The sequence below is a fragment of the Nycticebus coucang genome, chromosome 10 (genome assembly GCF_027406575.1).
Source record: "Nycticebus coucang isolate mNycCou1 chromosome 10, mNycCou1.pri, whole genome shotgun sequence".
Lineage (NCBI taxonomy): Eukaryota > Metazoa > Chordata > Mammalia > Primates > Lorisidae > Nycticebus > Nycticebus coucang.
The window spans coordinates 69,528,087-69,672,265 of NC_069789.1; the positions used below are offsets into that span (position 1 = coordinate 69,528,087).

The following is a 144,179-nucleotide window of genomic DNA, read 5'->3' on the forward strand; positions in this document are numbered from 1 at the left end:
GAGACCTTCTAAAAACTGGACCTACCTCCCCTACTGGGGTGCCGTGGCGTTCTCCTGCCGGACATAGGGCTGAATAAAACTTTGGGAATCCTTTGCCGGCAACCCTGAATCCCCGGCGCTCCCCTCTCGCCCACTGAGGTCTGGAGGCCTGTCCCCCAGGACTTCGGATCCTTGGGTGATTTCTCAAGGGGAGTGGACAGTCCCCGAGTTGCGACTGGTCAGCATTGACTCTGAGGCACGCGAGTGAGGAGAGGGCACCGGGCTGAGGGGGAGTCACGCCTTGCGGCACTTCCCTGCGGTGCAGTGCACCAACCCTCCCCGGGCATACGGGGCCCAAGACTGAATAAGACTCTGGCTTCCCCGCTGAGAGCTGAGAACCCCTACTCTCACTCGGGGTCTGAGGGCCTATCCCCCAGGAGTTCGGCTCCTTGGGTGATTTCTCGAGGGGAGTGCACAGTGCCTGAGCTGCGTCAGGTCAGCGCTGACTCCGGGACACATGAGCAAGGAGAGGGCACTCTGCTGAGGGGAAATCAAGCCTTGGCGGCACTTCCCTGCGGTGCAGTGCAGGAGCCCTCCCCAGACAGTAGTATTGCGTAAAACTGAAAGAAACTCTAGCTTCCCCCCCACTCCCAATCCGGGTCTGGGGGCCCATCCCCCAAGAGTTCTGATTCTTGGGGGATCTCTTAAGGGGTGTGGACCCAGCACAAACTGCGGCCGCTCAGTGCTGACTCTGGGGCGCCCACACCAGAGCAGCAGTTCCCTGGAGGTAGATCAACAGCCGTTTTTTCTTTAACGGCAGAACGCTCACTTCTGGATATTCTGAGGCCACACCCCCTGTCTCCCTGGGCAACCAGAGGAGGCCACCGGCGACACGGCTCACAAACCCGGGAAGCTTCCAGGGCGGGGCTGACCCAGAGAGGTGTTCAGACGCAATTCTCCAACAGCAAAGACGTTTGAACTCAAAACAGCCCGTCTTCTGTAGGCGACGACAGGAACAGAGACAGAACCTCACAAAGTTGTCTGTTCTGTTCTGTTCTGTTAGCAGCATCCATCAGGGACGGGGCTAAGCCTGAGTGAACACCTCCTTCCCATCACCTGCATCAAACACTCAAAGATGTCAGGCCCCATCTCCTCCTGCTAGATAGCGGCAGTCTGCGGGGGCCTGGCAGACTTCCTTGCGATTCAGGCAGGTGCAAACATCTGGAGTGTCTGTTCACTGCAGGCAACTGGGTTAGCCATCTGCAGAGATACCAGTGACTGGGTCCGACGGAGGGGCAAAGTGGGGAAGGAGACGTCAACCTTCCCAGACTGCTCTGTTTGCTGGGTGGCTCCTCCTGACTCCACGCTGCACTGGGGTGAGCTGTGTCAGAGGAGTCACCAGGCCCCTGTGATCCAGTTCCCAGAGACCTCTTGAACTCTTCCACCCGAGACAAGAGCCGATTGAGACAGTTGATTCGGACCTTTTGAACTGGGCTAATAGACTGAGGACTTTTCAGGCGGTGCCCTGGGTGTGCGATTGTAGGAAGGTTTGATTCTCCTTTTCCAACTGGGGCCAGAGGTGGGCAGGCGGGGTGACTTAATTGCTGATTTTTCCACACAGCTGAGACTTCAAGCCAGAGTAGAAGTTGCAATAGGATCAAACAGAAACCAGCTGAAAACAAGACAGAACCACTTTGCTCCACCACACCAGACAGGGCCCCAGTTTCTCAGGCCACAACACTGTACAGGCCCTCGATAAAACCCCAGGGGAAAAACCAAAGGGAGTAAACCATGGGGCGGAATCAGCGGAAAAACTCTGGTAACATGAATAACCAGAATAGATCAACCCCCCCAAGAAAAGATACGGCAGATGTGATTGAAGATCCCATTCATAAACAACTGGCTGAGATGTCAGAAGTCGAATTCAGAATTTGGTTTGCAGACAAGATTAATAAAATGGAATTAGGAATTCGAGGAGAAATTCAAAAACTGTCTCAAGAATTTAACGAATTTAAAGACAAAACCACCAAAGACTTAGACACACTGAAACAAGAACTTACAGCCCTCAAAGATATGAAAAATACAGTAGAATCCCTCAGTAACAGAATGGAGCAAGCAGAAGAAAGGATTTCTGACATTGAAGATAAAGTCTTCGAACGCTCCCAATCTCTCAAAGAGGAAGAGAAATGGAGAGCAAAAACGGATCACTCACTCAGAGAACTCTCAGATAATTCGAAAAAACACAACATAAGGGTTATAGGAATTTTGGAGAACGATGAAGTGGCTGCCAAGGGCAAAGAGGCCCTTCTACATGAAATTATGAAAGAAAATTTTCCAGACATGCCTAGAGAATCTGAAATTCAGATAGCAGACAGCTTCAGAACCCCAGCACGATTCAACCCCAATAAGCCATCTCCCAGACATATCATAATTAGCTTCACTAAAGTTAACATGAAAGAGAAGATTCTCAAAGCAGCCCGGCGAAAGAAAACTATAACGTACAAAGGTAAGAATATTAGAATAACTGCAGATCTCTCTGTTGAAACTTTTCAAGCAAGAAGAGGCTGGTCATCAACTTTTAATCTCCTAAAGCAAAAAAACTTTCAACCCAGGATCTTGTATCCAGCTAAACTGAGTTTCATCTATGATGGAGAAATTAAATACTTCAATGACATTCATATGTTGAAAAAATTTGCCATAAGTAAACCAGCTCTTCAGGATGTTCTCAGACCTATCTTCCACAATGACCAACCCAATCCTATACCACAAAAGTAAACTCACTCAGAAACTTCGGATCAAACTCCAACTTCCACACTGGCGAAAGGATTAAAAATGTCCACTGGACCTTTGAAAAACTCGATACCCAAAATTCCACCAGACTTATCAATACTCTCCATCAATGTGAATGGCTTAAACTGTCCTCTAAAGAGGCATAGGTTAGCTGACTGGATACAAAAACTCAAGCCAGATATTTGTTGCATACAAGAGTCACATCTCAACTTAAAAGACAAATACAGACTCAGGGTGAAAGGATGGTCATCCATATTTCAGGCAAATGGTAATCAGAAAAAAGCAGGTGTTGCAATTTTATTTGCAGATACAGTAGGCTTTAAACCATCAAAAGTAAGGAAGGACAAGAATGGTCACTTCATATTTGTTAAGGGTAATACTCAATATGACGAGATCTCAATTATTAATATCTATGCACCCAACCAGAATGCACCTCAATTTATAAGAGAAACTCTAACAGACATGAGTAACTTGATTTCCTCCAGCTCCATAATCGTTGGAGATTTCAACACTCCCTTGGCAGTGTTGGATCAATCCTCCAGAAAGAAGCTGAGCAAAGAAACCTTAGATTTAAACCTAACCATCCAATATTTAGATTTAGCAGACATCTACAGAACATTTCATCCCAACAAAACTGAATACACATACTTCTCATCAGCCCACGGAACTTACTCCAAAATTGATCACATTTTAGGTCACAAGTCTAACCTCAGTAAATTTAAAGGAATAGAAATTATTCCATGCATTTTCTCGGACCATCATGGAATAAAACTTGAATTGAGTAACAACAGGAATCTGCATACCCATACAAAAACATGGAAGTTAAATAACCTTATGCTGAATGATAGCTGGGTCAGAGATGAGATTAAGAAAGAAATCACCAATTTTTTGGAACAAAATGACAATGAAGACACAAGCTATCAGAACCTCTGGGACACTGCAAAGGCAGTTCTAAGAGGGAAATTTATAGCACTGCAAGCCTTCCTCAAGAGAACGGAAAGAGAGGAAGTTAACAACTTAATGGGACATCTCACGCAACTGGAAAAGGAAGAACATTCCAACCCCAAACCCAGTAGAAGAAAAGAAATAACCAAAATTAGAGCAGAATTAAATGAAATTGAAAACAAAAGAATAATACAACAGATCAATAAATCAAAAAGCTGGTTTTTTGAAAAGGTCAATAAAATAGATAAACCTCTGGCCAACCTAATCAGGAAAAAAAGAGTAAAATCTCTAATATCATCAATCAGAAACAACAAAGACGAAATAACCACAGACTCATCAGAAATCCAAAAAATCCTTAATGAATATTACAAGAAACTTTATTCTCAGAAATATGAAAATCTGAAGGAAATAGACCGATACTTGGAAGCACGCCACCTTCCAAGACTTAACCAGAACCAAGTGGAAATGTTGAACAGACCCATATCAAGTTCAGAAATAGCATCAACTATACAAAACCTCCCTAAAAAGAAAAGCCCGGGACCAGATGGTTTCACGTCAGAATTCTACCAAACATTTAAAGAGGAATTAGTACCTATATTACTCAACCTGTTCCAAAATGTAGAAAAAGAAGGAAGACTACCCAACACGTTCTATGAAGCAAACATCACCCTGATCCCCAAACCAGGAAAAGACTCAACAAGAAAAGAAAATTATAGACAAATATCACTAATGAATATAGATGCAAAAATATTCAACAAGATCCTAACAAACAGAATCCAGCAACACATCAAACAAATTATACATCATGACCAAGTTGGTTTTATCCCAGGGTCTCAAGGCTGGTTCAATATACGTAAATCTATAAATGTAATTCAGCACATAAACAAATTAAAAAACAAAGACCATATGATTCTCTCAATTGATGCAGAAAAAGCTTTTGATAATATCCAGCATCCCTTCCTGATCAGAACACTCAAGAAAATTGGTCTAGAAGGGACTTTTCTTAAACTGATAGAGGCTATCTACAGCAAACCCACAGCCAATATCATATTGAATGGAGTTAAATTGGAATCATTTCCACTCAGATCAGGAACCAGACAAGGCTGCCCATTGTCTCCATTGCTTTTCAACATTGTAATGGAAGTTTTAGCCACCGCAATTAGGGAAGAAAAGGCGATCAAGGGTATCCGTATAGGGTCAGAAGAGATCAAACTCTCGCTCTTCGCAGATGATATGATTGTGTATCTGGAAAACACTAGGGACTCTACTACAAAACTCCTAGAAGTGATCAAGGAATACAGCAGCGTCTCAGGTTACAAAATCAACATTCATAAATCGGTAGCCTTTATATACACCAACAACAGTCAAATTGAAAAAGCAGTTAAGGACTCTATCCCATTCACAGTAGTGCCAAAGAAGATGAAATATTTGGGAATTTACCTAACAAAAGACGTGAAAGATCTCTATAAAGAGAACTATGAAACTCTAAGAAAAGAAATAGCTGAAAATGTTAACAAATGGAAAAACATACCATGCTCATGGCTAGGAAGAATCAACATTATCAAAATGTCCATACTACCCAAAGCAATATATAATTTCAACGCACTCCCTATTAAAGCTCCACTGTCATATTTTAAAGATCTTGAAAAAACATTACTTCGTTTTATATGGAATCAGAAAAAACCTCGAATAGCCAAGACATTACTCAGAAATAAAAACAAAACAGGAGGAATCACACTACCAGACCTCAGACTTTACTACAAATCGATAGTGATCAAAACAGCATGGTATTGGCACAAAAACAGAGAAGTAGATATCCGGAACAGAATAGAGAACCAAGAGATGAATCCAGCTACTTACCGCTATTTGATTTTTGACAAGCCAATTAAAAACATTCAGTGGGGAAAAGATTCCCTATTTAACAAATGGTGCTGGGTGAACTGGCTGGCAACCTGCAGAAGACTGAAATTGGATCCACACCTTTCACCATTAACTAAGATAGACTCTCATTGGATTAAAGATTTAAACTTAAGACATGAAACTATAAAAATACTAGAGGAGAATGCAGGGAAAACCCTTGAAGAAATTGGTCTGGGTGAGTATTTCATGAGGAGAACCCCCCGGGCAATTGAAGCAGCTTCAAAAATACATTACTGGGACTTGATCAAACTAAAAAGCTTCTGCACAGCTAAGAACACAGTAAGCAGAGCAAGCAGACAGCCCTCAGAATGGGAGAAGATATTTGCAGGGTATATCTCTGACAAAGGTTTAATAACCAGAATCCACAGAGAACTCAAACGCATCAGCAAGAAAAAAACAAGGGATCCCATCGCAGGCTGGGCAAGGGATTTGAAGAGAAACTTCTCTGAAGAAGACAGGCGCACGGCCTTCAGACATATGAAAAAATGCTCATCATCTTTAATCATCAGAGAAATGCAAATCAAAACTACTTTGAGATATCATCTAACTCCAATGAGACTAGCCTATATCACAAAATCTCAAGACCAGAGATGTTGGCGTGGATGCGGAGAAAAGGGAACACTTCTGCACTGCTGGTGGGAATGCAAATTAATACATTCCTTTTGGAAAGATATATGGAGAACACTCAGAGATCTAAAAATAGATCTGCCATTCAATCCTGTAATCCCTCTGCTGGGCATATACCCAGAAGACCAAAAATCACAACATAACAAAGATATTTGTACCAGAATGTTTATTGCAGCCCAATTCATAATAGCTAAGTCATGGAAAAAGCCCAAGTGCCCATCGATCCACGAATGGATTAATAAATTGTGGTATATGTATACCATGGAATACTATGCAGCCTTAAAGAAAGATGGAGACTTTACCTCTTTCATGTTTACATGGATGGAGCTGGAACATATTCTTCTTAGTAAAGTATCCCAAGAATGGAAGAAAAAATACCCAATGTACACAGCCCTACTATGAAACTAATTTGGGACTCTCACATGAAAACTATAACCCAGCTACAACTTAACAATAGGGGGAAGTGGGAAAGGTGGGGGGTGGGTAGAGGGAGGGGAATCGGAGGGATCACACCTGTGGTGCATATTACAGGGGTATTTGCGAAACTTGGTAAATGTAGAATGTAAATGTTTTGGCACAGTAACTGAGATAACGCCGGAAAGGCTATGTTAACCACTGTGATAAAAATGTGTCAAATGGCTTATGAAGTGAGTGTATGATGCCCCATGATCATATCATTGTATACAGTTATGATTTAATAAAAAAAAAAGAATTTAAATATTTAAAATGTGCAATTAATTGGAATACAGACAAATGAAATGCATGTATAGTTGATGTAAGCATTCCAAACTGTATATAAAATCAGCACATTGTACCCCATAAATACATTAATGTATATAGATACTATTTAATAAAACAAACAAAAATAAAAAGAATGATTAATTTGCAAAAAAAAAAAAAAAAAAAAGAATATTAGGAACCACACCTCCTAAGCATGAAACAAAAAAGCTAATGTATAATACAAAAACCATGGAAACCAGATCTGTTTTATCTAGTAGCTTTTGCCTTGTTAGTTCTTTTGTTTTTCTGTTTACTGATGATAGTTGCAACTGTATGACACACACTAGGGCAAGTTCAGGGCCAAAGACCCACCGTGATCATTTGAATGAAAAGATAAATGAAGAATTATTTGGGTTTATTTTTTCAGCATCTAGTGCACAATTTATTTAAAAAAACACAGAGTTATTTTTTTTGCAACCAATTAATGAAATTTTTAGAGGAATCTCTGCTCAGGCTTGGAAGTTCTTTAGCTCACTGGATTAGAATCATCTGGAGGAAACTGATAAAAACAGGATTCCTGAGCTCCGTCCTAGGGATTCTGATTCAGTAGGTTTGGCATAGGGCCCAGGAATCTGTCTTTTTATTGAGTTTCTCAAATAATTCTTAAGCAGGTGGTCCTCAAGCCACACATTGAGAAACACTGCACCAGCCTTTTCCCCATTAAAAAGAAAAAATATTTTTTATCCAATTAAAAAATGAATATTATATGTGATCAGAACATACTGTAGTGTGCTGCAGACTTGCCATACCAGAGTTAATAAGATTTTATCTGAACCCATCTCCCCTTACCAGAGCAAAGAAACTAACAGGAGGTGTGCTGTACACCCCCATGAAAGAAATATCTGAATGCATTGCTCACAGATAATCTGGTTTCTTACAGTCCTGATGAAATAATGTGAAAAGTCTTTGTTGTCTTGTCTTAGAAGTCCAACGTTGAATGTTAACTGTGTGTCTTGGAGACTAATGGTGCTATTCTTATTCCACAGAAGTGTTCCATGCTATTGTGGGTGGAAAATCATAGCCAAAAAATGGGAGTGGGTTTAAAGAAAAAAATGGATGATGATAACCTAGATGGATGCCAGCTATTCCTCTGGTGTAAGAGGACTCTGCACCCAAGCCCGAATACGTTTGGCTTTGTTGAAATTTTCTTTTGGTCCTAAAAGTAACATTGCTTTAACTCAATCACCCCTCTCTCTATCCACACAGTATTATTACATGAGTTTTTTATGCAATTATGAATATTTTACACCTATTTGTAGATATGTCAACATTTACTTATCTAAAAATAGAGAAAGCTACTTTGCTGGGTCAACTCCAAAATGTTAACAGGTATTATTAGCTTACAGAATTAATAAAATCATGAAGGTAAATTTGCAAATTGCTTTTCTAAATGGACTAATTCCCAAAACCCTACTTAAAAAAAAAAAGCATTTAAAAAAATATACTAAAAACAAGTGTCTATCCTCATAAAATTGTGGTAAATCCATTTACTATGGGAACATGTTACAAACAAACCCTAAAGCCATAGACTTTTAAAGCTAAACTCAATTATAATAATCTTTTAATTCAACCTTATTTTACTCAGTCCTTCTTACTGTACTAAGGCTACATTAAAGGACTTGCTCAAGTTCACGAGGCTCACACAGCTAATCATTCTTTCATTCTAAAAAAGAAAAACAAAATTAAAAGAGGAAAAAAGACTTTTTTAAAAGAAATTATTTACTCTTGTGGCTACATTAATCATCTTCTCAGCATTAGTAAGCGATCACTGTCTTAGCCAATGCTTATAATTTGATGTCATAATTTCAGTATGTCCAATTAAACAAAATATTTGTGTTCTATGTTTCTATGATTAGATATGATAGGTATTTCTCGGCACTGTGGCTCAGCCTAGCACTTTGGGAAGCTGACGTGAGAGGGGCACTTGAGGCCAAGAGTTCAAAACCAGCCCGGACAACATGGTGCAACCCCTTCTCTACAAAAACAAACCAACAAACAAAGGAACAAGACTGTAAAGATCTGGGAGGAAAAAAGAACCTTGAATTGGAGGAAAAAAAAGGAAAGCCTACAATCTGTGTTTTAATAGCTTGCTTCATTCATTCATGCATCATCCATTCACTCATTCACTCATGAAACCTGCCAGGAGTACAAAGATGATGATGACTGGCTGCCTTGTAATAGAGCTCACTATTTAGCCAGAGTAAGAAGGTGACAAATAGTTACAAAAACGACAGGTGCCATGATGAGATATGATAAAAGAGCATCTTTGGTACCACGTAAACTGAAGTTCTTTAGAATGAGAAGAGCAGAGGGTTTGATCTATTTTGAGGGATGTGGTTTATGAAAAAGCCTGTGGGTGTGAATAAGTTGAGCATGTAAAGAACGGCTGAGGCACAGGATATACAGCGGGAAATGGGGATGGAAACACAGCCTGAGAATCTGAGGTCACGTTAAGAATAGTCTTTTGTCCTTGTTAGTATAGTGGTAAAAAGGAAGAAAGAAAAAAGACCATCCCTTCACGCCATTTGAGGAGAATTTGAATTTTACCTTATACAGTTCTGTACAGAACAATACTGAAGACATGACCAACACGTGACTTATTGGGCACTCGAAATGTGGCTACTCTAAATGGAGACGTGTCATATGTATAAAATACACATTGGACTTGGAAGATTTAGTATGATGAAAAGAATGTTTACCATCACATTAATAATTTTTTATATTTATTATATGCTCAAATGATCATGTTTTTTGCTGTATTAAGTAAAATATATTAATACATTGGTTATAGTTTTTATTTTTTAAAAATATGACTGTTGGAAAATTTTAAATTACACATAGGACTCACATTATATTTCTATATTAGTAGCCACTATTTTAATAGATAACAATAAAGTACTCAAGATTGTGGGCTTTTAAGATTACCTCTACTATTTTTAAATCTGAAGTGCTTTAAATTCCCAAAATCATGATTCCACCCCTAAATGATTCAGAGATCTGCATCTCTAAAAAAATAAAGTTTTCCTGTGTAAGCAAATAATACCATCAAATTAAAAATAATTCAGTCTAGATGAAAAGTTTGTCAATTGTTCCCAAAATGTATAGCCGTTTGTCAAAATCAAGATCCAATCTAGGATCATCATTATGTCTGTTGTTATTGTCCTTGAATGAATTTAAAATAGTTCCTTCCTTTTCCCTTATGTTTTTATTCCTTTCCCTTATGTATTTTTATTTTTTGTGTTACCAACTCATAAATGGTCTACCTTCAGAATTTCTCTGATTTGTTGGTCTTGTTTGGTTTGTTATTTTTTTTTTGAACAAGGCAAATGATTTATTCAAAACATCCATTTTCTTACTAAAGTGGTCAAAATATGAAAGGCAGCAATTTGCTTTTGTCTTGTTTAAAATAGATGTGATCTTCTACCCATAAGCTCCATTACAGCAAGAGAACAAAGTAGGCTTACCATCTTGCTTAACCCAATTCAGTATTAATCAGTTTTTAAAGAAACACAAATACCTTAGAAACAAATCAGTCTGCTTTAGCACATTGTATTCATGCTAATAAGATTTTAATCTCCTTTTTGATGGCCAAAATCCAAATTGCAGGACAATCTTCAGAAAGGCTGGAATGTACAATGTCCAGGTTTTTTAGATATCATCGATGTCTTCATCATCATCTCCAATGTCATCAAAATGAATTTCATCATCATCTCCAGGACCAAATGTATCAGTTTCCTTGATTTTAGTGTGTTCTGGAAGCTCCCATATGCCTTCAGACTTCTGGCTTCAACTGCATTGTATTTTAAAGTCACATCACCTTTGTTATCTTGGTAGTCTCTGAGACCAACCAATATGATGTCTGAAGTATTTATCCAAACCTTTTTCCTCAGTTTCCCTCTGATGTGACATAACCTCTTCACTCCATCAAAACACATTGCTTCTAATCTTCCATTTCCTAACATTTTGATTACTTGGGCATACTCTTGTCCATCTTCTTTGAACACCAGCTCTCTTTTCTCAGATTCATTCTCATTCTTACCTCTGCGTCTGTTTTTACCTCCCTTACTCTCTCCTGGGGCAGTCTCCCATTGCTCTGTGCTACTGTTATAAGTGGGTCTCTATAATTTCCTGACCCACCCAGAGTTGAGTTTAGTATTTGAGGCCTTCTTAGGGCACACTGAAATTAATTTCCTTTATTTTTGGGCATGGCGGAGAAGGTGGCCTTGCGGTGTCTGTGACTTTTTTCTGGGGGGAGGCAGTGGTGGCGGTGACTGCTCTGAGGACCGCGCTGGACGAAGCCGAAGCTGGAGGTCGGGTAGCGCCTTGGTTTGTTATTTTATTCTCAATATTTGCTAGAAAGTATAAACTAGACCAATAAACTTGAGTAGATTTCAGTGAAACATTTTTTCCTTTAACATAATACAGATCATGTTGGGTACTTCCTATTTTATCAGAGGGAGAGAGAGAATACGTGTCAGTTTCACCACAGCCATTGATGTGAAGGTTGACCACAGGGCTGCAGTGAAGGCAGCTTTATTCCTCCAGAGTTATGATTTTCTCTTGCCAGCCAGAAATCTTGTAATTAAGCGAGGACTGTGATTAGATCTCCACTGTGGAATAGTGTAGATCGTAGGAGGAACTAAAAGAAGAGAAAGCAGAGAGATTACTAAGGAATCTATTATCATCTAGAAAAGAGAGAGATGATGGTGATCTTGTTCTGGTGATGGTGAGCTAGGTACTGTGCTAAGTCCTCAACATGTGTCACCTTTTTAAATCCTCACACAGCCCCCTATAGGATAGGTTTTCATATCCCCATTGTCTGTTGAAAATTGAGATTTAGAGAGACTAGTGCAGTGTCACACCTTCAAGTGGCAGAGTGGTGATTAAAACCCAGCCCTGTCAACATCAAAATACACGTATGGAACTAGTCTCCTATGGTGGCCGCAATAACGATTTGGTTTGAGGGGCTGTGAAGACCTTTGAATGTTCTTTTTCACTTAATTGCCAATGGACCACTTGGAGTATAGACGAGAATAACTCTGAAGCATCCATCTTGGATGGTGCGAGGAGGACAGTACGATTTTGTTGAATTTAAAGTGTCGGTTGGATAAATCAACTGAAAATACAGCTCTGGAGTTAGATAATAGGAAATATAGATCTGGAGTTCAGAAGATAGGTCAAAGAAAAAGCGTAGACTGCTGAAGTATAGATTCAAGTGTCATCTGCATAAAGATGTAGCTTAGACTAAAGGAGCACATAAAGTTACCCAGTGTAGCATAAAGATACCTTCACTTGATATTCATAAGCTATTTGAGACTAGCAAACCAACATCAAAAAGGAGAAAACTCCTGAATTAAAAATACCATTTGTGGCCAGGTGCAGTGGCTCACACCTGTAAGCCCAGTACTTTGGGAGGATAAGGAGGGAGGATTGTTTGAGGCCAGGAGCTAGAGACCAGCCTGGCGAATATACCAAGATTCTGGTTCTACAAAACATAAAATATTTATATATATGCATGTGGTCCCAGCTACTTGGGAGGCTGAGGCAGGAGGATTGTTTGAGCCCAGGAGTTAAAGGTTGCAGTGAGCTATGCCTGCACCAAAGCATCCAGCCTGGGTGCCAAAGGGAGACCCTATCTATTAAGAGGAAAAAAGTAAATCTTGAGGCTGTATGTGGAAAGTGAAGAGAAATAGTCCCTCCTCTATCTTAGCAATGCTCTTCTAGAAGTGCTGGTCAGATGGGCTGGCTACTCCTGTATCTGTTCCAGGGATGGGGTAATCTTGACTTGGCTGCTGCTTTTTGGGACTCACAGGATGAACTAGCACAAAAAGGAAAATCTTTTTTAATTCTTAAAATGAAAAAATTGCATTGACAAGGACATTTTGGTTAGCCCTATTAGAGATGTCTTTACTTCTGCCTTTGAACTTAGTACAATCATATATAGTAGAACCTCTGTACAAACCCAAGGGATTGTAACAAAGTGGTCGACATATGAAGGTGGTCAACATAAAGAAGTAGGCTTACTTTACTGATAGGTACATGTCTGATCTATGAAAATTAAGCCAACTTAAGGAGGTGGTCAATGCAGGGAGTTTCTATTGCATTTTATTGCAGCTTACTCACAAGAAGAGTTTACCTATTTTATTGTATAGAGATTAGTTTTAGCTCTCTAATATTTATGCTTATCAGTGTTTATGTTAGTTGATAGTTACTAAAGAAGTGAATATTTCCATGGATTCAACTACTGGTTTTAGATTTGATAACTTCAACATTCTGCCAGCGACATTTAGTAAAACTCCCTTATTTCATAGATACTGAAAATGGAATAGTACAGAGATAGGGAATTTATCCAAAGTTACACACAATTAGAATCAGACTTCTGAACTGAAGTTCTCCCTGCCTCCCTCACATGTAGATAGGGTCAGTTTCCTGACAGATTTGTTCCTATCTTTAGTAATTATGAAAGTTTCTCTTCTCAGATGTCAAGTTGATTTCATCTTATATATGTTGTTAATAGAAAGATTTGATCAACTCCCTAGAATCATTGGTATTATATCTGTCTGTATGCATTATTTATGGTCATTTTTGAAAAATGGTGAATTGTTTAGGTGCATCTGAGTTTCGTGGAACATTGGAGATAACTGAAAAACAGCAAAACACAGTAGAAGGAAGCTAGACTCAGAAATTAGGATTATAGTTCTGTCTTAATCACCGACTCTGCAGCAGTTACTCAGTCTCGTAGCATCTCAGTTTTTCATTCTGTAAAACAGAGATCACAACACCAGTGGGAAGATCAAATAAGCTAATCATAATGAAAAAACACTTTAGGCAAGGCTAATAACAATTTTTATACACATATATGTATATCTATGTATATATATATATATATATATTGAAACTAGAAAACTTTGAAAAAAGATCATTTAAACTTGTAGCTACATGTTTAGAATGGCCAAATGATAAACCTGCAAAAAGATACCTTTATTATTTGCTTTGGGAGTTTCTTAGTGGTAGACTAACTTCTATCCCATTGATGACTCTAAAGGTGCGGTGATAAAAATAAGCATCCTATTTATTTTGCCGTGCAGTTCTTATGAAATACATTGTGTGAGTCCCCAAAGAGGACTATGACTACTGCTAATTAAGATTATGCCAAATCTTAGAACAAGGTTGCACAGAACTGACTCATTCCCACTGCACACGGTGTTCTCACTTAGCAAACAAGAACACGGTGGACTCCTGAAGCTTGAGACACGGATGTTTTTTCTTTCTTTCAAAGAACTTGTCCAGTATTTGCACAGCTGTTCTGTCATACCCCTTTTACAGGAGGCAGAAATGTAAAGTCCTTCAGTAAGAAGAATGATAATATTAATAGCTATAGTTTGTCAGTCACTGTGCAATGGTGTTACATACATTATTTCTAATTCTCGGAGCATCTCTATGAAAGACAGGTATTATCATACCGATTTTACTTCATAACATACTTATGAAAATAAAGCAAAATGCTACCATTGGAATGTCAATTTCCATTTGTAGGATGGCAGGGACATTTGCGTTTTGTTTTGTCTCATCACTGTTCTCTTAGGTGGGCACAGGCAAACGTTATTAATTCCAAAGAGCACATAAACTCAGACAAAAGGGTGTTAAATAACTTGCTTAAATATCACAGTCCAATTTATGACTGAGGACTTCTTTCCACAGTTTTCTCTTTGGATATTTTTTCATTTGACCGTTGGTTGTCAAATTAATGAATTCAAAAATAGTATGCCAGACATATGCTGGGTGGCAGGGAGAAAACAGAAAAAGCCCTGCATAAATTGAGTGGTGATCAAGCTGAATTAGAACTCCTCTAGGAGGCCTGTCTTTGGGGTTTTGGATGGTTTCATCTTCCCCTTTCCTTTCTCCCACAATATGTTCACACCAAGTATCAGAGGTTTCAATTGTTAAAATAACTCATCATCACTGCCACTTACTGAGCACTTGTTTAAAGTGCTCTGCCTATATCGTCTTATTTAATCCCTGTGGCATCCTAGGATACAATATAAAATATAGGACAAAAATAAATTTTTTTGTTTTGGTTTTTTGGCTTGGGAGGAAGAGCAACAAGCAGACATTGTGCTACAAGCTACCAAGAGGTCGAGGTCTGCATCAAAGGCTGGTCTACGTGTTCCAAAGCCAGCCGTTCTCTCTCTTACCCCACGTGGCCTCTTGGTTAATGGGTGTGGGTGTTTAAATGAGCAACTGGTGAATCTGCCTTCTCTTTTGCCCCATACTCCATATCTGCAGGGTGCAAGGAGAAGTGACGGGTACAGGGAGTTTACAGTAAAGGAAAAACCCACATTTTTACCTACTTAAGGATTATTACAAGAAGGTTATAAAAAAAAAAACTTGATAGTAGCAGGTTGGCATTGTGGGCTCTTTAAAGGGGGAGACTTGACTCTTGACTTTTTTTTTTAGGAGATGGAGTCCTGTTCTGTTGCCCAGGTGAGAGTCAGTGCTGCGTCCCACCATGCTCAGTTTATTTTTCTTCTGTAGGGAGGAGATTTCACTATGTTACCCAGCCTAGTTTTGAACTGCTGGGCTCAAACAATTCCATCATCTCAGCCTCCCAGAGTGCTGGAATTACAGGCATGAGCCATGATGCCCAGCAGAGCTTGACTTTTGATGTCTCTCCATGAAGCAGCTTTGTTGTGCCACTGACAATTCAAATACCAAACTTAAAAACTAGGTGGCAAATTGGGAAATGGGATATTAAGGGAAATCTTGGAGGAATTATTAGATAAAAAGTTTCAAAGCCCTTACCTAAGATCATTAGTAATTTTCCAATATCTTTTAAAAAAATAATAGGTACATAATAGTTGTATCTTTAAAAGGTACGTGTGATGTTTTGTATAGGCATACAATGTGAATTTTTATAATGAACTACGTTCTGTACTTGAAAGATTTTAGCTAGTCTATATGGTATGATTTCTTTCACATAACCTGCCTCTGAGTTCTCATATTTAATCTTACATGGCTTGCCCTACTCGTAACACTAAGCTCTGTGAGTGAATCTTGATTCTGCTTGCTAAGGTACAGCTCCTTTTAGGGTATAGCTCCTTATGTGTAGAACTTCAAAAACATGTGATTAATAACTAAAAGTAAAGATAAAGAATTCCAGTTAGTATATTGTTGGCATAATTATTACTTTGGGTAGGTATTAATGAATCATTTTGCTTTGCTAATTGTAGAACTCAAGTTCTAAAGAAGAAAAATCACATTCTATCTCAGGAACAATTCTACTTCTTTGTTTTACTTCCCTTAAAAGGGAATCACCCACTAAACAGTTTTTGATTCCTGTTTCCCCACCTGAGTAATAACTCAATGGATAGTCTTTGTTTTAAAGTTTGTTTGAAGGTTTTCACAGTCCCAACCAGTGCTGCGGGATCTTCACGTACAGTGGTGGGTTGGTTGCCAAGCTGCTGTCGTAAACTTGGCCAGGGGGTAGATGAGTCCCTCTCCGTGGAGGTGGGTGTCACAGGAGATTGCTCTGCCCAAGGCTCCCTGCAACAGTGGTAGTAGTTGTTGGGCAAAGCTATCTAGGTAGTGGCCACAGGTGTCAGAGCTATGGGCCTGGTGTAATGGCAGCAACAGCTACAAAGAAAATAAAATACTTAGGAATATACTTAACCAAGAAGGTGAAAGATCTCTATGAGGAGACCTACAAAACACTGAAAGGAATTGTAGATGATATAAACAATTGGAAGAATAGTAGAATCAATATTGTTAATCGTTTATACTACCCAAAGTGATTTACAGATTCAGTGCAATACCCATGAAAATGTCAACATCTTATTTTACAGATCTAGAAAAAGCAGTCTTAAGCTTCATTTGGAATCAAAGAAGGGTCCACATAGCCAAAGCAATCGTAAGTGAAAAGAGCAAATATAGAAGCATCACATTATCTGAAATTATTTCAAATTGTACCACAAGGCTATTGTAATCAGAACAGCATGGTATTGGTACAAAAGCAGAGACATAGACCAATGGATCAGAATAGGAGAACCATGAAATAAAACCATATTGCTATGAGTAACTGATCTACAAAGCAGACAAAAACATGTGCTGGGGAAAGGATGCTCTATCTAATAAACGGTGCTGGGAAAACTGGATAGCCACATGCAGAAGAATGAAACAGAACCCCTATCTCTCACCATATCAAAAAATCAATTCAAGATGGATTAAAGACTTAACATTAAAGACATAAAATTTCCAGAAGAAAATGTAGGAAAAACTCTTCTAGACACAGGCTTGGGCAAGGGATTCATTACTAAGACTCAAATACAGAAAAACCAAAAATAAAATAAAAGGACTTATTTAAACTAAGAAGCTCTGCACAGCAAAGGAAATAATCAATTTGCCTATCAAAGTAAATAGGCAACTTACAGAATGAGAGAAAATACTTATGAACTATACTTCCAAATCTGCAAAGAACTCAAACAAATCAGCAAGATCAAAACAAACAATCAAAAAGTAGGCAAAAGACATGAACAGAATTTTTCTCAATCCTGTAATCCAAGGGCTTTGGGAAGCTGAGGCTGGAGGGTCACTTGAGGCCAGGATTTTGAGATCAGCCTAACCATGAGAGGGACATCTGTCTTTATAAAAAAAAATAATAAGAAGAAGAAGAAAAAAAGAAAAGAAAAAGAAAAATTACTACAGGCATGCACTTGTAGTCCCAGCTTCTCAGCAAGAGTATTGCTGGAGCCCAAAAGTTTGAGGTTGCAGTAAACTAGTAGCTCAGGTGATAGAATGACACCCTGTCTCAAAAATAGACAAATGGCCAAGAAACATGTGAACCATTGCTCACCATAATTAATTATAAAGGAAATGCAAATGAAAACCACAATGAGATACACCTTACCCCTGTCAGAATTGCCATTATTAAAAAGTCAAAAAATAATAGATGTTGGTGCAGATGCATTGAAAAAGGAACAGTTATACACTGTTGGTGAGAATGTAAATTAGTATAACCCTTTTGGAAAATAGTATGGAGATTCCTCAAAGAAATAAATTTAGCACACCGGCACATGAATGTTTGTCACAGCACAATTTATAATCGCAAAGATATGGAATCAACCTAAGTGTTCATCAATTCATGAGTGGTTAAAGAAAATATGGTGTGTGTATATATATATTATATACTCACATGTATACACACACACACACAGAGTCATGGAGTACTACTCAGTCATGAAAAGGAATGAAATAATGTCATTTCAGTTAACTGGATGAAACTGGATACCATTATCCTAAATGAAATATGTCAGGTTTGGAAAAACAAACACCACACGCTCAGACTAGTAAATTGGAGCTTTATACACATGGGTACAAGGAGATGTAAGAATATTGGAAACTAAGAAGAGGGAAAGGTGGGAGGGGGGTGAGGAATAAAAACTTACCTATCGGGTATAATGAACACTGTTTTGGTGATGGACACACTGAAAGCCCTGAGTTTAGCATTATTCAGTGTTACTGTACTATACTACTATTAAATTATATAATTAACCAGTGATAAAAATCAGGAAAAGGAATAATCTTACTCTAAGCATGTTTCTATTCTATGTATTTTAAATAGGTAAACTATATATATATCATTTTCAGGATAATTTATTATATTATATTAGTCACTTGCAACTTTTATTTTCCATTGTGTCAAGACATTTATATTCTACACTTAATAAATTTCACATGTACCCTTGTAAGATTCACCATAGGTGTGGTCCCACTGATTACCCTCCCTCCATCCATCCTCTACCCTCCCCTCCTTCCCTTTCCCCTTCTTCTTGGGCTATAATTGGGTTATAGCTTTCATATGAAAGCTATAAATTGGTTTCATAGTAGGGCTGAGTACATTGGATACTTTTTATTCCATTCTTGAGATACTTTCCTAAGAAGAATATGTTCCAGCTCCATCCATGTAAATATGAAAGAGGTCAAGTCTCCATCTTTCTTTAAGGCTGCATAATATTCCATGGCGTACATATACCACAATTTATTAATCCATTCATGGGTCAATGACTTGCAACATTTTTTAATGTACTACTCTTAATTTTATCCTAAATTTTATTAAAAATTTGAATTTTATTTATTAAAAATGTATTAAGCATATACCATTTGTCAATCTTTGGTTCCATTGCTTAAAGTATTAAAATGTATTTAGTTTCAGGCTCTAGAGCGTTATGATATAAAATGACACAGTTCAATGTTTACAGATACATTAGTTATTTTATTATTTAATATACAAGGCAATATTGAATATGTTTGAATGACTTACAAACGTTTAAAGGTCACTTGGACTGTTGATAAATGATTGCATTCTGGTTTACTCTCTTTATTGACAAGATATTTAGAAAATGAATTACCATGTCAAGAAATAATAACTAATGGTACATTTTTCTGAGCCCTAGTGTAGGAAAATAAAAAATAGTTAAGGAGAAGCCACAAGTTAAAACCAGAAAATTCTCAGTGACTAAATTTTTGTCTTTGAGTTTCTTTGATAATCTTATCCAGCAACTTTATTTTATAAACAAACCGAAGTTAATAAGCAGCTGTTTAACTTGAAATTATCTCACATCCTTAGCGAAAGCTCCTGAACATCTGGTTCAGTGGGGTTAATCCATGGCCTCCCCGCCACTCTTTTGGAGTGAGACTGTTAAACTTTTTTTTTTTTTTAGAGAAAGTCTCACTCTGTTGCACAGGCTGGAGTGCGGTGCAGTGATTGAACACAGCTCACTGAAGCTTAAAAAGCCTGAGACTCAACCACATGCCATATTGAATCAGATGCCCTAGCAGGGGTCCTCAAACTGAGGCCCACGGGCCACATGAGGCGGTGTGCTTTTATTTGTTCCCGTTTTGTTTTTTTACTTCAAAATAAGATATGTGCAGTGTGCATAGGAATTTGTTCATAGTTTTTTTTTTTTTTTGTGGTTTTTGGCCGGGGCTGGGTTTGAACCCACCACCTCTGGCATATGGGACCGGTGCCCTACTCCTTGAGCCACAGGCGCCGCCCCGATAGTTTTTTTTTTTTTAAACTGTAGTCTGGCCCTCCAACAATCTGAGGGACAGTGAACTGGCCCCCTGTTTAAAAAGTTTGAGGATATAGGTTCAGGCCATGGAATGTTTTTGTGCCTTCAGGTGATTCCAATATGCAGACAAGTGTGAGAACTGGTGATAGTAAGACGCTAATCTCCCAATTCATGTAGCAGTGAGTTGTCACAGCATCCTGGGTACTTCTCATTCACATTTCATCTTGCACAACTGATTCCCTTGAAGAATTGTTATTGTTTCTGTCCGAAGTCAATTTAGTCTACCCCCTTTAGGATATTAATACATGTGTTTGTCATTTCTTAAAAAAAAAATCTTCCCAGCCTGAGCAGGAGTGAGGCTCCATCTCTACTAAAAATAGAAAAATTAGCTGTCTGTAATCCCAGCTGCTTAGGAGGCTGAGGCAGGAGGATTGCTTGAGCCAGGAGTTTGAGGTTGCTGTGAGCTATGATGACACCACTGCACTCCAGCCCAGGGGACAGAGGAGACCTTGTCTCAGGGGAAAAAAAAAAAATCAAAAAACCCAAAACTTGTTCTAGTGTAACTTCAACTTGGGTTTTCTGTCCCCCCCCCCACCTCTTTTGATGTCTCTACAGCATAAACAACAACTTCAACTTCTTAGAATAACCATAGTTCTAACATGTGTACAAAAACGTGTGAGTTTTTTTTTTTTCCAGCAAGATCAAAACAAACAATCAAAAAGTAGGCAAAAGACATGAACAGAATTTTTCTCAAAAGGTATGCCAGGCATGGTGGCTCAATCCTGTAATCCTAGGGCTTTAGGAAGCTGAGGCTGGAGGATCACTTGAGGCCAGGATTTTGAGACCAGCCTAAACATGAGCAAGACCCCTATCTTTATAAAAAAAGAAAGAAAAAAAAAAAAGAAAAGAAAAAGAAAATTTACTGAAGGCATACACCTGTAGTCCCAGCTACTCAGCAGTATTGCTGTACCCCGAAAGTTTGAGGTTGCAGTAAACTAGTAGCTCAGGTGATAGAATGACACCTTGTCTCAAAATAGACAAATGGCCAAAAAACATGTGAACCAATGCTCACCATAATTAATTATAAAGGAAATGCAAATGATAACCACAATGAGATACCACCTTATCCCTGTCAGAATTGCCATTATTAAAAAGTCAAAAAACAATAGATGGTGGTGCAAAAACAAACAAATAAACAAACAAAAAACCCCCTATGCATCAGCAATATTTCATGCAAGCCATCTTGTACAAAAAGTCAAAAAACAATACATGTTGGTGCAAAAAAAAACCCCCAAAACCCTATGCATTAGCAATATTGCATATAAGCCATACATTCCACATTAACAATATTATCTTAGGGTTAAGATAAAAAGGAGTCAATTTTATCTCCTGGTTAATAGCTTTATAAATTAATAATCTCTCTTCAGTGTCTTTAATAATAAAAGACGAATTATAAAGTTCAAAACTCTTCAACATTTTCCATGATTTTGAAAAACATCATTTGATTTAGTTGTAATTGTATTCACTTACACTTCCAAAAACACAGAGTGGTGTCTGTAGCTCAGTGGGTAGGGCGCCGGCCACATATACTGAGTCTGGTGGGTTTGAACCTAGCCCAGGCCAGCTAAACAAGAATGACAACTGCAACAACAACAACAACAACAACAACAACAACAAAAAAATAGCCGGGCATTATGGCAGGCGCCTGTGGTCCCGGCTACTTGGGAGGCTGAGGCAAGAGAATGGCTTAAGCCCAAGAGTTTGAGCTTGGAGGATCACTTGAGGCCAGGATTTTGAGACCAGCCTAAACATGAGCAAGACCCCTGTGAGCTGTGACTCCATAGCACTCTACCCAGGGTGACATAATGGGACTCTGTCTTAAAAAATAAAGACAATTTGGTTTACTAGTCAGTACTACTAAATGACACCAGGCGTGTAAAAACTTTTGTATTATGATACTTCCAAATGGAGATGCCCTCTAGGCTCTAGTTCAGTGCTCTTTAGCTGAATGTGGACTTCAAAAAGAAAAAGACAACATTGAACCATAAGTCATTTAGATACAACATATATCACCAGGAGAAACCTGGGTAGTTGGACTTGTTTGGCATTTGTCTTCACCTCTCTGAAAGTAGTTTTTTATTCTTTTCATTTTTTGAATCAGTTTTCTGATTATTTCACTGCTTTTAGTCTATTTTCCATAATTCACTTTCCTAATAATCTTTTTTCCCTTCTGACTCTTTCTTTTTTTTTTTTTTTCGTAGAGACAGAGTCTCACTTTATGGTCCTTGGTAGAGTGCCGTGGTGTCACACAGCTCACAGCAACCTCCAACTCCTGGGCTTAAGCGATTCTCTTGCCTCAGCCTCCCAAGTAGCTGGGACTATAGGCACCCACCACAACGCCCGGCTATTTTTTGGTTGCAGTTTGGCCGGGCCGGGTTTGAACCCACCACCCTCAGTATATGGGGCTGGCGCCCTACCGACTGAACCATAGGCGCTGCCCTTCTGACTCTTTCTTAGTGGCTTACTTAGGTAACAAGTCACCAGCTTTCATTTTTGTTGTCATCTCAACCTGTGTTCAGTCACATAAACATCTCCCCTTGGAACAACTACCTTTGCTTTGCGTTTGCTTTTCAGTCTCTGTAAATATCGGGGTACACAAGTGGCGTCAGTGTGGTCTTCTCAAAGTCTGGTTGCCGTAGAAAAGACCAGGTGGTACCCTGATTAGTTGCTTTGGAACTTATTCTCTACGTTGAAGGCCAAAGACACCCTCTGGCTGGTAACAAGGTCTTGAGAGACTGAGTAGCAATAGCTAAAATCCAAACAAAACTTAAGCAGACAGCATATTGTAATTGTTATTACAATAATAATTGTGTTGTAAGAAAGAACTGTTAGGAGAATGGAGAAGCTAAAAACCTGTGTAGTCATCTCATTCTCCTCCTGCGACTGGCTCTATGAACAAATTTCAATGACCCCTATGTGTTTTTTATAATCATCTCCTTTAACTAATTTCTTGGCCTTCTGAGTTGTTTCCCAGAAATGGTGAATTTTCTGCAGGACAAATGAGTTGAGATTCTGAAGTCCCCAGAGCAGATTTCCTTATGCCGAGACTCATTATTCTTCTCCACCTGCCCCAAGGAACATGATAGATTCAAGGCAGCTTCTCCTGCTCTCTCAGTAAAGCATCTTTCCTATTAAAAATTCCTTTCTTTAGGTTGGGCGCGGTGGCTCGTGCCTGGATTCCTAGACCTCTGGGAGGCTGAGGTAGATGGATTGATTGCTTGAGCTCAGGAGTTGGAGACCCGCCTGAGCAAGAGTGAGACCTCATTTCTACTAAAAATAGAAAAAAAAATCTAGCTAGGTGTTGTGGTGGGCTCCTATAGTCCCAGCTACTAGGGAAGCTGAAGCAATAGGATCACTTGAGCCCGAGAGTTTGAGGTTGCTGTGAGCTATGACATTAAAGCACTCTACCCAGGGTGACAGAGTGAGACTCTGTCTCAAAATAAAAAAAGAATTCCTTTCTTCCTTGGCAATCCTGCTTGTCTCAGTAATTGGATCTTTGTGCAATGAGTGACTGGATCTAGGTTGAACCCTTTTGTGCTTTTGATAACACTTCTGTAGTCAAATCTCATGGGAATGATAATCCTCAGAGCTCCTTTGGTAAGATTAAAGTCAAAATAAGAAGAACTTGCATCAGTTTGTGAAAGGACCCTTTGGGATAGAGTAAGTAATATACATTTGTAAAGTCAACCAGGAATTGGGTCTAGAAACCAGAGATGGTGTGTGTGTTAACAGTTCTCTTGGCTACTCAGATCCAGGAAATTATTGCCCCAGTTTTGCCAGAGAATTTTTTTCTCAATAAAAGCCAGAAATGCAAATTTCAAAAAAAAAAAATCAATTTGAGTATTAAAATAAAACATGATAGCAAAAATTATAATCCATTGCATATGCGTACATAAATATAATATGATCAATTGAATGAGTAGATACCGATATATAAATATAATCTCAGGGGAGGAGAGGAAGGTCTTCTTTATAAAGATCCAGCTAATAAATGACAAATGAATGATACCTTAATAGTGGAGATACCTGGCAGAAAATACCTTAACACAGTGATTAAAGTCAAAATCACCAATAATGGGGCAAATCAACATTAGTGCCTCCTGGAATGATGCATCAAGAGGATGAGATGGGAATTTAAGACTTATTAAAAAAGAAGAAGGTAAGAACATGACTTGGTGATATGTAGTATTCCTCAAAAAAAAGCATAAATGTAACCTAATCAAAAAGAAACAGCATGTGAAGCCAAATTGAGGGCCATCTATAACACAGTGATATGTATTATTCAAACGTCACTGTTATGAAAGACTAACAAACAGTTCTAACTAAAAGGGGGCTAAAGAGACATGAATGGAATCAATGTTTAATCTGGCATTTTTGTTATTGTTATAAAGGACATTATTGGAACATTGGTGAAATCTGAAAGTGATAATATTGAACCACTGTTAATTTTTTGATTTTGATAATTTGATAATTTTTAAATTTACTAATGGCTAGAGAAGAAATATGTGCTGAAGTATTTAGGGCTAAAGGGGCATTACATCTACAAGTTACAATCAAATAGTTAGAAAAATACACATATGCATATTTACTGTAGAAAAAGAATAAATCAAATATGAAATACAACATTCACACATGTGGGTGAAAAGTATACAGAATTTCTTTGTATTATTCTTGCAACTTTTCTGTCAGTATGACTTTACATCAAAATGTAAATTTGAAAATGATCACCAGTGTTATTTTCTTTTATTACTTATTATTTTTTTGAGACAGAGTCTCAAGCCATCCCCCTGGGTAGAGTGCTGTGACATCACAGCTCATAGCAACCTCCAACTCTTGGGCTTGAGACTCTTGCCTCAGACTTCCAAGGAGCTGGGACGACAGGCACTCACCACAATGCCCAGCTTTTTTCTGGTTGTAGTTGTCATTGTTGTTTGGCGGGTCCAGCTGGATTTGAACCTGCCAGCTCCGGTGTATGTGGCAGGTGCCCTAGCCGCTTGAGCTACAGGTGCTGAGCCATGATCACCACTTTTAATCAATGCTTTACACAGAAAGCTTCCAACCGAAAACAGAACTCCTGAAACCCCTTAGAGGGGTCTTTGGAGTCACAGTGCAGGGGTGCAGGAAGCACAAGGCTGCGTAGCTGTGTCTCCTCTTGTCTTCTTCTCTTAGACATCTAAGCACAGTTCAGTTTTAAATACTGAGAGATCCCAACTAGAACTATACCCTGTTCGGGAAAATCTCTGCTTCCCGTTTACAATTTTTTGTCTAGGCTATGCTTGCTACCTTTAGGAATAGCTTTCACCTCTCAGCATTAATGTCACAGTTTATATTTTCTCAGAGGGCAATCCTGAATTCCAAGTTTTAGGGTAAAACTTGCAAACACTGACAACATCTTTCCCCTTCCATCCCCTAGGTAGACTAAATACGTGGCAGCTCTAGCCCTAATTAAACTGCTTTGGTATCTAAAACCCTGAGTTCCCTGCATGTCTAAAAATCTTTCTTTCTTTCTGGGTTTCTTTGTCTCTGGTGTAATCCTGGGCACAGGCAGGGCTTTACTTTCAATAGCACTTATTATAGTCATGCTAGTAATTACACATTACCCTGAAAGCATTTGCTTTCAGGGAACACCCTAATGTACAATTCAGCAAGTGCTCTTGAATTATAATGAACATTTCCATTTTAATAAGGTTTGACTAAAGTGCAGCTGTCTCTGCAAATTATCTAAAATGGCACAGAACCTGCATTAGGAACTCAGTCGTGCCTGCATTAGGGATCATCAAAGGCAAGTTGATTTCCACCTTCATTTCTGTACCATAAAAGGAAAGAATTGCTGGATAAGCCACTTTAATAGCAGAGGAAGCAGCAAATTGATTTTTGACAGGATTACTGAGGAGAATGATGAGGAGTGGGTGAAATTGACTGAGAAATGAGAGATGAATGATAATAGTTAAGGATAAACCAGGATCCTGATAGGGAGGGTGTGAATTAGAATAACAAAACCGCTGTTCCTGAAATTATTTGGAGGGAGAAGAACCATGTTTAGGTGGATTTTCAAACCGAATTAAATTCCAGACTTTTCTATGATGGTTACAGAAACCATTCTGTAAAACAGTATGTGGCATATGTCAAATGCCACCAAGTGGGCCATAGGACTTCAACCTGAGGATCCTGGTGGGAAGAAAGCTACTTCTAAATCAGAAAATGATTAGAAAATGTAGATGGCAAAGAGAAAGAGAGAAAGCAGATGGAAGAGAAACGCTTCTATGTTGTTTTAGTAAAGCCTGGGAAGAGCAGTCAAGAATCCGGCAGAGAAATAAGAGGAGAGGCGGGAAGGAGAGCAGGGAGAGAATGGGAAAAGGATTGTAACAACCGGTGTTTAGAGAAATGGATGTCTGCGACTGTTTCCAAAATTTAATAGGAGCAACAGCCTCTGGTGGGAAGCTTGAAGCCCAGAACTGGGAAATAGTTCAAATTTGAATTAATCATAAAAAGTGGCTTCTTATCCATTTTAAGAACAACGAGCAGGTTCTTCTCCCTCTCCTGGTAGGGGAGGAATCTGTCTGCTTGGTATTTTTCTGCTCTTTTTCTTAGAATCAGGAAAGCTATCTTTCTGTCCTTTCTAAACTATGTGTGCAGCGATCCTGTTAGGGGGAAAGAATAGGCAGGGTGAGGCAGTTATGGCCATTTTTGCTTTAGGAAAATGATTCCCCTGGCTCTGCAGAGACCCTGCTTTGCAGGTGAAAGCAGTTTTGGGACGGCTGTTTTGTGCTGTGCTGCTTTGATGTAGACAGAACTGGGCTCAGACTTAGGCTTTGTTTTTATCTGCAAATTTCTTTATCTTCCCTTCCATTATCAAACTCACCAACCAACCTACCTGACCTGTTTCTACTTCCCAGTATAATTAAAAGGCAGTGTTTCTTGGCTATTCTCTGCATTTGAGCAACAGACCCCATTTTTCTCGGACGTTCTTTAGGAATTTACAGTGTTCTCCTTTCAGTATTGTCTACAATAGAGGATGCTCCTCTCCACTGAGTCATTTCTATCTGCATATCCACAGCCTGTAACATCATATCTCCTGTGCTGAAAAAGCCCTCGCTTGGATACACCTCCCTTGTAACATCTCTCCCCACTTCTCAGCTCCCTTTCATAATTAGCTCCTTCACCTCTTCACCTCCCATTCATTCTTCTGCCCTCTGTTTGCATTCTATTATCGTTTCCTATAAACTTTGTTGTATTTGTTAGTGACTTCCATAGAGCCAATGTAAAAGGAGCTTCTCAGTCCTCATTTTCCTCAATTCTCATCAGCATTTTCATCTAGGTTTTTTATTTTTTGACTTTTTGGTGGTAGACACATTTTTTGATTCATTCATTTCCTTCTTTCTTTTCCTCTTATTTATTTATTAATTTTTTTGAGACAGAGTCTTGCTCTGTCACCTGGGCTAGAGTGCCATCACCTCAGTCTAGCTCATGCAAACTCCTGGGCTCAAGCAATCCTCTGGCCTCAGCCTCCCAAGTAGCTGGGACTGCAGGTGTGAACCACCATGCCTGGTTGATTTTTCTATTTTTAGTAGAGATGGGGTCTTGCTTTTCTCAGGCAGGTGTCGAACCACAAATGATTTTGACCACAAGTGATTCCTCCGCCTAGGCCTCCCAGAGTGCTAGGATTACAGGTGTGAGCTACTGCACCCAGCCGCTTTCCTTCCTTCTTTCTTATTAATGTTTGCCTATCTCCACAATCCCAGTGTAAAGGATTATCTTGTGTAGTATAGAGGGCAGAGACTGTGCAGTTAATATAGTAGAATTGCATCATCTGAATTTGAATCATAGATACATTCTCCTGAGTGTTATTTAACTTCTCTAAACCTCAGTTTTCTAATCTATAAGACATGGGCAATACTACAAATCTCCCAGAATTCGTGTGAGAAGTCGATGAGACTAAATTCCTGACCTCAAGCCATCCTCCTGCCTCAACCTCCCACAGTGCCAGGATTACGTGTGTCAGCCACCACACCCTACACATAGAGACTAACTAGCAAAAAGCCTGGCCTGTTATAAACATTCTGCAACTCTTACTTGATATTTTTATTCACCTTTCATTCCCCAGTAGCTAATATAGTGCTTAGGATACAGTAGGCTTTTATTAAATATTTGTGCAATGACTGAATAATTGAATAAAGTGTAGGCTCAATTTGACTCTGGAATTGTTTTGAGGATGAGACAAAAAAAGTGATGAAAGCAGTGCCTGGTACATTGGGAGTGCTCAGTGAAGTATTATCATTAATACTCACAGAGACTGCTGCTCAGGTCAATTAACCTGATTAAGAACCACACTCAGGGGTCTTACCTAAAGCAATCATCATCTTTAATGTTCTCTGCATCCCACCTCTCCCACGTAAAGGATAGAGCTCCTGCCATGGTTTCCCTTTACCTTATTTTCTTTCCTCTCTCTTTACTGAAATGATTTAGCAATTCTTCCCTTGAATCTTATCTCTCTGCAATTACCATCCCATTTCTCATCTAAAACAGTTAAATTTTTTAAAGGAGTTGTCTGCTGTCTTTGTCTGTGATTCTCCCCCTACAATTCTCTCTTAACTCAGTCCTATTATTCCTGCTTCCCACCTTTCCATGGAAACTTCCTTTGTGAAGGTCACCAATGACTTAACACATTGTCAAGTCAAATGTGAAAGTCCTGGTTCTCAATTTACTTTGATAATCAGTACCACTGACAGTTGCTTCACCTTTTTTAAAGCTTTCTTCATGTGTTTTCCAGGCAACCTTTTATTCTTGATTATTCTTCTGCTTAACGAGCTGGCATTTTCGTAGCCCCCGTTGCTGGTTTATCCTCCTATTTCCAACTTCCAGATTTTGTGTTAGTATTAGAACCTTACCTTCTTTCTCTATATTCCGTCTTTATGTTACCTCTTCCAATCCCATAGCTGTAAATATTATCTAAAAGCTGACAATTCCTAAGTTCATATTTTCACATTCAATCTTTCTGCAACTCCCTATGTATAATTGGATACTTCATTTTTTCCACTTAGGTATCTGTTAGGTATCTCAAATGTAACGCATTCAAAATTGTGCTCTTGACTGCACCCCGTCCCCTCCCCCCACTCCCTTTGGAGATGAGGTCTCGCTCTAGAGACCTCGCTCTAGTACCTGTAGTCCCCGCTACTCAGGAGGTTGAGGCAAAAGAATCGCTTGAGCCCAAGAGTTTGAGGTTGCCAGGAGCTGTGATGCCATGGCTCTCTAGAGAAGGTGACAAAGTGACACTCTGTCTCAAAAAAAAGAAAAAAAAATTGAAAAATTAGGCAGGCATTGTGGTGGGTGCCTGTAGTTTCAGCTATGCAAGAGGCTATGCCAGAAGGATTGCTTGAACCCAGGAATTTAAAGTTGCTGTGAGCTGGGCTGATGCCATGGCACTCTAGCCTGGACATCAGAATAAGACTCTGTCTCAAAAAAAGAAAAAAAAAAAAAGAAAGAAAAAGTATTTATCAAAACAGTAAATGGATTATTAAATGTTTTTTGAGTGTTGAATGTTTGAATGTTGACATGTTTGAATGTTGAATGTTGAAAACTTTGAATGTTTTCCAAGTTTTTCGATGTAAGTTTAACTTTCACGTATTAATAGTATCCTGATAAAATGACAATGGCTAAATTTGCTGGAATGATTTGTCCTGTAGACAGAAAGGTGTTGAAGTTTCTGATGTCTCTCGAGTCCCAGCGACTGCTTCCTTCTCTTATGCATATGTCTAGCTCTGCCTATTGGTAAGGTTAGACTTTATTTATGAAAGAACTTTTGTTCAGCTTCGAATCATTCTACACGCTGCAAGGCATTCAAATTATTATGTGATGACTCATCGATGGCTTCAACACTCCCAGGCCCTCCTTTCTCGGCTCCTCCCATCACCTACTAATTGACTATTTAAAATAGGCATGGGAGGAAAGCAGTCCTCACTGTGATTCAGAGGTGACAAATGTGCCTTTTGGCCCCCCATCTTCCCAGAGGCACAGTGTAGCTTATTGTTTAATCTCCTATTTGGTGAGTGACCAAGTGCAATCTGGTTTTCATTTGAATCCAGTTGTACTTATGATGTGATGATTAGAATATCTGTTGAAGGGGAATAGCATCCTTCTTAGGAACAGAATGAAACTGTAAAATATACAACCTCCCTAGTGACTTTTATTCTAAAGCCAAGCTGATATCTGAAATTTATTTGTAAAATTGTGATTAAAAATAACAACAATAAAATTGACTTTAATGTTAAATATTTCTTCTTTTTCTTCTCCTTATGAATCTCAGTTTTCCATGTACCTTGCATATTAGGTTAAGCCTAAACTCTCATCTGAACTTATTAAAAATGGTTTCAGCATTTTATGATGTATCGGTAATAATAATTTAATTTATAAAAAATGCCTCCCCCAGAAAACTTGAAAATATTTTTGCTTGTTTTCTTCCAAGGAGATCTTTTAATTGAGAACTCATGTATATATGCCTGAACACTTTCTAAATTTGGTAGAAATATCTGGCAGCAAATTATATGATGCTGCTGATAGTAATTACAAACATAATTACAACATCTGTTTCGTACAACTTGAGTTCACATAGTTATGTGGTGGGTTAATTAATGTGTGAGTATCTTTCTGAGTGCCAAGGTAAGTACCATGGTACCTAAAAATAAACCCATTAACAGGTGGTAAACTTCTAATAAAAAAAAAAAATTAGGGTTGACTTTCCTAATTTCCCAAGGGGTTTCCCTCCATCTAGCATGGGTGGATGATAAAAGTTCCTAAGACTGTTTTCTCAGGCCATGTCACTAGTAAGTGCTTTTAATTGTTTCCCATTTCCAATGGAAGCCAACACAGTCTTACACACATGTGCACACATGGTATCTACACTATAAGAGGCAGGGAACTAGTCTATCAGGAAATTACTAGAACTAAAAAAAAAAAAAAAAAAGATATAGCTTCTGTCCTCAAATAAATGGTTTTACATGGTTGCATAAGAGCTAAATTTGACATCTTTTCATTTGATGTCTTTTAAAATCTCACCTTAACCTACTTTTCTAACCTTGTCTCTATTGAATCTTAGATAAACTTCCAGCTGAAGTCTAAAATATTTACTTATTCTCCCCAAGCATACTTTGTGCATCTTTGATTCTTACCTGGGTTCATGTTTTTTCTAACCTATTTTCCCACTCTCTTCCCTAAGTTCTGCTGAAATCCTGCCCTTGCCCTCATCCCTAATCTACGTGGATTTCCCAGCGCACTTTGACATTGTATCCTGCTTTGCTAGTCAACTTTTTATTCTTCTCAAACAGACTGGGACCTTCCTAAGGACAAAACCGTGTCTCGTTTATTTTATATGCCACACACATAGGCAGATAAAATTTTTATATTTATCCTTTCTAAGAGTCCATAATTTTACTTTAAAAAAAGTGGAACTTTAAGTTTTTAAATTTCTGTGTTTCTGAGTTTGTAATATAAAGAATAAAAACATCTCGAGGCCCCCTTATAGTATAAGTGTCGCATTACATTCTTGGAGATGCTACTAAAGTACACTAGATGGCTCCTTGGCATGTATTTATCACCAACACTGACAACGGTAAGGGAAAGGGAGGGTTGGTAGTCCAGCTCTAGTATCATAAATTGGTATCTTTTTGTTCCTAGTCTGGATTTTAAGTTTCAGAAACTCTTAATTGATTTATGCTAAACAAATTCGCAAATTATTAGATTTAAAATTAGCTCTTATAAGAGGCAACTCTGCCCAGGATATTCTGTTCCTGAAACCTCCTATTTAGGAACAAAATATTGTTGGGAAATTTGGTGAATAGAGAATAAGCAAAGGAAACCGGGCATTTTTAAGGCATCTTCTACCAAAATCGTATACCTTGAAGAGTTTTCCTTCTCTATAATAGCCTGAAACCACTATCTGGGATCTCAACATGAGACTGGCAAATTTCTACTTTTCAACTCTAATGTTCCTAAAACTCTTCTGTGATCACTCCTTTGTATTTGCTCTTATTAGAATTTCACTCTCTCACTTTAATATGTGCATTGTCCTAATCCACACAAATGTCTGTCTTTTACACTGTGCCACTTTTCTACTTTTGATTAGTTGCTTTTCAGGTGTTTTGCTCACGCTAATGACATGGTAGAGTGGTTTCTCCTGGATAGGTTGAGGGCTCTCTCTTTCTCTCTCTTTTTTTTTTTTTTTTGGCTGGGGCTGGGTTTGGCTGGTGCCCTACTCCTTTGAGCCACAGGTGCCACCCGAGGTTGAGGGCTCTTATTATCCTTATCTTCCTCTTGTTCCACAAACACACATATATGTATGTATACACACATATATATATCAAGCTATACTTTTGGTATAAATCAAGCTATCGACTATAGAGAACATATTCTGAGAATGATTTATACAGCTTTATTTTTTTTTTATACAGCTTTATTTTTACAGTTTATTCTCAGAACATATTCTGAGAATGATTTATACACCTTTTAAAAGGTGTAAGGAGTATCACCTTTTACAAACCATAAACTTAAAACTTTTGAAAGCTAATATTTAATTTGTGCCATTGCTTCTTAATAGCTATTAGGGCATTTGAATTATAGCATGTTTTGGAAAAAAAAAAAAGAAGCCAGGATGTATGATTTCTAACAGTGGGTGATAAGAAGAGGACAAGTTAAAACATGCAACTCTAACAGTCAATGAAAATAGTTGAGCAGCAGTTGGGGGATGAGAGCAACTCTTGTCAGTGTTAAACTATGTTGACCAATTATTGATGTTCAATAATCTATCAATTTCTTTTCTAGCAACGGGGTTCATTACATTAAAAGAAAAGTCCTGATTTGTTCTTTAATGCAGGAGGAAACATTTAAAAAAATCTTTTACATGCCAGGATCTAATAGAGAAGTCTTAATTGCTTTTAGTTCAATTGGACATTGTGTTACAGAGAACTCGCTCCTATTTTAGAACAGCTGAATCTGACCCTCCTCTAAACATATGCGTCACTGGCAAATGATATAAAATAAATAAAATTAATCTGTGAGGAGCTGCAGTAAAACAAAATTCCCCTAATACAAATAAAACTGGAACAGAATGTGGCCATTTAAAATAAAAAATAAAAAGCACAACAAAACTGACCACAATTGTTCAAAGCTCACATAACCTTATCATGGTTCATCAGGCCCCCTACTCTCTTGTATAAGGGGTTTAACAGTCTAAGTAATGAAATCAGCTAGTGGGAGCCAAGAGGCCTGGCCTATAAATGACAATATTAACTGGAAAGCTGCAGTTGACTTAGTGTGTCTTCTCTGAGTTCATTTGGCCAAAAAGAGGAATCAGCGACATAAGAAGACCGAACAAAAAGGAGATAATTTTGTCAAAAATAATGTTACTATAGATGTCATTACTCATTTGTTGTCCTTGTAAAATCCTTTATAGTACTCTTAATTCTACCTTCACACACATCTTATTTTATCAACCAGCTCATAAGCTTATCAGAAGCTTTCCACAAATTTTACTTTTTTGTATTTCTTTTATGTGTAGAAAAGAAATTTGTACTTGCTTACAAATTGCTTAATAAATGTGTTTCATGTTTTTAATTGAAGAGCAAATGTGTGCTTAAAAATATGATGTACTTGAATCAGCAATTTACAGAAAATAAAACATAATAAGCTATGCTTTAAGTCTATTTTGAACATACTTCTGTGGATACCTAAAAGCCTAATCTAGACGCTATAGAGTGATATCACTTTGTTTTCTGAATGCAGATGTGCTAGCTAGTAAAAGGCTCTAATTAACAGGTAGTAAATAGTAAGAATGATTTTATCAAGTACATACACTGATGACTAATCTATAGGCATTTGTTTCATAGCCAAATTCTTCATAGTTCAATCTCATAAGTATTAGATTAGGCGAACATGTAGAAAACAAATTAGAAAATATACTAATGAAATGATCTGTAAAGTTTTATTTTTTATTTGGTATAAATACTAAGGTGACTTAAATGCTGAAATTTAACAATTTCTAGAAAATTTTCCCTTTTACATTTTTTTTGTAGAGACAGAGTCTCACTGTACCGCCCTCGGTAGAGTGCCGTGGCGACACACAGCTCACAGCAACCTCTAACTCTTGGGCTTACGCTATTCTCTTGCCTCAGCCTCCCGAGCAGCTGGGACTACAGACGCCCGCCACAACGCCCAGCTATTTTTTGGTTGCAGTTTGGCCAGGGCTGGGTTTGAACCCGCCACCCTCGGCATATGGGGCCGGCGCCCTACTCACTGAGCCACAATCTCAAATTCTTGGGCTTAAGTGATCCTCTTGCCTCAGTCTCTGGAGTAGCTGGGACCACTGGCACCCGCCATAATGCCTGGCTAATTTTTCTATTTTTAATAGAGAAATGTAATCTTGCTCTTGCTCAGGCTGGTCTGGAAATCCTGAGCTCAAGTAATCCACCCACCTGAGCCACTCAGACTGCTAGAATTACAGGCATGAGCCACCGCACCTGACCTTACAGCTGATTCTTAATTGCGGGGGAAATGTTCTATATTTGGCCAAACTGCGGGCAATCCCACAGTGGTTCTCATTCTGCTCAGTAGAATCTACCTTACCATTTGAAATCTATCTCCTTCACTACCCTCCTTTCTCCTGTTCAATTTCTAGTTTCCTCAAAAACAAAACAAGACACAACACAACACATAGTCATTTCAGACCTTTAACCATCATTCTAGTTGTTTTACACTCCTTCAGCTTGTTAACAACGTCCTTTCTAAAGTTTGACTTCTAGAACTGGACTCATCTCTGAAGCAGCACATTGGTCTCATAATTTTTTCTCCTGGACATTAATTTTCTGTTAACACAGCCAAACAGGACATTTGTTTTTAGCAGCTACACTATTAAAGCTTACATGAATCCTATATTATTTAATATTAATTAACAAATGTTAATTACTGTTACATAGTCATAGATCTATTTCTTATGAGTTATTAATTTAGTTCTTATGAAATCTAAATTTATGAGGTGTATTTTTTGACACTTAAATGCATAGTTTTGCCAATATGTTTTATTGGATTTCATGTCACCTTTTATTACTATTATTATTATTTTTTTGAGACAGAGTCTCACTTTGTCACCCTCTATAGAGTACTATGATGTCATAGCTCACAGCAACCTCTAACTCTTGGGCTCAATTGATTCTCTTGCCTCAGCCTCCCAAGTAGCTGGGACTACAGGGGCCCGCCACAAGGTCCAGCTATTTTTAGAGATGGGGGTCTCACTCTTGCTCAGGTTGGTCTTGAACCTGTGAGCTCAGGGCAATCCATCCACCTCGGCCTCCCAGAGTGCTAGGAGCCACAATGCCTGGCCTTATTATTATTATTTTTTTAGTATTTTAGATCTAGCCTTAGCATCTCTTCTCTCCAGTGTATTCACATGGACTATTGCCAGATTTGATATTTCTATTCCATTTCTTTAAGTCCTCAACTCAAACAGCAAATTAAGTCACGCATTTTGGCCGAGTCTTTAAAGCTCTGTGTGGTAAAGCGCTTCAGCGGCTCCTAAGCACTTATGGAGAAAGTGTGGCAGTTGGAAAGAGCATTGGCCAAACAGGCAGCAAGTCTGGTTTCTAGTCTGACTCTGATCCTTGCTGGTTGGTAACAGGAAGTCACTCAGACTCAATTTCCTTCTCTGAACTAACATGGGGACAGAATAGCTAGCTCATCTACCTACTTTCAAGGTTTTGGAGATTTTAGAAAAGATGATACGTGTGGAAATGAAAGCCTTAAAAATATAAGGTCTTGATAACACAGAGAAGGTCAAGCCCCTATCATGCTGATGAAATGCTTTTATAACCTTGCCCTGGCCTCTCTGGTTTGACCTCTTTGCCTTACCTACCTCTCAAACCTATAAAAATGGAATAATATTAAAGTGCAGTTCTTCCCAATCTGTTTTCTGCCTCTTGCTGCTAGCTCTTTTCTGACGGTCTGAATGCCTTTTATTTCTTACTAATCCCTAACTGAGTGCTCAGACTCATGTTTCTGTGTCTTTGCTAAAAGTGCCTAGGATATTTCCCCTAAGGTTCCTAACTTTCTCCCCCACCTCCACTGGCAGGATTGCCACTCCTAAGTCAAGGCCAGGTTCAAATGCCATCTCTCAAAGGCTTGATTTCCCTGGTTAGACTCAATCCCTTCACAGTGCTCCTACAGAAGCAAGTAAGTACCCTCAATCTTTAATTTCCATATTCAATCCTCTATTCCAGGTAATCTTACTCCATTTTTTGTGTCACATGAGGGGCAAGTACCATGCCTCACATACTTTATGTTCCTGCCGTCCTCAGAACTGTGCTTTACTATTAGTCCATTTTTATAGGTTTGAAGCATAGGTAAGGCAGAGAGGTCAAACCATTTGCGAAGTTCATGCTATCTTTTAAGTGGCAGGGAGATTCCTAAGGTCTGCCCAATTTCAAGGCTTGGGCTCTTTCGATAGCATCTATACATTTCTTCACCTCTCTTTTGAGGACTCTTCAATAAATGCTTGCTAATATTAACCCTCATCTTTTCTTCCTCGGCCTCATCTTCTCTCTTTAGTCCTCCTATTAGGGAATCGTATTTGTGTATGCTTCAGAATTTTGAAATATGTTTTCATGTCATCAGGAGAACATAGTTTACTGTGTCCATGTTTGTCTATGAAGAATGTTTTCTTTAAATCTCCACATCACCAGTTAGGTGGTTCTTACTGGTCGGAATAAATCTAGAGTCTCAACTCCTCAGTATTAGTTGCTCTAACTTCTGAAATCTAACTTTCAATATCACCTGTTCTTCTCTGATCAAGATCATGTCAAAAGCTGCTGATATTGAAACAAGGTTCAGTGCATGCTTGGATGTATTCCTGAGCGTTTTTCTCCACACTATTTGTTTGCATACCTTGCAATGGTTCTCCTGAGTTCTTTCAGAAATTCTCTTTTCTCCTGACCTCCTGCCAGTCCATGCCATCAGGTAGCCAGATGCAGAATTTAGTCCTTCTTTGGTCTTAGGTCTTATTTATTCTTCTCTCCTTTGACAATTTACCTCTAGGTTTTAAATCTGTGTTCAAATAATGTATAATGAATTCTAAGGCTCTTTGACTTAGTAATAACACCTCAAATTGATGTTTATTGAGTGCTTCATGTCAGGCACTGGGCTCAATGTCTTAGATATGTCTCTTTTAATCTTAAAGTGCTGAAACTATTCCTATTTAACAGATGAGAAAATGAGGATTATTAAGGTTAACTGACTTGCTTAAAGAGAGATAGGGCTTATTTTAAGCCTGCCTGGTGCCAAAAATCACAGGCTTGACCAGAACCCAGGCATTACTGTCTTTGCCCATCTGCAAGCCAGTTATGAACTAGCACTAATACTTACATTATTGAAAATAATTTATTATTTACATTAAATTTATGCATGCATATTTATATGAATTGTACATAGGCAGCTTTTCTATTTTTCTCATAACAATAACAATTATGCTAATAACATGCAAATTATTTAATAATTATTAAAAATGCTTATAGTATTTTATCCCTAGACTTTAATATTCATAAAAAGAATCAATATTAACCATGAATTTTGTAGTAATAATACATAACATGTATAGAGAGTTTTGTATGTGCTAGGTATTATTTAAAATGCTTTTCATGTTTGGGCGTGGTGGCTCATGCCTGTAATCTTAGCATTCTGGGGGGACAAGGCAGGTGGATTGCTTGAATTTAGGAGCTCAAGACCAGCCTGAGCAAGGCCCCATCTGTACTAAAAATAGAAAAACTAGCCAGGAGTAGTGGTTCGTACCTGTAGTCCCAGCTACTTGGGAGGCTGAGGCAAGAGAATTGCTGGAGCCCTGGAGTCTGGGGTTGCTGTGTGATATGATGCCATGGCACTCAATCCAGGGCAACAGATAATAATAATAATAAATAATAACAATAATAATCATAATGATAATAATAACAATAACATTAAACATAATATGTTTTTCATGTATTGTTTCTTTTATCCTCTCAATAACCTAGAGAAATAAGGCTACGTGTATTATTATCTTTTGTTGTTTAAGAAAAACAGGCATAGCAATATTTTTTGGCTACTCGTGAACCAGCTGCATCTGTATCACCTTGTTAGAAATGCAAATTCTTAAGACTCACCCCTCTACCTGCAGAATCAGAATATTCATCTACCAAGATTCTTAGGCATTCATGTGATGTTCAAGTTAGAGACACGTGGTGCTAAATCGGCTGGTGAGGATGAAGCTAAGATTCAATCCCACAAAGTAGGATGTTGAAACCAAAATCCTCAAACTCCACATGAAGTTGTCTTAAAAATCTATGGATGAGAAAATATTTCTGAACTTGCCATGTTTACCTATTATAAAATTAAAAACTTCCACATATTTGATGTACCAATGATGATGTGACACATGGGTAGGATTTTGCTTTCCTAAGTTATAGTTAATAAAGTATTTATTTCTCATACCTCACTTTTATGTTTGATTACTTACCATAATCCAACTTTACTTCATTTTCCTACTCTTCCCTCTGTCTCTTCTTTTTATTCATTTTTTATTTTTATTTTTTTTTTTAGGGAAAGGAAAGAGTTTATTGATAGAGCTAAAGAAACCTCTGTTGTGGTGAAGGGGGGAACTGAAGTGGGAAGCCCCTTTTTATTCATTCTTGAAAAAGTTTACTTATTTATTCCACAGCATTTGTAGAGAGTCTAATAATGTCAAACACTGTTTTTATGGCATGGGAAAACAAAGAAGGATGATATGCAATTCCTGACCTCAAGACATTTAGTGGCATTGGATGACAGACGATTACAAATGAGCGATGTGACGGAGTTACACAGCGCAGAGCAGAAAAGTTGTTTTCACTGAGGTGCCTTCAAAGCAGACCCTAAGACAAATCTTTAAATATAAGCAGTGTTTTTGGTAAATAAAGGAAATGCCAATAGAGGAGCCAGGAAGCCAGGGAAGATGAGAAAGGGAAAGTGGACAAGGAGGATGCAGTATCATGCCAGCTACAACTGCCCATGATGAGGACTTACCTCGTTGGGGGCATTTAGGGAGCTGGTATAAAACACATGCCCCACAGTTATTTTCCATCCAAGGGGTAGAGAGCTGGAATATTTATATCTTCACCTCCCGAAGTCACAGGTTGAAGTTGTTCTTGGACGTACTCATTCGGGTCAATTTAGGCTTGCTCCACAAGCAGACCACATGTATCCTTGGGCAGAGAAATGCGGCTACTGGCCTCAGTGCCTTGAATTGGTAAGGGGTGGGATATGGACCATGCATCTATAGCCTCTGCTACAAGAAGTACTTGGCCCAGTCTGGGGAGCTTAGGGGAAGCTATCCTAAGGACATGATGTCTGAGTCTACTCATGATGGCAAAAGCTTTCCACTAGGCAGACATGGAGGAATCATGAATATCTTTTCCAGGAAGAGAGAATAGCAGAGCAAAACCAGAGAGGCAATAGAGATTATGGAATATTTGAGAAACTAAAAGTTGTTGAATGTTCCTCCGAGGGGGGTGGCATCAAGAAACGAAACTGGACTCATAGGTTGGACCAGGATAAACCGGGGCTCTGTGTGCTGTGCCAGGTCCAGTTCTTATGGGAAATAGGAAAGGGCTGAAGACTTGGGTGTAGAAGACTGACATGTCCATATTTGTATTTTTTAAAAGGTCACTTTTGCTGGAGTACTGGGCATTGATTAAAGGAGGTAGAATGAAGACAGAGATATTTTGAAAAGGGATCTAGCAAGACAAATGAAAGTGGCAGTGAGAATGGAGGAAAAAGGGCAAATTTGAGACAGTCTGGATGGTTTGCTAATGGAGATGAGGCAATGGAATCAGGGAGGGACTCAGGATGATTCTGAGACTCTCAGATGGGTGACTTTAGGTGATAGTGTCCTTAACCACACAAGAGGGGGTCCAGGGAAGGAGAGAAACCGGAGAACCTTGAATGTGGAGACCAGGTATTTATTGGAGAAGGGGCTAAGAATAAGCTATGTTAATGGTACCTGAGGATCATTCAGGAGGACAAGCTTTGTAGGCAGAAGGATACCTAGTTCTGGTTGTCCTTCGCTTAAAGAAATACAATAGTGCTAAAAAATGACTAACCTAAAAGATGATTTTTTTTTTTTTAGTTTTTTGCTGGGTCCCTGGTATGTGGGACCAGAGCCCTACTCCTTGAGCCACAGGCATCACCCAAAAAAGGTGATTTTAAAAAAGAATGCCCTCTACAATCTCATACTGTCTAAAGGGAGTTTAGACATCTAGCATGAAAAATTTAGAGCATACCTTGTACATTCTGCCTCTTAACTGCTACATAAAAAATGTCCCAAGATACTGATTCCTGCAGCCAGTGCCAGGAATTGTCAGAGCCACATATTTATAATCCCTTGAGATTTGAAATAGCCTCAGAGCATACTCAATTGTCCAAACCAAATAATATATTTTTCAGGTGTGCTATGATGTGCAAAATGTTGGGAAACATTTTTGTAACATATGCTTACAGTTAACATTCATTCATTAACAAATTTTAATGAAGTCTTTCTACTCTATTTCAAGTACATGGAGAGGTGGTCATTTTTATAGAGTTTCCTAACAAAAGAAAATCTTTAATTTTAATAGTCAACTAAATATTTTGAGTGGGAATAAGAAAACATTAAGGGATTGTGTGTTGATTTTTCATTTAAGTACTTTTTTTCAGAAATGTGCTAGCTATGACTTTTTAAAACTTTTTATTATTTTTTAAAATTTCAGAATATTGCAGGGGTGCATACGTTTTGAGGAGCCTTAACTAAAGTTCTATTTTCTGCTTAGGCTAATTAGCAATGGTTTCAGCAATTAAAAAAAAGAACTAAATAATTGTAGTGGGCATCTGTCATTTACTTCCTCAGAATTTTTCCTTTATTCCCATACTCCTGCCTTCTTGTTTTCTACCAGCATCTAGCTATTTCATTTGGGAAACTTGTTTAACATTCTTAACCATGTTGGGAATGACTTCAGCTGTAAGTCCGGGGAAAGGTCCTCATTGCCATTTGGTGAAGCCCCTTGCTCTTTGCTTATGAGGATCGGTTTAAGAGTAGGACTTCTGATTTTTACCAAAGTGGATGAGGTGAAAGGATGCTGAATAAGAGATTCTGGGAAAATATCTCCACATCCCTTTTTTGAAAGAGCAGCTGGGAGAGATGTTCCCATTTCTTAAAAATGTGGCATGAGAATGTGAGGTCTGGAACTGCTTCAGATCTTCCTATTGTGAAGAAATCCAGACAGAGGACACACGGGGTAGGACACAGGCAAACAGATACACAATGGCCTTCTGGATCAGATCATGACTAAAGTCAACACTGATTCTGTAAATATATTTTTTCCTTTTTTTGTTTTTATTTATTTTGGTTTGCGCCATTTGAATCAGATGCACTGTTATTTCTAAATGAAAGGATCATAGCTAACAGTAATGCACTCAGAATATTTCCCCCAGGTCTTTTTTCTTTCTTTGTTAAGATCTTGGGGCCTGAAAAACCTTCTGGTTTATAGACTCTGGATTTATAAATTCACTCACCTCTGGGCGTGAAACGTTTTTCTTCTAGCTTGGCTGTAAGTAATTACAGATTACTGGGAGTCTGCAACTTGACGGGCCACAGTAACAAATGAGGAACAGAATGTGAGATGAGACAAGAGAAGGAGATGTACTTTTTTGATCAGGGATATCCTAACATAGAATTATGTACTTAGGATTGGAGGAATCTCAGAAGCTTTAGTTTCTAGGACACTATTTTTCTGTAAATATTTAAAAATCATACTTTTGGATTTTAGGCTTTGATACAGATTGAAAAACTTTATCACAAGGCCTGTGCAGGTAAATTTGTATCTCCTGATGCAGGCCACCTGCTTCACACGTTGTTAAAGTGCAGTCTTTAACTGAGAGAGCCATTTGGTGTGGAGACTGGTGATACATTTTTTTTCACCTAAGACTAAGCTGTTCTTATAGAGGATGATCCAATGATCTATAATTGAGTTTGTTTGCGAAAAAATGTTCTCTGAAAAGTAATTTGGAGGAAAAAGACTATTTCAGTGAACAGAGTATAAACTGGGGAGTGTGGTCTTCAGGTGTAAAACAAAGAAAAAAAATATATACATCAGGAAAAGGACACCTATTTCAATAAATGGTACTGGGAAAATTGGATGCAGAAGAATGAAACTGGATCCTTACCTTTTACCATATACAAAATTAACTCGCCTGTAGTCCCAGCTACTCAGGAGGCTGAGCAAGAGAATCGCCTAAGCCCAAGAGCTGGAGGTTGCTGTGAGCTGTGACGCCATGGCACTCTACCGAGGGCAATAAAGTGAGACTCTGTCTCAAAAAAACCCCCAAATCAACTCAAGATAGATTAAAGACTTAAGTGTAAGACCTGAAACCACAAAAATTCTAGAAGAAAACTTAGAAAAAACTCTTCTGGGTATTTGCCTAGGCAAAGAATTTGTGACAAAGACACCAAAAGTAATTGCTGAAAAACCAAAAATAAATAAGACTTAATTAAACCGAAAAAAGAAATAAAAGCAGAAAGAAATAATCAACGGAGTAGATAGACAACTGATAGAATGAGAGAAAATATTTATAAACTATATATATGACAAAGGACTAATACTCAGAATCTGCAAGGGACTCAAATAACTCAGCAAGAAAAAAAAATCCCATTAAAAAGTGGACAAATGACATGAGCCAACATTTTTCAAAAGAAGATATTCAAATGGCCAACAAACATGTGAAAAAAAATGCACATCACTAATCATCAGAGAAATACAAATTAAAATCATAATGAGATGCCAACATACCCCAGTCAGAATGGCCATTACTAAAAATGCTAAAAACAATCAATGTTGGCACGGATGCAGTGAAAAGGGAACACATACACATTGGTTGTTAGTAATCTAAGTTAGTACAACCTCTATGGAAAATAATATGAAGACTTTTCAAAGAATTAAAAGTGGACCTACATTCAATCCAGCTATTCTACTCCTGGGTATCTACCCAAAGGAAAATAAGTCATTATGTAATAAGACACATACTTATCACAGCAAAATGCACAAATGCAAAGATATGGAATAAGCCTAAGTGCCCATCAATAAATGAGTGGATAAAGAAAATGTGATATACACAGTCACACATGGGCACACAAAGGATGTCAAAAACATGTATACACATTTTAAGAAAGGAATAACTGTATTGAAAATTCTAATACTCAATATATACTGATAATGTTTTTTATCTTGTATATTGTATCTTATGTAATCACAGAAGTCAAATTTGATTTGAACGTGTGTGTGTGTGCGCATACATCATAGAATTCTATATACCACAGAATACTACTCAGCCATACAAAAGAATTATGTCTTTTGAAGCAATTTGGATGGATGGCCATTATTCTAAGTGAACTAATTCAGGAATAGAAAACCAAATACCACATCTTCTTGCTTTCAAGAGGGAGCTAAGATCGGGTATGCAGTGATACGCAGAATGGTATAATGAACATTGGAGACTCAAAAGGATGGAGAGGAGAAGGGGAATGAGGGATGAAAAATTATCTGTTGGCACAATGTACACTATTTGTGTGACGGGTACACAAAAAGCTCAAACTATACAATTCATCCTTGTAAGTAAAAACCACTTTACTCTAAATCTATTAAAATTTAAAAACTGAAAAACAAAGGTTTGTTCTAGGGAACAAAGGGAGGGTTTCTGGGTTTTATAGTAAAAATTCCCATCCAAGTTTCCAATTAGGTCTGTTTATGCAAATGAAGGATTGAACCTCACTTGGTCCTGACTGGGTCAGCATAGCCGAGTTCCGCTTCGTCAATACAGCTGAGCCCTGATTGGCTGATACAGCTGAGTCCTGACTGCCCGAAACAGGTGAGCTCTGCGTATTGGTTCAAGCAAGCATCAAAGTCCTGAAGATGGATAGAGCTGCAGGTTCTCTGGGAACTCAGTGTACATGAGGGACTTAGCAGTAACCAATGGCCGCTCGGCTGTATTTAAAATTTAGGTTCAGTTAGCCACTCAGGATCCATCTTGAAGGATTCACTTTTTCACTTTCACGTATGTTCACATCTTCCTATCTAGTGGGTCGCATCTGAGGAGAGATGGGAGTGAATTATGCATTCCTTTGCCAGAGCTAAGCATTGGACTTTCATTTCTCTATTGGAGGAGCCAGATTTCTCAAGTTTCCTGTAAACAAAGTTGCAATTCTTTCTTTTCTTCTTTTCTATCTTCTCCTCCTTCTTTCTCTCTTCTTTCCTCATTCTAACACACCAAGAGAATATTTTTACTGGAAACATCAGTCTATCTTTCAACTTCTTATAAGGCCTATGACTTGACTGCAAACTCAGCCAACTCGATCTTTATTCATGCTTAACTCAAATTACCACACAACTGTGGATAAAACAACAGACCTAAATTATCTGCTTGCCAATTTATCTTTTTCATGTTTTGGAAATCTGGACTTTTATGAAAAAGCAAATTTTAGATTTTCAAGCTACAAGTCACAAGTGGCGGCTGCCTTTTCTCTCCTTGGAAGATGAGTAAATTTGCACAAAGATATTTTATGTACTTTTTAGACTCTTTCTTTGTCACCAGAATCCTTCTAGTGTATTGGAAGCTCAACTACTTGACATGTTCTCAGTATTAGTAGTCACAGGTTTGAGAAACATTTTTCTCATCTAGTGACATTTAGAAGCAATACTCTAGACAATAACTTCTTACAATCTACAAGATTAGTGACTGAAATGTCAAGTTTATAAAGGAATCCTAAGATGCGATGTTCTTTCCTGTAATACATGAAATGAGAGCTGAATGCTATCATTCTGTGTTAAAAACACGGAAACGGGGCTACTACACAGAGGAGTTTAGTGGCTTGGTCAAGGTCACACAGCTGGTAAGTGGTAGAACACTCAAGCCTTCAGACGCAAGAATAATAATTGCAGAGATTTACTGAGCACTTCCTATGAGCTTTATATGCAGTTACTTGACTGTCTTTCACTTGCCTGTGAGATTCTTGAGAATGGGAATGTTTTTTATTTCTGTATGTGTTGTGCCTATGCAGAGTGATCTTTCTGTAGTTATTAGTTTAAATAGATCCTTAATGGGCCTAAAAGAAATGGGATTTCAACAACAGCAATGTTAGGAGCGGGAGCTTGGGTGGTGGGAAGAGTGTTCCTGTGGTAAAGAGAAGCAGAGATTTTTAATAAAAATAACTGCCATGCATTGATGCTGAGTCTGCTCCACATCAAAAGGGTTATATTTCACAGGTTATGGCAGAAATAGGAAGCTTTTCCCCTTTCTTCCATAACAAATCGCTTGATTTTTATCTGGACACACTTGCAGAATGGAGTGCGTGTGACTTCTGGGAAATATTCTTAAAAAGCAGGAACATGCTTTTCTTCTCTGCTTCTGTCCCCCTGCATGGAATGGTGACTGAAGGTTTGGAGCTCTAGGAACCATTGTGTGCCATGAGGGAACACTGAGGATGAGGCAACAGGTAGAAAGAGCCTGTTATTACAAAGGGCCACGCCGATCCTGGAATGCATATCTTTGGACCTTGAATGTGAGAATGAAGGAAACTTCTACCTTGTTTAAGCCACTGTTGTTTTTTATTTATTTTGTTTGCTACTCATAGCTGAAATAAATCCTATTTCATTTAATTTGATCCTGACAATAATGCTCTGAAGTAAGTACTATGATTATCTCCATTGGCAAGGAAAGAAAACAAGGCCCAGAGAACCTAGATAACTTTTCTCAGGGACACAGCTATTGAGTGGTAAAGTTAGGGCTTAATACCCCCTCTTAGGCACTATATCATATTCATCATACATGAGATGAACCAGACAGAAGAAACCTTATTTAGGGTACCTTTCTAATAAGATTAAATGATTGGTCTTTAGTGGTACATTTAGTAAAATGTGAGTGACTCAGTGGAAAGACCTTGCCATAATCAAATACCTAGTAAAGAATGCAGATGTTTTGATTAGGATGTTTTTGACTTCAAATTATTGAAAATTCAATTCAAGATGGCTTGAACAATTAATGACATTTGTTAGCTCACATTAAAGGAAATTCAGACATAGAGTGATCTTCAGGGTGGTTCGACTCAGTAGTTAAATGAAGATGTCACAAATACAGGTTCTTTTCACCTCTCCTCTGTGTCCAGTCGCTTTGGGGTCACCCAGAAGTCATGTCTTACAATAACAAGAAGGCTGCTTGAAGCAATTGCTATTACATGCTTTCACATTTAGTAGGAAGAGAAAAGACATTTTCTCATCAAAATTGGGATAGATTTAGACTAATAAAAACTTCTAGGACTTCAATTGAAAAGCTGTTATGAGGATTGCTAACCTAACCCCAAGCAGAAAAAAAATTAAATACATGGAACTGGCCTAATTTTTTAAATTTTTTATTTGAAGCATTGCTAATTCTTTCTGTTTTGTTTTTCCAGAAGTCAAGAAAATCTTTTTCTTTCTTTCAAGCTATTTATAGCTTACAACAAATTGGTAAAGTGTACTTTTGTAAGCAAACTTTGAAGCATTTGTTTTTCTCTCTACTTGTTTTCTCCAGAATTTGGAAACTATTTGGGAGTATTCTTATTTACAGCAATAGAATTATCTGCATAAGTACAATAAGAACTTTTCTTTTAAAACAGTACACAATTGGAGATACTGGTTATTATACTAAGGCTTTAACTGGTATGACGTATTTTCATATATTCCCAGGCTTCTTGGAGGAATTAAGGTTGAATTTATAGAGGCAATAAAAATCTCTTTGGAAAAAATGGCCAGATACTTCATCTGAACATTTCCTTACCTGTTGTAAGTAAATAATATCACTTGTGGACAGGTCTGGGAACCTCAAGATACTTTGAGACCTCAAGAAAAGAAGAATTTATCCAATTCCTACAGGTATCTATGAGCACAGTTAAATCCTTGGCCTGGCTTGAAAGGTTTTTAAGTCTAACCTGAGATTCTTTATGAGAAAGTACCAGCAAAACCAGTTTTAAGAAAAGCCTATATGATCAATAACTATTCTTGTTACACTTTGTGCAAATAATTACGACAAATACAATGAGACTAAAATTTATTTTGCAAATAAATTTGTCCTACTATAGTTATAGAGAAAGAAAATTATGTTTCAGAAAAAGCTATAGTAAACCCATTATTAGATTCCAGCTTTATCCACAGTTTTTGAGATTTTATTATTTGCCTACAATTTGGACTGAATTCTGGATCAAATTCTTTCCTGGTTACAAGTTTGCAAATAATGTTTTCAAATTTTTCTTCCATTTTTCTCACTTGGACTCCATGAAATTGCCACTACCTTGAGGCCCTGCAGGTGAAACAGCTCTTCCAAATTGATGAAGGGGTGCAAGGTTAGAACTAGAGTGAAGACCTCAAAACTCTGTGAAGAGACAGGCTTAGCTAAAATAATGATAATAAGCAGCTACTGTCCTCTTGTTTTCTTTTTTTTTTTTTTTTTTTGTAGAGACAGAGTCTCACTGTAACGCCCTCGGGTAGAGTGCCGTGGCATCACACGGCTCACAGCAACCTCCAGCTCTTGGGCTTATGTGATTCTCTTGCCTCAGCCTTCCGAGCAGCTGGGACTACAGGCGCCCACCACAACAACGCCCAGCAATTTTGTTGTTGTTGTTGTTATTGCAGTTTGGCTGGGGCTGGGTTTGAACCCGCCAACCTCGGCATATGGGGCCAGCGCCCTACTCACTGAGCCACAGGCACCGCCCTCTTGTTTTCTTAATAGTTGCTCTCTCCTATTTACTTCCAGCTGGTAATTGTAAAGATTCTTGGCTTTTTTCCCATAGATACATCACATGTTTCAAACTTAGGGGTAGTTTTAGAGGTATTGAGAAGGCCAAATTGACCCCATCTTGCATTCCCTCATCCCACAACTTCCACTTTCTCAAGACCTGCCCCTGAGCTTGAAGGCCCTGCAGAAATGGAAAGTGTTAAAAAAATACACCCCGTGGAGATAGGGCAGATTAGCTCAGGATGCAGGCCCTTGTAAAACACCATATGGCTCTCTTTGTAACCTTTTGCCCCTTAGATCTCACTCCCGCTTTTGTTTCTGTAAACTGCTTTGCATTAGGAATTTCAATCTCCTCCCCAACTGAAAGAAGGGTATTAAAAAAACACTACGTGGTCCCAGCTACTCGGGAGGCTGAGGCAAGAGAATCGCTTAAGCCCAGGAGTTGGAGGTTGCTGTGAGCTGTGTGAGGCCACGGCACTCTACCGAGGGCCATAAAGTGAGACTCTGTCTCTACAAAAAAAAAAAACAAAAAAAAAAAAACGCTACAAAATGCCGGAGTTTTTCAGGTGTAGGACCCTATACCTAATTTGAACTCAGTGTGCTGGCATTTTCTCTACAATTCCCCTCAAGTTGGATACAACAGTATTTTCTAGGTCCTGAATTCCAGTGGATAGACTGGCCCACCCAGACCAAGGAACTGACTCAACCAGTTTTAGACCCCCTCCACCCAAGGAACTGCGTTCCAGTAGATTGGCTGACCCAACCAGGCAGTTGCTCATGCCAAAGGACTGATGGTTCCACCTGCCTGGAAATCAGCTAATTAGCAGACTCTGATTACCTAATATTCTGCCCACCAAATTGTCTTTAAAAACCCTGCTTCTCCAATTCTTGGGGAGGAGGATTTGAGAAATTCCTCCCATCTCCCTGGTTAACACCATGTAGAATAAACTCTCTGCTGTAAACCAAGTTGTTTCTGGATATTGGCTTCCTCTTGGGCAATGGGCAGACGAACCTGACAGGGTGCAACATAAACACATCTTGTGACAACATAGACTCTGAGTGAGAAAAATTAGATTGCCACTGTTTACTTCTTAACTGAAGACGCTTTGAGTTTAACATCTAGCCATCCCAACTGGATATCCTCCAAATTCTAAGAAAACTAGTTTATGAACGCTTCCAAATATTAACCATTGTTACTCTTCTGTTTGAAAGCTCATCAGCAATACCATCTCCTGAAATGAGACACAGCTGTTTAATGGGTGGGACTGGCTTATTTTCAGAAATAAAAAATTGATTTAAGAGAAACCTTTGCCACTGAGCTTTTAACTCAGTTTTTCTCTCCACAGCCACTAACTCAGCTTTTAATATGTGAAACTTTAGGAAAGTTCCAGGCAGGGGAATGTTGGGGCTTGGAAATCAAAACTCCTAAATATGGCATTTTGCATGCTGGACTGACTGAAGAAGACTTGAGTGAGGTCTCTCTGACCTTCTACCATCATCAGCTCCTCCCTGCCCCTAAAAAAAGTTGAAGTTACTTTATTTGCCTAAGATTCACCTAGAGAACAATTATTCTTTTTTTTTTTAATTTTTTTTATTAAATCATAGCTGTGTGCATTAATGCCCAAGTGCCCATCAATCCACGAATAGATTAATAAATTGTGGTATATGTACACCAGGGAATATTATGCAGCCTTAAAGAAAGATGGAGACTTTACCTCTTTCATGTTTACATGGATGGAGCTGGAACATGTTCTTCTTAGTGAAGTATCTCAATTATACTTTTCTTCCTCTCCCTGTAAGACTTGGAATGCCACCACACTTGAATAGACTCTTTAAGTAGACAATGTCCTGTCTCTCAGACTCATTCAAATTCCAAAGAGAACTATTTATTAGTTAATCTTTGTTTCCCACCCATTCATCCTCCCTGGTAATCCTTTATTGCCCCTCAATGGAATACCTCTTTTCCTCCCTCCTATAATCCGTTTCACCAGAAAGGCATATGAGCTTTTAAACTCCAATGGGGAGCTTAGTTTTCTTTCTGAAGGCTCCCAGGTATAAATATTGAACAAATTTGTATCTTTTTTATCCAATTAAAAAAATAAAATAAAATTGAGGTAGGAGCTTTCTGCCAACCTTCTGTCCAATAGCAATTGGTTTTAGGTATGATCTGAAGAGGGACATCAGTATATAAAAGATAATAGAAGCCTATGGGATTGAATGAGATGCAAGGTTTACTACTGGCGAACACATTGTCTCTGATGTTTAGGAAAGGACATACCCTCTGGTGTAAATAATTAGAAATTGGCACTGTACCTCTCCTTCCCCCAGGGCTGATCTTGTTCCTGAATTAGTATTTCAGTGGTGAATAACTACCCTCCTGTCTTGACCAGTTGCCTTCATACAGGACACTCCCTTCATAACTGTATGTGGCAGCAGAGATGAGATCATCTTGGGGAGTGGCATTAGAAAAGAAGGGGGCCTTGATAAAAATCCCCAAAGACCACATCTTTTCATAGTGTGGAGTCCAGAACTATAGAGATGTTCCTGCTAGGACAGGTGTTGCAACTCAGGAACCAAGCTGCAGCACAGTGTACTGGGAGTCCCTGTATGCAAGCACTTTACCTGACTGCCCAGGGTCTGACAAAGGGAGAGAAGGTGGTACAAAATTTACACACACACACACACACACACACACACACACACACACACACACACACGGTGTTTTGACCCATGAAAGATGACACCATATCAGCCCCTAGGGAGACTAACAGGTGCTGTCTCAAGCAAAATATTCAAGGCCTTTATTAGGCACTTGGGGGCTATGCATACACAAGGCAAAAAAATGAGAAGGTAACAGTTTCATGTTTTAATTAAACAAGTAGTCTTTTGCTCAAGGAAGAAAGCTATCAGGCTGAAGGACAGAGGAGCAGTAAGTTACAGACCAAGGAATATTTGGGTAGGATTTAATGAGGGAAAGTTATAGCCTACAGGTAAGAGAGTTGCAGCTGCAGAGTAGTTGTCAGTTAATTTCTAGCTTTATTTATATCCTGTCTGGATATCCTATCCAGAAATTTCCCAGACTATTTTCTCATCTACTCTATGGGACATTCCAACCCCTCCTCACCACCTTAGGTGTGGATTGCAGAGGAGAGGCTGAGGCTTGAGGCCATTTTCTCACATGAGTCCTTGGGGATGCCAGACTACTCAAGCTCTCACTCACAGACAGGTCCACAGCAGATGTGTCTACCACCTTCTTTATCCTAACCTGTTTATACAGTCTATTTAAATGACTAATCCCACCTTGACTTAATTACTGGTCTCCCTCTTGGAAGTTAAAACATCCTTTCTAGACCAACACTTTCTCTTCAACTCCAAAACATTGCTGCCTGGATTCTATATAAAAGTATCTCCAGTGACCTGCCCATACTCAAATTTCTTTCTTTTTTTTTTTTTTGCAGTTTTTGGCTGGGGCTGGGTTTGAACCCACCACCTCCGGCATATGGGACCGGTGCTCTACTCCTTTGAGCCACAGGCACCACCCCATACTCAAATTTCTTCATCAAAGTGTTCCTGATCAGCTCTTATTGTACATGCCAAACAATTTCCTTTAGCAAGTAATATGGAGTCCTATTGCCAACTAATTTTTTTTGTTGTTGTTTTTGAGACAGAATTTCCTGCCCAGGGTAGAGAGTCCCAGCGTCAGCCTAGCTCATATAGAGCAATCTCAAACTGCTGGGTTCAAGCAATCCTCCTGCCTCAGCCTCCTGAATAGCTGGGACTATAGGTGCTCACCGTAACACCTGGCTAATTTTTCTATTTTTAGAAAATAGAAAAATTTTCTACTGCTCTGGGTGGTCTTGAACTCCTAAGCTCAAGCAATTCTCCAGCCTTGGTGTCCCAGAGTGCTAGGATTACAGGATTAAGCCACTGGGTCGGGCCTGCCAACTCATGCTTTTAAATGCACACGAATTATTTTATCCTCAACAAGATTCTTCAAAGACTAGAATTGTATTATATATATATAAAGTATGTTGGCTTTTATTTCTTCCAAAATACTGATTGCATTTCCTTCTGCCTTTCTGTCCCTGCTGATATCACTCTAGTTTCACTAATAATTTCTTCTCAGAAATTACCTAACAAAATCAAATATTTCGATCCGGTTGTTTGTACCCTCATATTCACTTGAAATAAATTTACTTTTCAAAAAAATGATAATTTCATTTCTTCTTATCTGTATAATCATAGTTGTTTTCCTTGTAATTTCTTCCCAACTCAGTTAATCTTACATGAAGTGGCCTGATGAGACTTGGAGAATGACTCTCATTTTGTTACTTTCTCACAAAAAAAAATGATGAAAAACAATTCCCCACATTTCTTTAACAACAAAGCACAAAATCTTTAGCTAGATGTTTTTAGACACCCTGATAGTTTTTTTGTCCTGAATCTTTTTCAATACTTCTTTCTCCCTGAGCTTCTGGAACAGCATTCTCCCTTGACTCTCTTCCTGTTTCTTTCTGTTCACTCCTCCTTCTCAGCCTCTTCTGCTGGTTGTCAATGTGTCTCTCAAATGTCGATACCCTCTAACAGATGCTCAGCCTCTTCTGTTTTCTCTCTGCAATACGTCTGTATTTACTGGGTAACTCAACTTACTCTCATGCATGGACTTGCATGTGTACACTCCAAACTCCCAAGTCCGAGGGCTCAGGCCTGACTTATCCAAACTTATCCAAACCTGCCTGGCTCCAAATTTGCATTTTCAAATGTCTGATGGGGGAAAAAGAAAATGTCTATGTCCTCCATTAAATTTCCTCAATGGTTGAAAGCAGTTTTATTATTAAAGTTAGAGAAAAATCCATTCTTTTTTGTAAGTCAATGATATTGAAACAATCTTGGCCTATGTGGTGGCTCATGCCTGTAATCCTAGCACTTAGGACAGCTAAGGTGGGAGGATTGGTTGAGGCCAGGAGTTTATGAACAATCATCACTAATTGTAAATCAAACTTCCATAATGGAGAAAGAAGAGAAAGATAGTGGTAAGTGTGTTTTATTTTTGGCTTTGGTACTTATTTGCCATGTAACTTTGAAAAAATTGTTTAAACTCCTGGGTCCTCAGTTTGGTGTCCTTAAAATACAGGCTAATCTGGTTGAGGCAGCCAGCACAGAGGGAGAAGGCCTGGGTCTGAATTCTTATTTAGGTTGTGTCATAAATGAGCTAGGTGATGTTGTAAGTCATTTCACCTCTCCAGTTCTTCCATTTTTTGTGACAAAAGGAGATTAGATTCATTACTCTTCCTTTTTCTAACATTCATTCTCCACATTACTATCATATCATAGGATGCATGCAATTGTGAAAAGGTGCTTTGTAAACTGTTAGGTATCATACAATTCTACTGTATTATGAACAATATAATAATCAAGTTGTCACTGAAGACGATGTGCTAAATAACCACGGACTGCTAGGCTTTGCGCTTCTTACTATTTCTTCTACTTCTAGCAGGTTGGCATCTAACATGTCGATAAGCTTTTTTGTTTTAAATAAGGCACACAACTTGGCCTATGTGTTTTGGGCTGGGTGGCACCTGTGGCTTAAAGGAGTGGGTTGTCGGCCCTGTATACGGAAGGTGGCGGGTTCAAACCTGGCCCTGGCAAAAAAAAAAAAAAAAAGAAAAAAAGAAAGAAAAGGAAAATATTTTGGGCTGTTTTCTCCAGAAAAGTTAAAAAAAACCCAAGGAAGTATAAAAACTAGGTAAAAAAATAAAGGGAACGAACTATATTATGTAGAGATCTCATGCTATAGTAAAGACATCAGTACTGTGGCTCAGAATTCTTCCAAGTTGTAGAGGGGAAAAGGAATTCTAGTCACTGACTCATATTCTTCTAGGTTTATTTGACTTTTCTGTCCTTATTTTCTGTTCCAATCAGGCATCAATCCAATGGCTGACCAAAGTTTGCATCTTTTATTATTGTAGTTCAGTCTGACCCACAATGAAAACACGTACACACACACACACACACACACACACACACACACACACATTATAAGTCTGTTAGGGAATGAAATCAATCCATTGGGAAGTTTAATCTCTCTTGGAAACTTATTTGATACTACATCTGTCATTATTTTATGCAACTTGGCACGTATACCTCTATAATGCTAATGTTAAAACAATAAAGCAAGATAGTTTTAAAACACTATCAATTATGAAACAAATATCTGTGTTTTGTATGCACTGTGTGGTTATAACATATCTAAAATCTGTTTTTTATTTCATCAACACTTTTTTTTTTTTTTTGCTGGGGCTGATTTTGAACCCACCACCTCCGGTATATGGGGCCAGCACCCTATTCCTTGAGCCACAGGAGCTGCCCATCAACAATTTTTACTTACTTCTGATGTTTGTTTTATTTTAATTCGAACCACAAATCTTTTTCTATTTAAGCACAGAGATTAATTTATCTCTCTTTAAAAATCCTCCCTTTCCTTATCTATCTGGGCTATGCAGAAGGTGTTCCCTCTGAGACCTGACTAACCTATTAATTCTTCAGTGGTTTCTACTTCACTGATGAAGAGTTCCAGCTGGGTTGTTCATTCATTATTGTGGTCAGAAGCCTCACTCACAGTATTAGCTGTCAGATTCACTGCCAAGCTTCCTTTGTCCATTGGCCTTAGCAAGTCAAACCCAGGACAGTTCATAGGCTGTCCTGTATACTCTACCCAGAGAGGAGGTGTGGAATGTCACCCTTCTTTATAAGTTGTCACGCCCGATGCTCTGAACTATTTCCCAACTCTTAGTCATTTCCTTTCAAACCTTGGGTAATGTTCATTCCATTTCTTGAACTTGGGTGAGTAGCTAGTCTATGCTGAGAAGTTAAATGCTTTTTGATATTGTCATTTGCTTTCAAGAAGAGTTTGCCATGGCTGGGTGCAGAGGTTCACACCTGTATTCCTAGCACTCTGGGAGGCTAAGGCAGGAGGATCACTTGAGCTCAGGAGTTGGAGACCAGCCTCAGAAAGAGTGAGACTCCGTCTCTATTAAAAATCAAAAAATTAGCCAGGCATTGTGATGGGTGCCTGTAGTCCCAGCTACTCAGGAGATTGAGGCAGCAGGGCTGCTTGAGCCCAAGAGTTTGAGATTGCTGACCCCAGGGCACTCTAGCTTGGGCAACAGAGTGAGACTCTGTCTCACAAAAAAAAAAGAAGAAGAAAAATAAGAGTTTGCCATGTAGAAGGCTATATGGATTAAAGATTTATAAGACTGCACTCTAGATTCTTATCTTTTTGTATTTTTCACACTCTAGTTAACTACAGATATTGCCATCAGTCACTGGCAGATCACTTCCTGGTTTATCTGACTCAATCTTGTTTCTAGGGGTGATACTCTCCAGATTATTGCCCTAGGATGTGTTCACCATAATCTTTAGAATGGGGTGAGGAAGTGGAGGAGGGGAATAACACTGTTGTGATTGGACCTGGAAACCTGTGTCATTTATTAACATATATGTGGTAGCAGCATTATGACATTGTTGCCAGATGGTCTGTGAAATGGAGAAGATAATACATATATTTTGTTGTCCAAGGTCGGGTCAGCAGTGAATAAATAAAAAGAAGTAAGAAAATAAAAGCCTGAGAAATAACTAAAATTTGTTTTAAAGCGATCTAAGATAGTTTTCTAACTAAAATAGAAATATGGAGACATCAGGTCTTTGGTAAATCCTAATATATTCCCTTTCTCTCTGGGATAGACTTACTTATTTCTTCATGTAATGTTCTGAGGCACCTGCCATGTGCCTTATACTCTGTAAACACTGAGAATAATAGGAAAAATGAGGGTTTAATTCCTTTGAGGAATTCACCATCCAATGTACCTTTAAATTGGTGTGGGTGAGCAGTTCCTCTCAAGTTCTAGTATATAGGCTTTTCCTTCTGCTTCACCACTTGCTATCAGGATGACAAACATCTCCACCCCCTATCAGGGTGGGAGGTATGTCTGTGGGTATTCTGGACCATTGAATAAGAGATTTCCAGCACTGAGCAATTAAGAATGAGCTCACACTCAAAGTGAAGGAATGAATGGCTAATTTTAATTCTCAATCAGGGTGATGGATGATGCTTTCTGAGTTTTGAATGAGGGCTGCAGGCTTGGGTCACCTGGGCAACAGTTGTGCAAGGTAATGGACAGCTCCTTGCTCCTTACTCCTTTCCAAGTCAGCACTCTAGTTCAAGTTCAAGTTCAAATTTTCCTTCTCCATGTGACCCTCAGTGGAGTTGGAAAAGGTGCCTGGAAGTTAAAAGAGCTAATGTGTGCTCTAAAGAAGGGAATTAGGCTAGTTACTTGATCTTGGAATATAATTTTACGCGGTTCTTTTAGATCTCATTTCAAAAATTTTCTCTAAAATGTTTTGTGCCATGGACATCAATGGCTATCTGGTGATTCTTGGAATATTGTTTGTCAATGCCTAAATAAAACATATGGGATTGCAAAGGAAAGCAATTACAGTGGACCCTCTCTAGTTGACCACTTCCTTAAGTTGACCTAATTTTCATAGACTGGACATGCGCTGTATGTACCAAGGCCTAGTTCCTTATGTTGACCACCTTCACATGTTGACCAGTTTGTTACAGTCCCTTGGGTGACCAACCTGCAAGAGGTTCTACTGTGACAAACTAGTAAACATATGGAGGTGGTTGACATCTAGCAGAATGCAACTTTATCTTTAGAGGACCCACTTCCTGGTCCTTTGACTGTGTCTGATGTTTTTTCTCACCTAAAAAAATAAAATGGGGTGTACAGTAACCTTGCAATCAAAACACAGCAGAGGGGCGGTGCCTGTGGCTCAAAGGAGTAGGGCACCGGCCCTGTATGCCAGAGATGGTGGGTTCAAACCCAGCCCCGGACAAATAACTGCAAACAAACAAACAAAAAACAAAAAAAAACACAGCTGCGTAAGTGGAGCTGCTCTGTTATTGGCTGTTGCTGTTGTTTAACTGCTCATAATAGGGATTCTGGTGATGCTGCTGAGTTGCTTATTACCTGAACACATTACCTTTTAACTGTTTTAATAGTGTGTCCTATTTTTTACTGTTAAATACATATGTGTGAATAAGTGTAAGAAAGTGATTGCTTTCCAGTAGTGCATAAATTCAGAGTCAGGAATGATGGTGAGGCCAAACCAGTACAGATTGTCCACATGAGTGGCTGAGAGAATGACCCTTTTGCTTTCTGATTGCTCAGCGTACACTAACTTTGCTTCATGAACAAGGCTATTAAAAATAGTACGGTGCCTCTTACAAGGGTACATGTGAAATTTACTAGGTGTAGAATATAAATGTCTTAACACAATAACCAAGAAAATGCCGTGAAGGCTATGTTAACCAGTTTGATGAAAACAGTTCAAATTATATATAAAACCAACACATTGTACCCCATGATTGCATTCATGTACACAGCTATGATTTAATAAAAAAAAAATTGCATAGGGCAGTGCCTGTGGCTCAAAGGAGTAGGGCACCGGCCTCATATGCCGGAGGTGGCGGGTTCAAACACAGCCCCAGCCAAAACTGAAAAAAAAAAAAAATTGCATAAAGTTACCTTCAGGCTGTGTGTATTAGGTGTATATTAAACATGAAATTTTAATTGGTCAACTAGAAGTGGTCAACTAGAGAGGGTCCACTGAATTTATTATTGCAAAGCAGAACCAGGAGTTAGGTTCTTGGTACCATCCCCAAGATATCTCATTAGGCATGTGCAGAGATTCCAAAATCTGAAAAAAATCTGAAACTCTTCCGGTCCCAAAGCATTTTGAATAAGAGATAATCACCTGTACTGTCCTCAGTTTACAAGTAAGGTTTGGAATTGTGTCAAAGGCCAACAACTAATCAAGTTGGTGGGATCAAGATGACAGCGAGAGTCTGGACAGTATTTGTTCTTCGCGTTGTTTCCACTCTATTATTCAGGTAGGACGGACTGGAGGGAGTCCAGTCTGGGGCGGGAGAAACTGTAGAGAAAATTGTAGTCGAAGATCAAGTAAGCAATGGTGATGGGCTGCCCACTAGTAGACTGTCTCCAGGTTGATTTAATGGAGCAGAGTTCTGAGGTGAATCTCTGGGGGTTAGTGACTCAGGAATTTTTAAATGCCCGAGGTTTCCAGCTTTCAAAAAAAGCCTAGATAGTGGAAGATTTTTAGCCAGAAGGATGGAGCAGATGATCGTGTCAACAACATGAAGGGCACCAGGAAGAGAAGCACATTGGATGCTACCCGAAGAAATAAACCATTTTCAAAAAGAATCAGAAGGATAAAACTTATCTAGGAACATTAGCCCAGGGTATCCAAGCAATATTAGCAAAATACCTGGATAGACTTGGTAGGCCCAGAGATTTGGGAAATACCTCAAGGATATTTATACTTTAGATCTTTAAAAACATTGAGTGTGACAAGTTGGTGAAAGAATTATTCTTTTTATAGATGAAAATTATTTTGGAATTGAGAGAGAGTTATGGCTTAGCTGTTTAGAATTTATTATTGCAAAGCAGAACCAGGAGTTAGCTGATTGGTTGGTCAACACAAGTTCACGGAGCATTTACTAACGCTCTGCACAGCTAAAAGGTGCCTTCCCAGTCTACCTAGCACCCTCCTTATCTCACCTCTTCGCTTCTGTCCCTCATAAGCATTTGTCATAATCCAGAATTATCTTACTGGCTTATCTGCTCATTTTTTCATTATTGATTGACCCCAAAGAATGGAAGTTCTGCAAAAACAGGAGATCTCTCTTTTACTCAGTGTGGTGTTTCCACTGCTTTGTACAGAGCAGGCACTCAGGAAGATTTGTTTAATGAAAGATTGGATGCAGAGATTAATTTTTATGTCATGGGAAGTTGAGTTGGGTCTAGAGATTATTAGGATACGGATAGAATAAATGGAATAGAGGGCTTGTCCAAATAGGAGATCAACATGAGTGAAATGATGAAGATTTTGTTAATGGGAACAGGGAGGAAAGCAGGTGTATGAAAGAAGTGATTTTATGTTACTAATCGATTGGGGGGAATTAATATCATTAGGGTAGGGATAGATTGCAGGGAACATCCAAAGCCAAGCTGGATTTTAGAGCTGGAGGTGATTTTAGAGATTTAATCAATTCCCTTACAGATGAAAGAACTGAGGTCCTATTGGTTAACTAGAAAGTCAATGCTGTTAAGACCAGAATCTTGTTCTGCTGACTTCTAATCCAGTGCTCTTTCAATCCTATTTCCTCAGAAATAGGGGGGCAATGAAAACTTTTCGAATGGAAGACAGTCTATGGTAAAGTTAGTGTTTATGAAAAATAATCTGGCTCCACACATAGGGTGAATTGCAGAGAGGAAACTCTAATTCCAAGAAGAGACAAAAGATTATGAAGTAATACTGGCAAGGCACAAAGAAGGCCTGGATAATAGTAGCAGAGTGGTAGGGGAAAAGGGGCAAATAACCAGTGGAGAACAAACAGGCAGAATTAAATTAAGTTGTACTGTTTTTCAAATGGACTTTTCTGTGAGAAAACATCTATTATAGCTCTTACCCCTAGGATATTTTTGTTCAGTCCCATCTAGAATACTAACACGGTTTGCTCTTAACATTTTTAGAATGCATTTGGAACAAGGAAGTGGTTCTTTTAAGTTTGCCTTTGTACAAACTCAGAGAAATGTACATTATTTTCTAAGTAGTGGGCACACAAGAACAATGAGGTTTACGTTAGGTCTTTTTCTTTTCTTTCTGAAGGTATGGTATCTTGTTCTGTCATCCAGGTTGTAGTGCACTGGCATGGTCATAGCTTCCTGCAACCTTGAGAGCCTGGGCTCAAGCAATCCTTCTGCCTCAGCCTTCTATCAGGGAGTACAGACATGCATGCACCACTATACCTCCGCTAATTACATTTTTTTTTTTTTTTAAACCAAGGTCTCATTATGTTGCCCAGGTTGCTCTTTTTTCTTTTTTCTTTTAATTCTTTCTTTTCATTTTTTTTTAAATTAAATCATAGTTGTGTACATTAATGCGATCATGGGGCACCATACGCTGGTTTTATAGACCATTTGACACATCTTCATCACACTGCTTAACATAGCCTTCCTGGCATTTTCTTAGTTATTGTGTTAAGACATTTATATTCTACATTTAGTAAGTTTCACATGTACCCTTGTAAGATGCACCACAGGTATAATCCCACGACTCACCCTTCCTCCGCCCACCTCCTCCCTCCCTCCCCTCACTTTCCCCCTTCCCCTTATTCTTAGGTTATAACTGAGTTATAGCTTTCATGTGAAAGCCATAAATTAGTTTCATAGTAGGGCTGAGTACATTGGATACTTTTCTTCCATTCTTGAGATACTTTACTAAGAAGAATATGTTCCAGATCCATCCATGTAAACATGAAAGAGGTAAAGTATCCATCTTTCTTTAAGGCTGCATAGTATTCCATGGTGTACATATACCACAATTTATTAATCCATTCGTGGATCGATGGGCACTTGGGCTTTTTCCATGACTTAGCGATTGTGAATTGGGCTGCAATAAACATTCTGGTACAAATACCTTTGTTATGATGTGATTTTTGGTCTTCTGGGTATATACCTAGTAGAGGAATTATAGGATTGAATGGCAGATCTATTTTCAGATCTTTAAGTGTTCTCCAAACATCTTTCCAAAAGGAATGTATTAGTTTGCATTCCCACCAGCAGTGTAGAAGTGTTCCCTTTTCTCCACATCCACGCCAACATCTCTGGTCTTGGGATTTTGTGATATGGGCTAATCTTACTAGAGTTAGATGGTATCTCAAAGTAGTTTTGATTTGCATTTCTCTGATGATTAAAGATGATGAGCATGTTTTCATATGTCTGAGGCCATGCACCTGTCTTCTTCAGAGAAGTTTCTCTTTAAATCCCTAGCCCAGCCTGCGATGGGATCACTTGTTCTTTTCTTGCTTATACGTTTGAGTTCTCTGTGGATTCTGGTTATGAAACCTTTGTTGGAGACATGACTTACAAATATATTCTCCCATTCTGATGGCTGCTTGCTTTACTTACTGTGTTCTTGGATGTGCAGAAGCTTTTTAGATTGGTCAGGTCCCAGTAGTGTATTTTTGAAGCTATTTCAATTGCCAAGTGGAGATTGTGAGCTCCCTGCAAGCTGGACAAAGGTCTACATTAATTACTAACCTCTTTTCATATTAAAGCGCCTTTCTCAGACCTTATTATGGTTCATGTAAACTGCACATTTTTCTTAGTTCTTCAAATAATGCAGTTTCAAAACGCACTCATTGTAGATCATTCATGATTGCATTCTGAAGTTAATTGGGAGAGTAATTTGGGATGAAGATGGGAATAGGCCTATTATACTGAAAGTTGCAAATGTTTTTTTAAAAAAGTATCAGATCCCTCCTCAAAGTTGACAGAAGAATATAGTTCTTTTCATTCTCCTTTTTGGGCTTACTTCTCTTTTTCATTGTTTTGATTTTGGTGTGACATCTGTACATGTATAAGTTATGTACTAGCTAAATAAACTTACAGCATCACTCCTAAAGGAAGTTTCCCTATAGGTCAGTGTACTTTTAAAGCCATATAAATGCATGCATCAGATTAATCCAGAATTTGAAAAAAACCTGATGTTAAGACCTTATCCAAGATCCAAGACCCAAGATCCACATAGTTTAGTTTTACTATAAATTTGCAAGGTAATAATGTATAGCCAAAATGGAAAACTATGTAGACTCTTGAAAAAAGTTATTTTTTGCAAATGAATTTAGCCTATTTACATGAAATTATTTACATCACCACATGCATCACAAGAGTTTGTGAATCAGTTAACTAACCAATCAGTTAATCCGATCATGAATGAGGAGTGGGCACTGAGGATCTTCCATGTATGGAACATTATTAGGTACTTTGAAAATTAAGTCGAATAAGTCAGAATGATCCAGTTATTGACCCTATAGGTGGGAGATAAGACTAATACACCGTTGGGAATATTTCATGGAGGTGGAACTTGATTTGAGCCTTGATTTGAAAAGTGAGTAAAATTTCCCTCTAAGCAAAGGGAATTTTTTTGATCTGATCATAGGAGAATAATCTCAAGGATAATAAGAAACACAAGTATCAAAAGTTTTTTGTCAGTAGTGGTAAAAAAGGTTTCGGGGACAGAAATTTAAAAAAAGAAACTGAATTAACTGTAGAGAATTTTTAACCTTAGGCATACGAGTTTACCCTGATTTGGGAGACACCAGGAAGTTTTTATGCTTTTCTGAGCGTAAGAGTCATGTAAGAAAATTAATGTTCAAATAGCATTCTAGGGAATAACAGCACTGTTTAAATTTAGGTAAGAGAGAGATGACAATGTGAGTAAACACCTAGTTGTTGTAGTAAGAGAAGGGAAGGATGCCTGGACATCATGAAGAAGGTTTGATAAAGCTTGATAACTTCATAATCTCATGGAAATCTATTTTTAAGAAAAATTAAGTGTAGCTTGTGTTTTTGAGTTTTTTTGTTCCTTTTTTTCCTCAGGAGATGGGCCGTTTCTTCTACTATCCTATATCCTCCTTGCTCAGAAAAGCCCTTCATAAAATATTTAAGAATGAGTCAATGGAATAGTTTTAAAATACAGATCCCGGGTGGTGCCCGCAGTTCAGTGGGTAGGGCGCTGGCCACATAAACAGAGGCTGGTGGGTTTGAACCCGGCCCGGGTCAGCTAAAACAACAATGGCAACAACGACAACAAAAATAGCCGGGCATTGTGGTTGGCACCTGTAGTCCCAACTACTTGGGAGGCTGAGGCAAGAGAATCGCTTAAGCCCCAGAGTTTGAGAGTGCTGTGAGCTGTGACGCCATGGCATTCTACCCAGGGCGACAGCTTGAGACTTTGTCTCAAAAAAATGAATAAAATAAAAAAAAAAAAGCAATAAACTTATAATACATATCCCCATTAAAAATGTCTGTTTGCAAAAATACCACAGCACAATGCAAAATATAATCCTACTTTCCCCTTTTTCCTTTATTTAGATGGTTTCTCCACTTTGCATACTCTCCTCTTTATCTTTATTCAATCCTACCCTTTTGTTAAATACCATCAAACATGTCACTTTAACATGTTTTATTCCAGATAAAGACATCTGTGCGTCTATTCTGATTATTAATCGGCAATTATAAGTAATATTTTACTTTTACATAATTATTTCATAAATTTCTTAATTGGTTCTGCTTGGAGGACAGGGAATGTGTGTCACATATTTTGGATTTATCCTCTGTGTGGCTTATATAAGTGTTCAGCATGAATAGGTGATGTATAATTTACTATTATGTTGTATTGAATTATTTGGTGACACTGTCCTGACTCAGGCAAATGGCATTTCTCATCTGAGCTATTACTACAGTCTCCTTTTCCTCTCCCTGCTTCCAGTCCATCCTCCATATTGCTGCTCAAGTTAGTTTTTATAAATTTCAGTTGAGATCAGTACTTTATTCTTTTTTGCTCTCTCTTTATCTCCTGCTCCTGGGCCCCACTTCCACTCTCGTCCAGCACCTTCTCCTGGTTGTGCTGGAGTCTGAGCCAAAAATGGTTAATATCAGGTCTTTGTTTCTGGAAATGCCTTTATCTGTTAAGCTATCTGGGTTGTTATCATTACCTGCATCAACTCCAAGCTATTCCGTACCCAAGAAGTCAAAAATTAGATAAAATGCATCTGCTTACCTTTGGCAAAAATCGTTTTTTAAAGTTGTCAAAAGGCATCAAACCCAGACTTGGGAACCTCTTTACATCTCAAACTCACCATTCAATATTGGTAACACTCACTATAAATCAGACTAGCTGCTTTTAAGCTGCAATGTGGGGCTAACAGGGGAAAAGTAAGGTAAGAAATAGTTCATTGGCTGGCACCTCCTAGTCGTCACACTGTCCAGATGCACAGAACACTCCCATCCAGAGCTCCTCACGACATAGAGACATTCACAACCACTGCTTTCCTTCACTCTTCAAGCCCACAAGGTGTGGTTAAACAACAAAAACATCCCTACCAAAGGTCTGTTTCCTAGGAAATTTTGGGTGATCACTTTAAGTGATTCTGTTGAAACTCATGTATTGCCTTCTTATGCTCACATGATGGGTAACATATAATGTTCTATTTTTTCCAGTGTGACTGTATGAAATTAATATGTTTGAAATATTTGGGGGATTAAAATATAGGAGAAATGAAATATTATCAAAATGAATGGACTGTGGATTCTAAAGTGTAAACTCTGGGAAACTGGAACATTAAGTAATATTTATTTGTGGAAGTATGTGGTTTCTTATCTTAAATTTATTTAAGTTTGTTCTACACTAGAGAACATTGAAAATTATGCCCTCAACAAAGCCTGTGCATTTAGCAGCCCTGAAAGTCAAAATTCTTGCTTTTTGTTACTATAATCTGGTTTCTCCTTCAATTAAAAGTCAAAAGTCATGGAGAACATGCCTAGTAAGAGGTTATTTTTTTTTCTAAAGTAAAAGAAGTTCTATAGATATTTTTAGATATTTGAGCCAATAAAACTTTTAAAATCGTATTTTCCTGTGTATTGGTAGATGTTTCTTGTTTCTTTTTCTCTTTTCTACTTTTCTTTCTCTCTCTTTCTCTTTCATTCTTTCTTTCAAGGCAAAGTCTTGCTATGTTGAGCAGGCTGGAGTTCAGTGGCTATTTACAGGCATGATCATAGCTTACTGCAACCTTGAACTTCTGGCCTCAAGTGATCCTCCCACTTCAGCCTCTTGTGTAGGTAGGAATACAAGGCATGAACCACTGCACCCAGCTGATGCTTCTTGTTTCATCAAAATTGGGTTACAAGATCTTTTTTTTTTTTTTTTTTTGCCGGGGCTAGGTTTGAGCCTACCACCTCCGGCATATGGGACCGGCGCCCTACTCCTTGAGCCACAGGTGCCGCCCACAAGATCTTTTAATACTCACTAATGCATTCAACATTTATTTATGTTGATCCCATTGTATGTCGGTACTGTGCTAGATGTTGAGATTTATACATGAGCAGAAAATCAGGCAAAGGAGTCTTGAACTGTGGCACCCACAATCTAGTGAGAGAAGACAGAATTACCAAATAATCACATAAATTAATGCAAACTTGTAACTCAAGTTAAGTGCTCTAAATTGGGGAACTGAGTGTAATGAATATATCTAAAAGGGGATCTGACTTACGTAAGGAGGTCAGGGCAGGATTCCCTGAGGAAATGGCAAATACATTGATAGGTGCATAAGAACTAAAACTGAACTTCATGCAGAGCAACTATTAGGTGTAAAGGCCCTGAGGTCCAGGTGGCAGGCACTAGCACTGGAATGAAAGTAGGTCAGTGTGGCTAGCAGAAAGAGCTGGGAAAAACGTGGTGGAGACAAGGTTGGAACAGAGCAGAGGTCAAGCTGTGCAGGTGCTAGGCCATATTAGGGATATTGCCTTTATCCTGTTCGGGAAATCTGTCAAGGGCTCATAAGCAACAAGAAACAAGACCAGGTTTGTGTCTTGACAGGATCCCTAGAGTTAAAAAGCAGGGAGCACACTGAGGTGGGAGTGGAGGAAGTGGGAATTGAGGAAGAAGAGTTGAGACCATTGGAGTAATCCAGGTATTGGACGGCAGCATCTCTGATCAAAGTGGTGACAGATTAAGCTGGAAAGAGATTTGAAGTAAAATAAATTGGACTTGGTGACAAATTGGATGATCTGTGGCGGGACTCCTGAGTTTCCATCGGCCAAAACCTTTCTGAATTAGGAATTCTGTGGATGTGACATATTTATTCACCAAAGAAATATATGTTTCAATGACCTTTCAGAATGCATTTATTCAACCAATATTTATGAAGCACCTAATATGTATTATTCTGGTTGCTGCTGACATAATAGTGGACAAGGCAGCCAGTCTCTCATGGAGCTTGTGCCTGCTGAAGCCGAAACTGGTCAGGGTGAAAGTTAGAGCAATCATAATAGAAAGAGTAAACTACGCACGTCAATTTTTCTTTTGGCAAATCAGGAATAAACGCTTTTTGGTGCCTTATAATTTCTAACATCCCTTAGTACTTCAGAGATAGTGGAGAGATAGTTGGGAAGGCATAAAATGAAAAGCCAGGGAAAACAGTAAGAATGCCCAAGGTCACAAAGCTGTGAATTAGAAGAAATCAGGTCTTCTAACTCCAACCGGATGTTTTCCACAACTTTATTAAAACCGTAATCAAGGACGCTGGAAAAGTAGCCTGCTAAATTTGAAAAAGAACCAATTTAAGACTTTCCTCTCCCAACTAGGAAAAAAGCATGTTTCTGAACTAAGAAACAGAATGTACTCCTTGTGTATCATTACCTAAAGTAACATTACAGAGACTCTTGGTTAGCCAAATGAAGGTAGGGAAATCCTGAGATTTTGTGATTCCTGAGGAAAGGGAACAATTTCAGGTATGCATTATGGAAGCTCATGTCAGTATCTGTTGGGGAGCGGGGAGCTTGGAACCAAGGGAAAGATATGCAGGCCCACATTCACTTTATTTGGCGTTTTTTCTTCATCTGAGATTATGTGAATGATTTTGGTGCTTGTCTCTATTATATTACTTCTCATATTTAGTATTTAGCTTGTTCCTAGTAGTATTCATGGAAGGCTTTTGGTCAGTATTTTGTGTGCTGCTCAATATGTGATTAGACATCCTTAAATCTACATAATACAGGTTTGAAAAAATGAATTCTCTTTGCTGAAAACATTTCCTCTGAGGACTTTCAGTTCTCATCAGATAGGCACGATATCTGCACACTAACCAGAAAGACGTTTTCCCTTGTATTTGCTATTATTTTCAATTACCAAGATCAAAGAAAATCACACCTGGATTCCAAGTTTTCAATGATGTTATTTATCAAAATAAATTTATTAAAAGTATTCAAAGACCACTTTGAAGTTTAGCTGCCTTCAAGATAGGTTGTGGCACTCATAACGGACAGTGTAGTTTTCTATACAACAGGACTCATTCTATTTCACACAGCATTTAACAACACAGACAGACCATTTTCAGTTTCAGTGTTACGTGAGACAACAGTACTGATGATCTGTGGTCAGAAGAACTTCACTACTCTTGCATATAGTAAACACTTTAATGTTACTGAGTACTAAAAATGTAAAACTAAAACCACTACACGGTAACATGGGCTGATGCAGGGAAAGACGTACAGTCAGCTCGCTAAGGCCACATAATCCCAGACCTATTGATTTTAAATGCCTTTGGACCAAAAGCGTTACACCTCATGTATCTTTCATTTCACATTCCTGCTTCTTCAGTGTGAGACAAGCACATTTAGACCACGTATTCCCTGTGTTCTGTACAGTGAGGGAAGCTGTTCTGATACAAGCTTCTCCTCCTGGACAGTGACTGGCTTCCTGATTCACTACCCAACTTTGAATCAATAGTTCTGAGTGATGTTTCCTGAACACCCAGGCTGAAAATTCAAGGTCAGTCTTTTTGGCAGGTCTCAGCCTTTCCCCATAGGAAAAAGAATGAAATGTCCTTTTTGGGGGCTCTTTTTTTCAACTCATGTAGCATGGGACTCTGTGGATATCTGTGGCTTTTTACACAAGTCCTGGTAGAATTCTGACTCCAAGAAACGGGGATAAGAGTTGTTCTCCATCAGGCTGTATACTCTTTTCTGGGCAGTTGTGAAGCAGCCACTTGTAGCATCTTGTATATTTTGAGCAATCAGAGTTTTGGTTTGAAAGTCTATGTTTATCTGAAATAAAAGAAAAAAATGGTTTATTTGGTGTTTAGAGATTTAAATTTAATATTTGAAAACAAAAAATAAAACTGGGAAAGTGTGATTAGCTCTATCAGCCATGTCACAGGAGAAAGTTAATTGAAATAGGGGGAAAAACTTTTTACCATTCCTTCCACCCCCACTTTGACATCTGTCTTTTCAATTCTTTTGTTTCACTTTTATTCTAAAGATTTCCAAATCATGCTAAATGAGGAACTTTCTTTCTTACCTCTTTTGGGGCTTCTTTTTCTATAAAGTCAGTATATATTTTCTTTGCTTTTGAGGACAGCTTTTGGGGTGATTTGGTTTTTTTGAAGTCTTCACAGGCCAGCCAGAATTCAATATTTTCTTCACAGAATTCAGATTTTAAAAAAGCTCTGAATGCAGCAAGACCATCTGAAAGGGAAAAAACAAAAAGCATGTAGAATTTGATGACTGAGTGACCAAATAATCTCTTAGGCTTTTTTGGAACTTCTCCCTCACATTTTATTTGTAGATGATACCTGTACTCCACAGAATTTAGCTCTTTAAAGACTAAGTTGCCAGTAGACAAAATGTTTAAGTTGGCATTCTGCTACAAAAAATATACTTAACTTTGCCGTCAATGCAAAATAAATATTTATAGGGAACCCATAAATTCTCTGGGAATAATGTCTCGTGAAAACAGTGTATGCAATGGAAAAGATGACTCAAACTAAACTACAACCTAAACTGCCACTTTAATTTTTTTTAGGCTAATTTCTTTTTTCCACCTGGAATGAATACTACATGTATTCCCATGGTTAAACACTGGGAAATAAAGGAGAGTAGCTGTAGTGATTGCACAGTCTAACTCCCCTTGGTCAAGTTGCTTTTTTCACAGTGCAGATCACCTTTCCAGGCTTTTGTGACCTTAGCAATGGAGTCAATTCAAGAGTTAACTTACATTTACTGGCTAGCAGCTCATCGAATGCTTCTGACCACAGCTGTGCTTCCTCAGGAGAAGGCCTGCAAGAGATGTTCTGCATATTAGCTTACGCACATCAGAGTTCCCCTTTTTCAGTTCAGCAGCTAACTACTCATATTGTCAAGTACAGGCTTCTCAACTTACTTAACGAAAGTTTGCTGTTTGTTTTTCTTGCTGGTTTTGGGCTTCCCAGGAGTGGAGGAATTTTGCAAGAAGTAACTCAAACGTGTCTTCCAATCTTTTAAACTGGAAAAAAAAATCACTAAAGTGAAAACACTGCAGCTGAAGACCTTTTTACCAAATAAATGACCACATAAGACAAAGAACTTTTAAAGTAATAGTCTTACCCACTAAACATTAAACCTAATGTACTAAACAGTTTCATATATTCATCTGAATATAACTACTAGTTTCACAATTAAGGGTAGTTACCCTAAAATTACTAGGGTATTTTAACAAAACAGTTAATGCATTTAGTTCAGAAGGTGGATACTACTTCTGGCCTACAAAGGGCAGCAACATCTTTGCAAAATTACCATTCGGAAATATTTTGCACTTGATGACAATGACAGTGCTGGAACTGCCTTAAGCTGGCCCATACTCATGTCCCTTCTACCCTTAAAAGCAGGAAGTTCTGGGCAAGGCCAGAGGCTGTGTACAAAGAATTCCTTTCTCACCTGCAACACTGCTTTTAGACAGATACTGCAAAACAATTATTTGTCTCACATTCGTGGCTATAGGAGATCTGCTCTGTACTAACTAAACAAAAATGGATTTGAAACGAGCATATTCAGAACCTGCGAAAAGGTCTCATGCAGCAGCTATGTAAGCTGATCAGATCTCATCCCTCAACGTATGAATACTGAGGATGCGCTTCAGCTGCAGGATTTTGAGGTCTTTTTAAATGCAGGGGGATACAACGCCCAGCCACAATTTCTTAGCGCATCTACCACTGCCTTCATGTCAAGAATTTCCCTCCGTTCCTAAACTCTACCCAGCGTCCTTCGCTCACAAAATAAGTACATACCATTGAGATCTAACCTTTTCCGCATTTTTTTTTTTCCCTGCAGAGGCGCAGGCTACATGGTTTCCTAATGTCAAAGCCCAGCTCGAAAAAGTACCGCGTTTGCAGTAAAACCCGTAGTACTAAGAAGCCGGTACTCACAGGGTTCGTTTCATTTTTTCCCGCTTCTCCTCGCTCTTGGGGCCGCTGCCTGCGTTGTTGTCCATGGGTCTGCAGTCGTGCTGAACAGCCAGGAACATGGCACTTTGCATTACCTTCCTTGCACCGGGAATGCAGCTCTTTGCAAGCGGGCGTGAGAAGCGGTATTTATCAGCAGATGTGGCTCGGAGGCGGGACCTCTGGAAGCCGGCCTTGCTTTCAGAAGGCGCGGATTGGCTGTCCGTAGTGCTCGGGAGGCGGGGTCAGCGCTGGCCTGCGGCAGTCACGACCGCCGCGGAAGGGTCTGGAAGCCGGGGCGCTGATGACGTCTGCTGCTCGGGATTCGTACGCACTCGGAACAAATCGCGGCGGCCGGCTGGGGCCGGTGTTGGAGCAGACGAGAGACTTTTCTATGTGGGCGGTCGGCCGCGACCTTTTGCTGAGAGGTGGCGGCCGGGCGTGCCCTGAGGGCTGTGCCGTCGGCCGCGGGCCGGCGGGGCGCTTGCCCCCCCCCTCGCACACGCTTGCGGGTCCCGGCCCCGACCGGGGGTGGTGATTTCCCAGTGGGGGAAGGTCGCTGCTGCGAGCCAAAGTGCGGTGTCCCGGTCTGAATTAGGATGGGGCTTTAGCGCCCGCCCTTCCCCGGCCTTCCGTCTTGTCTGCGGTCCTGTTCCCGGGACTCGCGCGCCGCCACCCGGTCTAAGAGCGGAGGCCGCTCCCCTCTGCCGGTCCCCTCGGCGACTCCAGTAATTTGGGGGAAGGAAACAGTGAACCGGGGGACCTGAACCGGTTGGCCCAGGGGTGTGACCTGCTCTGCCGCTTGAGTTGGCATCTTGGAATACTTTGGGAATGAACATTAGTCAGGGAGGGAATGGGAGAAAGTGACTTTATCAGAAAGCAGAGCTTTAATTGAGGTTCCATTTCCACCCCTGCTTAGGCACGTGGCTGGATCTGTACGTGGGGTGGCAGGGTTTTCCTTCAGGAGCCCTTGTTCCCGTTTCTTGCCAAAAACAGAAATTACAGAGCTCCTTATGGTGGGAGGGAAAGCAGAAACGAAATGATTTCACAGCTGAAATGCACTGGAATTATTTAAGAGTGTAAAGAGCCAGGGTTTCCTCATGATTCATTCTTTGTTGTCTTAGAATTTACCGGAACACTAAAATGCAAAAAGTAGGAGAAGGGAGGAGGAGGAGGTAAGAGTTTCCTTGAGTAAATTTAGTTTGTTAATTCTCCAAATTATCTCCAATCCTGCAGGCTATCAAATGACTTGATTGTTAAGCACAAGGAGATTACTTCGACTACAAAATGATTCCATTTGGGGAAACATGACCAAAGCTGTCTAGTGGACTAGTCAGGTGGGTTTCCCATAAATCCTCGAAGTAGACAGTAGGATTAGCAGCAGGTATTGACTAGACTGCAGATGTTCCCCTACTTTACATTAGACCTGTTAGAAAATTAGAACTGGTTAATACAGTGTATACTCTTACGGTGACCTGCCAGTAGTTGGAGTTCCAAGTTTGGCTTGGAGAGCAAAATTTGCAGTTATTAATTACTACAGAGGACAGTCTACAGTTGATTGTAGAAAGGAAAATCATTTGGATTTTGGTAATGAATATTTTTAAAATATGTCTGGAACTGTACAAATGTAATTTTTCTTGAATGTATGCTGTTTATCTCTAAAAGAACTCTGCGTAGAATTCCTACGTCTATTTGTACTTTCTAATGATTCAATACTTATTAAATCATATTACATATGTGTAATAGGCAGGCACTTGCTTGTTCTCACCAGTGTAGACCTCAGTGTATTTTCCACTTAGAACCTCAGATGTTAGAATTCATTTGCAGGCAGTGAACTTCACTAGTTAAGTAGGCCGAGAATTCTGACAGAGGTAGCAGAGAGCGAGCTGGACTTGTGTCTGTCAGGAGACCTAATCAGAGCCTAGGCTTAACCAATAAGTGCTAAGTAACAGTCACTTCACACCTCCTTGGGCAGGTTTCTTATCTGTAATAAGAACAGCATGTCCTTCTGGTCAGCTTCATAGGATTTTATGTTACTCTTACATGAAAGGCCTTTTTGTAACTCTAAAGTGCTGTATAAAAGCTTATTATTAATTTGGATATATGTGAAAAAAGGAAATGTCAAGCATAGTTTTTGAAGATGGAAAAATAAGAGGATTAACTCTGAGTTAATTAGATAATAAATGTGTAAGTACTATTAAGCATCAAGATAATGTGACAAATTTGTAGAATATCAAGCTCATGATAGGTATTTAATAAACGATCTGCAGATAACAAGAAAAATAAGCAAACTGGTTAACATTTGAACTTTCCAGAGATCTCCAAGCCAAATAAAGTTCTCATCTCAATATATTAATTAATAAAAGTGAATATACGTGTATCTTAGTAAGCAACTGGTTTAAATATAAAGATAATTCTAGATGTTTTTATCCTCAATATAATTTTTTTTTTTTTTTTGCAGTTTTTGGCCGGGGCTGGGTTTGAACCTACCACCTCTGGTATATAGGGCCGGTGTCCTACTCCTTTGAGCCACAGGCACAGCCCAATATAATTTTTTATAAGACCTTTCAGATAGGTGAAAGGTCTGATATTAGGTGGAAGAAAAATTTTCCCTGAAATTTAGTTGATTGACACATCTGAATGTAAATTAATTTGTAATTTTTTTTATCTATGGGAATTTTAAGAATTAATGCAATACCTACTACAGACTGAGAAAACTTTTCCTTAAAAAGTTGTCACCTTAATGTGTTTTTAAAGACAGGCTGATACATATTTAAAGCAAAAGCTTGGTGACTTCCCTTTGGTTTTTTTTTTTTTTTTTTTTTTGGTCACAGTTGGCTTTTAGGTAAATGGGATTGCTTCATTTTAAGATGACACATATTTTCCATCTTCTGTGATGTAGGAAGAAACAGTGTGGGTTGCAAAAGTTGCACAGCAAAGCCACAGTTTGGGAGTGGCGGATAAGCTAATCCTACCTTCTCTATGTTGGATCTACCATGCCCTCTACTGGAGAGACTATCTGATTGACAACATTAGTGGTGGAGGTTCTCAGGGTGGTTCTTGAAATTTTTGTAATTTTTAAAAAGTTTATAGAAGAAGGCAAACAAAAATTACAGGTTTCTTTTTTTTTTTATTGTTGGGGATTCATTGAGGGTACAATAAGCCAGGTTACACTGATTGCAATTGTTAGGTAAAGTCCCTCTTGCAATCATGTCTTGCCCCCAGGGGCAAGTGTGACACACACTAAGGCCCCACCCACCTCCCTCCTTCCCTCTTTCTGTTTCCCCCCCATAACCATAATTGTCATTAATTGTCCTCATATCAAAATTGAGTACATAGGATTCATGCTTCTCCATTCTTGTGATGCTTTACTAAGAATAATGTCTTCCACGTCCATCCAGGTTAATACGAAGGATGTAAAGTCTCCATTTTTTTAATGGCTGAATAGTATTCCATGGTATACATATACCACAGCTTGTTAATCCATTCCTGGGTTGGTGGGCATTTAGGCTGTTTCCACATTTTGGCAATTGTAAATTGAGCTGCAATAAACAGTCTAGTACAAGTGTCCTTATGATAAAAGGATTTCTTTCCTTCTGGGTAGATGCCCAGTAATGGGATTTAATCAAATGGGAGGTCTAGCTTGAGTGCTTTGAGGTTTCTCCATACTTCCTTCCGGAAAGGTTGTACTAGTTTGCAGTCCCACCAGCAGTGTAAAAGTGTTCCCTTCTCTCCACATCCACGCCAGCATCTGCAGTTTTGAGATTTTGTGATGTGGGCCATTCTCACTGGGGTTAGATGATATCTCAGGGTTGTTTCGATTTGCATTTCTCTAATATATAGAGATGATGAACGTTTTTTCATGTGTTAGCCGTTCGTCTGTCGTCTTTAGAGAAAGTTCTATTCATGTCTCTTGCCCATTGATATAAGGGATTGTTGGCTTTTTTCATGTGGATTAATTTGAGTTCTCTATAGATCCTAGTTATCAAGCTTTTGTCTGATTGAAAATATGCAAATATCCTTTCCCATTGTGTAGGTTGTCTCTGTGCTTTGGTTATTGTGTCCTTAGCTGTACAGAAGCTTTTCAGTTTAATGAAGTCCCATTTGTTTATTTTTGTTGTTGTTGCAATTGCCATGGCAGTCTTCTTCATGAAGTCTTTCTCCAGGCCAATATCTTCCAGTGTTTTTCCTATGCTTTCTTGGAGGATTTTTATTGTTTCATGCCTTAAATTTAAGTCCTTTATCCATCTTGAATCAATTTTTGTGAGTGGGGAAAGGTGTGGGTCCAGTTTCAGTCTTTTACATGTAGACATCCAGTTCTCCCAACACCATTTATTGAATAGGGAGTCTTTCCCCCAAGGTAAGTTCTTGTTTGGTTTATCAAAGATTAGGTGGTTGTAAAATGTTAGTTTCATTTCTTGGTTTTCAATTCGATTCCAAGTGTCTATGTCTCTGTTTTTGTGCCAGTACCATGCTGTCTTGAGCACTATGGCTTTGTAGTGCAGACTAAAATCTGGTATGCTGATGCCCCCAGCTTTATTTTTGTTACAGAGAACTGCCTTAGCTATACGGGGTTTTTTCCGGTTCCATACAAAATGCAGAATCATTTTTTCCAAATCTTGAAAGTACGATGTTAGTATTTTGATAGGAATGGCATTGAATAGGTAGATTGCTTTGGGAAGTATAGACATTTTAACAATGTTGATTCTTCCCATCCATGAGCATGGTATGTTCTTCCATTTGTTAATATCCTCTGCTATTTCCTTTCTGAGGATTTCATAGTTTTCTTTATAGAGGTCCTTCACCTCCTTCGTTAGGTATACTCCTAGGTATTTCATTTTCTTTGAGACTATGGTGAAGGGAGTTGTGTCCTTAATTAGCTTCTCATCTTGACTAAATTACAGGTTTCTAACAATGCCAAAGGGAGATCATGAAGAGTAAAGATGCCCCCATACTTCTCCTTTCCTCTCTCTATGCTGTTGTTAATCAAAAATTATTATTATTAACTACAAATATATAAAATAACTCCCTTATTTATGCTTTAGGAAATTTAGGAAACAAGGCAAATGCTTTTAAAAATACAGAACTATTCTGCATATTACTGTGTGCTTTGCGTACCTTTTAGTAAAGTATTTTAGTTTTCCAAATTTTTAAGAGCTGTAAACCTGTTGTTTACCTTATGAAAACTGAAACAGGCAGATTAGTAAAAAAAAAAAGGGGGAGGGGGGAACCAGGAAATTCAATGCCATGTGCCAAAGGAATGTGATGAGTACTTGGGAAAAAAGAAAACTTTTAGTGTCCTAGTTGTTGAACATATTTAATGAAGTGTGACATCTGTCCTTTGTAATTTTGTTTTTGTCTAGTTTAACTTTGGATGGTAAAATATTCTTTTGACAGAATGAACTTACGACCCCACAAGATTCTATGCCCCACTTCTTACCCCCAATTTGATCTGAGATTTTAATATCATAATTAATTTCTGAGAATATAATTTGTATACCCATAAGCTAAAAGAAAATTAGTGTTTTTGTTGGGGATGAATCAGAGTTTAAACCTAACACTTGACCTATCACATAGAGGAGTCAATAATTTTATCAATCTTCATATTGATTATTTCACTTAGTGAACTTCCATGGTTCTGTCTAAAATTTATCTGTGGCATGGATTATGTCATGCTTCAAATGCAGACAAGTTCTAGGTAAACTTATTAGTCGCCATTTTACAGAAATGTCTGGCTTCTCTTTGGAAATCAACATTAGGAATATTATGAAGTTCTGTGGGTTTTTTTCCTATTAAAAATACTAACATTGAAATAACTCTAGTAGGTTTTAGTAGTTATTAGGTCTCCTGCAAGTTAAAAGACTATAACTATGAGAAGGGAATTGTTCCTACTGTATTCCTTTTTCTGCATGGGATGAATACCAGGGAAGAGTAGGGGATTATAAATATTTTCTTATAAAATAAGAAAGATGGCATATTGTCTACAAGGTTCAGAGGTAAAGCGAGGAATTTCATTCTTGGCATTTTTTTCTGACTGGGATTTTAATTACTGTCCGTGGAATTTTTCCAAATGATTAATGTATCAAGCATCCTATTGATTGCTTTTTTTTTTCTTTACACATTGGGATAATAGATTAACAATATACAAGAATTTCAAGACTATGATAATAGAATCTGAAGAAGGCTATTTTTCATCTAGTAAATGAGGAATGTGCAATAGTTTTTTTTTCCAGTATGTTCACTATTCCGATGTAGAGAACATTAATACTGGCTTTTCACTGGTATTTATTCATGGAATACATCAATATAACCTAAAATCTTTTGTATTTTTTTCTCCCAAACACAATTTTGAAACAAAAATTCTAATATCTCAATAGAATTAATTGAGGGGGGAGAGTATGCTTTTAAAGAGATATCAGTAGGCCTTGTCACAAATGTCATGTTATAAATACTTAAATCTTAGATGCTGAAGTAATAGCACTAGTTCTCCCCAAAATTACCAGGTTTAAGAGACAAAATAATTTTGCATTTCTTTTCATGAAGTACCTTTAGGAGAGCAGGATGACTTGAAGTAAGGTCTATAATAGGAACATTGCCTTTTGTTCCTAATCTACTGTCCTCTAGTTAGACTTCAGGTAAATGGCTTAGTTTTCTTGTGTCTCAGCTTTTTATCTTTAGGGCAAAAGTAATTACAACATTCTTCATTTGCAAGGAAATTAAAATAGTGTGGAAAATGCCCTGAGCAGCTTGGTTAATGATAATACATAGTGCACAGGGCTGGCCTTGAACAAAACTTTGTCATAGAACTAGTCTCTTCTAAGTGACCCTTTTGCCCATTTTTGTTGTTTTCCTAGCACTTAGTATTAGGTGCCAATCCTAGGGTGTCTGCCCTCAGGTGGAAAGATTGAATCAAAAGAAGGTTGAAAGTGCCTACTAGTTCAAAGAGCACCCAAAGGGTTCTGTCTTGCTGCTGTGAAAGGTGTGATATCTTGGAGATGGAGGTGGCCTGGTGGGGGAATATTGCTTGTGTTTTGCTGACACTGGGGAATCACATCTGGTCTATGGCTGGCACTGGCCCTGGATCCTATACCATCACAGTCTGATACCCTTTACTGGGTGTCCATGTTGGTTGTCCTCTTGCACTCTTCCAAATGTCCCTTTGGGCACATCATTGATATAAAGTTACTTTTGTTTCCTAAGATTATTTTTGTAGAGAAGATTTAGGTTCACAACAAAATTGAAGGGAAGCTGTAGAGATAACCTTATCCACCCTACCCCCATACAAACACAGCCTCCCCCATTATCAGTATCCCATACCTGAGTGATATATTTGTTACAACTGATGAACCTACATTGACTTATCATTATCACCCAGAGTCCATAGTTGACATTAGGATTGACTCCTGGTGTCGTACATTCAACGGGTTGGACAAATGTATAATGATATGTATCTGCTCTTAGAGCACCAGACAGGGTAATTTCATTCTGCAGTAAAAATTCTCCGTAATCTTCCCATTAATCCCTTCCTCTACCATAATCTCTGGCAAGCACCAGTCTTTTTTATGTCTCCATAGTTTTGCCTTTTTCAGAATGTTGTATTACAGTTGAAATCATACAGCATATAGCCTTTTGAGATTGACTTCTTTCACTTAGGAATAGACATTTAAGTTTCCTCCATGTCTCTTTACAGCTTAATAGCTCATTTATTTTTAGTGCTGAATAATATTCCATTGTTTGGATGGACCACACTTTATCTACTCACCCACTGAAGGACATCTTGGTTTGATTCTAAGTTTGGGCAAGGTTTTGTGTGGGTATAAATTTTCAGTGTCTTTGTGTAAATACCAAAAAGCATGATTGGTCAGTCATAAGGAAAGAGTATGTTTATTTTTGTAAGAAACCACTAACTTGTATTCCAAAGTGGCTATACTGTATTGTATTCCCACCAGCATCCTCTTTTGTATTTGGTGCTGTCACCATTCTGGATTTTGGCCTTTTTAATAGATGCATAGTTGTATGTCATTGTTGTTTTAATTTGCATTTCCCTGATGACATGTAATGTGAGACATTTTTTCACATAAGCTTAGTTGCCATCTGTATATCTTCTTTGGTAAAGTATCTGTTAAAAATCTTTGTATGGGGGTGGCGCCTGTGGTTCAGTGGTAGGGTGCCAGGCTCCATATACCAAGGGTGGCGGGTTCAAATCCAGCCCCAGCTGAACTGCAAAAACCAAACAAACAAAAATCTTTGTATGGGTTGTTTGTTTTCTTATTGAGTTTTAAGAGCTCTTTGTGTATTTTGGATGATGGTTCTTTATCATATATATTCTTTGCAAATACAGGGTGTCCGCCATCTTTGCAGTGTGAATTTTCTCTATATTGGCTATTTGGCAAAATTTATTTATTTTTTCAATGCAAAATAGAAAGAATTTAAGTTGCCACTGGGGGAATGTGTTAACAGAGGTACAAAAAGAGGTATAAAAGAGCCACTGGAGAACAGTTACCCAATTTGCATTTGCAAAAGCTCATCCTGACTGTGAGTTATCAACATCTCTTTTATTGCCTTTTCATAAAGTCACGATCCTCAGAGACACTGTCAGCTTTCTGGCATTGGGATATAGAGTAGGAGCTGATGTGGTCACTCATTTCTTCTCTGTGTGTGCTTTGCTTCACTATCCACTGTGAGCCAAAGTTGGGAGCTGACAGAGATAAAATCCCAGGAAGCATTAATCCAGGGATGGCTGAATATGTATTCTCAAATTAGTGCAGTCCACTGACCAGATGAAGAGACATTCTCCACAGCACATACTGTCCAATGGGAAAAGGGACTACTTAGGTATCCAAGATTCAGTGTAGCAGGGACTGCTGAGTGACTATAGAACCCCAGGGCAGTTTCATATCTACAGGCTTCCATTTCATTTTCCTCTTGAAAGAGAAGGAAGTGTGAATAGAACCCATATCCTGAATATCATGGGGCTTAAACTGGTGTCAATACTTCATCTTTGGCAAGGCTGGTAAACTTTTTCCAACAGTTGTTTTTTTTTTTGACTGATTGTAGAGTTGTTTTGGAAAAATAAATCAACATTGATGTCAAGGTAGCCAAGAATGATGGACCAAGTCATTCTTCCTACTACCTTGCCCAAAGGTGATAATCCTTTAATTCTTGCTATGAAATACTAGCAGCAACCAAGAGCTCCAGAATTTCAGGCAACTTGACAGTTTGTTCTTTATTTTCTTGTTTCTACCTCTGGGGTGGACAGACCTTGGTTGGACATTATGATCTCTTCTTGTGCTGGTAGATGACTGTGATAAAACCCGAGGAGCTGTTGGAAGAAGTTGTCTCTACTTTGTGAAGCTGCTACCAGGGTGGAGAATCCTCCTTTTCAAAAAAATTTAGATATTTTACATGTAGTTTATATTAATAGACCTCCTTAACAGACTGCTCTTTGATTTGAAATAGAGATGCCTCCACAACACTGGTTCATGAAAAAGAGGAAGTGTTTGCATGTGTGTGTTGGGGGAGGATAGGGAAGAGGGTGTGGTGATAACTGTAAGAATATAAAAGCTTAGCTGAGCTGTAAGTTTAAGGTGGGCATGATAAGTTTGTCCATAAATTTCTCAGATCTAAGCCAGGGAATCTTGGTAGGGATATCGAATCCGCTTTCTAAATGGGAAGTGGTTCTGCTTTTAACCTCCTTTGTAGCATCTGTTGATTTGTCCCTTAACTGTGGAAGTTCCTCAGATGTCTTCTGCTTTTGATTTCTGTGTTCACTCTATGCATGTACTCCCATAAATCTGGTTGTGATCTGTATGCTGATTAATCCGTGTTGAACTTTCTGCTCACAACTAATATTCACTTAGGTGATGTCAAGGAGGTTCAGACTAACTTGTTAAACAGCATTTCTTTCACACACAGTATGGATGTACAAAACAACCAAAAATAATGACAAACAAAATAAAAGAAAAAACCCCATAAGAACAAAAGACCCTAAATCTATTTCTTTGCCTTTGTTCTCTATCTCTGAATGGTGCTATCATCCAGTTACCTGAAACAAAACAGAGGAAGAAGAAACTGGTCACTTTGACTTCTACCCTTTCCTAGTCTTATGCTGACTCTATCCTGCCTATTTATTTTACTCCTTAAATATAAAATTTTGTTTATCTTTACTCCCATTCCTACTTTCTTAATTTCCTTTTCATCTCTTATAAATTAAAGCAAGAATTCTTATTTTTCATCTTCTACTCTGTTTTCTCTAGGAATTATGTATTTTTCAGCCAGGATTTTACTGACACTTTTCTGAACATTGTTCCTTTCCTGCTTAAAATCTCTAATGCTCATTGCCTTCAGACTAGTTTCAAATTGTCTAATTTGAATTACAAGATCCTTTTTGTCTGTCCCCAGAATGCCTTCCCAGCTGGTCTTTTGGTTCCCATGCCTTGCTCCTATGCCATTATGCTATTTAATGTTTTTAGTCTCTTATACATGCTGTATTTCCTTTTTCTTCTGGCTTAGACCTTTTTCCTATTCTTTTCACTCTTTATCTGTCTTTTATATTATTCATTTTCTTCAGGTTTTACTTAAATGAATTTTCTCTCCTGGGTACTTTTCTGTCCTCCACTAACAAATTTGTATGAGATGTCTCTCCTAAAAATTCTCCTAAGACCTAGCAGTTTACTTATCATAATGACTTGTAGTAGCCTCGTTTCTTGTCAGTACTTCTGTCTAGACTGTTAGTTATTTAGTTTATTTTTGTATCTGGGCACATAGAAGATACTCAAATATTTGCTGAAGGAATGGATGAATGGAAGTATGATTGAATGATGATTTTTACAGGGATTTTACGTGTGTATTAGTGTGACTTGGGTCAAAGGTTCATGTGTTCATGATATCTAATTAAATTTAATTGTAACCTTATAAAGTTTTACCATTGAAGTTTTCATTGTTTAGAAATTAGTTTTCTATTTTTTCTTTTGGTATTTTTCTGTTTGTAATTTATGAAAGCATCTATTTTATTGGTTTTCAAATAATTTGGGTCTTACCTTTTGTAAATAGAACACTTTGTTTATAAAACTACTTAATGGAGAATCAGATCAAGGGGAAAATAGATAAGGCAGTTATATATAAGACATTCATTTAAACATCATTAACATGGGGATCATCTCACATTTTCTGTAGTAAAAATGTTAAAAAGAACCCACAGGATTAAAAAGATCACATGGTTTTATTATTTATCTCATTTTACCGTCATAATATATACTTGAATTAATCTATCTGCATCCTAATTTGATAATTTAATAATAAATCAAATCTAACATTAAAGTAGCTCTTTTCTGAGACATTTATGGAATTTCCATTTTGGGCCATTATATAATTGGTTACTTTTTTTGTTGCTTCATTCAGGCAAATAGACTGAGGCCTAACACATTATAGATTTTAGAGGAAAGAAGATTCCCTAGTGGTTTAAAATCTTTCATAATACAGAAAATAATTTCTTTCATTCTTTCACTACTTTTAAACTTGAGTTTTTGTTCATATATAGGCATATATATTTTTTTAATTGGGGATTCATTGAGGGTACAAGATGTGTCACACATTGAGACCCCACCCCCTCCCTCCTTCCCTCTCTCTGCTCTTCCTTTCCTCCCCTTCCTCCTTCTCTCTCTTTCTGCTCTCCCCTTTCCCCACCTCCCGTATCATTAATTGTCATTAATTGTCCTCAAATCAAGATTGAATACAGAGGACTCATGTTTCTCCATTCTTGTGATGCTTTACTAAGAATAATGTGTTCCACTTCCATCCAGGTTAATATAAACGCTGTGAAGTCTCCAGTTTTTAAATGGCTGAACAATATTCTATGGTATACGTGTACCACAGCTTGTTAATACATTCCTGGGTTGGTTGGGGGCAGTGGGCTGTTTCCACATTTTGGCAATTGTAAATTGAGATGCAATAAACTGTCTAGTACAAGTGTCTTTATGATTAAAAGGTTTTTTTTTTTTCTTTCTGGATAGATGCCCAATAATGGGATTGTGGGATCAAACAGGAGGTCTAGCTTGAGTTCTTTGAGGGTTCTCCATACTTCTTCCAAAAAGGTTGTATTAGTTTACAGTCCCACCAGCAGTGTTCTGGTTTTGAGCTAGCATGTGCAGTTTTGAGATTTTGTGATGTGGGCCATTCTTGCTGGGGTTAGATGATATCTCAGGGTAGTTTTGATTTGTATTTCTCTGATAATTAAGAATGATGAGCATTTTTTCATATGTTTGCTAGCCTTTTGTCTGTCTTCTTGAGAGAAGGTTCTGTTAATCTCTCTTCCCCATTGATACATGGGATTATCGGCTTTTTTTAATGTGGATTAATTTATGTTCTCTATAAATCCTAGTTATTAAGCTTTTGTCTGATTCAAAATATGCAAATATCCTTTCCCAATGTGTAGGTTGTGTATTTGGTTTTGTTGTGGTCTCCTTAGCTGTACAGAAGCTTCTCAGTTTAATTAAGTCCCATTTGTTTATTTTGGTTATTACTGTAATTGTCCTGGCAGTCTTCTTCATAAAGTCTTTCCCCAGGCTGATATTTCCAGTGTTTTTCCTATGCTTTCTTTGAGGATTTTTATCATTTTTCATTAAAGGACTTAAATTTAAGTCCTTTATCCATCTTGAATCAATTTTTGTGAGTGGAGAGAGGTGCGGGTCCAGTTTCAGTTTTTTGCTACCCAGTTCTCCCAGCACCATTTATTGAATAGGGAGTCTTTTCCCCAGTGTATGTTCTTGTTTGGTTTATTGAAGATTAGGTAGTTATAAGTTGATAGTTTCATTTCCTGGTTTTCTATTTGATTCCAAATGTCTATGTCTCTATTTTTGTGCTAGTACCTTGCTGTCTTGACCACTATAGCCTTGTAGTACAGCCTAAAATCTGATATGCTGATGCCCTGGCTTTATTTTTATTACTAAGAACTGCCTTAGCCATACGGTTTTTTTTCTGGTTCCATACAAAATGCAGAATCCTTTTTTCCAAGTCTTGAAAGTACGATGTTGGTACTTAAATAGGGATGGTGTTGAATCGGAAGATTGCTCTGGGAAGTATAGACATTTTAACAGTGTTGATTCTTCCCAGCCATGAGCATGGTATGTTCTTCCATTTGTTAATGTCCTCTGCTATTTCCTTTCTTAGGGTTTCATAATTTTCTTTATAGAGGGCCTTCATCTCTTTTGTTAGATATGTTCCTAGGTATTTCATTTTCTTTGAAACTATGGTGAAGGGAGTTATGTCCTAATAATGCACTATTGCATTATTTAGATTGAAACGTTTATTATGATTATCATAATATAATATGCAAAATTATCAGTTTGGTTAATGTTCCAAAGTTTAAGAAGAAGAAAACAAATAGGAAAACCTTAAAAGTATAGTCAATTGGGAAGCACCTGAAACAATAAAGAAAAATATTTTAGAGTTTAGCTTTAAAGATTATAACTTGAGCCTGTGTACTTACCTGCCTTCCCTCTGCTGTGCCCTCTACAGTCCATTGAAAAAAACAAGAATTTGAAAAGAAAAAAAACAAAACTGAAATTAATGTAGAATTACTGGGAAAGAGGTATCATTGTGCCCTTGACATACAAGCAATAATGGATCTTCTGGAATATGTGAAACAGAGGGGACCAAAATGAAGCAAAACTAATGAGACTTGAATAGCAAGTAAATATGGAGCCATTGGAGAAGTAAGATTTCCTCAACTTATCCTGAAAGAGTTTCCATTTTGGAGCAAAAGATGTTATGGGGGTGGGAGTGGGGGCAATAGGTAAGGGTTAAATTATATTGTTTTAGAAATGGTACTAGTGACCCATAATGTGTTTCCCTAGGTTTGACTTTATCTGGACAGAGTAGGAAAGAACTTAAAGGTCAAGGAAGAAATAAAAATAAAAGTCTTAGACTATTCAGAAATTATTAATAAAGGGATAATCTCCCTGTTTCTTTCTAAATATCAAAATGTGTTGGGCATGACAGCACATGCCTGTAGTTCCAGCTACTCAGGAGGCTGAGGCAGGAGGATCACTTGAGCCCAGGAGTGTGAGTTTTCTGTGAGCTCTGATGTCACTGCACTCTAGCCAGGTGAGATTGAGAGCCTGTCACAAACAAACAAAAAACGGGAGAATAATCGTATATAAAAATCTATGGCATGTTGTCAAAGCTATACACGGAAAATAAGTCTCAAATCAATTTCATAATATAGAAGAAAGATTGAAAATAAATTAGCTTATCCAGGCTTGTCACTTAAGGGATTGGGAGAGTACCCTGTTGAGGATTCAGGTGTGTCTGTGCTGAAAACTGGGCACAAAGCTCTTATGGGCATGTAATTCTTTCATTACTGTGAAGCATTGTGTGAACAGGAAGTTTCTCTGATTATGTTTTAAGACAAGCATAATTTGATCCCCAAATCTGATGAAGAAATGATTCAAGAGACAAACTAAAGACAAATATTGCTTTATTTATTTATTTATTTTTTGTAGACAGAGTCTAAGTTATTCCTCTTTGTAGAGTGTTCTGTTGTCACAGCTCACAGCAACTTCCAACTCTTGGGCTCAAAGGATTTTTGATTCTGTCTTTTTTTTTTTTTGGGGACAGAGTCTTACTATGTTGCCCTCGGTAGAGTGCCGTAGCGTCATAGCTCACAGCAACCTCAAACTCTTGGGCTTAAGTGATTCTCTTGCCTCAGCCTCCCAAGTAGGTGGGACTACAGGTGCCTGCCACAACCCCGGTTATTTTTTTGTTGCAGTTGTTTGGCTGGCTGGGGCCCGGTTTGAAACCGCCACCCTTGGTGTATGTGGCTGGCACTGCAATCACTGTGCTTTGGGCGCTAAGCTGGATTCTTGATTCTCTTGTCTCAGCCTCCCAAGTAGCTGGGACTATAGGCACCTGATACAACGCTGGGCTATTTTTAGAGACAGAGTCTTGCTCTTGCTCAGGCTGGTCTTGAGCCTGTGAGCTCAGCAATCTACTTGCCTCAGCCTCCCAGAGTGCTAGGATTACAGGCGTGAGCCACCATGCCTGGCCTTAAAAACCAATTTTGATTATGAAGGTGTAGACACCTACCTTAATAAAATATTTTTCAATAGGTTTTACCAGTAAGCATTTTAAAATAAGCAGAAGCATTGTTTACAGTGAAATATAAAATTCTTGGAATCCACAAGTGATAAAAGAAGCTCCTTTTACTTTGTGTTAAGTAGAAATTATTTCGCAGATGCAGTGGTGGGTAGCATCCACCTTGCTCCGGCTGTAATGGCCCGGGTGGCAGCGGTGTGGTGGGGTTCACATTCATGGCCTTGCTGCAGACTCATCATGTGGAATGTGAAGCGTCAGTGGCATCGGCACTGAAAGCCTGAGGACTTGGTGGAAGTGGAATGCCCAGCACCTGAGTTTTAATCTTAAAATCTGTTTTGCCTCATGTTTGGAGTTGGTTATCTGTGTGCCTGTCTTCCTTTCCCTTGCTTCATGAGTTGAGAATTGTAATTATTCATCTTTGTCTCTACCAGGACAGCTGTTTTCATAAAGTATGTGCTAAGAAAATATGTGTTGACTGAACCAAATCAAAGAAGCTGTGGTGTAGTGGGACATTCACTGGCTTTGGAGCCAGGGATTTGGTTTTGAGGCCAGGATTTGTCAGATAACTTTCTTCCCAGTTCAATGAGAAGGCTTCCCCTTTGGGGAGCCTCTTGCCGCCTCCTCTGCCCTGTGTCTGAGTGAGCGCACTCTCTGGGTTCCCACAAACCCGTCCTTCCCCCTCCCAGGCATGGGGCATTAGCCCTCCCTGTGTTTCCCCGTGAGGCAGTGGGTGTGCTGAGTGTATATGCTGTGTTCTTCATCCTGTGTCTGAGAGACTAGCCCCAGATTGACACACAGTCACATACTAAGTACTAAAAACATTGTTACATCAGTGTTTACTTCTCTGAGCTTAAGTTTTTTCCATCTGAAAAATGAGAATATTAATATGTGATTGCCAAGAACCTTCTTTTAAAAAGGCTGTCCCCCCACATTAATAACAATAAATTTTGTTACTGAGCACTTATGCGTACCAAGTACTGACATTTTACATGTAATCATTATCTCTTATTTTTGTGCCCTAGTGAGATAGATGCTCTTAACCCCATTTTATAGCTACTTGGAGAGGTAAAGAAAATGCTCCCAAATCAATAGCAGACAAGGCTGTGGCAGAACAGGGACTTGAATTCCATGTCTGTAATATTTTCACTATAGAATTTAGCCACCATACATTTGATGTTTCTATAGAACGTTCCATTTGGGTTATCATCAACCAGTCTCCTCCTGGATTTAACCTACAAAAGTAAGGAAGTGAGATCAAGTCCTTAATACATTGCTTGGCACATGGTAAGTGCATGCTCAGTATATAATTGTTGAATAAAAACTAATGAATTAATGAATGAAAAGCCAATAGGTGACAATAGTAATTTATGACATCAACCAAGAGACTGTATGTGTGAGATGGACGAATTTTTAAACACAACTTCAGTTCAGATGACATGCATATAGTTTGAGGGAGGTAAAGCTTAAGTTTGATTCTCAATATAATAGTAAAAAAATGTGAAATAAGGGGATTGAGTAGTCATCCAGGGATCTTATTAAAAATGAAAACTCCTACATTCTATTCCCAGAGTTTGTTATTTTCAAACCATATTGCTATGAATGTAATACAAAGTGCTTTGTAAATTGTGGAGTGCTAGTAGTATATATCTTGTATCGTTTAAGAAATTATTTTATTTTATAAGAAGAATGGAGAAAGTATCTTTTGGGATTTATTAAAGCTCAAGGAAGAGAACAGTTTAGGGACTCAATAAAATTGGAAAAGAGAAGGCTCTTTCTTTCAGTGAGAGTGTTTCTTACTTAGTATCTCCTTAGTAACAAATCTCGTTCCTAAAGTTTAAGAAATAGATCAGCAGAGGGCAGCGCCTGTGGCTCAGTGAGTAGTGCCAGCCCCATATGCCGAGGGTGGTGGGTTCAAACCCAGCCCCAGCCAAACTGCAACAAAAAAATAGCCGGGGGTTGTGGCGGGCACCTGTAGTCCCAGCTACTCGGGAGGCTGAGGCAGGAGAATCGCGTAAGCCCAAGAGCTGGAGGTTGCTGTGAGTCCTGTGATGTCATGGCACTCTACCCAGGGCGGTAAAGTGAGACTCTGTCTCTACAAAAAAAAAAAAAAAGAAATAGATTAGCAGGGGTGTTTGGTTATGAGACATCCACGTATTACCTCAGGTGTTAGAGGCGTACTGTTCTGTCACGATGCACATGAAGGCTGAAAGGGGAGCCAGGAAACTCTGAGCAAGTCTGCAGTGTCCATGTTCAGCAGTGGCTGGGGAGCCAGGCTGATGTGAGGTGTGTGTCATGCTTGTGATTTCAACACCTCTTTGTTTCCCTTTGTTGATTGCTTCCTATTCCATCATCTTTAGCTATTTTTTTTCACCTGTGTTTCTGCCTAAAGGCTTCCTTCTGCTTATTGCTGTTTATCTTTATAAATACATGACCATTTAAGGTTTACTGTGTGCTGAACAGAATCTCACTTTTATCTTCTCCACAACCTCTTGAAGAGGGTGTGGGGTATTTTATCTGAGCATTCATTGTCTTAGTTCCTACGTTGAGTGCACAGGGATCTAAAAGCCATCACAATAGGAAAATAGTCACTAATGAACTGAAAACGAATTTTCTACTCAAAACCTTCTCCCTATTTAATATTAGTCTTGGTGATTAGCAATCACACCTGTACAATAGAAATGTAATGCAAAGCATGAGAGTGAAATTTACAAAAGATGTAGAATTTCATGAAGTTGATGTCAATTCTGAAGCCATTGATAAATGAGGGTCTGTGAGTGTGACCAGTTAACTGTCAGAGACGATAAAGTAGGTATGAATCATATTAAAACATAATGAACATGCCAAAAAAGAAAGATTTGATAGTAAAGTCTTATGAAAAATTTAAATGTTGTAGAACTTGTAAAATGTGAAGTGAATCATGTCATGTTGGCGTTTTGTTTTATTCCTCCTGACTCCATGATTTGATACTTTGTTCATTCTGATTCTTGTTATGCACTTGTATTATAACCTAAATATTGAAAATATTTATATTTTTCAACTTTCTAATTTTATTTTAAAAATAAGGTCACAGTCATATTTTTCACCATTTGCTCAGAAGTTTTGGACTTGGTTTTCATGGATTTATTTTAGGTGACTTCTTTGTTAATCAGTTGCCCCTTTTTACAAAGACAACCTTCTGTGCTACTATTTTTCTAATTTTACAGGTGAGGTAAAGGAAGTCCAGAGAAATTTACTCGCTTGCTTTCAGGATTTCATAGTTAGTAAGTGAGAGACCTGGTATTAGAATGTAGGCCACTAACTCTTCACATCCCACATTCTTAAATAGTAAGCTATACTTTTCCTGTGACCTATTGATTCCCTTTTTCCAATTAGACATCCTTTTAGACTGGCCCATCACCTTCTGGTTTAGAGGATGTCCATTGGACAAAGCTCTGGCTACAGAACCTTCCCAAGCCTCTGCCAGTCTGCAAATACCTGTCCTGGAGTTAGGCACAAATCTCTAGTTCGGTCAGCTACCATCAGCTTAAGGGCAAAGTTCTAGGATGCATGGCTAGTAACTCTAGCAGAATTGTCTTTAGATCTTAGAGAAAATATTTTGGGTATGGCACTCATTTTGTATCGCCTTTTATTTATTATTATTATTATTAGGGCTTGGCTTGAACCCGCCACCTCTGGCATATGGGGCCGGCACCCCACTCCTTTGAGCCACAGGTGCCGCCCTATTACTATTTTATTTGAGATAGAGTCTCATTATGTCGCCCTTGGCAGAGTGCTGTGGTGTCACAGCTCACAGTAACCTCCAACTCTTGGGCTTAAGCAATTCTCTTGCCTCAGCCTCCCAAGTAGCTGGGACTACAGGTGCCCGCCGCAATGCCCAGCTATTTTGTTGCAGTTGGCATTGTTGTTTAGCTGGCCCAGGCCAGGCTGAGACCTGCCTGCCTTGGTGTATGTGGCTGGTGCCGAGCCTTATTTTATATCTTCTTTTAAAAGGAGCAAATAATACATAGGCTCCTGGCATAGCTTATCTCCACATTTTTCACATATTCTATCTAAATAGATTTGGCCATATCTTCACCTTCTTTACAAAGAAATGAGTATAAACACAAGATTTCATTGTACTACTATTCCATGGTCCCTTTCTTATTTTCAAGGACTATACTAATTTTACTATTTGAAAACTGGTTTTGTTATTCTGCTATTCTGAAGTACATTTTGGAAATGTTTGGTATTTGCGTTATTATAAAATTGAGTATTTTTATACTGACCCATTAACAGAGGCTAGATTTTTGTCCTTTTCCTCAAGGTTTTCGTGAAATAAAAATTAGACTTTTGGAACCAAATAGCAGTGATTTTTGAGTGATATATACTCATGGGGTTAGGAAAACATGAATAGCTACTTGAAGTTCTTACCAACTGACAGTGATCTAAGACTTACAAATGATAGAGCCTGTGATAATCATTAACAGGTCCAAATAGTCCCTGTAGCTTTCACTTTAAAGTATGTTAACATCATTTTACTTTTATATAGGATATTACAATATGATAATAATTTTTACATGCATTATTTCATTTCCTGTTCATGCAACTATTATATATAAGGTATAAAGGGAAATAGCATTAATTTGTTTTAATGGTGAGGCTATTGACGTTGGTCTGACATCTAGTAGTCAGTGATAGCCTGGCACTAAAACAATACTTAATTTAACCAGTTGAAAGACATTGAGAATATTTATCTCTAAGGTTTGCATGGTATTTTAAAATAGTTTAGATAAAATGATATTTGCCTTATCAGCAATTTAGCCATATACTATAGTAGCTATTAATTAAAGTATTTATGGTATCAAAAATGCAATGTGTTGTTTATGGGGGGGGGGAAGCAGAAAGAGGGATGGAGGGAGGAGGGTGGGGCCTTGGTGTGTGTCACACTTTATGGGGGCAAGACATGATTGCAAGAGGGACTTTACCTAACAATTGCAATCAGTGTAACTGGCTTATTGTACCCTCAATGAATCCCCAACAATAAAAAAAATAAATAAATAAAAAAAAAATGCAATGTGTTTAAGTAGGTGGTGCTGTAAGGCTGGGGAAAAAGCATGATGTTTACATTCTTATTTGATTATTTCTAACTTTGATATCTCAGGCAATAATTTAATTAGTCTGACTCTAAAAGAATCTTTACTGCAGATGGACCTGGCATATATTGAGTGTTCCATGAATATTGATTTCTGTCTCCTTGTGTACTTAATTTATTCTGTATTATTTTATACTTGGAAAATGCAAACATATAAATTAATAGACTTTTTAAATTCCGAAAGGTCATGTATGTTGTTTACGTTATGTTTGTTTATAAATTTGTTTTTTTTTCTTAGAATCAGAGTGTCAAGAATTGTCTTCCTAACATTTTTTATTTTTGTTTTTTCACCTTTCCAGTTAACTTTGTATTCTGTACTATACTGATCAATATTCTGACTGGCAGCACTTATTAGCCATGTATCCTGCTAAAGGCCACATGTGTACATGCCAGACATGCCACACACCAGGCATGGTGCCTGGGACATCCTGAATGGCCTGGCTACGTCTCTGCATGATAAGACTACTTGGAAGATATGTAGCTTCTGAATTTATATGAAGGTATGACCATGAAAAATTTGCAAGGTTAGATAAGAGTTTCTGAATACTTGTACAGTTAGAGAGCAGCTAATGGCCAAGTACTCAGGCAGAATTATCAATTCTATGAAAAGTGCACAATGCCTTTCTTGTTAACGTTTACCTTTGCAATGTATGGTTGTATTTTGTTGAATAGTTCACTGCAACAAGACTAAATTCATAAAAAGAAATGGAAAATGGGGTTTGGGAGAGAAAAGCATGATGTAAAAGAAGTAAAAGAAGCATGATGCTTTTAAAGAAAATCCATTGATTGTTTAAGTCTTTCTTATGAAAGAATGGCCATTATGATTGAACTTCTTTGTAATTCTTACTGAATTTTGAATTTTGATTTTTGCTTTCTTTCCTTTTCTGCTGCTTATGCATTAAAGCTGTTCAAGAGTACTGGTTAGACACAACTCACAAAATAACTTCCTGCCTTCAGGGTATCTCCAAAGACTCTTGTATTATTTCTATAAAGGGGTAGAAGTGAGGGACTTTTCTTTTTTTCCTAATTATTATTTTATCCCCCTCTCTCTTGAGGTCACTACTGGTAGTCTTGCATCTATGTTATGGTTTGGTGACCTTGGCAATACCTTGGGGCTTCAGGTTGGGCTTAGGAGAAACAACAGTATGACTCTGAGAAGTCACAGTGCCTTTGTCTCTGATAGTTAAGTCCTGAAATTTATACTTGAAAGATCAGAGCAGGGATATCACCTTAAAGAACTGATTCTCATCTGAGATTGATTTTGTCCTTACAAAATATTTGGCAATGTCTGGAGATACTTTTGATTGTCTTACCTGTTCTTATTTGTTCTTCCTTTCCAAATCTTTTCTTTTCCCCTAACACACTCCAAGCCAATCCTGCTTTTCTTTCGTCTTACTGCAGTGAACTATGTCAAAACCATGAAACAAAATATGGTCATGTATTGCAAAGGTAAATATTCAGAGGAAATGCAGGAGAGGAAATGTGTGCTGCTGGCATTGGGAGGGGCTGGAAGCCAGTGACGCTGCTGAACATCCTGTAGTCTCCAGGACAGCCCCCACTACAAAGAGCATCAGTGCACAAGGGCGACAGGGCTGAGGTCGAGATGAGCTGCTTTGAAGAACAACAGCTGGCTTTCAAGCTAGTGTACTTTGACTGTAGAGGATCAAATCATTCAGATTTGATTAGAATAATTAAATTAAAAAAATTAAAGACAAAGTTTGGCCATCCCTATCTAAGCTCCGTTCATGGGAACCTTCATTAACTCAACGAATATTTATCGAGTGCCTGCTCTGAACCAGATTATGTTCTAGGTGTTCAACAGGAGTTATGGGGCTATTTTATGTTTTTTACCATAATAAGGAGATTAAGTACCTTATTGGCCTAAGTAAGGCCATTAGACCTGATGTCATCAAACCTTTGATTCATAAAATTAACTGCTCCTACCTCCCATTCTGAGCCTATGCTAACTAAGCTCTGAAAATTTTGTTCAACAATTTAAATTTCAGGAAAGGAGAAAAATGCATTTGAAATTAGTAATACAATAAAATTTCCAGAACAATTTGGTAGGTGAGTGTTATAAAATTGATATTTCCACAACGCTGCATTTTAAGTTAAAGCTTCAAAGGACAGACTCTTTATCAGAATAATTTATCACTGTGGGATGTTAGCTCATGTCATTGTTATGTTAGCACTCAAGTGATCAGTGCTAAGTCTATGTGCCTTCAAGCTTGCAAAGAGCTTTATCACAGCAGGGCTGAGCATCACTACAAACTGACTTAACACGAAGTCTTGGAGACCGAAGAGATGTTAGTTCTCTCATAGTCTGGTCCCACACTCAGCGTCTTTGGCAGAGGTCATCTGGTATTTGCACTAACAATACCAGAAATAATAAACTCACTGAAGAACTTTCATTATTAGAAAACTCTTTCATATGTTGAACTGAAATATGCCTTCCTATGTCTATAGTCCCCAGGTTCTACTTGTAACCTTGGAAGCAGCACAAAACAAATTTGATCCTTGTCCAAATAAATTTTCTAATTTGAGTATTTGAAAAAAAAAAGAAAAGAATGCACTGTTTAGGCCAATGCCCCATTCAGCTGATATTTACATTTTTCTTTCTTTCTTTTTTTTTTAATTAAATCATAGCTGTGTACATTAGTGCAGTCAAGGGGTACAATGTGCTGGTTTCATATACAATCTGAAATAGTTTCATCAAACTGTTTAACATAGCCTTCATGGCATTTTCTTAGTTATTGTATGAAGACATTTGTATTCTGCATTTAGTAAGTTTCGCCTGTACCCATTCTAAGATGCACTGTAGGTGTGGTCACCAATTATCCTCCCTGTACCCCAACCTCCCCCCTCTCCTCCCCTCCCTTGGCCCTTTACCCATATTCTTGCGCTATAGTTGGGTTATAACCTTCATATGAAAGTTATAAATTAGCTTCATAGTAGGGCTGAGTACATTGGATACTTTTTCTTCCATACTTGAGATACTTTGCTAAGAAAAATATGTTCCAGCTCCATCCATGTAAGCATGAAAGAGTTAAAGTCTCCATCTTTCTTTAAGACTGCATAATATTCCATGGTATACATGTACCACAATTTGCTAGTCCATTTTTGGGTCGATGGGCACTTGGGCTTCTTCCATGACTTAGCAATTATGAATTGGGCTGCAATAAACATTCTGGTACAGATGTCTTTGTTATATTGTGATTTTTGGTCTTCTGGGTATATACCTAGTAAAGGAATTATAGGATCAAGTGGCAGGTCTATTTTTAGATCTCTGAGTATTCTCCAAAAATCCTTCCAAAAGGAACATATTAGTGTGCATTCCTACCAGCAGTGTAGAAGTGTGCCCTTTTCTCTATATCCACACCAGCATCTCTGGTTTTGGGATTTTGTTATGTGGGCTAATCTTACTAGAGTTAGGTGATATCTCAAAGTAGTTTTGATTTGCATTTCTCTGATGATTAAGGATGATGAGCATTTTTTCATGTGTCTGAAGTATGCTGTGTGCCTGTCTTCTTTAGAGAAGTTTATCTTCAAGTCCTTTGCCCACCCTGAGATGGGATCACTTGTTCTTTTCTTGCTAATTCATTTGAGTTCTGTGGATTCTGGTTATTAGACCTTTCTCAGAGGTATAGCCTGCAAATATTTTCTCCCATTCTGAGGGCTGTCTGCTTGCTATACTTATTATGTTCTTGGCTGTGCAGAAGCTTTTTAGTTTGATTAGTTCCCAGTAATGTATTTTTGATACTGCTTCAATTGCCTAGGAAGTCCTCCTCATAAAATATTCACCCAGGCTGATTCCTTCAAGAGTTTTCTCTGCACTTTCTTCAAGTATTTTTATAGTTTCGTGTCTTAAGTTTAAATCTTTAATCCAGTGAGAGTCTATCTTAGTTAATGGTGAAAGGTGTGGGTCCAGTTTCAGTCTTTTACAGATTGCCAGCCAGTTCACCCAGCACCATTTGTTAAATAGGGAGTCTTTTCCCCACTGAATGTTTTTAATTGGCTTGTCAAAGATCAAATAACAGTACGTAGCTGGATTCATCTCTTGGTTCTCTATTCTGTTCCAGACATCTATCTCTCTGTTTTTTTGCCAGTACCATGCTATTTTGATCACTATTGATTTATAGTACAGTCTCAGGTCTGGTAGTGTGATTCTTCCTGCTGTGTTTTTATTGCTGAGTAATGTTTTGGCTATTCGAGGTTTTTTTCTGATTCCATATAAAACAAAGTATTATTTTTTCAAGATGTTTAAAATATGACAATGGAGCTTTAATAGGAATTGCATTAAAATTATATATTGTATATTATAATTATATATTGTAAAAGTATATATTGTATAGATATTTTAACAATGTCGATTCTTCCCAGCCATGAGCATGGTATGTTTTTCCATTTGTTAACATCTTCAGCTATTTCTTTTCTTAAAGTTTCATAGTTCTCTTTATAGATCTTTCACGTCCTTTGTTAGGTAAACTCCCAGATATTTCATCTTCTTTTGCACTACTGTGAAAGGAATAGAGTCCTTGACTGTTTTTTCAGTTTGGCTATTGTTGGTATATGTAAAGGCTACAGATTTATGGGTGTTGATTTTGTAGTTTCAGACATTGCTGTATTCCTTGATCACTTCTAAGAGTTTTGTAATAGAATCCCTGGTGTTTTCTAGATATACAATCATATCATCTGCCTAGAGTGAAAGTTTGATCTCTTCTGACCCTATGATCGCCTTTTCTTCCCTAATTGCAATGGCTAAAACTTCCATTACAATGTTAAAGAGCAATGAAGACAATGGGCAACCTCAGTCTGGTTCCTGATCTAAGTGGAAATGATTTCAATTTAACTCAGATATTTACATTTTTCTGTGTGAAGTAATCCATTGGCATTGCATTCTTACTGATTTGTTTTGCATAAATTAGCATTCTGATTTTTATTGCGCTGGGATATTGGTGAGATTCAGTTTCTGGTCCCTTGGAGTACCTGAGACACTAGATAGTGAGCATTTTACTGAGGTAATGTGACTTTGTGGGTTCCCAGTGAGTGCCTGTCTCACTTTTTTTAGGCTTCTACTCTTTTCAGTGTGTACTTTAATCGAACATCCAACAGAAAATCATTTGTTTTTAAGAGGATAAGAAAATAGAATAAAACATTGAATTTCTCAGTTCTTACTACTTTCTTCCTTTTTTGTTGATGAGGATTCATGAAAGTACAGATTTTTTTTTGAGACAGGGTTTCATTCTGTTGCCTGGGCTAGAGTGCAGTGGTGATGTCATCATAGCTCACTGCAAATTCAAAATCCTGGGCTCAAGAGATCCTGCTGCCCCAGCCTCCTGAGTAGTTGTGACTACAGGCACTTGGCCACTGTGCTTGGCTAATTTTTGTGTTTTTTGTAGAGCTGGAGTCTTGCTATTGTTCAGGCTGGCCAACAAACATGTGAAAAAAATACCCAACCCCACCAATTATCAGGGAAACACAGAACCACAAAGAGAAAACAAAGAAGATTTTCTTAAATTCTTATCCCTGTCAGAATCGCCATTATTGAAAAATCAAAAAACAGCAGATGCTGGCATGGATGCAGAAAGAAAGGAACATTCACATACTGCTGGTGGGACTGCAAATTAGTACAACCTCTATGGAAAACAGGATGGAGATGCCTCAAAGAAATAAATGTAAACTTACCGTTTGACCCAGATATCCTCCTACTGGGTATCTACCCAGAGGAAAAGAATTCATTTCATCAGAGACATCTGCACTCAAATGTTTAGTGCAGCACAATACACAATTACAAAGATGTGGAATCAGCCTAAGTGCCCCTCAGTTCATGAATGGATAAAGAAAATGTACACACACACACCCATAGAGTACTACTGAGTCATAAGAAGTAATAAAATATTGTTTTTTGCAGTAACATGGATGGAACTAGAGACCATTATCCTAAATGAAGTATCTCAGGAGTGGAAAAACCACATATTCTCATTAGTAATTGAGAGCTAATCCATGGGCACAGACAGGCAAAGATCATTAAAACCAAGAAGGGGGAAAAGCAGAAGGGAGTGAAGGCAAAAACTTACCTATAGGGTACAGTGAACATCTTTCTGGTGATAGGCACACTGAAAGCCCCTACTTAAGCACTTATTATATAAGGTATCTGTGCAACAAAAGCATTTGTACCTTCTTAATGTCTTGGGGAAAAAGGGGGAAAAACCCACATATCTTCCACCATAAAAAGCCATTTCTGAATTTAAAAAATTTGAATCTTCGGTCATCAGGTATTCTCTATACTTAGAATCCTGTTTAAGAAGTATTATCTCTCTTTTGCAAATAAGGAATAAAGGAGATTTACAGATGTGTAAATTTCCTGGGCCCAGCTGGTGAGTAAGTCTAGTAAATCAGTTTGAAAGCTAAATCTAGAAACTCTTTTCGTTCAAAGATTGTGCTTTTTTCTCTGCTAAGCATTTCAAAATCCTTTTGTTTTTCTGCAACCCCCTCCCGCCCTGCCCAAAGCCAAAAGCTATCGCAGAAGAATTTATGATTACTCTCAGGATTGTTGTTTCAACATAATAATGTGAGACTGGTAAATATAGTTTGTTTATATAAATATACAATGGGAGATTTTATCTCTTTAATATGTTGAAAAGAGAATCATGAAAAGTTAACGATGAGCATTACTCAAGGTTACAAGATAATGAGTCAGTTCCATGGAGTCTTTTTTTTTCTAACACTGGATAAATTCAATATTCTTTTAAACTATGTCAGACTTTTACTTATTATGGGATAATAAGGTATAGAAACGTGTGAAGAACAATATGGACACATAGGTAACTACCATCTAGCTCTAGAAATAAAGCAGTGCACGTATGATTGTTGTTGCTGTCTATAATACTGTTCCATTTCTTTTCCCCTAAGGGGCAAATATTCTTCTAATGATAGTGTTTAGCATGTATGTATATTAGGTAGCATCTCTAAAACTCCCTTATACACTTGTGAAAGAATGAATGTGGAAAAGCAAATAATATCTTAGTAGTAGTATGAAAATAGTTTTGATCTGATAGACTTCATGATAAAAGGGTCTTTGGGAGCCTCCAGAATTCCTGAGATCACACATGCATCTTAGAATCACTGCCCTGAGATAAATATTAATAATTAGAAATGATTACATGGTAAATAAGTCTTTTGTACACTTCCAAACTATTTTCCAAAGTGTTTGTGTCAACTTAAACTGTCAATAATTTCTTTGGAGTTCCCAGTTCTCTACATTTTCACAGGCACTTGTTATTACCAGTCTTTTTAATTATCCTCCCCCCAACTTTATAAGTTTTAAAAGATGTCTCATTATAATTTTAATTTCATTTAATTTTCATAATTATTAATGAAGTTGAATATCTTTTTTTTTTTTTTTTGTAGAGACAGAGTCTCACTTTATGGCCCTCGGTAGAGATGTGACATCACAGCTCACAGCAACCTCCAGCTCCTGGGCTTAAGCGATTCTCTTGCCTCAGCCTCCTGAGTAGCTGGGACTACAGGCGCCCGCCACAACGCCCAGCTATTTTTTGGTTGCAGTTCAGCCGGGGCCGGGTTTGAACCTGCCACCCTCGGTATATGGGGCCGGTGCCCTACCGACTGAGCCACAGGCGCCGCCCCTGAATATCTTTTTAATACATTTTTCACTATAGGGTTTCTATGAATGATCTGAACGTTTTTCACTGTAGGGTTTCTATGAATGATCTGAACGTTTTCTCATTTTACCATTTAGTTGTTTGTCTTCTTTTATTAAAGCTTTATTGAAGCATAATTGATAAATAAAATTTATATATATTTAAGATGCAAAGCTTGTGTTATGATAGTAGTATTCCTTGTGAAATGATCACCATGATCAAGCTAGTTAATATATCCAGCACTTCACATAGTTACCTTTTTAAAAAAAATTTCTGGTGAGAACACTTAACATAAACCTTCTGAGTACATTTCAAATATGCAGTAGAGTATTATTAACTATAGTTACCATGCTGTACATTTGATATCTTGCAGAATTGAAACTTTGTATCCATTGTGTTTGTCTTTTTCATATTTGTTTTGTAGATGTTCTTTATATATTCTGAATGCCCTATCAATTATATGAATTGAAAATTATTTCTACTCTTGAGCCTTTTCATTTTATTATTTTAATATTATCTTCTAATATTTTAAGTAGTTGAATTTGTAAAATATTTTTCCTTATGGTTCTAGATTTTTGGTTCTTATTTCAGAAAACATCTAAGTTATTATTTTAATATTATCTTCTAATATTTTAAGTAGTTGAATTCGCAAAAATTTTACCTTATGGTTCTAGATTTTTGGGTCTTATTTAAGAAAATATCTTCTATCTTGAAGTTGTAAAGTTGTATTTTCAACATTAAAATTTGTAAAGCTTGATTTTTATATTTAATCTACCTGGAATTTACTTTTGTGTATGGCATAAGGTAGGGATCTTATATTTGTGTGTGTCCACATTATTTATTGAATAGTTTTTTTGCTTCTTTTTATACAAAATGGCATTTTGTTTAGTTTTCAAGTGTGTGTGTATGCGCACACATGTGACTTTCTAGACTTTAAACTTAAGTTCCATTGATCTATCTCTCTATTCTTACAGCAATATCATATTCTCTTTATTACTATATCTTTAAATAAGACATATATGTTAAGCAAATCCAATGCCCTGTTGTTATTTTATTTTAAAGACTATGATCTTTCACAGAAATCTAAAAATCAACATGTGAAGTACCATGAGAAATCTTTTGGGGATATTAATTAGAATAAAATTGGCTTTATAGACTAATTTGGAGAAAAATAGCATCTTTATGAACATGATATTTTTATTTCAGGTCTTCTTTAATTTCCTTTGATGAGTGCTATATCTCTATAGAAGATCTGGAAAAGTTTTTTTTTTTTTTTTTTTACAGTTTTTGACCAGGGCTGGGTTTGAACCTGCCACCTCTGGCATATGGGGCCAGCGCCCTACCCCTTTGAGCCATCGGTGCCACCCTGGAAAGTTTTCATCTGTCTTTCCTTTGATTAGAATGTACTTCCATCAGATCTTTGCATAGTTACCTTTCCGTGTTAGTTCTCTAAGGGTGCTATTACAACAGATGACTGCAAATTATGTGATTTAAAACAACAGACATTTTTTCTAACAGTGGAGTCCAGAAGTCTGAAATCAAGGCGTTGGCAGGAAAAAAAAAATTAAAAAAAATTAGAACATGTAGAGAAAAGGGGGAAAAAGGTGTTAGCTGGGTCCTCCTTCCTCTGGAGGCTATAGGGGAGAATCCCTTTTTTGCCTCTCCCAGTTTCTGGTCATTGTCAGCATTACTTAACTTGTGCCTGCATCACTCCAATCTCTGCCTCTGTTTATACATCACCTACTCCTTTGTGTGTTTGTCTTATTTCTTCTCAAATATTCCTGTATTTATTTCTTTTTTATATTCAAATTTTTTCAGTTATTTAATAGTTCATCAGACTTTCTTTAATAGGGACATTTGTTAGATTTAGGGGCACCTGGATAATCCAGGATGACCTCTTTATTTCGAGATCTTTATCCCATCTACAAAGACTCTTTTTCCAAATAAGCTCACATTCACAGGTTCTGGGGATTAGATCATGGACATATCCTTTTTTGGGGGGGAGGAGCACTGTTTTAATTAGCTACTTTATATATTCAGAGCTCAACTCAAATGTCACTTCTTCAAATGCCATTTTCTTTTTCTACATATCCTTTTACCTAATATCTTAATAATTTATTAATGTCTTCTTGATTATCTCCCTTCTCATTAAAAATATAAACTCATGGAGAGTAGGGGCTTTGTTGTATTTATTGCTATATCCAGGTTGACATTCTAACCTTACACACCGGGAAAGCTTTTTCGTGGCTGGTGTCTCTGGGCATCCATTCCTATTTGTCCATGTAATGCTGTTGAACTAGCTAGATAGTTTAAACATCACCCTTGACTGTACGTCCAGCTCCTAAAACAGTGTCTGGAACACGGTGGACTCTCAATAAATAAAAGATGGCATTGATGAATACAAATGGGGGTAGAGACTAATGCAGAGGCCAATTGTGCAGAGATTCCTATGTCATGATATGGAGTTTGGACTTTATCCTGGAAAAAAAAATAGATACTCATTCCAGAGTTTTAAGCATGAAAAAAAAACCAAAACCCATAATAAGGTCTTCATTGAAAACATTTCAAATTTAGACTGAATTATCCTTAGATATTTTAGACCCTCTGCCAGGTTCTTTCTTTTATAAGGACTCCGTTATTAGATTTGCCCTTTTTTGGATGAGGTAGATGGATACTAATAAACTACGCAACCAAACCTTTGTTTATTTCTCAAGAAACATCCCCACCACATCATGTGATTGTGTATATGCACACATGCATTTGGCTTTGTGAAGATTTTGGACTAAATATCTTGAATATTAATAGAGTTGAGATTGTCTTTGTTATAAACAGCAGAAACTAACTCTGGCAAATTTAAGGAAAAGAAAAGTATCATATATTGGATTGATACGGAGGCACATATTATAATCTAAGGAGCAAGTGATTAGCTGAGTTATAGAAAGTCAAGAGCTGGGGCCGCTCCAAAACTTGGTACCAAGAGCTCATGGACATTTTCTATAACGTGTGGTCATTGTTGTGCCAATGACTCTAGTCTTCAGGTCTCTCAATTCTAAATTTCAGAAATGTTTTACATTCAAGTTTCTCTTAAATCTGTTTGTATTTGATCTTTGTCTTTTAGTGAATGTAAAGGCTTTGATATTTTCAGATATGCTGTATTCTTCCTTTCCTCTCATCATAATAGGACCCCTGCTTTTAGCTGGGTATCATCTGAATATACAGAATGAAGACTTTACTCTCAAACCACTCTGCCCTAGATATGGCTGTATGATTTAGGTTCTGGCCAACAAAATGTAAGCAGAAATGTATGGTAGCTTTCAGGATCTTTCCTCAAGGAAAGGCTTTTTTTTTTTTTTTTTTCATGCTTCCTGGAATGTAAATGTGAAGGCTGAAGATCTAGAGTCATCTGGGACCATAAGGATTATAGTCACAGGCAGGGATGGCAGAGTGGTGAGCTGATGGGTTAATGAAGACTTTGTGTAGTAGAGCTATTCTATGTGCCCTGAACTTTCTTTGCCTGTGGGCTTTTATGTGTGAGAGAAAGTGTGTGTGTGTGTGTGTGTGTGTGTGTGTGTGTGTGTACGTATTCCCTCTGCCAGAACTCCTAGCAGTGACACCCAGATTCCTGACTACAGAGACAGAGATAATAAGTGTTTATTGTTTTAAGTGGCTATGCTTTAGAGTAGTTTATTACATACTTAGCAACCAATAACCAAAACACTTTGAAGAGAAGAAATAATTTGAGTTGGTTTTTGAAAGCTAATAGAATTTATATATATATATATATATATTTTTTTTTTTTTTTGTAGAGACAGAGTCTCACTTTTTGGCCCTCGGTAGAGTGCTGTGGTGTCACACAGCTCACAGCAACCTCCAACTCCTGGGCTTAAGCCTTTCTCTTGCCTCAGCCTCCCGAGTAGCTGGGACTACAGGCGCCTGCCACAATGCCCGGCTATTTTTTGGTTGCAGTTTGGCCGGGGCCGGGTTTGAGCCTGCCACCCTCGGTATATGGGGCCGGTGCCTTACAGACTGAGCCACAGGCACTGCCCTATTTTTATATTTTTAGTAAAGAAGTTGGAGGAAACATTCTAAGTGTAGTAGACTGCATGTGTAAAGTCGCAGAAAAGTCCTGATGTATTCAGGAATAATTTTCAAAAATCTGACAAGTTTTATGAGATCAGAGAATCAGTGAAGAGTTGCATTAATTGAGATTAAAGCTTGTGAAATGTCTTTTGCAAAGCTGTGAAGTTTAGACTTTGCCTTAGTTGCCACACAGAATTAAGAATAGGTTTGAATCAGGGTATAGTATGTTGAGATTTGGGTGGGATAACAAATCTTGGATTATAGCCTGAATGGGTAAGTGATTTGAGATAAAAAATGATGTGCTCATTTGAGAGGTAATAAGTTGGATCCAGTAATGGAAATAGAGGAAAGATGTGGCTGGGTGCAGCGGTCCATGCCTATAATCCTAGCACTCTGGGAGGCTGAGGCAGGTGGATCACTTGAGCTCAGAAGTTTGAGACCAAACTAAGCAAGAGTGAGACTCTGTTTCTACTAAAAGTGGAAAAATTATCCAGGGGTGGTGGTGCACACCTGTAGTCCCAGCAACTTAGGAGGCGGGGGGAGGAGGATTGCTTCAGCCCAGGAGTTTGATGTTGCTGTGAGCTGTGACAGCATAGCACTCTAGCCTGGGGCAACAGAGTGAGACTATCCTGTCTCAACAACAACAACAACAACAACAACAAAATAGAGGAGTGGGGTAATTCAAGGTATTTTTTGAGGGTGAATCCATACTGAAGCCTGGGAATCAAATTATGCAGTTGCAGCAAATATTAATAAAATTGATTAAATATTTCTGACAATTGTTGGTACTATAAAAGTACACCATAGGCATGACTTAATGTATTTTAATGAATGAGTAAAACTACATGAAGAAAACATATGGGCAAGACACAAAGTGCTATATTTAGACAGTAATGTGAAATCTTAATACCTGATGAAGCCGTCAATGAGAGGCTTCCAGCGTGTCAGATCTCGCCAGTATTACTCGGTATTGTGAAACATTCTGTTACCTGGAATGTGACAGTCAAATGAGAGAGTTGGAACAACTGGTTCTTTTCTGAGATAACAAAGGTGTGAAGGAGAATGCTCAGGAAACATTTGGTTCAATCTCAGTCGGGAACATTGAGATTCTTTTGCTGAATATTTTGTTTGTATTTGTTCGCTCAGAAACCCACCTTTAAAAAGTCTTACAGAAAAGAATTGCTTTTTTTTTTCATTTCAGGAGTTCTGACTGAGGGAGGTGTGGTGGGCAGAGCAGGATTGCAGAGGACAGTCTGCCCCCAACTCTCCATATCCCACTAGGTCCTACGAGCCCACAGGGGTCTCTCTGAAGGGGTGGGGGCGAAAGGTAGTTTAAATTTCTCCCTTGGTCATTCCAACATGCATTCTCTCACTACTTTTACTATCTCCCCACTCCATCCTGAACAATAACTTTTCTAATGCCAACAATTAAGAACACAACTCTTCTATATTGAGAAAGGTATGCAGTTAAAATTAATAGGAATTTATGTTGGGAAGGGTGCTGAGCTAGGAAATGTAGTCTTATAGCCATCTGAACATACATGTCAGAGGTTTTCACTGGACTTGAGAGCTGTTTTAGATAGAGTTTATATTTCTTCAGGAATGCATCAGGGCGACGGGCAACTACATGTGTTTTTGGTTGTCCTGGGAGACTTAAGGATGTGCTTCCACTAAAACTACTTCAGCTGGCCTGAGGCAATGCAGAGCGGAGTGACTTGGATTCTGAACATACTAGCTTGTTCAAGTGAGACACTTCAGTAATTACCTTACCTGTTTGTATTTGCAGGCTTAGCCCAGTAGTTTTAGATGCCAGCTGGAGTTATGCTTACATTTTTTTCTTGTTCTATTAATTATAGTTGAAAAGATTCTGCTTCTTGGCACTGGGTGTAGTAGCTTTAAAGACACAAATCTAAGATATTGTACCTGATTATATATGTAATTTTTTAATGCAAAGAAGCTGATTTCTAATACTTTTACATATATACGCGTATATTTCCCTAAATAAACAAATGACATTTAGACTTCTTTAGTATGACTGACAGAGAAAAAGAAGATATGTTTACTCACATCTTGTTTCTATTATGTTCATGAATTTAAATGTAATCTGTCATGTGCAGCTATTTTTAAGGACTGAAATCCTTTATACTATGACTTCTATAAGGCAATGAGGAAGAAAGGAGGAAGTTTGAAGGTCTGTGTTAGTCAGCCTAGGCTAGACTATTCATCAGGAACAAACCAACCCAGAAATCTCAAGTGTGTTAATAATATATAAAAGCCATCAGCATACCTGGCAGGTCTCCAGGGCAGCTTACTTCACGCAGTGATTCAAGGATCCAGCTTGATTCTGTCATTTCAACACTAGTTTTTCACATTCATTAAGGCAGGGGATAAAAATCTGCATAGTGTCCTCCTGGGGCTTTTCACTGCCTCAGCCTGGAAGTGACACATTACCTCTCTTCACAAGTTTTTTGATAAGAGCTAATGATATGGCCCACCTACCTCCAGTGCAACTGGAATTGGGATATTGCAGGTCTGTGTGTGCTGCAGTTGCTGTATCACTATGACTAAAATAAAGGAATAAAATAAGGAAATATTTGTGGGGTCAAAAGTTTAGTTTTGTTGATTTTATTTTTATTGATACATTTTTAAAAAAAAAAGTATGGTGGGGCAAAGCATGGTGGCTCACATATTTAATCCTAGCACTTTGGGAGGCTGAGGTGGAAGAATCACTTGAGGCTAAGAGTTCAAGACTGGCTTGAACAAGAATAAGACCTCATCTCTACAAAAAATAGAAGAATTAGCTATGAGTGGTGGGGTATGCCTATAGCCCCAGCTACTACTCTGTAGGCTGAGGCAGGAGGATGGGTTGAGTCCAGGAATTTGAGGTTACAATGAGCTATGATGATGCCACTGCCTCCTGGCCTGGACAACAGAGTGAGACCCTGTCCAAATAAAATATATAAAATAAAAATAGGGTGATGTCTGTGGCTCAAAGGAGTAGCGTGCTGGCCCCATATGCTGGAGGTGGTGGGTTCAAACCCAGCCCCGCCCCCCCAAATATATATAAAATAAAAATAATACAAAATAAAATACAATAGTATGGTGGGGGCAAATAAACACAAATAATGAGAATAATGAATGCTGTCTGCTTAGTGGTACTGGGTGTTTCCGTGACCTTTAATTTTTCTGAGTTCTCACAGATGATCCATATTTTTTTTTTTTTTTATTGTTGGGGATTCATTGAGGGTACAATAAGCCAGTTACACTGATTGCAATTGTTAGGTAAAGTCCCTCTGATGATCCATATTTTTAAAATAACATGTACATCTGGACTGTGATATTGTGTCTAAAAGGTGGCAGAGCACTTACTAGCATTTTCACATAACTTTATCCTAAAGAGAAAAAATTTTTTTTTTTTATTGTTGGGGATTCATTGAGGGTACAATAAGCCAGGTTACACTGATTGCAATTGTTAGGTAAAGTCCCTCTTGCAATCATGTCTTGCCCCCATAAAGTGTGACACACACCAAGGCCCCACCCCCCCGTCCCTTTTTCTGCTTTTCCTCCCCCGCCCATAACCTTAATTGTCATTAATTGTCCTCATATCAAAATTGAGTACATAGGATTCATGCTTCTCCATTCTTGTGATGCTTTACTAAGAATAATGTCTTCCACTTCCATCCAGGTTAATACAACTGTAAAGTCTCCATTTTTTTTTTAATGGCTGAATGGTATTCCATGGTGTATATATACCACAGCTTGTTAATCCATTCCTGGGTTGGTGGGCATTTAGTTTCCACACTTTGGCAATTGTAAATTGAGATGCAATAAACAAGTCTAGGGCAAGTGTCGTTGTGGTAAAAGGATTTGTTTTCTTCTGGGTAGATGCCCAGTAATGGGATTGCAGGATAAAATAGGAGGTCTAGCTTGAGTGCTTTGAGGTTTCTCCATACTTCCTTCCAAAAAGGTTGTACTAATTTGCAGTCCCATCAGCAGTGTAAAAAGTCTCTCCACATCCATGCCAACATCTGCAGTTTTGAGATTTTGTGATGTGGGCCATTCTCGCTGGAGTTAGATGATTATCTCAGGGTGGTTTTTTTTTTTTTTATTGTTGGGGATTCATTGAGGGTACAATAAGCCAGGTTACACTGATTGCATTTGTTGGTAAAGTCCCTCTTGCATCATGTCTTGCCCCCAGAAGGTGTGGCACACACCAAGGCCCCTCCCCTCTCCCTCCTTCCCTCTCAGGGTGGTTTTTATTTGCATTTCTCTAATAATTAGGGACAATGAACATTTTTTCATGTTAGCCATTTGTCTGTCTTTTTTAGAGAAGGTTCTATTCATGTCTCTTGTCTTGATATATGGGATTGTTGGCTTTTTTATGTGGATTAATTTGAGTTCTCTATAGATCCTAGTTATCAAGCTTTTGTCTGATTCAAAATATGCAGATATCCTTTCCATTGTGTAGGTTGTCTATTTGCTTTGGTTGTTATCTTCTTAGCTGTACAGAAGCTTTTCAGTTTAAGTCCCGCTTGTTTATTTTTGTTGTTGTTGTAATTGCCATAGCAGTCTTCTTCACAAAATCTTTCCTCAGGCTGATATCTTTCAGTGTTTTTCCTATGCTTTCTTTGAGGATTTTTATCATTTCATGCCTTAAATTTAGGTCTTTTATCCATCTTGAATCAATTTTTGTGAGTGGGGAAAGGTGTGGATCCAGTTTCAGTCTTCTACATGTGGTTATCCAGTTCTCCCAGCACCGATTTTCCTTATTTTTCTGATTGAAAATGTAATGTGTTCTTGTAAAAAAAAAAAAAGCAAATATAGAGGAAAATATAATATAATTCTATTTTCCATAGATAACCATTTGTATTAGACAGGATGTTTTGACTGGTCTAGCAAATAACTCCCAGGTCTCAATAGCCTAATTTAGTAAATGTTTATCTCTTGCTTACATAAATACTCTCTACTCTTTTTTTGGATACTTTTCTAAGCAGCTGTCTTCCAAGCCTCAGAGATCTAGGCTACCTTAATTTTGTGACGTTATAATCTTCTACTTGTTGCCTCCAGGGTTGTCATGGAAAGTGAAGACAGCAGAAAAATCACAATGGTTATTTATTTTTTCAGAATGATTATGTAAATTCTTTGGCCTAGAAGTGATACATATCACCTCAATCCGCATTATGTGGGCTCAAGCTAGTCCCCACTGAGAGGAAAGGGGGCTTGGAAATTAAATAGTCATTTCTTAGAAACAACTTTGTACTAGAGAAGAAGGTGGAACTTTGGAGGTCAACCAGCTGTCTGTGCCATGCCACTGTTTCCAGACTACTGTCCCCAGAGTCAAACACAAACCCTTTCAACAAAAATGGTGTCTTACCATAATACAACACATACTGAACATTGAATTCGTAAGGCAGATAAATAGTTCTTAAGAGGAAAATGTGCCTTATCACATTGATACTCTATTAAAAATTTATGCAAGAAAACTAATAGGAAATGGAAAGATTTGTTTCACTAGATAGACAAAAAAAAAAATTAAAAATATGCAAAAAAAAGCCCTTTATTTCTTTATGTAAAGTATGTGAAAAGATAAGAAACAAGGCAGTCAATTGTGGTTCTATGACACTTAATGGGATTTTCAATTTTTTGTTTTAGTTAGTCTGAAATTTTAACTTAATGTTAGCCTAGTCATAAAACTTTAAGTTGTATTGCTGAAATGCTAGTGAGATCATTAAATTATATTCAGCTATCAATAAAAAAGGAGAAAAGAATCTTAAGTCTTCTGCATTCTATACCAAATTGACAATAAATTCCTGTGTGACTCTTATTTCTTGGTCTATGTAGCTGGTATTTAGTAACATTTAATAATACTTTCTTTTTTTTTTGACATTACAATACTCGTGTGGAGATTAATACTTTTAATAGTATTTTTAAAGCAATTTTCTCATTTCGGCATAATTTTAGGTTTATTTAAAGGTAGAACATAGTTCTTATACACCTATCATTCAGCATCATGTGATGTTGACATCTCACATAACCACAGTATATTCGTCAAAATTAAGAAATACTTAACATTAGTGTGGTGTTATTACCTAAACTATAGACTCTATTCGCATTTTACTAGTTTTTTCACTAATATTCTTTTTTGATCAGTATCCAACCCAGTATACCTCACTGCACTGAATCATCCTGGCACCTTAGTGTCCTCCACTCTGTGATGGTTGCTTAGTCTTTTCTTGCTGTTCAGGACATTGAGACTGTTTTTTTTGAGACAGTCTCACTTTGTTGCCCTGGGTAAAGTGCTGTGGTATCATAGCTCACAGAAACCTCAAACTCTTGGGCTCAAGATATCCTCTTGGCTCAGTTTTTCTATTGTTATTAGAGATGGTGTCTTGGTCTTGCTCAGGCTGGTCTCCAACTCCTGAGCTCAAGTAATCCACAGCTTCGGCCTCCCAGAGTGTGAGGATTACAGGTATGAGCCACCACGCCTGGTGACATGGAGACTTTTGAAGTTCTGGTTAGTCATTTTGTGGAATGTTTTACATCCTGACTTTGATATTTACTTATGGTTTCCACTGGGGTTCTGGAGTTTTGGCAAAGAATGCCACAAGGTGTAGCATTGCGTCGTGTCAGGGGCACAGGTCATGCCTTTGAAGTCATCCTGTCCATCCTTCTTCTACCCTGGGAGGAAAGTCAGACAGTCACAACTGTTTTCTCTTAGTATTATTTTTCTATATAAGGAAGTTAATTTATGATTTGATTTTGACTTATCTACAAATTAACATATGATCAGGAGGATAAGCACAAAAGAGCATTATTTGTAGATAAGATAATGATCCTTCCATTTAACTTTTCATGTAGGATATTATATCCTTTTGCTACTAGCATAAATAATATTCCTTTTATAAGAAGAAATGATTTTTCTGCTGTTTTGCATTTGTTAGGGGAATCATTACCTTTTCTTTCACCAGGTTTTCAGTAATTTCTGGTGCAGTACTGAAATGATATAATTGGCGGCCTTGAAACCATGTGTGACTTTCTGGATCCTTGAGAGAAGCTTTTTAAGTGTATCCAAATTTTACAGAATAAATCTTTTTAATAAAGGGATTAGTTCTGTGAAGTTTGGCTTCGTTGAGGGGCCACACTAGGGGATCTAGAGGGCCACATGTGGCCTTGATGAGGCTGCACGTTCCCCAGAGTTTCTCTTCCTGGAGAATGTGCTGTCCCTGTCATACTGTGCTGCTTTAAAAGCAGCAAGTTAAATGCTGACCTTATTCACTGCAGCAGTATCTCATCTGATCAGATGGCAGCTTCTCAGAGTATGTAGGGAAAAACAAAGTCTCTGTGCCTCAGGTTAATATCACCTATGTTTGCCTAAGTCACTATAACTTTGGACTTCCAGTGTTACAGAATTTTATTTCATATTTCCAATCTCAGCCATTAGTCCCAAGGTGTGTACACAGGTTATAGTGGCTGAGTCAGACACACAGAAAGCTTGCAGGCAGCCGCTTCCTACCAGTTCAAACTCCTAAATTCCCCACGAAGTCTACTTCACTGGTGAGAGATGTTCTAATAATGTTGAATATCAAAATATAAAAAGCAGTTGGAGTCTAATACTCTGTGAGAATTTGAACTTGGCCTTTCTCCAGTACATTTTATGTTCTACATTCTAAGGGATGTGGTGTTATGGAGGGACTGTTACCAAGTCCTAAACTTTGTTACCCTGATATTAATCTAGATTTTCTATTCTATTTATTTTATTTTCTAAATTACTTTACTTTAGGAAATTTCTTTATTTTGCTGTATCTTATAAAAACCAAAGTCTATCGTCAGTAGACAATTGCCTAAGCAAAACTTTCTCCTATTTTCTTCATTAGCCTTAGATTCTATAATACTTTCCGTGTTCCATTTGTAACACTGTGAACAAAATCTGCTTATCTGAATTCTAGCCAGTGTGGTACAGAAAATTTTGTGGCTGGTGATTTTTTTTTTTTGTTGTTGTTGTTTTTGGCCAGGGCTGGGTTTGAACCCACCACCTCCGGCATATGGGACCAGCACCCTACTCCTTGAGCCACAGGCGCTGCCTGTGTGCCTGGCGATTTTATCTGAAGACAAGGAGGAGAAGAAGCCTTGATTGGATCTTTGGTAGATTGTCCTGTGTCAGTGTGCTCAAAAAATGGTGGAATGGATTTCTTCTTCTTCTTTTTTTTTTTTTTGGAGACAGAGTCTCAGTCTGTCACTCTGGTAGAGTGCATGGCATTATAACTCACTGCAACCTCAAACTCTTGGTCTTGAGCAGTCCTATTGCTTCAGTCTCCTGAGCACTGGGACTATAGGCATGTACCACTACGCCCAGCTAGTTTATCTAATTTTAATCGAGATGGGGTCTCACTCTTGCTATGGAAACACAATGATGTTTATAGTTACAACTTAATCGCCTGAGAGACTCTGAAATATTTGAATTTACTATATGTATTTCTTAGCATATAATGAATTTAAGTATAAAGACATACTACAGGGAAGTTCTTAAGGACTGCCTCAGAAACTGAGCGAAGGAAAAATGGAAGATGAAAGAGGGGGACTGACTCCTTTCAAATGGGATTGTCACGTGTTTAAAGATACAGAATAAGGAAGGTGAGAGGCAGTTGGCAGCCCCTCCCTGGCCTATAATAACTTCCCATTGGGTCACAGAACAATGGCAGTTCTGCTGGAGAAGTTCAGAAAAGGGATCACACAGCTAAATATTGGGATTTAGAAATGAAATTCTGCAGAAGCTTTCGATAGGCCACTAAATACTCCAGAAGAAGTCTCCTTCAAAGCTATTGACCCATTTTCCTGTAAATACTGTTTATGTCCAGTGACCTTTGTGGCTTTTCTAAGCTGTTTTTTCTAAAAATGATAGGTTCTGACATCACGTAGAGCGTGTGTAACAAAAACACTGGAGGCAAAGAATCAAAACAATTTAGACAGATAACATCTTTGAGACAGTCTGATAATGCTGAGAAAAAGGAATGGAATGGGGCCATTTGTGTCTTCCCACAACTTTATAAATCAGCTGGCAATTGCCAAACTTGGAAAGCCACGTGAGATAGGTCGGAGTAAGGAAGATGAGAGGGTGTTTTTGACAGTTACTTTTGGGAAGAACTTTGAATATCTGCTCATCTGAATTCCAGACAATGGTGATATAGAAGGTTTTGTGCCTGGTGATTTTATCGAAAGATAAGGAGAAGAAGCGCCTACTGCACCTTTGGTAAATTGCCCTTATGGAACAGATAATTTTTTTAATCAGCTGTGAAAATATGATGCATGGTATTAGTTTAGAGTTATAAATCAGTCGCCTCAGAGAATCCTTGGAATATTTGAATATACTATACATATGTCTTTTCTATTTCTTTTCTTTTTTTTTATTTTGAGACAGAGTCTTACTGTGTTGCCCTTGGTAGAGTGCCATGGCGTCACAGCTCACAGCAACCTCAAACTCCTGGGCTTCAGTGATTCTCTTGTCTTAGCCTCCCAGTAGCTGGGACTGCAGGCACCCCCCACAACGCCCAGCTATTTTTTGGTTGCAGTTGTCATGGTTGTTTCGTTGGCCCGGGCTGGGCTTGAACCCACCAGCCTCCATGCATGTGGCTGGCACCGTAACCACTGTGCTACGGGCACTGAGCCTCTTTTCCATTTTTGTGATTGGTGGGTGATTCATTTTTGAACTGGTATACAAGGTAGACTGATGGTGAATTTTTCACTATTTGGCATGGGCTTTTACTGACAGAAACTGGATTTGAATTTTGGCTGTCATTTGCTAGCTGAGGAGTCTTGGGCAAGTCACTCACCCTCTCTGGGCCTGTGCTGTCAGATGAAGGTAACAATGGGTTGAGCATGGAGAATAAGAGAAAAACTGGCATAAAGAATGGTGTCAGGTTTTTGGCTTGAGCAATTGGAAAGGTGGAGTTGCCATCCACAGAGATAACAGTTTTGGGCTGGTGGCTCCATGTTGGTCATGTTAGATCTAAGATGTCTTTTAGACATCCAAATGAAGATGTTGAGTAGGCAGTGGTATATGAAAGTCTGCAAAGAGGTTGGGAGGGGGACAGATATTTGGGAGTTAACAGCATATAGATAGTAATCAAAGCCATCACCAAGAGATTGAACATAGATAGAAAAGAGACTCTTTTTTTTGAGATACAGTGTCATTGTGTCACCCTCGGTAGAGTGCCCTGGCATCACAGCTCAAAGCAACCTCCAACTCCTGGGCTTAAGCAATTCTCTTGCCTCAGCCTCCCCAGTAGCTGGGACTATAGGCCCTGCCACAACACCTGGCTACTTTTTTGTTGCAGTTGTTGTTGTTTTAGCTGGCCCCAACTGGGTTCAAACCTGCCAACCTCAGTGTATGTGGCCGGAGCCACTAAGCTACAGGCGCCATCCAAAAGAGGCTTTCTGAGGCTAAGAGGTTGGAGAGCAGAGCAGGAATCTATAAAAAAGCATCAGGGACAAAATTTGGAGTGGATTTAATACAGAATGAGAGATAAAAAGAGATAAATTTGAGATAGTAAATATATGTTTTAAAAATTTGCTACAAAGGGAGGACAGAAATAGGTAAGGCTGTAGCTGGAAGAAAAAAAGGGGAAAACTACTTTTTTATTAGTCAGTGAAAAATAACAGTGTTGGTGTGCAGATGTGAAAAATTAAAAGGTTTTTGCATCAAGGCAGTGTGGCTCCAGAGAGGATACTTTTAACTCTATGATATACAGTTCCAGTATGATAAGATATATGTATCCAGTATGAAAGAAAAAAAATGGTGATAGAAAAGAGAGAGTAGAGAAATGCTGGGAAAGTCCTTGGGCAGAGTACAATCTCTGCCAAGAATACAGGTATTTCTATGTCATAACCAGAGAGATGGAAACAGGCCCAGAGTCAGGTGGACTGTTCTGGTAGGAGATATTCTCTTCTAGGTGAAGCAGGAAGTAGGTTCAGCAGCTAAGAGTGAGGGTAGGAAAGAGCTTTCAGAAGTTTGAGGAGAGAGAAACCGGATAGTAGGAAGGTGAATAATTAAGAAAATACGACCTTGGACAGTTAAGTTCTTGAGCTCATCTTAGAAAAGTGCTCCATACCTCATTGCTGAATATACAGTCTCCAGATGGCCAAGAGGAGTACCTCAAGGTGACCATAGTGATATTCAGCCATGAGGTAGGGAGCACTTTTTCTAGGATGAGTTCAAGAATTTAATCATCTGACATCATATGGTATCATTGGAATAGAGCAGGGGTCCTCAAACTGTGGCCCGCGGGCCACATGAGGCGGTGTGATTGTATTTGTTCCCATTTTGTTTTTTTGCTTCAAAATAAGTGCAGTGTGCATAGGAATTTGTTCGTTGTTTTTTTCTAAACTATAGTCCGGCCCTCCAACGGTCTGAGGGACAGTGAACTGGTCCCCTGTTTAAAAAGTTTGAGGATGCCTGGAATAGAGCCATTTGTATCCCCATTCTAATGGCCCACCCCAGGTAACAATTAGAACAATTAGTCAGTTTTTATTTTACATAAACATTCCAGCCTTCCAGATTACCTAAAGATGCTTCAAATAATTAAAATGTAAGTCTCCAAACTGTTTTCTACTGAGACTAAATTTCTATCAATTTTATCATGTGGATTAAAGTTCAGGTTTTATCCGTAGTATGAAATAATTGGAAATACAGTTTGAGTCCATGTATTACAGCTGGTACCAGTCTCCAGAATCAAAGGCTAATAAACAATTTAAAAAGTATATAAACAGCCCCTTGAATTCTTGAATATGTCCTTTTTGTCCCAGCCTCCCTGCCACCACTCCCACCCTGTCACTTCTGCATCTCCTCAATCTTAGCAAGTGTCACCACCATTCATCCAGTTGCTTTGGCTAAAAGATCTGTCAATATGCATCCAAAATATTTCTCAGCTGTTTATTTCTTTCCATCTCACTTATATTGCTATAAGTCAAGCCATTCTCACTTCTCACATGGATTATTATAACCTTCTAACTGATCTCACTGCTTCTGGTTATGTCTCTACTGTCACCAAACCTAAATGGGCCCATTGCCCATGTGCTGTGGAAAGCAAACACTGAAGCCCTGGGTCTTTGGAGCAAGCAAGGTTTATTGCCAGGCAGCTGTGCCAGGAGCCAGAAGTCAGGTTTAGATCTGTCTCTCCAGAAGGGCCTTGCAGCCATGGATTTAGGGAGAGAACCTGAGAGTTTTAGGGCTGGATAGTAATTGGCTGTAAGAGCAGTGGGATTGGAAAGTAGGTGCTATTGCTCCTACATGCTTCTTCATGGGTGGTGTTCAAAGACTGGCAGAGTTACCATGATCTGAGGGTAGAGATATTAATCCTTTGAGGTCAAAAGGTCACACATCAGGCAGGCAAGTCTACTCTGTACAGATTTCTTGCTGGTTGCAATCAGTCTCAGCTTGTCAGTCCATTTTGTTGCAAATGGGGAAATTTACAACAAACTGTTTTCTTCTCCTCAATCTCTAAAACAAGCTCAAGAAATTTTGCTAGTTAACAAATTAACCCAACCCTGTGGCAGATGGTGTCACCACTATAAGCCACAAATAAGCCAGAGTGGTCTATGTCATTCTGTTTAATATTCTCTAGTGATTTTCCATCATGCTTAGAATAAAATATATACTTTGCCTACCTAGCTATGTCTGAGCTTGCTTTCTCCTTGTCTAACTTCAGCATGTTCACCTTGCTCACTAGATTTTAGCTATTTGGGTCACCTTTCTTTCCTATCAGTTCTTTGTACAAATTACTCACTTTCCTGTCTCAAAACTTTGTACAAGCCATTTTCTGCCCTGAATCGTAATCTCTTTGCTTTTTGTATAGATAGTTTCTTCCATTTTTTTTTTTTAAAGCTCAAATGCTCTTTCCTCAAAGAGGAGCTTCCTGACTGTTCTACTTAAAGTGCCCTAATCTTGTCTTTAAGGTATTCTATCTTATTATTCTATTTTCCTTCACAGTACTTAGTAGCTTCTGAGTTTATCTTATTTACTATTTTATTCTCTGTCTCATCCTGCTCCTTCTAGAAATAAATATTAAGGATAGGTATTTTTCTGTCTTAGTCTTTTTGTGGCTGCTAAAACTGTCTGGCACAAGGAGGTTACCCAGGAAAGGATATGAAATGCTGATGAAAAGAATAGAAGAAGACAAAATATGGACTTTTGACATATTTGACAGATAAATAAATTTCTTATTTATCTGTCAGGAAACAATCTTGCCAGGTGTGTATAAGTGTTAAATGTTTTGTGTAACTGTGTAAAAGAGTTAAAAGCATGCTTTCCTGAGTCATACTGCCTGGATGTAAATGAATGGCTCTGTAACTGTGGGCAAGTTACTTAATATCTCTGAGCAATTTCCACACCTCTAGATTAATACTAACATTACATATCTACACATCTTTCCTGATGGCTAAATGAGTTAATTTAGTATTGTGCACGGCATAGTAAGAACTCAGTAAATATTACCTAATATTAATTTTTCATTAATACATAATTCATATTATTTCCTATTCATAGAATCAAAAGGAAAGATAACAAATGATTTAAATAGCTTTTAAGTGTATTTTTGATATGCCCTGTGTTAGGAAATAAGCTAATTTACTTTATCTTAAAAGTTCCCCTCTGATGGAACTGATATATTTAGGCAAAAAGGTTATTGGCTCAACAAAATATTAGTAACTGTAATCCCAAATATATTAAAAAAATTATCTATTGTGACCTGGTAGGATTTATCCCAGGTATGCAAAGATGGTTCGACATACAAAAATCAATTTATGTAATCCATTACATTAATGGCTTAAGAAGAAAAGTTATTTAATCACAACAATAGATGCATAAAAAGTACGTGCCAAAATCCAACCACCATTTATGGTAAAAATTCTTAGTTAAACTGTAGAGGGAACTTTCTTAATTTGATAGATAAAGAATATCTATTAAAAAAGCCCACAGCTAACATCACACTCAATAGTGATAAACTAGAAGTTTTCTCACTGAGATCAGGAACAAGGGAAGACTGTCCCCTCTTATCACTCCTTTTCAACCATATACTTAAAGTCCTAGCTAGTGAAATAAGACAAGAAAAGAAATTAAAAGTCATATTAATGAGAAAGAAAAAACAAAGCTGCCATTGTTCTGAGATGACATGATTGTTTATGTATAAAATTCAAAAGAATCAACAAAATCTTCCTAGAACTAATAAATAATTATAGCATGATTGCAAGATACAATGTTAATATATAAAAGTCAATTGTTTTTCTATATACTAGCAATGTACAAGTAGGATTTGAAATTAAAAATGCAATATCATTTATATTAGCAGCTAAAAAAGAAATACTTAAGTACACACTTTTAAAAATGTACAAAATCGATGTGAGAAAAACGATGCAAATATGATGAAACAAATCAAAGAAGAACTAAGTAAATGGGACAATATCAAGATGTCAGTTCTTCCCAACTTTAATCAATACATTCAATGCTATCTCAATCAAAATTTCAGAAAGTTACTTAATAGTAGATCTTGACAAACTGATTCTAAAGTTTATTTAGAGAAGGACAAGACCCAGAACAGCCAACATAACATTGAAGAAGAACCAAGTATTAGGAGTGACACTACCTGATTGTAAGACTTAATCGCCTTAATACAGGCAATTAAGATGTGATACTTGCAAAAGAATAGTCGATAGATCAACACAACAGAATAGAAAGCCCAGAAATAGAGTCACAATAAGTCAACTGATCTTTCACATGGAACGAAGGTAATATAATGGAGCAAAGACAGCTTTTTCAACCAGTGGTGCTAAAACAACCAGATATTCATGTGCAAAAAAGTAAATCTAGACACAGACCCTACACCTTCTTCAAAATTAATTAAAAATGGATTAAAGACCTGAATGTAAAATGCAAAACTATAAAACTTATAGAAGATAACATAGGAGAAAGTATAGTTGACCTTGGATATAGCAATGACTTTTTAGATTTAATACCAAAGAAGGGTATGATTCATGAAAGAAAGACTTGGTAAGTAGGACTTCATTAAAATTAAATCTCCTGCAAAAGACAATGATAAGGAAACCCACAGACTAGGAAAAAATATTTGCAAAAGACATACCTGAAAAAGGACTGTTACCCAAGATATTACATGCAAAGAACTCTTAAAACTCAACATTGACAACCCAATTAAAAATGGGTCTAGGACCTTAACAGACACCTTACGAGAGCAGAAATACAAATGGCAAATAGGGAGGCAAAAAGTTGTTTCATACCATATATCATCAAAGAAATGCAAATTAGAGCCATAGACTATCATTAAATACCTATTAGCATTGCCAAAATCCAGAATACCAACGTGAGACAACACCAAATGCTGGAGATGATGTGGAATAACAGGAACTTTTATTCATAGCTAATGGGAGTACAAAATGGTACAGCCACTTTGCAATAAAGTTTGGTATTTCTTACAAAAGTAAATGTACTTTATGTTTTGAGTAATCATTCCCCTTCATGTTTGACAAAAGGAGTTGAAAACTTTGATGTCCACACAAAAACCTGCACAGAAATGTTTATGGCAGCTTTACTCATAATTGCCAAAACTTTGACAACCAAGATGTCTTTCAGCAAGTGAATGAATAAAGAAATTATGGTATATCCAGACAATGGAATATTATTTAATCCTAGAAAGAAATGAGTTGTCAACCCTTGAAAAGACATAGAGGAAACTTTGGTGCATATTCTTAAGTGGAAGAAGCCAATCTGAAAAAGCTGCATACTGTATGTTTCTAACTATAATACGACATTCTGGAAAAGGCAAAACTATGGAGACTAAAAATGTCAGTAGTTGCCAGGGGTTAAAGGGCAGGGTCAGATGACTAGAGAGAGCACAGTGGATTTGTAGGGCAGTGAAATTACTTTAGCTAATGCTATAATTATGGGTATATGTCATTACATATTTGTATAAACAAATAGAATGTACAGTACCAAGAATGAACTCTATATCAACTATGGACTCTGGGTGATAATGGTATATCAGCGTAGGTCCCTCAGTTGTGACAGATATATCACTCCGGTGGGGGGATGTTGATAATGGTGGAGACTGCTCATGTGTGGGGACAGGGACTGTGTTAGGGGCCCTAACACAGCTACACACAAACTCTTTTTCCTCTACCTCTCCCTCTCCTCCTAAGACAAAGACACAAAAGATCTGGCTAGTCCCACCCTCCAGAAGACCCTAACTTTACAGGCAAGCTATGGAATTTGCCTACCCCCTACAACCTGTATAAAGGGGTCTCTAAATGCCCTCCTGGGTGAAGATACCACCTTTGCATTATTCAGGTTTGTCATCCTTCCCTTTCAATAAACCTGGCCTGAACATCTTTGTCTGTGCAACTTGATGCAAATGAATAACACCTACTCAGTCAATTTTCATTGAACTGAGGAACCTGGGGAGGCCAACACTAGTAAGCATTCCACAAGAAGAAACAAAGAGCATTCCACAAGAAGAAACAAAGATGCAGCCCCTCCCAATGTTCCTCACTGGCTTTTATTTCAATCTAAGGCATGAGCCAATATAGCACAGCTGCAAATTTCAAAGCGTGAGTAAAGGTTAAAAAACAAGTAGTTTTTCTTAAATGCATGATAGAACTCCTAACACATCCTGTTTAGGATGCACTTCTGTTTTACCTTAATGTTATCATTGCTAATACATGACTTAAGGTTGGGACAGTTGCTATGTCTAGTGAGTATTGTTTTCAGTACTCATGGTCAGCAATGATTCTTGGCTTTTAGATTACTTTGTCTTGTGACTAGCAGTTTTAACCCCATGCTCAATTTTACACATCTCTACTGTGGCCTTGCCTCTGGGCACCATTTACACCTTTCAGGCTGTATGGGAAATCTCTATATCTTCTGCTCAATTTTGGTATGAATCTATAAAATCTATAAAAAAATTAAAGGCTATTAAAAGAAAAAAGATAATTGGCTCTCTGGCTTCAAGAAACGTTCAGTGGGATTTGCTGAAAATTCTAATGTTATCTGGCACTGTGTCATAAATGGCCAGTTCATAAAATTAAACTGATGATTAGGAATATCATTTTGAAAATACTTTTCTTTTTTTGAGACAGAGTCTTATTATGTTGCCCTTGGTAGAGTGCCATGATGTCACAGCTCACAGCAACTTCAAACTCTTGGGCTTATGTAATTCTCTTGCCTCAGCCTCCCAAGTAGCTGGGACTATAGCTGCCCTCCTTTTAAAGCATCCGGAGGAGAAGTTATTCTATACTCCAGACTTTTGCTGCAGTGTGGAGATACGTTTTTCTTGTTCCAAAGAAAGTTCTTAAGAGTAGCTTATCTAACAAATTGATTTTAATAAAATGTTAGCTCTCCGAGCTAGGTGTGGTGGCTCACACCTGTAATCCTAGCACTCTGGGAGGCTGAGGAAGGTGGATTGCTTGAGCTCAGGAGTTTGAATCCAGCCTGAGCAAGAGCAAGAGCAAGATCCTATCTCTACTAAAAGAGAAAAACTAGTTTGGCATTGTGGTTCTTGGGAGGCTGAGGAAAGAGGATCACTTGAGCACAAGAGTTTTAGGTTGCTGTGAGCTATGACCCCAGTGCACTCTACCCCAGGGTGAGAGAGACTCTGTCTCAAATAAATAAATAAATAAGCATTCTAAAGAAAATTTGTGCAGAATTCTTAAAATTTGTAAATGGAACTTGTTTTCTAAGGAAAAAGAGTGATTGATACTAGTCACCAGAATGCGACTACAAATCTCAGTATTAAAGAGTAAAACATAATCATTAACATTCATCACACAATTTCACCATAGTTTCCAATTTCAAAACAAAAAGGAGAAGAGAAGCCTGAAGCTTTGTCACCAGGGTAGCCTTCCAACTTAGGTTTTATTCTTTTCCTCTTTTGGACAAAAAAAATGACAATAAAAGAAACAAACCAAAGAACCATTTAGGATCCAAACCTTGGAGTGAACAGGGTTTTCTATTACAGGCCTATGTTGAAATTCAAAGTAGGCTCAGGAAGGCCTGTTTTCTGAAAAAAGCAGATAAAATGTTCCTGGTTTCCTGCCCAACATTCAGAGTCTGGCTTCAGCTTTGCAGCAAAGTAGCCTCAAGTCTTAAGGGCACTAGAGGTGCCAGGCCAAGCTCTTCTTAGCTGAATAGTTATTGGAGTGACTTTGAGCAATTACCATAGCCAGAAGAAAGGAAGAAGAGAGGAAATGATAACTAAACTAGGCAGAGATTTCCAAGCAATTGAAAATAATCACAATTTGCTAGGCTCAGTGTCTCTTGCCTGTAATCCTAGCACTCTGGAAAGCTGAGGTAGGTAGGTTGCTTGAGCTCAGGAATTTGAGACCAGCTTGAGCAAGAGTGAGACCCTATTGCTACTAAAAATAGAAAAATTAGCCAAGTGTTGTGGTGGATTCCTGTAGTCCCAGCTACTCGGGAGGCTGAGTCAGGAGGATCCCTTGAGCCCAAAAGTTTGAGATTGCTGTGAGCTTTGATGCCATCGTATTCTAGGTTGAAGCAACAGAGTGAGACTTTGTCTTAAAAAAAAAAAAAAATCAAAATGTATATAAGCTTTGTTTCTTAAGTTCAATGTTACGCTGTGTTAGCATAATTTTTATTGTACAGAAAATAGCTCCTCATGTGATTACATAAATTATATAACCATGAGATGAAGGTAATATTATCACTATTTCATGTCTGAAAAATGAGACCCAGGTTAACTTTGCAAGTATCTGGCTGCTCTAGGATTTCAACATACTCTTTTTCTTACTGAGCTATAATAAACATACAATAAAAATTCAAATCTTAAGCAGCTCTGTAACTTTAAAAAATATTTTTTGTTTTTAACTTACTAGGTGAAAAAGGTTTTATACCCATTAACTACCTCCGTGCTCCCCTTTTCAGCCTCTGATAACACCATGCTACTCTCTGTCTCCCTGAGATCAATTGTCTTTGATATTTAGCTCAGATACATGACTGAGAACATATGAGATTTGTCTTTCTGTGCTTGGCTTGTTTTACTTAACATGAAGTTCTCCAGTTCCATCCATGTTGTTGCAAATGGTAAGATTCCACCCTTTTTTGTGACTATGAAATATTCTATTGTGTATATGTAACACAATTTCTTTACCTATTTATCCATGGATGGACACTTAGCTTTATTCCAAGTCTTGGCTATTTAGAATAGTGTTCCAATAAACATAGGAGTGCAGATATCTATTTGATATACTGAATTCACCTCTTATTTTCAGTTTTTTTGAGGGAACTTCATAGTTTCTTCAATAGGAAATGGCTATACTAATTCATCTTCCCACCAACAGTGTGTGAGGGCTCCCCTTTCCCCACACCTTGGCCAGCTTTCATTATTATCTGTCTTTTTGCTAAAAGCCACTTAAACTTAGGTAGGATGGTATCTCATTGTGGTTTTCACTTACATTTCTCTGATGACTAATGATAATGAACATATGCATGTTGGCCATTTGTATGTCTTCTTTTGAGAAATGTCTGTTCAGATCCTTGGCCCATTTTTAATTGGATTATTTGATTTTTTTCCTGTTGATTTACTGGAGCTCCTTCTATATTCTTATGTATTCTAGTTATTGGTCCTTGTCAGATGGGTAGTTTTCAAACATTTTCTCCCATTCTGTGAGTTGTCGCTTCCCTTTGTTGATTGCTTCCTTTGCTGTGAAGAAGTTTTTTAGCTTGATGTGATCCCATTTACCCAATTTTGCTTTTGGTTACCTTGGGGTACCCAAAGCATACTCTAGAAGACCTTGCCCAGACCAATAGCTGAAGCATTTCCCCATTTTCTTTTAGTAGTTGCATAGTTTCAACTATGATTTAAATTTTTAATCCATTTTGATTTTATTTTTATGTATGGTAGGAGGTAAGGGTCTAATTTCATTCTTCTATATATGCATATCTAGGTTTCCTTTGCATTTATTGAAGAGAAGGTCTTTTCCTCACTGTATATTTTGGCACCTTTGTCAAAGATAAGTTCACTATAACTGTATAGATTTATTTCTGGGTTCCCTATTCTGTTCCATTGGTCTAAGTATATATTTTAATGCCTGTTACCATGCAGTTTTGGTTACTATAACTCTCTAGTATAATTTGAAATCAGATAATATGATTCTTCCAGTTTTGTTCTTTGTGCTCGGGATAGACTTGGCTATTTTGGGTCTTTTGTGTTTCCATATAAATTTTAGGGTAATTTTTCTATTTCTATGAAGAATGCCATTGGTATTTTGATGAGGATTGCATTGAATCTATAGATCCCTTTGAGTAGTATGGGCATTTTAGCAATATTGATTCTTTCAATCCATGAGCATGGAATCTCTTCCCATTTTTTGTGTCCACTTTTCTTTATCAATGTTTTATAGTTTTCATTACTTCACTTCCTTGGTTAGGTTCATTCTTAGGTATTTTATTGTATTTTTAGCTATTGTAAATAGGATTACTTTCTTAGTTTCTTTTTCAAATTGTTTACTGTTGGCATGTAGAAATACTTTTTGTATCCTTAACTTTACTGAATTTATCAGTTCTAACAATTTTTTTTTGCAGAGTTTTTAAGTTTCTTTATATATAAGATCTTACACGTATCATCTGTGAACAGGGATAATTTGACCTCTTCCTTTCCAATTTGGATGCCCTTTATTTCTATCTCTTGTCTGACTTCTCAGCTAGAACTTCCAGTACCATGTTGGATAGCAGTGAGGAAAGTGGGCATCCTTGTCTTGTTTCAGATCTTGGAGGATCTGTTATATAAGGCTTCTATCATTCTGACTTAAGTTGCTTCTATACTCAGTTTTTTTTTCCGAGAGTTTTTTTTTTATCATGAAGGGATGTTGAATTTTACTGAGTACTTTTCCAGCATTAATTGAAATGACTAATATGGTTTTCATCCTTTGTTCTATTGATATGAAAATCACCTTAATTGATTTGCATATGTTGAACCATCCTTGCATCCCTAGGATAAATTCCACTTGATCATGAAAAATAATCTTTTTAATGTGTTGATTCAATTGCAAGTATTTTGTTGAGAATATTTACATCTGTGTTCACCAAAGATATTGGCCTACAGTTTTCTTTCTTGGTTGTGCCTTCTTTTCTTTATATCAGGATGATACAGGCCTTGTAGAAGGAGTTTGGGAGTACTCCTTCCTCCTCGATTTTTTGGGAATAGTTTAAGTAGGGTTTTAATTACTTCTTTTGTGAATTCTTAATAGAATTCAGCAGCAAAGTCAGTGGAACTTGAGCTTTTCTTTGATGGAAGACCTTTTATTATTGCTTCTATGTCATTACTTGTTATTGGTTTATTTAGGTTATAGATTTCTTCCTGGTTCAGTCTTGGTAGGTTGTACGTGTCTAGGAATTTATCTACTTCTAGGTTTTCCAATTTATTGGCTTATAGTTGCACATAGTAGTCTCTAAAGATCTGCTGGATTTCTGCAGTATCATTTTTAATATTTTCTTTTCCATCTCTTATTTTATTTATCTGATCTTCTCTCTTTTTTCTTAGTTACAATAGTGAAAAGTGTGCCAATTTTGTTTATCTTAAAAAAAAGCTTTCATTTCATAGATTTTTTTCAATTTTATTTATTTATGCTCTAATCTTTATGATTTCTACTTATTTTGGGTTTGGTTTGCTCTTGTTTTTCTAGTTTTTTGAGATGAATCATTAGATTGTTTATTTGATGCTTTTATGCTTTTGTGATGCATGAACTTATTGCTACAAACTTTTCTCTTGTTACTGCTTTTGCCGTATTTCATAAATTTTGATATGTTGTATTTTCATTCTCATATGTTATAAGACATTTTAAAATTTCCTTTTTAATCTCTTCATTGACCCATTGGTAACTTAAGAATATATTGTTTAATTTCCATGTGTTTGTATAGTTTACAATGTACTCTTTTTGTTGATTTCCAGTTTTATTCCATTGTGGTCAGAGAAAATATTTGGTATTAATTCAACCTTTTTGAATTTTTTAAGACTTGTTTCATGGCCTAACATATGGTTTACCCTTGAGAATGATTATGAGCTAAAGAGATGAAGGTTTATTCTGTACCCATTAGTTGAAATGTTCTGTAAATATTTATTACATCCATTTAGTCTATTATGCAGGTTATATCCAATATCTGTTGATTTTCTGTCTAGATGATCTGTCCAATGGTGAGAGTGTAAGGTTGAGTTCTCTAATGATTATGGTATTGGGGTCTCTCTCTCTCTTTAGCTCTGATAATTTTGCTTAATATGTGGTATATCTGGGTGCTCCAGTGTTTGGCACATATATATTTAGAATTATTATATTCTCTTGCTTAATTGACCTGTTTATCATTTCATAATGACCTTCTTTGTCTCTTTTTATAGTTTTTGTCTTGAAATCTATCTTACCTTTTGGAAGTATAGGTAAACTTGTTCTTTTTGTGGTTCTCATTTGCACGAAATCTTTTTCCATACCTTCATTATTTATTCAGTCTATGTGTGTTTTTATAGATGTGAATTGTGTTCTTGCAGACATTTGATTGAGTCTTCATTTTTTAAAACCCATTCAGCTATTCTATGCCTTTTGATTAGAGAATTTAGTCCACATTTATTATTATTATTACTAGATAAGGAATTGCTACTACCACATTATTATTTGATTTCTGGTTGTCTTATGGTCTACTCTTTCTTTCTTCTTTTCTTCCTGTCTTCCACTTTAAAAGTGGGTTTCTCTAGAGGTGTGTTTTAATTTCTTACTTTTTGTTTTTTGTCTATTTGTTGTAAGTTTTTTGTTCTAAGGTTACCGTGAAGCTTGCAAAAAACATTATATAACCAACATTTATAAACAAACAAGTAAACAGAAATTCAGCACGAATTGAACTCTTTAATTCCATCCCCCCAATTTTTAATTCTTTGTTGTTCCCATCCATATCTTTTTTTACTATCTTTCAAAAAATTGTAATTGTTTTGACATGTTTGTCTTTTAATCTTCCTGCTCACAATATAAGTGGGGTTTATATGCTGCAGTTACAGCAATAGAATATTCTGTATTTGTGTCTTTTCTGTTACCAGATAGTTGCACAACTTCAGATGATTTCTTATTATTCATTAAAGTCCTTTTATTTCAGACTGACGAATGCCTTTTAGCATTTCTCTTTTTTTTTGTATTTTTTTTTTTATTAAATCATAGCTGTGTACATTAATACAATCATGGGGCACCATACACTGGTTTTATAGACCATTTGACATATTTTCATCACACTGGTTAACATAGCCTTCCAGGCATTTTCTCAGTTATTGTGTTAAGTTATTTCTAAGTTACTGTGTTATTCTTAGTTAAGTTATTGTGTTAGTTATTGTGTTAAGTTATTGTGTTAAGACATTTATATTCTACATTTACTAAGTTTCACATGTACCCTTGTAAGATGCACCATAGGTGTAATCCCACCAATCACCCTCTCTCTGCCCATTCTTCCTCCCTCCCTCCCCTCCCTCTTCCCCATATTCTTAGGTTATAACTGGGTTATAGCTTTCATATGAAAGCCATAAATTAGTTTCATAGTAGGGCTGAGTACATTGGATACTTTTTCTTCCATGTTTGAGATACTTTACTAAGAAGAATATGTTCCAGATCCATCCATGTAAACATGAAAAAGGTAGTCTCTATCTTTCTTTAAGGCTGCATAGTATTCCATGGTGTACATATACCACAATTTATTAATCCATTCGTGGATTGATGGGCACTTGGGCTTTTTCCATGGCTTAGCAATTATGAATTGGGCTGCAATGAACATTCTGGTACAAATATCTTTGTTATAATGTGATTTTTGGTCTTCTGGGTATATACCTAGTAGAGCAATTATAGGATTGAATAGCATTTCTTGTAGGAAGGTTTGGTGTTAGTGAATACTTCAGCTTTTGTTCATCTGGGTAAGTCTCTATTAATCCTTCATGTTTAAAGAATATTTTTGCAGAATACAATGTTCTAGGGTTAGATTTTTTCTTTTGCACTTGGAATATGTCGTGCTACTCTGTCTTGGCCAGAAAAATTTTCCCTGAGAATTCTACTGCCAGATGTATTGGAGCTCTTTCCTGTTTTTTTTTTTTTTTTTTGTTTCTTGTTTTCTTTAGGATCTTTTCTTTATCTGTGACCTTTGGGAGCTTGATTATTAAATGCCGTAGTCTCGTTTGGGTCAAATCTGCTTGGTGTTCTATGACCTTCTTGTACCTGGATAATAATATTTTTCTCCAGATTTGGAATGTTCTCTTTCATTATTTTGTTGAGTAAATTTTCTACTCTAATCTCTTTATCTCCTATTTTAAGGCCAATAACTCTCAGATTTGGCCTTTTGAGGCTATTTTCTAGATACTGGAGGTGTATTTCCTTCTTTTAAATTCTTTTTTCCCATCTGACTATGTATTTTCAAATAGCCTCTGATGCATTTCTCAGTTCGTCAATTGAATTTTTAAACTTCAAAATTTCTGTTTTTTTATTATTTCAATCTCTTTGTTAAATCTTTCTGGTAGGCTTCTGAATTCTTTATCTCTGTTTTCTTGAAGTTCATTGAACTTTGTCAGGGCAGCTATTATGTTTCTTTTTTTTAAATTCACTTTTTAAAATTTTATTTTATTTTATTTTATTTTTTGGCCGGGGCTGGGTTTGAACCCGCCACCTCCGGCATATGGGACTGGTGCCCTACTCCTTGAGCCACAGGCGCCGCCCAAAAATGCTATTAATGAGATTTTCTTTTTTGTGTGTGTGTGGTTTTTGGCCAGGGCTGGGTTTGAACCTGCCACCTGTGGCATATGGGATGGGCGCCCTACTCCTTGAGCCACAGGCGCTGCCCTGCTTTTTAAAATTTTAGAGACAAAGACAGCTATTATGAATTCTTTGTCTGAAAGGTCACATATCTCCATCACTACAGGATTGGTCACTGGTACTTTATTTAGTTTTTTTTTGGTAAAATCATGTTTTCCTGGGTGTTCTTGATGCTTGCAAATGTTTGCTAATGTCTGGGCATTAAAGGGTTAAGTGTTTATTTAAATTTCTGGAGTCTGGGCTTATTTGAACCCATCTTTCTTGAGAAGGCTTTCCTGTTCAAAGGGAATTGAGTGTTGTGATCCAAAACTTTGGTGACTGTAGCTATTTTCAGCACTAGGGAATGTCCCAAGCCCAGAAATGACTTGCAGAGTCCTAGGGCTACTGCTTTGATGGCCTTGAGTAAGATACAGGAGAATTATCTGTATTACCAGGCAAAGTCTCTCACTTTCTTGCCTCACTTTAGGTACTAGGCTGCTGGAACTGGGGCATGAGTGATCTGAGCAACCAGTACCTGTTCATACCTGAAGCCAGCCCAGCCTCACCCAAAGCCTGTGGTGACTGTTGCCTGGATACCCCCGATGATTATTCAGAGCCCAAGGGCTCTTTAGTCAGCAGGTGGTGAATCCTGCCAGGACTGGGTCCTTCTCTTTGGAGCAGCATGTTTCCTTCTGGTCTAGGATGGCTTCAGAAATGACTTCCGGGAACTAAGGCCTGAAATCAGGTGGTTGAGCCAGTATGCTTGGTACTTTGTTTTACTCTGGCTGAGCTGGTATACATATTGCAAAACAAAGGTTTCTAAAGTTTTTCTTTTCCTTTCTCCTTGTGGAAGAAGACTCTCTGAGCCATGCTGCCTATAGTTGGAGGGAGGATTATACAGGCATTGGCTTAGTCACCACCATTGGTGTCTTACTGAATCACATGCAGCCCAAGTCTACTGTCTCTGAGCCAGCATTACTATAGGAATTGCCCAAGGACTACAGTCTTTGTGGCCTCCCTGCTTTTTAAATTTAGTCTAGGACCTGGCCTGCTTTTGGTTAGCTGATTGGCTAGTGAGAACTCTGGTTCAGGGTGGAGATTTCCCTGTGACCAACCTGGTCTAAATGCTCCCTCCATGGGCACTGGCAGAATTTTGTCCTGTCCTGTGTAACAAGATGACCCTGCATTTCAGTGCAAAGTCCCAGAATCACTTTACTCTCCCTTCCCTGGGTACACAGGTTCTCTCTCCATTCAGTGAGCTGTGGGACTGCTGGGGCTGGGGGAGGGGTGGTATAGTCGATGCAAGATCATCTTTTCTGCTCTTTCCAGTGCCTCTTTCCTTGATATGTAGTATAATGTTAAAACTAGATAGTATGATCGCACACTCTATTTTTGGTGCTTCTGAAAGTGTTTACTTGCATGGATAGTTGAATTTGGTGTTGGTGTGGAGGGACAATCACTGGAAGTTTCTATTTGGACATCTTGCTCTGCCCCCTTTTCCTTATTTGTTTATTTATTTTTTAAGATAGCCAAAGAAGTTATAAAGGTCTGTAACTTTTATGAGTGAACTTTAAACATTGTAATTACTACCAAGATAAAAACAGGGAAAGTTATTATCATCTTAAAAGCAATAAAAAATGAGTTCATTTGCCAAAGATGGAAAGCATCTGCAATGTAAAGAAAAATATTTTAATCATTCATTTAAGTGAAGAACAATTATTTTTGTGCACATCTTCTACTGTCTCAGTATTAACAGAATTTTCACAGTAAACTTTGCAAGCCAGGTTAATGGCATGGGTTGAAAAGTGATTAAGTTTTAAACTGCCTTTGTTCTTATTCCCTCATTCCTTAAATAGTATATGGCATATTTAGAAGAAGCTGAGATAGAATGTGATATTGCATGGCGAGGGGGTGAAAATTTGTTGAATATATTCATTAAGTTGCTTTTTCAGATCAAGGTTTCAAAAAATTTTTTAGTCAAAGGATTTTGAAATAGCAATTTGACGTATACAAGTTCTTAAATTCTACCTTAGTATTACTGTGACCAAAAGTTGGAGCAGATTGAACTTTATGCAACAGAGAAACATGAATAGTACTAATTTGTTCAGGAAAATTCAGGTATTCAGGCTGAAACTTGGCATGTGGATGGACAAGAAACTAGCAGAAAGCTCAATTCTCTTGCATTGCTTGAATGTTATACTTCTAATGGAATAATAGATTTTAGAGAATTTCAGAGGTTTTCAGTGAAAACAAAGCCACAGTTTCAAAGATGAGTTGGAGGTTTTGAGAGTCAAATTATCTGCAAGGTTTTGCAGGTATATTTCTTGATCTAACCTTAGAAGCTATCTGAATTACCAAGTAAACATCCTTTAAGAGAAAAGAGAAGATTTTTTTCCTTAATAGTTAACACAGTTTGTCTGTAAAAATACATATAAATTATGGATCCCTCAGTCTTCATGCCTTGCCAGGTGTGACTTTTTCCCCTCCCCTCCCCTCCCTTCTCCTTCCCTTCACTTCCCTCTGTTGCCCCAGGCTAGAGAGTGCCATGGCATCAACCTAACTCACAGTAACCTCAAACTCTTGGGCTCAAGCACCTGTCTCCTGAGTAGCTAGGACCATAGGCAATCACCGCTATACCTGGGTAATTTTTCTATTTTATATAAAGATGGGGTCTTGCTAATGCTCAGGCTGGTCTTGAACTCCTGAGCTCCAGAGATCCTCCTGCCTCAGCCTCTCAGAGTACTAGGATTAGGCTGGAGTCACTGTGCCTGGCCTCATCTTATATTTGAATCTTATGAGTATTGTTTAATTCCTTGGATTGACTTCAGTAAGTTATAGGGGCCTGAGTACTAAGGCGGACTGAAAGAAAGGCTGAAAAGTGGGTTTTGAACCTGGAGTTCTCTGCTAAGACTCTAGGGTACTGAAAAAGCAGCCTTGTTTTGTCAGGAAGGAGAGAAGTAAGTAAGACTAGAGGTATCAAAAAATAAAAATACTATTCCCTCCACAATTTTATCTGTGTTAGTCCTAACATTAACTGCCAGAAACTAGGCACTGAAGTTGAAAGCTATTTATAGTGGTAAAAGATGAAAAATACTTATATATATCTACATTTATATAAGTTTTATGAGTTTGAGATATAGTACTGAACCATATATAAATTGAGGGAAAAAAATAATGAATTCAGGGCAGAGAGGATTCATGAGAATTCTTCACATTTACTATTGAATTTTTATTATACGATAACAGCAGAATTTCTACCAAAACCAAAAATTGGTTCTTTACCTATGTATGATGTCTGTAGGACACACATGCCATGTTTTAATATCTTTTAGTTAATCACAGAAATAAATATTTTAAAAATTTGAAATGAAGTACATGGAAGTCTGCATTGAATTTGAAATTTTTAAGAATTTTAGAATTTTAAAACTAAAAAACTTCCACTATTTTATTTTTAATATTTCAGAAGCCTTAAAATATATAGGAATATTTGGTATGTGCCAAAATTACTCTTGAGTTAAATATTGTGAAACTTAATTTGGCATGCTTATCTAATTAATGAGATCTGAAGAATGGTTGGTTTGTAATTGGAGTGATGTAACACTGAAGACATTTTTTTTCAAGGCTAAACACATAGTTGACATGTTAACTAATTTCTGTTTACAGTTGTGTTATCCTCTTCTACTTAGAGACCTCAGTAAGCCAAATGTGTTTAATATCCTAGGTAAAAATAGATTAGCTATCAGATTTTTCACTGAAACTTAAAGCGGCTGTCCATTTATCTGAAAATGGAATGTGATTGGGCAGAGATGTGGCTGTGATGCACGGCTTATAAAATCTAAACATGTGTCTCAACGGGTCACTTACTTTCATTACCATCTCAGATTTGATTCTTGAAAGTTTGGGGTCAAAAAGCTAAATTCCATAAATTTGTGTGAATATTTATTTATTTACATTTCTTTCACAGTCTCTAAACAGGAATATTTTTGATAAATATGCAAAACCAGCAACTGCCCATTACTCTCTATCTGTAAGGTGTAGATTACTTAGCTTTTTATTCAAAGTTCCTCAGTTTGGCCTCTACTCTCTTTTACCATATTGTAATCTACTAAACTGCAACCCACACCTTCTACTCTAGTAGGATTGGTCCAGCAAACCTGGCACATGTATCCTTTCTTTATTTCTCCATTCCAATAAACTATAAATAGCACTACCCATTCATCTTTGCCCATTTATATCTTAACCATCTTTCGAGTACTCCATCATGTTGGAAGTTTGCTTTGATTTCTCTGATCTGTAGAACCTCTACCCTGTTCCCAAGTTCCTTTCATTTGTATTACTCACTTGGCATCTAATCGTAACAGACATTTCCTAAGTACTAACTAAAGCATTGTGATAAGATCTTTTTTTTAAATTTAAAACTCAAACCTCTTAGGAAAGGTACCATTCTTATTTTCACTTTATAGATTAGGCAGCATTTCAAAGAATTTATTTTAGGGGGGTAAAGAAAATGAATTTAGTATGCATACAAAACAACATGGCTATTACACAAAAATAAGATTAAAAATAAATATTAAAAAAACAAAGAATTATTTTATTTATTATTTTTTAAAATTTATCTTATTTTAATAGGGTACAACTGATTAGGTTACATTGTTTACATTTGTTATGTAAAGTTTAAGTTATAGTTGAGCCCTTCACCCGGGGGTGTGCTGCATACCCGTACATTGTGCTGGTTAAGTGAGAACTTATCAATCCCCCTCTCTTCTTCCTTCTCTCCTTTTTTTCCCCTCCCCTTTTTCTCTCCACTTAGATTTAATTATGTTTTTCTCTCTTGTGAGCATATAGTTGTTTATCTATTAATTTCATATTAGTATGGAGTACAATTGGATACTTGATTTTCCATTCTTATGGTACTTTACTAAGAGGAATGTTCTTCAAGTCCATCTTGGTTAAGACAAAAGTTATAAAGTCTCCATCTTTTTTATGGCTGAATAGTATTCCATGGTATACATATACTACAGTTTATCAATCCATTCATGAGTTGACAGGCACTTGGGTTGATTCCACATCTTGGTGATTGTGAATTATGGTGTGATGAATGTTCTATCTTTTTTTCCTCTAGATTGTTTATTCTTTTGGAGTGTTGGAATGATGCAATTTATATTCTACAACCTCCCTGACACTGCCCTGCTCTTGCACATGGTTTCTAACATAATGCTCTGCATTTGTTTGGATCTCAATAAATATTTGTTCATTGAATAGAGGAAAACATATCAATGTGCTTTTACCATGGATTTATAACTTGTTTCCTTACCTTTTTTGGAAATTTATTTTTTTCCTCTGTAATAAACAATTACTCATTAAGATACCTCAGTGATATGAGATAGTCAGTCTATGAGTGTCTTAGAAATGGTACCAAATCTTTTACCGTAGGAACAATGAGACATTCTCAACTCTGGGACACTTAAGTACCATAATCATAAAATAGACCATGAAGTATGGGATAAAACTTAGGCAATAACGTGTGCATTGCAAAATATGTTTACATTATCTTAGGGCAATGAACATTGTTGGGAAAATGAATGAATGAATAAGACCTAAGACCACAGAAGTATAAATGTGGCAAAGATAGCAAAATGAAGACTTTTGTGTATGTAACAATTTTTACTGTCCTTTGTTAAATAAAACATTGACACCATACTTACATCATCCCTTTAAAAGTTCTAACTATGTATCATTATTTTAGGAGAAAAGTGTTGTATTCATCAAAAAGTTAAGCTGGATGTATCTGTGGGAGCACTGATATATTCTGTAATACCATGTCAGTATTTCATCACGCATAGATTAACCTTATCTTATTTCTGCAGGGGCCATTGTGGCTTCTTGTGTTCCACGGTAACTAAACAAAGAGGTGTAAACAAAGCACGTTGCATTGCCTTGGCAGATAAAATATTCGTTCTTTATAGGTCTGATTTCTAAACTGAATCATCTTGGAGTAGATTGGTTATGAATTGTGTGGGTGGGGAGAACATTTTGCCAAAACACATTTTCAAATTGAATGACTATCTTAGCTCCTGAGGTGTCTCTGCGTGTGAAGAATCAATATCCAAAGCTCTCATAGGAAGATTATTCATGCATAGGCAAATATGCCTGCATTTGGCTCCAGAATTAAACCATTAAAGACTCTTAAAGACTCATACAACAATTAGTGTTGAAAATGCTTTCTGATTCTTAATCTAGATAATGATACCTTATCTGTACATGTACTATTAAGTCACAGGGACTATTAATTCTATTCAAATGGTGGGTTTGTTTTAGGCTGTATGTAGAATTGCTAATAATTATAGAAGTGAAAACCAGACTGTCAGCTGGTTGGATCTGAGTTAAATTGATAAACTCATGGTAGTAAAGGTAATCAATAGTCTAAGAACCCTGATGGAAGCCTCATTTATATACACTGGGGGTAGTTAAACTCAAAACTTCATCCCTGGTTTATATTCTTAATTCTTTCCATGTTCACCCCCAGGTAGGCAATCTTGATTGTTAGTTCTCCTGCTGGGATTACTGGAAACATCCTTATTGAGGCTAGGAGAAATCCTTATTTGATTATGACAATGCCATCTGACTCTGTTTGGAAACACATTATTATAAAGCAAATATTCAATAATTCATGAATAAAATGAAATCCGATATATGTTCAAGTTCCAATATTGTTCTCTTCTTTTAAAAAGACATTTTAAAATAATGTCTTCTTAGATACGTATTCTAACTGCCTTTTAAAAAAAAGAATTCACAATTATTTTATTTTTATTTTCATTGAACATATCCATTGGGAATAGAAATTATGTGCTCTTCTAAGGGATATTCCTTAATTCATACAAAAAAAACCTTCTCAGATTATCAATACATTTTTGATTCTTTGAACTTGGATGATATACATGAGAATCAAACTCATAATTTTCTGTAGTTACTCTTTCTGTAGAGAAGTATTCTCAGTGTTTTTGCCAAATGTCCTTATCACTGTTGAAATTTTCAAGACCTATGTCTTTGATATTCCATCCTAGGATGATTAAACAAAACTGCATGTCTGTTAAAGGGCTGCAATGAATAGGGGAAGTTTTGATTGACTTTGATAGTTTACATTTTAGTTTTGATATGACTTTGTCATATTTGACAAGAAATAAATTGAAAAAAACCTTGAGTTTGCTTCTTATTTGCTACAGAAAACAAGCAAAAAGTTTAAAAAAGACACATAAAATAAATAATAATAAAAGTATACTGAGCAAGAAGATACTATCCAGGAATTCAAAGCAGTGACAGGTATGATCATTCATCCTCAGAAACCCTGTGTGTACCGTACTCTCTTAGGTATAGTTCTGCTCACAAAAAAGCTGATAAAAGAAGTCAGGTGAGCCAGCAAATAAGCAGACAGGAAAGAATTATTTTTAGACCTCATTTGGTGCTTTTATGTACTTTATTCTATTATAATACTGTACTATTATTTGTTTGTCTTTGAACTTGGGTGATACATGTGAGAATCAAACTCATAATTTTCTGTTTTATGAACTATTTAAACATACATAATCTTAGATCAATCTCAATCTGAATTTCAATATTTCTCTTAGTTGAAATAATCCTTGAGAAATATGTTAATCAAAGTGAGATAGAGTTTGTGAAAAAATAGTAATGAAAATATATATAGTATATAGTAGAACAGGTATTGATTATTTTGTAGAATAGATTTTTTGTAACAGGGTTGGCTATAACATATAATTCTATGAGGTAAACCAGTAGGTTTTCCCTACTAACTTTTTAAGTCAGTTAAACGTTTTCATTATAATATCCCTTGAAATGTGATAAGAAAAAAAATCGAGCTTCTGGTAACACACCGGTGACATACTGCTTAACTTGACTTTTGCTTTGTTAAGCATTAGAGCAAGTTTTTATAAACACTATATTGTAATTCTAATGTAACAGTTTTCCATGCTTTTGCAATACATGCCAATATCTCATTTCAACCATCAACTACTATTCTGTTCCTCCCTTTACTTGTCTTTTTTGTCTCAGAAATAGTCAAAGCTCACAAACTTTTCTTTCTTGACCAGGTTAATGAAATGATAGATTAGAGGTTTACTCACTTGGTATGATTGAAGAAGAGACTGAGAAATAAATATAATCTGCTCAGAAAAGATAGCTCACTCACTGTTTTGTCATAATGTCTACATTCCACAGTAAAAGATTTATTTCTTTGAGTCTAGAAGAACTTCCCAATTTTAAGAGTCTATTACCAAGATGCATTAATTCTGTTTGCTTATTTTATCAGTTATTAATAGTTATGACCTGGTAGAGATGATTGGGACTTTCCTAAGATTAAAACACTCCAGAGAAGGGGAGATAATTGGCTTGAAAGACTATTTTCATGTTTCTTTTGTGAATGTTGTAACTGTGGATTTTTAATTAGATTTTCTCAATAGCTAAGAAACATACCCTGAAGTGCTTAAGGTTTTTTTTTTTGGTAACATATTGCTAAATTATTTTTAAAGGAATTACTTTTGTAAGAATGAAAGGTATGATGTGTTGTAGGAAATGAAGTGGAAATAGTCAAAATAATTTCAGTTGACCCACATTTTAAGAAGGTCTTCTCCATTATATTATCTTTTAAATGTCATGTTACAAAATGTTGGAGTTACTTTAAGGAAGTTAAAGTTACCTTACTTAGAGTAAAATGTACTTATTAATTTGATTTGAATTTACTTATACGGAATAACTAGAGTTGATTTCTTCGGAGGATTGCTTGCTTTTTTTGTTGAAGCCGACTGGACAGGAAGCTTAGCCAATGCTGTCCCAATGTGTAACCATTCTTTGTATTTCTTTAGTAGTTGCCCAAGTCATTTTGAGATTTTTTTTTTTTAAACTTAAACCTAGAGGGACTAATACAGCAAATTGAAATATTTTTTTAAAAATCCAATAGGACAATATTTAGGAAAATATCAATACCTAGAAATAATTAATACTGTTTTCTTACTAATGCTAAACCTCCCCCCTAAATATTTACTATTTTTTTATATGTAGAGTGCTAGATTCTTAGAAGGGTACAAAAACTATGTAAATTGTGATTTTTGTTTTTAAATATATGGTGTAAAGAATATGCATTTAAAAGAGGAAGTTTAAAAATATGTATCTAGACAACATGAAGTTCTTAGAGTACCTGCATTAAAATCACCTGGGCAGTCATTAAACTTACCAATTTCTTGTCTCCAATGTATTACTTATTGAATCCCAGTCTCCTGATAATGGTTTTAGTGTTCTATGTGTTTGAAAGCACCCTGGATGATTCCAATGTTCACCAAAATGCTAACACCATGATTCCAGAAAGGCAGAGTAGTGAGAGATGACTACCAGCTGGGGCTGTGTTGCAGACAAGGTTGTGCTTCACCGCGACCTTAAGTTGGGGGTTAGATTTTCAGAGGTTGAGATTAGAGCAGAGGATAATACAACAGTATACAGGGATGTGAACAGCCTACAGTGTTATCTTCCTGTGGAAGAGTTAAGTACTCTGATTTGTCTCAATTGTGGGGAATTAGAAAGATGCAAGTTATGCACACACACACACACACACACACACACACACACACACTACTGGAAAATTAGCATAGTGTCATTTGGAGAGTGTCTATGGTTTCCTTGCCATGGATACAAAAGGAAAAAAGTATTTTTTTATATCTGCTAACAATAAGCCTCTGTGATCATAAGTATCAATAGTTTTAGAACTACTTCCGCACCATTGTTTTCAGAAACTTCTTTCCTGTAAAAATATACCTTAACCATTTGCCATCTTTTCTTTTTCTTTGTTAAGATATTTGAAAATAATTCAAAATAGCCTATTTATCCAAAATGCTTTACTGTACATATCTAAGTAGATATGTTATTTTCTTTCTTTCTTTTTTTTTTTTTTTTTTGGAGACAGAGCCTCAAGCTGTCACCCTGGGTAGAGTGCTGTGGCATCACAGCTCACAGCAACCTCCAACTCCTGGGCTCAAGTGATTCTCCTGCCTCTGCCTCTCAAGTAGCTGGGACTGCAGGTGCCAGCCACAACATCTGGCTATTTTTTGGTTGCAGCCATCATTGTTGTTTGGAGGGCCTGGGCTGGATTCAAACCCTCCAGCTCAGGTATATGTAGCTGATGCCTTAGCCTCTTGAGCCACAGGCGCTGAGCCATATTATTTTCTTATTTAACATTAGTACCTTTGTCACACTTAACAAAATTACTGCGAGTATTTCACATTAACTAATATTCAGCCCATATTCAAATTTCCTCAGTTGTCCCGTATCTTTTCTACAGCTCCTTTTATTTTTTTCTCAAACTACTCTGCATTTGCTTCTAAAATTGTTTTTGATCTAGAATGCTATAATGCCCCCCTCCTTCATTTTCTGCATGGTAACTTTTGAATTATAACTAATAGAATTGGAGAGTTTTATCTTTTTTCCCACTCATCTATTCATTTGCTCATTTAGTCTTTAGAGGATTATTTAAGCCAGTTCTGTGTTCCAGGCCGGGCACTTCAAAGTGGACATACCAGAAGATAACAGTGTTTTTCTATGGTATACCAGGAATTATTATTATTTTTTTCTTTTTTAAGCCTTTTCCCGGAAGAAACCAGAAGTTATTTTGAAGGAAACATTGTTATTCTGATGAAAACACGAGTTCTGGGAATGTCATTAAAAAAATGCATGCACAGATGCACACACATGCCCACATGCTTAACAGATTGCGGCAAGTTTTTAAACAGAATATAATGTGGTTTTTGTTTATTAAAACTCCATTTCAGAGTTTATGTTACATAGCCATAACATTTCAATGACAGTTATGTCCCAAAATCTGGAAAGTATTCAGGAAGTTGGGAGATTGATTTACTTTTTATGATTAATTCTTAAAGAGAAAAGCTACTTGAGCAAGACTGGTAGAGAAAGTACTTTATTTTTGCTCTTGAATTATCTTGTTTTTATGTCAAAACATTTTTAAAGAAGTTGAAGGTGCTCTGGAATTCTCTGCAACCATCTACTGGGAGATGTTCCTCCCTCTAAATATCTGAACCTTCCGGAGCTGTCTCAGAAATGGATAGCAGGGGGTCTTCCCTAGAAAGATGCCATCATATGTCGCATTATGACATTTAGTTGGTCATGTAAGATTATAATATCATATTTTTTTTCTGTACCTTTTCTATGTTAAGACATGCTCAGAAACACAAATGCTTACTGTTGTGTTACAACTGCCTACCATATTCAGTAAGGTACTATGCTGTACAGGTTCGTAGCCTAGGACAATAGACTGTACCGTAAAGCCTGGGTCCATAGTGGGCTATTCCACCTAGGTTGGTGTAAGTCACTTGAAGACATCCACACACGGAAGAAATTGTCTAACGACACACTTTTCAGAATCTATCCCCATTGAGCAATGCATGACTGTATTTGACCTGGAAGTGAGAACATTAAACTGGTCTCTGGGTTCTTAGAATATAGGATGTAAGGGTGATGGTGTGTTAGCCTCATTTTTCCAGTCAAGGTTTCAGAGAGGAAGTCACTTTCCCAAGAGAAAGAGAAGTGAAGCGGATGTGGAAAAGAGTGTTGGAGAGGGAATGGTGGTATTTGGGTTGCTGACTAAGGCTCATCTATGAGACACCTAACTTCCCCAAGTTCTTGTAGCATAATTTCCTTTTTTTTTTTTTTGATTAAGCCAATATGAGTTGAGTTTCTGTTCCTTACAACCCAAGGTCCAATTTATCTTATGTCTTCCTACTTATTTTGAATCATTCCAATGTTAAATACAAATTAAAATAAAAGATACACTGAAACAATAACACATATTATATAATGCGTATACTGTGTCAGGCACCGTTCTTGGTACTTATGTTAACTTATTCAATCCTCAGAATGATCTTGTGATGGAGGTGTTGGTATTATCTCCATTTTATACATAAAGTATAATGAGATTATGTAATTTGTCTAAGTTTATCTGTAAGTGTTGGAGCCTATATTCAAATATTTGTGCCTATAAATGTATTTTTTAAAAGACTTGGAAGGATTCACACCAACCTGGTAACTTCCAAGGAAGACAGTAAATTAGTAAGCAGTATGACCACTTGCTGGGTGGTCATAAGATCTTTAAGAAAAATGTTTTAACACAGACCATATCTTTATGCATTAACTGTGTATTTAAAAGCCTGTTTCAAAAAGATGCAAAGAGAGATACAACGAGAAACAGACTAAAAATTTTAGTGTCTTACAGCCAAGAAAGGGGAAATTAGAAGCAATTGTATTAAAAAGTATATTATAAATTGAATTAGCTAATAAATGGAATTATAAAATAAGTGTAATATTTTTTGGTGACCAAGTGTCTGTAGTGATAACACAGATTGAAAATACAAATGACCACCTGCTTCCAGGGTCTCTGCACGCGTCATCACTTAGCTCTGTCACTGATGGGAGGATCTGGAGCCAGCCTCATGTCAAAAAGTAAAATGAAGTACATTCTGGTTATTGGTGGTGTTATACCAGGAATTGGAAAAGGAATCATCACTAGCAGTGTAGGCATAATACTGAAGTCATGTGTTTTACAAGTAATTTCAATTAAAATCGACCCCTACATTAACATGATGCAGGAAGATTTTCTCCTTATGAGCATGGAGAAGTTTTTGTACTGGATGACAGTAGGGAAGTAGACCTTGACCTGGGTAACTATGAGCAGTTCCTTGACATCTGCTCACCAAGGACAATAATCTGATCACTGAAAAGATATACCAGTATGTCATAAACAAGGAATGGAAAGAAGATTACCTGGGGAAAACCGTCCAATTTTCCATCACATCACAGGTGCCAGGCAGGAGTTGGGGGATGAAACAGGCATTGATATCTGTGAATGAATATGGCCTAGACCTGAAGTATGTTACTGAGCTTGGCAGAACCGTGGGAGGTATAGAAAGCATGGCCCTTACTGAGGCCTTCTGTCAATTTCAATTCAAGGTCAAGAAGGAGAACTATTGTACTATCCATTTCAGTCTAGTTCCTCAGCAAAGTTCAACGGGAGAACAGAAGATTAAACCCACCCAGAATAGTGTCTGTAAACTTAGAGGGCGTGGGCTTTCCCCAGACCTGGTTGTGTGCAGGTGCTCAAATCCTCTTGACACATCAGGGGAAGGGAAAATATCCATGACCTGCCATGTTGAACCTGAGCAAGTGATCTGTGTCCATGATGTCTCATCTGTCTACCGAGTCCCCTTGTTGGCAGGGGAGGGAAAGGTCCTAAATAATTATCTTTGAAGACTTGACCTTTCTATTGAGAGGCAGCAACAAAAAATGCTGATGAAGTGGAAAGAGATGGCTGACGGATATGACTGCTTGCTGGAGACCTGCTCTATTTCCCTTGTGGGCAAATACACCAAGTTCTCAGACTCCTGTGTCTCTGTCATTAAATCTCTGGAGCATTCTACACTGGCCATCAACCACAAATTGGAAATCAAGTACATAGATTCCACAGACTTGGAGCCAACCCTTCCCAGAAGGGCCTGTATGGTATCCTGAAGCTTGGCAGAAGCTCCGCAGTGTTCATGGAGTGCTGGTTCCAGGAGGATTTGTTGTTCGAGGAACAGAAGGAAAATAATCCAAGAAATCACCCAGGCTCAGACAAAGAGAAAGTCTTTTTTTGGGGTGTGTGCTTAGGAATGCAATTGGCAGTGGATAAATTTTCAAGAAATATGCTGGGATGGCAAAATGCTAATTCTATGGAGTTTGACCCTAAGACCAGTAATTCTTTGCCAGGACACAATCCTGGGCAGTTGGGTGGAACCATGAGGCTGAGCAAGAGGAGAACCCTATTCCAGACCAAAAACTCCATCATAAGGAAACTCTATGGAGATCCAGACTGCTTGGAAGAGAGGCAGAGACACAGATTTGAGGTCAATCTGGTCTTGAAAAATTGTTTGCAAGAGCAAGGATTGAAGTTTGTTGGCCGAGATATTAAAAGGAGAGAGAATGAAAACTGTGGAATTGGAATATCATCCCTTTCTTTGTTGGGGTTCAGTACCATCCCAAGTTCCTGTCCAAACCTATCAAGCCCTCTCCACCCTACTTTGGCTTCCTCCTGGCGTCCTGGGGGAAGCTCTGGCATTACCTCCAGAAAGGCTGCTGGCGAGAGCCTAGTGACACACATAGTGACAGAAGTGGGGCTGTCCTGACTCTGAAATCACTGAATTGTTTTCATCAATAAATCATCACTGATCTTACAGCAGATGATTATTCAAGAGAGCCTTCTAACTTGGGTAGAATTTACAGCTTGGATTTTACACTTCCTTTAAAGTATGTTTTTATTAAGATTATTTTGTTGTAGGGGAAAGGTATTTGGGAAACTGTCACTTTGCATGCCCCATCTTGTGTCCTGGCTCCTGTGTGGTGCCCTGCCTGTTGTGCAGCAACCTCTTTTGCAATTCTTGAGTTTCTGAGAGGAGAACCAGAATGTCTGGATGGGAACTGAGGATGCCCAGAGCTGGCAGAGCACCCCATCCATCACCGTGTTTCTTGACTACCTCACATCATTGTGGATTTGAGTGTGCCACTGTGGCTTGCCCTGGGACACCTTGACCATTATAAAGTGTGCCATGGGGACTTAATGAGCACAGAAAGATAATTTTGGCTGGTACTTGCAGTGCTTGGTGCTGGGGATGAGGGTGCTGCCTGCCCCTTAAAGCAATGAAGTGAGCCCAGAGACAGAGCCTCAGTCCTGCCCTGAGTTGTGGGGACTCTCATGCCAATTTTTGGCTGGTCCAAATTGTCCAAATGGATGGTCAGTTTGATGTCACATACAACAGAAAGAAGTGTGTTTTTAAAATCTCCCTGCCTCTGGCTGTGCTTCCCATTCCTGGGGCTGGGAAATACTCCTTGTATCAAGGGGTCACTTGAAACAGAACAAAGAATCTTGTGGGAAAACTGCTGCTAACACCCTCTCACATGTAGACAGCTTTGACTTGAGGGTGGTACTTTTTTCTTTCAGGATGGTGTAACTGCATTTGAAATGCAATATGAATGAAAAGCTATTTTCTTTTCTTTTTTTATTTTATTTTTTTTTATTTTTGCAGTTTTTGCCCGGGCCGGGTTTGAACCCACCACCTCCGGCATGCCCTACTCCTTTGAGCCACAGGCACTGCCCCCCAAAAGCTATTTTCTTAATGTGATGTTAACAATAGGCACAGCTGGGTGCCTACTATATTCTGGCTGGACTTGATGTATACTCTAACTTAAGAAATAATGTGCTCTCTTCTAGTATTTTTATAATTTCATGTCTTAAGTTTAAATCTTTAATCCAGTGAGAGTCTATCTTAGTTAATGGTGAAAGGTGTGGGTTCAGTTTCAGTCTTCTACAGGTCGCCAGCCAGTTCACCCAGCACCATTTGTTAAATAGGGAATCTTTTCCCCACTGAATGTTTTTAATTGGCTTGTCAAAGATCAAATAACGGTAAGTAGTTGGAATCATCTCTTGGTTCTCTATTCTGTGAAACTTAGTAAATGTAGAATGTAAATGTCTTAACACAATAACTAAGAAAATGCCAGGAAGGCTATGTTAACCAGTGTGATGAAAATGTGTCAAATGGTCAAATGCGTCAAACCAGTGTATGGTGCCCCATGATCGCATTAATGTACACAGCTATGATTTAATAATTATATATATATATATATATATATATATAAATAATGTGGAACAAGAGAGAGAGAGAAAAAAGAAAATACAAATGAGTTAACAAAGAATTTAGAAGTAAATTCATAAAGGGAAGATCTATACGGGCTTTGTACAGGAAAATCCTATTTTGGTTGTACTCATACATTTTGGTGTTTATAATGGGGAAGATACGGTTATTTCCAGAGATTAAAATACTGGCTTACAAGACACATAAGTGTTTCCAAGGACAGGTTTATCTTTGTTCTTCAGGCGTAACCTCCGTGATATTTTCTTTAAGAACTTTGTCTTCTCTGCCTTGAAAGAACAGGAGATGCAGTTTTCCCTTGGACATTTTGAGTTTAGCTCTTTTGCTTTCCTTTCTCACATCAGAAGTCAGGTTATCAGATCACCTGGGAAAGACTCTTTCCTTTCTGTGATTTTAGCCTATCTAATTCTCATTGTTTCTACAACTCTTCAGTATCTTTAAAAAGTGTGATTTTTAAAAATAATTTAACTGACTTTTCCATTGTTGCAAAAGTTGCCTTGACATGACCAACTCCATCCTTCATGATGTGGAAGTCTTGCATATTATACTTAAAATCTCATTTTGATGTTGTATATAATTACTGGGTAAGGTATCTGATGTGAAATATTGTGAAAATGTTTTTTATTTGTTGCAACTTGGAACATAGTCATATGGTCTGTGAGTTGCATCTCCTCCAAGAGAATGTGCTGTTGGCATCCTGGTTCTTTGAGGGCTTGAAACATTCTCTGCTGGGACCTGCCTTCTCTCTTTTTGTCCACCACATCTCTATTGTATTGCGTCTGGCTGAATTCTCAGCCTCCATGACCTACCTGAGTCCTGTAGTCATCTCAGTGTGTGGTCCTCTTACTCTCCAACTGTGAGAAAATCATATCCATCAGTCCTGTCTTTGTCTCTGTGTCTTGTGTAGATGAGCTCCAGGAATGTTTAAGTCTTGATCCATTTCCATAGAAACTTTCTGGTTTACATTTTGAAGATTACTCAAAGGGCTCAAAAAATCTATCTGTCCATCTATGTATCTATCTATCTGTCTAGCAGTTCTTTTATCATTGCCCATAAACTCTTGGTTCAAATTTTTTTGCAAGGAAAGATGGCAGCCACACAATTTACTATTTATTTATTTTTGGGGATTCATTGAGGGTACAATAAGCCAGTTTACACTGATTGCATTTGTTGGGTGCAGTCCCTCTTAAAGCAGAGAGAGGGAAGGAGGGAGGGGGCAGGGCCTTGGTGTGTGCCAAGACACAATTTACTATTTTTCCTTATCTCTATTTACCGTTCGACGAATCGATCAGCTATCTAATCTACCTATCTATTTGATTGACCTCATTATGAGAAAATGTAGAGCCAAATTTGAATATAAGGGGCAGCAATGTTACTGGTAGTTAAAAGAGGGCATCTTCTCTGCCTAGAGTACTTTTTCTACTTAGTTACATCTTTTGCTGTAATGCATTGTAAATTCTTTTAGAAAGAGGAGGGATATGTCATTTGACACATAAAAATAATCTGTATAAAAATTAAAAATAACATCTATTTATTTGAGTTCGAATTTTGCTTAGCTTGCAAAACAACAAAAATTATGCATCTCTTTAAGTGCTAATCAGCTGAACATTTTCTTAAGGCATATTTCATTATAATATTAAATTCTAATAATACATATACATGATTTATAATTTCTGAGGTAAAATTTTACTCCTATAACAAAACAGAGTCAGAACGTAACATCTGTTTATTTCTGGA

General features: G+C 37.8%; 1 protein-coding gene and 2 pseudogenes across 2 annotated transcripts; 1 reads left to right on the plus strand and 2 right to left on the minus strand.

Annotated features, from left to right (window-relative positions):
- Positions 1-10,426: 10,426 nt before the first annotated feature.
- Positions 10,427-53,517, minus strand: LOC128596431 (eukaryotic translation initiation factor 1A, X-chromosomal-like; annotated as a pseudogene). The gene is made up of 2 exons (XR_008383111.1): positions 53,482-53,517; positions 10,427-11,159 (listed from the first exon to the last, which is right to left on the minus strand). The product of XR_008383111.1 is annotated as a eukaryotic translation initiation factor 1A, X-chromosomal-like (transcript).
- Positions 53,518-66,884: 13,367 nt separating this feature from the next.
- Positions 66,885-70,046, minus strand: RGS2 (regulator of G protein signaling 2). Its single transcript, XM_053607553.1, has 5 exons — positions 69,895-70,046; positions 68,874-68,975; positions 68,709-68,770; positions 68,013-68,179; positions 66,885-67,759 (listed from the first exon to the last, which is right to left on the minus strand). The coding sequence occupies exons 1-5, from the start codon at positions 70,002-70,004 to the stop codon at positions 67,565-67,567; spliced, it is 636 nt and encodes a 211-aa protein (XP_053463528.1). The 5' UTR covers positions 70,005-70,046; the 3' UTR covers positions 66,885-67,564.
- Positions 70,047-139,202: 69,156 nt separating this feature from the next.
- On the plus strand, positions 139,203-140,964 carry LOC128596432 (CTP synthase 1-like; annotated as a pseudogene).
- Positions 140,965-144,179: the final 3,215 nt, after the last annotated feature.

Coding starts and splice junctions, on each gene's coding strand:
- RGS2 (XM_053607553.1), bottom strand. CDS start 70,004: ATGCAAAGTGCCATGTTCCTGGCTGTTCAGCACGACTGCAGACCCATG. Junction 68,771..68,873: donor AAACAGCAAACTTTCGTTAA/GTAAGTTGAGAA, acceptor CATCTCTTGCAG/GCCTTCTCCTGAGGAAGCAC. Junction 68,180..68,708: donor TGAGCTGCTAGCCAGTAAAT/GTAAGTTAACTC, acceptor TTTCCCTTTCAG/ATGGTCTTGCTGCATTCAGA.